The sequence below is a fragment of the Dendrobates tinctorius genome, unplaced genomic scaffold, assembly GCF_039654945.1.
Source record: "Dendrobates tinctorius isolate UK_male_01 unplaced genomic scaffold, ASM3965494v1 ptg000196l, whole genome shotgun sequence".
Lineage (NCBI taxonomy): Eukaryota > Metazoa > Chordata > Amphibia > Anura > Dendrobatidae > Dendrobates > Dendrobates tinctorius.
In genome coordinates this window covers 2646590-2763662 of record NW_027361863.1, presented here as the reverse complement: position 1 = coordinate 2763662, position 117073 = coordinate 2646590, and the positions used below count along the sequence as shown (strand labels likewise).

General features: G+C 47.7%; 4 protein-coding genes across 11 annotated transcripts; 2 read left to right on the top strand and 2 right to left on the bottom strand.

Annotated features, from left to right (window-relative positions):
* The first annotated feature begins 11921 nt into the window (after positions 1–11921).
* On the top strand, positions 11922–55438 carry ENTPD7 (ectonucleoside triphosphate diphosphohydrolase 7). Of its 2 annotated transcripts, none has more exons than XM_073552806.1 (13): positions 11922–12065; positions 13343–13458; positions 14302–14484; positions 31793–31998; positions 34400–34550; positions 35030–35133; positions 35242–35301; positions 35621–35769; positions 37209–37375; positions 37853–38177; positions 38260–38345; positions 39600–39761; positions 43446–55438. In XM_073552806.1, the coding sequence occupies exons 2-13, from the start codon at positions 13451–13453 to the stop codon at positions 43675–43677; spliced, it is 1833 nt and encodes a 610-aa protein (XP_073408907.1). In that variant the 5' UTR covers positions 11922–12065; positions 13343–13450; the 3' UTR covers positions 43678–55438. The 2 variants fall into 2 exon arrangements, with proteins under 2 accessions (XP_073408907.1, XP_073408906.1); XM_073552805.1 differs by having other exon boundaries at positions 13339–13458.
* An 81-nt stretch (positions 55439–55519) lies between these two features.
* On the bottom strand, positions 55520–59471 carry LOC141056126 (V-type proton ATPase subunit e 2). The gene is made up of 4 exons (XM_073552804.1): positions 59258–59471; positions 58466–58513; positions 57157–57275; positions 55520–55937 (listed from the first exon to the last, which is right to left on the bottom strand). Exons 1-3 carry the CDS (start codon positions 59359–59361, stop codon positions 57182–57184), a joined length of 246 nt encoding a protein of 81 aa, XP_073408905.1. The 5' UTR covers positions 59362–59471; the 3' UTR covers positions 55520–55937; positions 57157–57181.
* Positions 59472–66271: 6800 nt separating this feature from the next.
* COX15 (cytochrome c oxidase assembly homolog COX15) lies at positions 66272–97420 on the bottom strand. Its single transcript, XM_073552796.1, has 10 exons — positions 97266–97420; positions 93228–93373; positions 91581–91771; positions 91048–91170; positions 87539–87725; positions 87276–87443; positions 86483–86564; positions 79216–79370; positions 78275–78388; positions 66272–66636 (listed from the first exon to the last, which is right to left on the bottom strand). Exons 2-10 carry the CDS (start codon positions 93306–93308, stop codon positions 66505–66507), a joined length of 1233 nt encoding a protein of 410 aa, XP_073408897.1. The 5' UTR covers positions 93309–93373; positions 97266–97420; the 3' UTR covers positions 66272–66504.
* Positions 97152–114360, top strand: CUTC (cutC copper transporter). Of its 7 annotated transcripts, none has more exons than XM_073552802.1 (9): positions 97152–97174; positions 98699–98775; positions 98864–98923; positions 100792–101001; positions 107421–107456; positions 107993–108126; positions 110809–110836; positions 111592–111697; positions 113621–114360. In XM_073552802.1, the coding sequence occupies exons 2-9, from the start codon at positions 98703–98705 to the stop codon at positions 113730–113732; spliced, it is 759 nt and encodes a 252-aa protein (XP_073408903.1). In that variant the 5' UTR covers positions 97152–97174; positions 98699–98702; the 3' UTR covers positions 113733–114360. The 7 variants fall into 7 exon arrangements, with proteins under 7 accessions (XP_073408903.1, XP_073408902.1, XP_073408900.1 ...); XM_073552801.1 differs by lacking the exon at positions 97152–97174 and adding an exon at positions 97314–97371; XM_073552799.1 differs by lacking the exon at positions 97152–97174 and adding an exon at positions 97434–97687.
* The last annotated feature ends 2713 nt before the right edge of the window (positions 114361–117073 follow it).

The window sequence follows — 117073 nt, the reverse complement described above, 5'->3', positions numbered from 1 at the left end:
CCCCCCTGTGCTCTGTCTCTTTCACCCCTGTGTCTGACCATGTACAGAACATACCACAGCTCCTGGGCAGAGGAGGAAGCAAAAGACAGTACTGTCATTACAGCAGGAGATCGCAGAGGATACATTTTGCGAGGTAAAATATTGTTTAAAAACAGTCAGTGAAATATTTTACCTCACAAAATGAATCCTCTGCAATCTCCTGCTGTAATGTCAGTATTGTCTTTTGCTTCCTCCCCTGCCCAGGAGATGTGGTATGCTCCGTACACGGTCAGACACAGACAATATTTAAAATTAACTTTCGTTCTTGGGAAAACCCCTTTAATGTGACCGGCTTCCTCTGCCTGTAGACACGTCGCGCATCTGCCACCAGGATCAGCCGAATGATTCACTGCACCTGCACGGAATTCGCGCAGGTGCAGTAAATTGGACCGCTGCCATCTTTGTGCAGACAGATAGCGGCGGTCACATTAAAACTGCGTATGCGCTCCTCCTGTGCAAAGATGGCAGCGGTCAGTGAATCATTCGGCTGATCCCGGCGGCGGCGTATTCGCGACAGTGTTCCGCTGGTGGTACAGCGAAAGAGGCTGCATATGGCGTATACAGTGTGTGTGGTGCGACGGTGTTCCGCTGGTGGTACCGCGCAAGAGGCTGGTACCACCAGCAGTTTCCATATTGAGACACCCATCACTTCGGTGTCCCAATATGGCAGTCGGTGAGCTTCTGCTGCTTAGAATTCTGGGCTCCGGACACATCTGGACGGAACAGGATGTGAAGACATTACAAGGTAAGGTAAGTATATGTTTGAAGTTAAAACATGGTTAAAGAAGAAGAAACCTTGTTGCGGGGCGCGTTTCTGGCGTACTGTGACACCCTTAGTCATAGGATATCACATTGAGGGAATCACAAGATGTATAAAGATGCATTATACCAATCACTATTGTGCGTATTAGTAATTATAATAACCATCAGGTGTGTTCTCTTCAAAAGAAACTGTGGTTTCCAATGCAGTTAATGCTGTATGTGTGAGTGTGCATACAGGTTATAGCAAATAGCAGCATTTCCAATATGTTGAAAAGGAAAAAAAAACTTTTCTCTAAGTCCTTCAAGCTGCAATCAACAGCAGGTACGGCACCCGCCAGAAGCTATTTTCACTGCAATGGAGCCTTGCACATTTGCAACAACCTCCCTCTCTGTTACCTTCTATGTCCCCCATCCTAGGCCTTTTCCTGGTATTATGCCCCCCATCCTTGGCCCTTCCTGGTATAATGCCCCCCATCTTTGGTCCCTTCCTTGTATAAATCCCCCCATCCTGGTATAATGTCCCCCATCATTGGCCCTTTCCTGATATAATGCCCCCCATCCTGGACCCCTTCCTGGTATAATGTCCCCCATCATTGGCCCCTTCCTGGTATAATCTTCCTCATCATTGGCCCTTTCCTGGTATAATGTTCCCCATACTAGGCCACTTCCTGGTATAATGCTCCTCATACTGGGCTCCTTCCAGGTATAATGCCCCCATCATTGGCCCCTTCTTGGTATAATGTTCCCCATACTGGACCCCTCCTGGTATAATAACCTCTATCATTGGCTCCTTCCTGGTATAATTTTCCCCATACTGGGCCCCTTCCCGGTATAACGTCCCCCATCATTGGCCCCTTCCTGGTATAATGTCCCCCATCATTGGCCCCTTCCTGGTATAATGTCCCCCATCCTGGACCACAATATATGTAAGCTGTCCAAAGAAACACATCCAGGTGAAATTGGCATCGTCAGGCCCCCTCCAGCTCGGACCCAGTCATTATGCCCCTGCTGATACCACTAGGCGACACCGGTCCGGGAGGTAAGGATTAAGTTTTAGCTTTTTTATTTTACTATGGACGCTGTAGCATTAGGCAGGGGTTGCTCCAGTAGTGCACAAGTCCAGGTGAATGCTAATGTCTCTATTGACAACAGCATCTCAAGGATTAAAGCATAGTTTTGCAGCAGTTTCTCTTGGGTACTAGCTGTACAGAATGGGGTCAGGTCCTGAGCCTAATCCACATGGTATTGGCGCACTTCTGCCCCTCATGCCATCGACAAAGGGCGAATTTCCTTCCAATTAAAGAAACATACCCTCCAACATTTACAAGTGTCAAAAGTTCCCAATCTTTGACCCAAATAATTTTTTGCGCCTTTTTTGTTTAGATTCTAGGAAAGGAAAACAGAATTAATGCAGCTGATGAATAATGAAAGCCTCGTAATATGTTCTATTTACTCCATTGTCGGTAGGTGAATTATGGATGAGTCCTGGCTTTGGGTACATGTCTGGATGGAACGCTCTGCATTAGTATGCAAAATTCCCATTGTCTACTCCAATCCCACGGTCTCTGCATACATCAGGTGCCTCTTTAAGATGCTAACTAGGACTGAGAGTAATAAGTTTCTACCCTGCAGGTACAATTTGCAAAACAACTAGTTGATAGTAAGTGGCAACAGTGGTTCCTTAGCATATTGTGGGAGCTGCAACCAGATCATCAAAAGCTCTTTGATCAGGACGGTCAGGCTGTGAGGGGGAGAGCAGATGCCGAAACCCATAAAGTGCACATAAAGACGCATGAATAAGTGTGGAAAATATGTGCGCAGACTATGGATGCAGAAATGCTGCAGGTAATCTGAATCAACTATGCAACAAGTGAACCTACACTAAGAGCCTGTTCACATTGCCTGATCATGGCTGGTACAGAGCACCTGTCCCTTGCCCAAAACTTAAATACCTTGTACAAAATTCCCACTCCCCCCTGATTCTGCTGCTTTTATCAGTTTTGCCCTGCATCGCTGGATTGTAGAGATATTCACATTTTCTGATTTCGGACTGCAAAATGTGATCTCCTGGGCCTTTTTTAGACCAGTATTTCCCAAACTCCAGTCCTCACGGACCCCACGGGTCATGTTTTCAGGATTTCCATAGAGTTGCACAGGTGAGAGAATTCCTGATGCCTTGATGATACTTCCACCATCTGTGCAGTAATAAGGAAATCCTGAAAACATGACCCGTGGGGTCCGTGAGGACTGGAGTTTGGGAAACACTGCTTTAGACTCTCATCAGGGAGCATAAACTGCACCCTTCACTCTTAGGCTAAGTGCACACATACCGGAACTCTCGCGGAAATTACCGCGAGAATTCCGGAATTCCAGTCCGCGGGAAAATCGCATTTTAAATTCCCGCGATTTTCCCGCGGAAAAACTAGCATTTTGCAAGCGTATTTAGCTTGCAAAATGCTAGCGTTTTCCAAGCGATCTGGAGCATCGCTTGGAGAACTGATTGACAGGTTGGTCACACTCGTCAAACATAGTGTTTGACGAGTGTGACCAACTTTTTACTACTGAGGCCGCCTATGCAGCATCAATAGTAAAAGCTAGAATGTAAAAAAAAATAAAAAATAGTGTTATTCTTACCCTCCGACGTCCCGCGCATCCGTTCCCAGTAATCCTTTGCGAAAATGCCCGCGATGACGTCAGTTCTCGCGGGATCGCGACGTCTCGCGGTAATTCGCGATGACGTCGCGCGAATGACCGCGAGACTTCGCGATCCCGCGAGAACGGACGTCATCGCGAGCATTTTCGCAAAGGCTTACTGGGAACGAGAGCGTGGAGAGAGGCGGGAAGACTGCGCGGGACGCCGGAGGGTGAGAATAACAATATTTTTAAATTCTATTTTTTACAGGGATATGGTACCCAAAGCCCGGAGGACAGTCTCCTCTCCTCCGGACCATGGGTACCATCCGCAATTGTTCTGCTTACTTTCCGCATGGTGTGCACAGCCACATGCGGGAAATAAGCGGAACAATGCATTCCTATGGGTGCGGGATCGCCGCGATTCCGCAAATTAATGAGCATGCTGCGGTTTTTACCGCGAAGCGATTCCGCCGCGGTAAAAAACCGCAGCATTAGCACAGCATTGCGGAATCCCATAGGAATGCATGGGATGCTTATTTTTCGCGTTTTCGCGGCAAAATCGCGCGGTTAAAACCGCCGCGGAAACGCGAAAAAAAGCCACGTGTGAACTCAGCCTTAGATGCTGCAAATCGGCAGCTGATTTCGCAGTCTAAAATGCTGCCAAGCTGTGATTAGCAGGATCTGGAAGGGATGAAAGCACGCACCCCCAGAGAAGACTCTGAATAAAGGCCCAGTTGGTCTGCAAGCAGAGATTTCACATACTGCGCTCAAAAAGCAACAAATGTGAATATCTCTATAATAGAGCGACACAGAGCAAAATGAAAACAAGTGGCACAATCAGGGGAGCTCAGGGATTTTTATGGGTCGCCCTCACCGGCTTCACCCAGGGCTGTGGGGTACTCGGTACCGGGCCGGTGTCAGGGGGATGATGTGTCACAGCAGCGGCGGTGACCCGGTCTGTGGCCCTGGGCGCCCAATATCAATGGCGGAGATGTTTGTAGTGTAGTTTATATGAAAAGTTTGTGACACCACCCGTGGTGTTTGGCAAGTAAGATGGTAAGCCAACGCTGCTTGCAGATCCACTGGGACTGATGGTGTGATGCAGCAAAGGTGGTATAGCTCCCCACAGGTAGAGCTGTAGTCCCAGGGCAGTGTATAGGTGCGATGGAAGAGTAGGGGCACCGGATGGTGTAGATGTTGATACCCAAATGTAGCGGCGCTGATGCAGGAATGAACGGAGGACACCAGAGCTTGCAGTTTCAAAGCTTTACTCACAGTTCGTAGTGCACACAGGTGCCTGCTTCGGTACCGTGTCCTCCGGGGCAGAGGCCCAGCCAACCTCCAGGCAAGATAGGACTCTCCCCGCCAGCACCCCGCCAACATGTGCCTTCCTGAACGACTCCTCTATTGCGCCTTTTTGTATGAAGAGCTCCAGTACCGTGGTTCTCTGAAGTTCCTCCTGTCAGATGTTCCTAACAACTCTCACTTGTATGACAGACAGCTGTAGCCTGCTTCGGGGACTCCCTTCTCCTGAATCCCAGCTCTCTATCAGTTTGCTGTTGTGTCCCAAGTCTTTTATGGGAGTAATGCATTTACAGCCAACTACTCCATCGGTGTCTGCTGCAGAACCATAAGTGTCCATACAACCTTGGGGACCGGGCCCCGGCCTTGCGCTGAGAACCTATAGGCAGTGTTCCTATCCAACCCACTCCTCCTCTCTGTTCTCTCTCCACTTCGTTCCGTGCTTGTCTTTCTCTCTCTTCTACGTCTCTCCTTCTCTTTCCTTTCTCGTGACAGCTGGCTCAGGTCACTGAGGCAGCTGCAGCACTCCTTCCTCCATCCCTTCTTCCAGGGACCTCTGGGACTCTCCCCAGACCGAGCTTCTGTCAGACTCACCCCTAAGGGACTGACCTCAGACTCTCCTGTAATTCTATCTTTCCCCTTCTTTTTATACTAACTCCACCCACCTCCCAGCACATCTCGTGTTACGAAGCAGGGATCCACGAAAGGTGCTCTGCTACACCCTGAGCCTAAAGCTGCAATGTGGCCCTGCTGAACTATCCTGTGTGTGGGATGCAGGTGTTGGAGTGTGGTCAGGAGTTCCCACCTTTCCTGGATGGTGGGGCACCACACCTCAGGAGGAGGTGCAGTACCTCTGTGGCGACTGAAGCCTCAGGGGCGCCACATTTACAAGGTATTTAACTCTGTTTTTTTGAGCAAGTGACAGGCCTTCTTTAAATTACTGCCAATCAGCTACATGCAAGCTGATCGGTGGTGATTTAATACTCTGTTTTTATAAGACAACTGCACTTCTGTTGGCACAGGATGATTGCTAAGATGTTCCTTGAGTGCACATAGAACATAATATTCTCAGCAGCACATGTCCATGTGTAAGCTTTCTTACAAATCTTGGTACCCTATGAGCAAATGTTTTCCTTGTTGGGTGATGATGATTATCATGAAATCAGTTTTCCGAAGATTGATCCCTCGGGCTGGGACTACACGATGACTTTGGCCTTGACACATGTCGTGCAACCAAAGATCGCTGTGTGCCGCTGCAGCATAATTCAGGTGAATGGGGCCCTTTGGGTACTGCCAAGGGCGGACATATCATTGGTGCAACTTTTGTAGCCACGCAGGGGCTCAGGAGGTAATGGGGCCACTGCCATCTCCAAAGCAGGAAGAATTGTGCATTATGAAGAGCTATTGGACTGCAAAGGGCACCTATAATGTTCTTGCATAGGGGATCTCTTCTATTTGTGTCCGCCAGTGGATGCTGCGACAGCCAAGTCACAAAAAGTCCAACTGGTTCTGAAGTTTCTAATGTATGTGCGATATATTATTATGAGTCGCACTGCAGCAGCTGCACAGAGCGATATTGGCGAAGTGACTTATATCGCAGTCACCATGCAGCCAGTCGGCCGTATAACACGGTCGAAGATCACATCGCAGTGCAAGGACTGTCCGGCGGCTCTTCTGACCCGAGCGTGACAGCTGCACAGAAATATACAGGCCATCACGCTCGGGTCAGGACAGCCACCGGTCAGTCCGTGCGCTGCGACGTTCGTTTTCCGTGTTATATGACCGTCTGACTGTGCCCTAAGTCTAACATCGAGATGCTGAAGACCTATTCCAGTTCCTCTTCCGTTTGATATTTTTCTACAATCGTATCCAGCCTCAGCAATCCTCCGAGAGCTAAACAGTTCGGTGTCCATGCTGATACATTGTGGTGAACTCTCAGGGGAGAGATTTGCGTTGCTGATGTATTTTCTTACAGAGGATTAGTATTTGCAGATGATACTAAGCACTATAAACTAATCAACACAGAGGAGGATAATACAATATTACCAAGGGATTTGGAGAAGCTGGAGGCTGCGGCGGAAAAACGGCAAATTACCGTAGGGTTAATATGGATAAATGTAAGTTATGTACCTGGGAAGAAACAAGAGAAAAACTTCCCATAAATAAGACTTCGGGTTCGTGTACACAGAATTTCTAACGCCAGCGGTGATTTTTATGAAGTGTTTTTGCGGTGGGAAAAAAAGAACTAATGAACAGTAATTTATTGTTTTATATTAAAACTTTTTGGAGTTTCTTTAGCGCTTTCTTTAGGCAGGTTCCAAGCTGAATCCACTTGTAAGAGACGTCGTGTGCACACACCCTTAGGTTACACTCACACACGGACCCATGAGGTTTAATAGAACCTTTCACAATTCAGTTTTCTTCAACAGACCCGTGTGTGATGCCTGTGTCGTATTCTCATACGTTTTTGCAGATCTGACTCGACCACTCTGATCTATGGGAATCGATCAAAACATAAGATATTCTGTTTTACATCAGTGTTAAATCCGTTTTTAATTCCTTTTTATTTGATCCATATGGTATAAGGGGGAAAAAAGGTCAGACTGTTCACTTCTTTCACTTTTTAAAAATGGATGACACATGAGCCAAGAAGTGGTCCAGTTTTGATAGATGTAAAAACTGAAACGGACATGTGAATGTAGCCTAAGTGAATGTGAATGTAGCTGCGTTTTTTCACTTTCTCATTGCTTTCTATGGGTGAAAAAATGCTGAAAGACGTGACATGCTGCAGTTTGCAAAGACAAAGCAGTTTTCCAGTTCACTTAGGAAAAAGAAAGCTTGCATGAGATTGCTGAAATCTCATAGCGTTTTCTGGTACAGTAAAATGCAGTTTAAAATTTACATAAAAAAGGGGCAAAATAAACACGCTGCAAAAACGCAAATTGTGAACATAGCCTTGTCCATGTTCACACAGTCAGTATTTATTAATAATAATAATAATAATTTTATTTCTATAGCGCCGACATATTCCGCAGCACTTTACATTTTGGAGGGGACTTCTACAGACAATAGACATTACAGCATAACAATAATCACATAGATCATAACAGATACCAAGAGGAATGAGGGCCCTGCTCGCAAGCTTACACTCTACAAGGAAAAAGGGGAAACACGAAAGGTGGATGGTAACAATTGCTTTCATTGTTCAGACCACCCATAGTGTGAGAATCGGGTGTTCCTGTTACTGCATGAACCAGTTAACAGTCTAAATATATTTTGAATGAGCCACACAGGAATATTTAGGTTAATGCGTTGAGGCGATAGGCCAGTCTGAACAAATGTGTTTTTAGGGGACGCTTAAAACTGTGGGGATTAATCGCATTAACCTGGGTACTGCATTCCAAAGAATTGGCGCAGCACGTGTATAGTCTTGGAGACGGGAGTGGGAGGTTCTGATTATTGAGGATGTTAACCTCAGGTCATTAGCAGAACAGAGGGCGCGGGTAGGGTGGTATACTGAAACAAGGGAGGAGATGTAGGGTGGTGCTGAGCCATGGAGGGCTGTGTGGGTGAGGGTAATAAGTTTATACTGAATTCTGGAGTGGATGGGTAGCCAGTGTAATGACTGGCACAAGGTAGAGGCATCGGTGTAACGATTGGTGAGGAATATGATCCTAGCTGCAGCATTCAGGACAGATTGGAGGGGGGAGAGTTTGGTAAGAGGGAGACCGATTAGAAGAGTTACAATAGTCGAGACGAGAATGAATAAGAGAAACAGTAAGAGTTTTTGCAGAGTCGAAAGTAAGAAAGGGCCAAATTGTAGGAATGTTTTTGAGGTGCAGATAACAAGAGCGAGCCAGTGATCGGATGTGGGGGGCGAATGAAAGCTTGGAATCAAGTATGACCCCAAGACAGCGGGCATGTTGCTGGGGAGTAATAGTGGAACCACACACGCAAATGGCAATGTCGGGCATAGGTACGTTCGTAGAGGGAGGAAACACAAGAAGTTCAGTTTTTGACGGGTTCAGTTTCAGATAGAGAGAGGACATGATGTTAGAGACAGCGGTAAGACAATCACTGGTGTTTTCCAAAAGGCAGGCGTGATATCAGGAGAAGAAGTGTATAATTGGGTGTCATCATCATAGAGATGGTACTGGAACCCAAATCTACTGACTGCTTGACCAATAGGGGCAGTGTACAAGGAGAAGAGGAGGGGGCCTAGAACCGATCCTTGAGGAACCCCAACAGAAAGGGGAAGATGAGAGGAGGAGGAGCCAGCAAAAGATAATAATCAGAACCTCCCACTCCCGTCTCCAAGACTATACACGTGCTGCGCCAATTCTTTGGATTGCACTTCCCAGGTCAATACGATTAGTTCCCAATCCCTACAATTTTAAGCGTGCCCTGAAAACGCATTTATTCAGACTGACGTACCGCCTCAACACATTAACCTAACTCACAGTCAAAAGTTTTACCATAACCAGGTTCCCCGCATCATGTTCCCACATGCTTTATGCATCCATTAGCCCTCTGTGTCCGTACTGTTACACACATAACATTATGGCTGGTCCAAACATGCAGGGCAATTGTTACCACCCACCTTTCGTGTCTCCCCGTTTTTCCTCATAGACTGTAAGCTTGCGAGCAGGGCCCTCATTCCTCTTGGTATCTGTTATGACCTATGTGATTATTGTTATGCTGTAATGTCTATCGTCTGTACAAATCCCCTCTGAAATGTAAAGTGCTGCGGAATATGTTGTCACTATAGAAATAAAATTTATTATTATTATTATTATTATTAAGATACAGTAAATGAGTGGTCAGAGAGAACGGCGTCTTTGAGGCTGATGGAGCGGAGCATAGTGAGGAGGAGCTGATGATCCACAGTGTCGAATGCTGCAGAGAGATCCAAGAGAATTAACATGGAGTAATGACCGTTAGATTTAGCTGTTAGTAGATCATTAGAGACTTTACTGAGGGCAGTTTCAGTAGAGTGTAGAGAGCGGAAACCGGATTGGAGAGGGTTGAGAAGAGTTATCTGAGAGATAGCGGATAAGTCGGGCGTGAACCAGGTGTTCCAGGAGTTTAGAGATGAAGGGAAGATTAGAGACAGGTCTATAGTTAGCGGCACAGTTTTGGTCGAGGGATGGTTTTATAAGTAATGGCTGTATGATGGCATGCTTAAATGAGGAAGGAAAGATACCGGAAGAGAGAGGTTGGTTGAATATTTTTGTTAGGTGAGTGGTGACAGCAGGGGAAAGAGACTGGAAGAGATGTGACGGAATGGGGTCACTGGTGCAAGTGGTTGGGCGAGAAGATGCAAGGAGCCTGCTTACTTCTTCTGTGACTGGTTCAAAATCAGAGAGTGAGCTAGATGCAGTGGGGGATGGAGGACAGTGCATGGTATGACGGGATTGGGAGATAATTTCCTGCCGGCCATGGTCAATTTTTTTCTTTGAATTAATTGGCCAGATCGTCAGCGTGGAGATCTGTGGTTGGGGCCTGTACTCTTGGGTTGAGTAGGGAATGAAAAGTGTCAAAGAGACGTTTCGGGTTATTGGATAGTGAGGTGATGAGGGTGTTGAAATAGGTTTGTTTTGAGGTGAAGGGCAGTGTTGTATGTTTTAACCATAAACCTATAATGGATGTATTTGGTTAGCATTTTGAAAAATACAGAAGTGGTGACGGGTTTCTATTCTACTTTTCCTCTTATTGTTCCACTCCTGGTTTTGACTTACAAATACTGATGTAGTATACTGATTGTGTGAACGTGGTCTTAGGCCAGGATCACACATGCGAGAAACACGGCCGAGTCTCGCATGTTAATACCTGGCACTGCCGCCGGCACTCGGGAGCGGAGCGTGCGGCTCCATGTATTGCTATGCGGCTGCACGCTCCGATCCGAGTACCGGCGGCAGTGGCGGGTATTAACATGTGAGACTCGGCCGTGTTTCTTGCATGTGTGATCCCGGCCATAGAGGTATTGGAGAACAGTAAACTTATTTTAGAAATCCAGTCCCAGGCAGCTGCTGCCAAGGCAAACACCATCATGGAAGGCTTGGAAAGACGCATAGATGGGAATAAGACTGTGTGCAGCATTGGGCCGCAGCTTAGGCCTGTTTCACACATCAGTTTTTCTCGTCAGTCTAAATCCGCCAAAATAGCGGAAAACGGATCCGCAGGCGGACTGACAGGAACAGGTGTCACCGGAATGGCGGACGTACGGATCCACCCATGGTAAAAATTTAAAGGAACCCCGGCGCGATATAGGAGAGAGAGTGTGAGAGAGAGAATTTTCATCCCGCAGCGAGACTTGATTCAGGGTTAAAAGAGGAAAATGTGGATCCGGACAGCAAAAAAAACATTGCATGGTCCGTTCGGTGATCTGAGCGGACGCCAAAATTGTGGCGAATCTGCACAAATACGGACGCAACAGACGATCATCAGTCAAAATCCGCCGATGATTAAAGTCAATGGGGAAAAAAACGGATCCGCCAATAAAAATGGCGAGTCCGTTTTTTTTGGCAAATCGGCGGATCTTGACTGATTGTGAAAAACTGAAGTGTGAAACAGGCCTTATGGGAAGGACTTGGGTAAAGTGGGATGGGTGCAGATGAGGTTAAGGCCACTCACACTGCCCACGTTTGGTGGTCCCATCACGGCTTAAGTCCAAACCCCCTGCAAAACGGATTTTTGGCCTATGTGCCAACAGGGCCACGTACTATATTGGTACAGGCGCCATCATCAGGCGCCACCATTGTTGGGTGTACGCCTATGGGAGACGACACCCAGACACCGTACAGACCACGATGTCCGGACAGGCCTGATCCAAAGCCTCCATTTTCCTTTTCACTAGGCCTGATCCCCCATCCTGGGTTAGTGTCCATAGACTTCATGGAAAGTTTTAAAGATACAATTTAACAACTACTCAAAAGTGAACTTTAATTGGTTGACGTTTTGACTTCAGATGGAGAGCGGTGGGGAGGAAGCCTCCAGCCCGCAGCTGCTATCAGTGTGTCCCCCGTGCTCTCTGTGACACCACACACCGCTCCCGCTCTGACCCGGATTCCCGGAAGCCGCCGCCACAGTCCAGGACTCCGGGTCACGTGACATCTATGTTCAGACACGATGTTGCCAAGTCAATAAAGTTTTTTCGAACAAAAAAAAAAACAAGTCTGAAGACGACGTGGTAGCGGAGGCTCGGAGTGCCGGCTCCTGACTTCCGGGTGCGGAGGCTCTGCGGGCACCGGGCAGTATGGGGCCTCTGTAGGGGGGTGAGAGGCTAGTGACACTGACCGGGAGACTGATGCGCTGAGCTACAGCGATCGGTAGGTTATATAGCAGTAGAACTACTAGTCCCAGCATCTACTGCCGATCTACTGTGTATAAATATAGAACATTATGATTTTACATCCACTCCTTTAGAGCAGGTGTCCTCCACCCACCTGGGAGCACTGAGGGGCAGGTGTCCTCCACCCACCTGGGAGCACTGAGGGGCAGGTGTCCTCCACCCACCTGGGAGCACTGAGGGGCAGGTGGTCTCCACCCACCTGGGAGCACTGAGGGGCAGGTGTCCTCCACCCACCTGGGAGCACTGAGGGGCAGGTGTCCTCCACCCACCTGGGAGCACTGAGGGGCAGGTGTCCTCCACCCACCTGGGAGCACTGAGGGGCAGGTGTCCTCCACCTCTGGTCGGAGCTGTGGGGCGCTGAAGCTTTCAGTTAGTAATACCCCTTTTAGCTTAAAGAGATTTGTCACATGGAGACCTTTTTCTAATTGGTTCCTCCAGCTCCTTAAATGTCCAGGGGTGCAAGTGCTCTCCAGCCACATAGGAGCCTTGGGGGGCAGGCGGACGCTTCGCCCCCTGGTGGGAGCCCCCAAGGTGAGACCCCCGAGGGACAGGCAGCCCCTCCGCCCCCAGGGTGAGAGGCCCGAGGGACAGGCAGCCCCTCCGCCCCCAGGGTGAGAGGCCCGAGGGACAGGCAGCCCCTCCGCCCCCAGGGTGAGAGGCCCGAGGGACAGGCAGCCCCTCCGCCCCCCAGGGTGAGAGGCCCGAGGGACAGGCAGCCCCTCCGCCCCCCAGGGTGAGAGGCCCGAGGGACAGGCAGCCCCTCCGCCCCCCAGGGTGAGAGGCCCGAGGGACAGGCAGCCCCTTCGCCCCCCAGGGTGAGAGGCCCGAGGGACAGGCAGCCCCTCCGCCCCCAGGGTGAGAGCCCCGAGGGACAGGCAGTCCCTCTACCCCCAATTGGCGGCTCCTCCACCCACATAGGTACCCTGAGGGCCAGGCGGTCCTGCTAGTCTAATATCTGCACCTACCGGGCGGCTCCTCAGCCTCCAGGTGGTAGTCACCCCCCCCTGGGGGCATCCCTGAGGAACAGGCGGCCCGGCCCGTCCGCTCCCAGGGTGGCAGCCCCAAGGGCCAGGCCGTCCTGCTGGTCTAATGCCTGCACCCACGGGGCGGCCTCTCATGGTTATCTCCGACCAGCATCGGCTGACTGTTATCTGTGTGGTTAATGTTCAACGCTTCTGTCAGTCACTTGTAGCTTATAACTGGGCAATATGACGGCCATGTACCAGGTGTGACTCTCGTGTACTTCCCAGGCAGGAGGAGGCGGAGGGCGATGATGGTGTATGTGACTCCATATCCCTGCGGCACACGGTGTATGAGGTGACATGTGGACAACAGACGTGAGGAGCAGCTGACGGGGATCATATGGCCAGGTAATTACTATAAATGCAAAAATGATGGTGTGTGGGGGCTGCAAAGGGTACAGGGGGCAAAATCACTGCACCCAATCCATGAGAAGACCAGACCAGTGTTCTCCATCCTGCAACTTTTCATCTGTTTCAGAACTACATCTCCCAGCATTCCCCTGCTGTCAGGAGACACTGAGAGCTGTAGTTTTGTACTAGTTAGTGACCACGGCTGCAGCTCTGGATTTCCAAAATCTATAACTCCTCTGCTGTTGTAAAAACTCCGTATGTCAGCTTCACGCTGTCAGGGCATGCTGCGAGTTGTAGTTTTGGAACAGCTGATTTGGCAACATGAATGTGAAAAAGGGTCCATCAGTGGACTTCCTGGGTCATTGACTACTTGGGCTTTTACAATCTTTCTTAATGATTTTGATTCTTGTGTTGTCAGCCAGTTAAAATATAAAAATAATGTTAAAGCAATTGTATTTGGAGCTAGAACTGATTTTTGTAATTAGTTTTCTTTAAAAATGTTGACTTTTTTGGGGGATCTTTGTTTCCCTCCATAATCAACTTTGATGTGGTCATAAATCGGCGAAGAGGCGCCCAGAAAAGATCCTCAATTTCTTCCATAAACTTGTCAGAACGAGCTCACTGAAGGGTTTTCAGTTAACTCATTTTGTAGTCGGCAATACAACAGTACAACAGTGAGGCTATAGAAAGCAAATAGTGCAACTTTTTTCATTAAAACAAACTGCAAAAGTGATTTTTAGCACCAATTACATGCATTCAAGTAAAAAGAAAAATTGCCCCCAAATGTTATCCATGAAGCTGGTGTGTATAACTAATGATCTCTTTGTTTGTTTGTTTCAGGATCAGTTTCTCCTGCTTGTTTCCCGTGTCCTGGCACTGCAGCCTGCCCTCGGTCACACAGTTCTCCCGGCAGCGAGTGGCCATTCTAGTGATTTTTATTATAACCTTTCTGGTTATTCTGGTGACTGTTGTAGACCCCACAATATGGGGCAGCAGGGTGGTCCGTGATCATCAGTTTAGGAGGTTAGTAATATCTTTCGTAATTTCTTATGCCATTCAATTAAGCGCAAATAGTTTTTTCCGTTTGGCATGGACTGATGGTTTTGCGTCATTCACCATGTCATGGCTTACAATAGGGGCATTTTTTTCTTAAAGGGATTCTGTCTGGGCTAAATTATGTAATGGAGTAATCGCACCTCTGTTATGAATGAGTCACCGGAGGAGGAAAAAACAAAAATACAAGCTAAGTCCAGAAAACCGGAGAGGTTGGTAGCTAGCGGATTGCAGACCCCTGTTCCTATTCACAACAACTAACAGTAGCCGTGGGGTGTTCCTACGGTGGTCCTAGACACCTCGTTCATAACCGGAGAACTAAATAAGCCTAAAGAAAGAAAAGGGGAAATCTAAACTGCCCCAGAGCAGACCCCAAAGCAGTAGACAGCCCCCAACATGTATTGACGGTGAAAACAGATGAAAACACAGACAGAAACACAGGCTGAGCAAACGATGGGGCCCTCACTAACTAGATAGGACAGGAAAGAAAAGCAACTGTCTGCAATCACGCAAAAACCTTGGCAAAAATAATGTCCAACACGTCTGATAGAAAAGGCCCTGAAGTCACTAGACTTCAAAATCACTATATCAGCACTCCAGTATATTCTGAAAACAGAGCAAAGAGATCAACTGATCAGAGGAAAAATGGAGTTCAGCCAGTCCCAACCAGGGCTGGCTGAACACAAACACTAAGTAAACCAGACAAAATCTCATGGAACAATAGGAGAGCAAAAACTTAGCTTTAGTAGACAGGACTAAACTGGAGGCCAGAGCTCAGAGCAGAGAGGATCACCAGCAACCCAGCAGGGCGTCGGCGGCCTTATATCCACTCAGAGATTCCGGATGTCCAATCACACTCCACCTGTTCAGATGACAGGTTTTTCCCATCCAAATCAATTTCACTACCTCCTTTCACCAGCAGAGGGAGTTCATCGGGCATCAAAGGTGAAGGAGAAAATGAGCTCATAACAGTACCTCCCCCTTGAGGAGGGGTCACCGAACCCTCATCCACGCCACCAGGGCGATCAGGATGGGCCCGATGAAAAGCACGAACCAATCTTTCGGCATGAATATCGGATGCAGAGACCCAAGAATTATCCTCCTGGCCATAACCCTTCCACTTAACCAAATACTGGAGTCTCCGTCTAGCCAGACGAGAATCCAGTCTCTTCTCAACCTCATATTCCACATTCCCTTCAACCAATACAGGGTCAGGAGGTGCCACCACAGGAACTACTGGCTCAACAAACCTCTTTAACAGAGACTTATGAAACACGTTATAGATCTTGAATGTAACAGGAAGAGCCAATCGAAAAGCGACCAGATTAAGAATCTCCAAAATCTTGTAAGGTCCAATAAATCTAGGTTTAAACTTTGGAGAAGCCACCTTCATAGAGATATTCTTTGATGACAACCAAACCATATCACCCACCTTAAACCGGGGACCAATGGTCTTATGCCGGTTGGAAAACCGCTGGGCCTTTTCCTGGGAGAGAGACAACTTATCCACCACTTGGTCCCAGATCTGGTGCATTCTCTCCACCACAGTGTCAACACCTGGGCAGGCAGAAGACTCCACCTGCCCTGAAGAGAATCGAGGATGAAACCCAAAGTTACAAAAAAAAGGTGACATCAAAGTGGCAGAACTAGCTCTATTATTTAAAGCAAATTCGGCCAAGGGCAAAAATGAAACCCAATCATCCTGATCGGCGGAAATAAAACATCTCAAATACGACTCCAAGGTCTGGTTTGTTCTCTCCGTCTGCCCATTGGTCTGACGGTGAAACGCAGAGGAGAAGGACAACTGAATTCCCAGCTTGGAACAAAAAGTCCTCCAAAATCTAGAAACAAACTGAACTCCTCTGTCAGACACAATATTCTCAGGAATCCCATGCAAACGAACCACCTGTTGCAAAAACAAGGGCACCAACCCTGAGGAAGATGGCAACTTAGGGAGTGGTACAAGATGGACCATCTTAGAGAATCTATCACAAATCACCCAAATAACAGTCATTCTCTGAGAGACAGGCATATCAGAAATAAAATCCATTGAAATATGGGTCCATGGCCTCCTGGGCACCGGCAAAGGCATCAACAACCCACTAGAGCGAGAACAAGGTTTAGACCGGGAGCAAGTCCCACAGGACTGCACAAAATTCCTGACATCACGAGGTAAGGCGGGCCACCAAAAAGACCGACTCACCAAATCTCTAGTACCAAAAATACCTTGATGACCAGCCAATGCGGAGCAATGAACTTCAGACATTACTCTCTTCCTCCACTGGTCAGGAACATACAATTTTCCAATGGGACAACGCTCAGGTTTGTCCTCCTGAAACTCTTCCAGAGCACATCTCAAATCGTGCGACATGGCAGAAAGAACTACCCCCTCACCTAAGATGGTAGCAGGCTTGGTCACAATAGGAGAATCAGCAAAGAAACTCCTAGAGAGGGGGTCTGCCTTGACATTCTTAGTGCCCGGAAGAAAAGAGACCACAAAATCAAAACGTGTGAAAAACAAGGCCCACCTAGCCTGTCTAGGATTCAAGCGTTTGGCCGACTCAAGGTAAATCAAATTCTTGTGGTCAGTAAGGACCACGACTTGATGTTTAGCTCCCTCCAACCAATGTCTCCACTCCTCAAATGCCCATTTCATGGCTAACAGTTCCCGATTCCCCACATCATAGTTGCGTTCGGATGGGGAGAACTTTCGGGAAAAGAAAGCACAGGGATTCATTTTAGATGTTACCGGATCTTTTTTGGGACAAAACAGCTCCTGCACCAATCTCAGAAGCGTCCACCTCTACCTGAAACGGGAGTGAGACATCAGGTTGCCGCAAAACCGGAGCAGAAGTGAACCTCCGCTTCAGCTCTTGAAAGGAAGAAACAGCCTCTGGAGACCAATTCAGCACATCAGCACCTGTTATGAATGAGTCACCGTAGGAGGCAAAAACAGAAATACTAGCTAAGTCCAGAAAACCAGAGAAGTTGGCAGCTATCGGATTGCAGACCCAAAAGCAATAGGCAGCCCCCAACATATAATGACGGTGAAGCAAGATGAAAAAACACTCACACAGATAGAAAGATAGGCTGATCAAATGATGGGGCCCAAGCTAACTAGATAGGACAGGATAGAAAAGCTGCTGTCTGTAATCCGCCAAAATCCTATCAAAAACAAGAGCCAACAGCTGATAGGGAAAAAAGCCCTGAAGATGCTGGGCTTCAAAAAGACTATATCAGTACTCAGGTATTTTCTGAAGACAGAGCAAAAAGGAATTCAGCTCACCTCAGCAGGGAATAGCAGAAATCAAGGAAAACAATGCAAAACAAAACCAAAACACAAATGCAAAAAGTAGAACAGAAAACTTAGCTTTTGAGGAGCAGGAATCAGACTGGACTCCTAGAATCCCTCAGAGAGATCACCAGCAAGGCAGAAGGGCGTCGGCTGCCTTATATCCAGTCAGTAATTCCCGTCACCCAGTCATCATCATCCTGCCCAGGTGCTTGGTAATCAGCCTCACTACCTTCCTTCACCAGAAGAGGGAGTTCATCAGACCTCAATGGTGAAGGGGAAAATGAACTCACAACAAGCACCCTTCTTAGTCAAATCAGTGAATGGTTTGGCAATACCAGAAAAATTAGCTATAAATTTATGATAAAAATTAGCAAAACCCAAAAACTTCTGGAGGGCCTCCAAAGAAGTGGGCTGAACCCAATCATAAATGGCCTGTACCTTGGCCGGGTCCATTTCAATAGTTGACGGAGACAAAATCCCAAAAATGAAATCCTCTGTACAGCAAAAAGGCATTTCGATCCCTTAACATACAGGGAATTCTCCCTCAAAATCCGGAACACAGTCCGAACATGTTCCACATGAGAGTCCCAATCCCTGGAAAAGATCAAAATATCATCCAGATAGATGATCAAAAATTTATCCACAAAGTCCCGGAAAATATCATTCATGAAGCACTGGAAGACAGAAGGGGCATTAGTGAGCCCAAAAGGCATCACCAGGTACTCAAAATGTCCCTTCGGAGTATTAAACGCCGTCTTCCATTCATCCCCATGCTTAATGCGGATAAGATTATACGCCCCCCCTGAGGTCAAGCTTGGTAAACCAGCAAGCACCTTTAACTCTGGAGAATACATCAGAAATCAGGGGTAACGGATACTGATATTTAACAGTAATTTTGTTGAGGGAACGATAGGCAATACAAGGCCTTAATGAACCATCTTTCTTGGCCACGAAAAAAAACCCAGCACCCAAGGGTGAAGAGGATGGTCTAATATGACCCTTCTCCAACGACTCCTTAATATAAGATCGCATAGCCTCGTGCTCGGGTACAGATAAATTGAAAAGGAGTAGCATCAATACCCCTCAAAGGGATAGGCGTCTGCAGAGGTGTCATGGGAAACCCACAACGTTTAGCAAAAATCCAAGTCAATCAGGTTCAGAGCCGCTCCCGAATCCACAAAAGCCTTAGCGGAAAATGTGGATAGGGAGCAGATCAGAGTAATTGCCAGAAGAAACTTAGGTTGAACACCACCCACAGCAAATGTGTGTGCAAAACGTTTCTCTCGTTTAGGGCAGACAGAAATCATATGAGAGGCATCTCCACAGAAAAAACACAGCTTATTACGCCTTCTGAACTCCTGACGTTGCGCCCTAGACAAAACTATCACATTGCATAGGTTCAGACATTTGTTCAACAGGTGGCAACATTTCTCGTGTACTTTTGCGTTCACGTAAACGCCGATCAACCTGAATGGCTAATGACATAGAATCGTCAAGACCAGAGGGAACAGGAAATCCCACCATAGTGTCTTTTACGGTTTCTGACAAACCCTTCCGAAAGAGAGCTGCCAATGCCATCATTCCAGGTAGTAAGGACCGCCCACTTTCGGAATTTTTGACAGTATAACTCTGCAGAATCCTGACCCTGGCTCAATGCCAACAGGGCTTTCTCAGCTTGATCAATAGCATTAGGTTCATCATACAACAACCCCAAGCCTTGAAAAAATGCGTCCACATTAGTTAGAATTGGATCATCAGGTGTCAAAGAAAACGCCCAATCCTGGGGATCGCCGCGCAGCAAAGATGACAATTTTAACCTGCTGCGTAGAGCTCCCCGATGAGTTAGGCTTCAAGGTAAGAAAAAATTTACAATTATTCTTAAAATTCAAAAATTTAGACTGATCCCCAAAAAACACATCAGGAGTAGGAATCTTTGGTTCAGCAGCATGTGAATGAACAAGATAGGCGGAAATTCCCCGCACTTCAGCAGCCAGCTGCTCCACACGATCAGACAATTGCTTAATCTCCATTAAGAAAATTCCTCCTACGGCCCCAGAGAAAAAGAGGAAAAAATATACACAAAAAAAAATTCTGACACTTTTTTTTTTTTTACAATTCTTTCCTGCTATTGAGTACCCTAGAATCTGCGGTATGGCTGGTGATTCTGTTATGAATGAGTCACCGGAGGAGGAAAAAACAAAAATACAAGCTAAGTCCAGAAAACCGGAGAGGTTGGTAGCTAGCGGATTGCAGACCCCTGATCCTATTCACAACAACTAACAGTAGCCGTGGGGTGTTCCTACGGTTATCCTAGACACCTCGTTCACAGCCAGAGAACTAAATAAACCTAAAGAAAGAAAAAGGGAAATCTAAACTGCCCCAGAGCAGACCCCAAAGCAATAGACAGCCCCGAACATGTATTGACGGTGAAAACAGATGAAAACACAGAAAGACAGGCTGAACAAACGATGGGGCCCTCACTAACTAGGTAGGACAGGAAAGAAAAGCAACTGTCTGCAATCACACAAAAACCCTGCCAAAAATAATGTCCAACACGTCTGATAGAAAAGGCCCTGAAGTCACTAGACTTCAAAATCACTATATCAGCACTCAGGTATATTCTGAAAACAGAGCAAAGAGATCAACTGATCAGAGACAAAAATGGAGTTCAGCCAGTCCCAACCAGGGCTGGCTGAACACAAACACTAAGTAAACCAGACAAAATCTCATGGAACAATAGCAGAGCAAAAACTTAGCTTTAGTAGACAGGACTAAACTGGAGGCCAGAGCTCAGAGCAGAGAGGATCACCAGCAACCCAGCAGTGCGTCGGCGGCCTTATATCCACTCAGAGATTCCGGATGTCCAATCACACTCCACCTGTTCAGATGACAGGTTTTTCCCATCCAAATCAATTTCACTACCTCCTTTCACCAGCAGAGGGAGTTCATCGGACATCAAAGGTGAAGGAGAAAATGAGCTCATAACACACCTCCATGTAGGGCAGTCTGAGCGTACATGTACACTCCCTGACAGAAGTTATGTCGCTTATCCATGTTATGTAAATAAAAGCTTATAACCTGACGTTAAATTCATCCATTGGTTGTATAAATTATTCTTTTGAAAGATGAAACCCTCCGAAATGTGGTTTAGGTTAAGAAAATAAATTGGCATCAATGTAGAAATATTGATCATTTAATGGACACAGAAGGGTCAGATTTTGGAAAGACAAAAGTTTTGTCGCCTGGTCATATAATGCACCCAATCCTAGCTTACATCCTCACCTGTGATCTGTAACTGATCGGTTAATTAGTGGGTGTGTATAAAAAGAAACCCAGCACTCCAGACCTTCACTTGAGCTGCAACTTGAGCTCTGACAACATGCCAAAAATCCACCCTGTGACCAAAGCCTGGATTATCAAGAGGCTGAAGACCAGATCCACTGCAGAGGTGGCTGGCACCTTTATTGTGTCTCAGCGTCAAGTACAAAGAATTAAGAAAAGATTTGAAGAGACTGAAGATGTCTTTGACAAGCCCAGGTCCGGCAGACCCCACAAGACAACTGCTCAGGAGGAACGTTTGTTGGTTAGAAAATCCAAAGCAAGCCACTCTTCCACTGCAGCAGAGCTCCAACAGGCCTGGTCACCTCAAGTCCCTGTGTCAACTAGAACCGTTTGTAGGATTCTGTCTTGAAATGGCCTCCATGGTTGAATCAGTGCCCAGAAGCCAGCACTAAACAAAAGGCAAATAAAAAACCGTGTGGCATTTGCAAAGTCCCACAGCCTGCTAAACAGATGGACGCTGGAAAAGTGGCAGAAGGTGGATTTCTCCGATGAATCTTCTGGAGAATTACACCACAGCCGCCACAAATACTGCAGGAGACCTACTGGAGCCGGTATGGATCCACAATACACCCAGGAAAGTTAAATTTGGTGGTGGAAAGATCATGGTCTGGGGTTACATTCAGTATGGGGGTGTGTGAAACATTTGCAAGGTGGAAGGCAACATCAATAGCCTAAGATATCAAGAAGTATTAGCTACCTCTTATATTTCAAATCATAAAAGGGGTCACATTCTGCAGCAGGATGGTGCTCCATCTCATACATCCATCTCTACAACAAAATTCCTCCAGGCAAAAAAGATCAAGGTGCCCAAGGACTGGCCAGCCCAGTCACCAGACATGAACATCATTGAGCATGTTTGGGGTAGGATGAAAGAGGAAGCTTGGAAGACAAAGCCAAAGAATCTAGATGACTCTGGGAGGCATGGAAGACTGCATTCTGTGCTATTCCTGATGACTTCATTAATAAATTGTATGAGTCATTGTTGAACCGCATGGATGCAGTCCTTCAAGCTCATGGAAGTCACACAAAATATTAAATATGACTAATATCACCACAACTTCATTCACCAATGTTATGCAACTTATATTTGTATTTTAAGTTAATTATTTGTTTGAATATCTCATTACTTTCTGTGGCCGACAAAACTTTTGTCTTGCCAAAATCTGACCATTCTGTGTCCATTAAATGATCAATATTTCTGCATTGATGCCAATTTATTTTCTTAACCTAAACCACATTTCGGAGGGTTTCAGCTTTCAAAAGAATAATTTATACAACCAATGGATGAATTTAACATCAGGTTATGAGCTTTTATTTACATAACATTGATAAAGCAACATAACTTCTGTCAGGGAGTGTAGTTCTAAAATCTGTGGCTTTTTTAACCCCTTCACGACCAATGACGCCACATAGGCGTCATGAAACCTGGTTCAAATCTGACCAGTGACGCCTATGTGGCGTCATGACTTTAAAGCCCCCCTGCGGGTCGGGTGACCTAGGTCACTGAAAGGTCACCCGACCCGCAGATACAGGGTGCTTTGTAATTCACCACGGGGGGCCTGGCTTCGCCCCCACGTGGCTACGATCACTCTGATTGGCTGTTAAAAGTGAAACAGCCAATCAGAGCGATAGTAATATTTCATCAATGAAAATTGATGAAATATTACAATCCAGCCATGTCCGACGCTGCTGTAGCATCGGACATGGCTGGAGACACCGATTCGCCCCCCCGCAACTGAATGACAGTGGCAATCTGCCGCCGCTGTCATCATCTGCCCCCCCTCCCATTCCCTCTGCTCCCCGCCAGCCTCCGATCCCCCCCCTCACCCCCCCGGTACCTCCTGAGTCCCCCCATCCCTCCTGGTGTTCCTCGGGTCCGGATGATGGGCGCCGCCATCTTGGAAAATGGCGGGCGCATTCGCAGTGCGCCCGCCCGAATCTGCCGGCTGCAGATTCCATTCTTTCATTTTGATCACTCTCACAGTGATCACAATGAAAGAAAAAGTAAATAAACCCCCCCAATTATCACCCCCATAGGTAGGCAGAACTAATAAAATAAAGAAAATATTTTTATTTTTATTTTTCCATTAGGGTTAGGGTTGAAAAGAGGGTTAGGGTTAGGGTTGAAAAGAGGGTGAGGATTAGGGTTGAAAAGAGGGCTAGGGTTGGAAAGAGGGTTAGGGTTAGGGTTGGAATTAGGGTTAGGGTTGGAATTAGGGTTAGGGTTGGAATTAGGTTTAGGCTTGTGGTTAGGGTTATGGTTAGGGTTGGGATTAGGGTTAGGGGTATGTTGGGGTTAAGGTTATGGTTAGGGTTGAAATTAGGGTTAGGGATGTGTTGGGGTTAGGGCTGTGGTTAGGGGTGTGTTGGGGTTAGGGTTGGAGTTAGAATTGAGGGGTTTCCACTCTTTAGGCACATCAGGGGGTTTCCAAACGCGACATGCTGCAACCATTGATTCCAGCCAATTTTGCGTTCAAAAAGTTAAACGGTGCTTCCTCCCTTCCAAGCCCCGACGTGTGCCCAAACAGTGGTTTACCCCAACAAATGGGGTATCAGCGTACTCAGGAAAAATTGCACAACAACTTTGGGGGTCTAATTTCTCCTGGTACCCTTGGGAAAATAAAAAATTGGGGGCTAAAAAAATATTTTTGTGGAAAAAATTTTTTTTAAAATTTTCACGTCTCTGCGTTATAAACTTCTGTGAAGCACTTGGGGGTCCAAAGTGCTCACCAGGCATCTAGATAAGTTACTTGGGAGGTCTAGTTTCCAAAATGGGGTCACTTGTGGGGGGTTTCTATTGTTTCTATAGGCACATCAGGGGCTCTGCAAACGTAATGACCGCAGACCATTCCATCAAAGTCTGCATTTCAAAACGCCACTACTTCCATTCCGAGCCCTTACGTCTGCCCAAACAATAGTTCCCCCCCATATATGGGGCACCAGCGTACTCAGGACAAACTGTACAACAACTTTTGGGGTCCAATTTATCCTGCTACCCTTGTGAAAAAAAAATTGCTGGCTAAAAATAATTTTTTTTGAGGAAAAAAAAATATTTTTTATTTTCACGTCTCTGCGTTATAAACTTCTGTGAAGCACTTGGGGGTTCAAGGTGCTCACCACACATCTATATAAGTTCTTTAGGGGGTCTAGTCTCCAAAATGGGGTCACTTGTGGAGGGGTTCCACAGTTTAGGTACATCAGGGGTTCTGCAAATGTAACATGATGCCCGCAGACCATTCCATCAAAGTCAGCATTTCATAATGTCACTACTTCCCTTCCGAGCCCCGACGTGTACCCAAACAGTGGTCATCCCCCACATATGAGGTATCGGCGTACTCAGGACAAACTGGACAACAACTTTTGGGGTCCAATTTATCCTGCTACCCTTGTGAAAAAAAAAATTGCTGGCTAAAAATCATTTTTTTTTTTTTTTTTGAGGGAAAAAAAAATATTTTTTATTTTCACTGCTCTGCGTTATAAACTTCTGTGAAGCGCTTGGGGGTTCAAGGTGCTCACCACACATCTAGATAAGTTCCTTAGGGGGTCTAGTTTCCAAAATGGGGTCATTTGTGGGGAGCTCCAATGTTTAGGCACACAGGGGCTCTCCAAATGCGACATGGTGTCCACTAACGATTGGAAGTAATTTGCATTTCAAAAAGTCAAATGGCGCTCCTTCCCTTCTGAGCCCTGCCGTGTGCCCAAACAGTGGTTCCCCCCCACATATGGGGTACCAGCGTACTCAGGACAAACTGGAAAACAAGATTTGTGGTCCAATTTCTCCTGTTAGCCTTGTGAAAATTAAAAATAGTGTGCTAAAAATCATTTTTGAGGGAAAAAAAAATATTTTTTATTTTCACTGCTCTGTGTTATAAACTTTTGTGAAGCACTTGGGGGTTCAAAGTGCTCACCACACATCTAGATAAGTTCCTTAGGGGGTCTAGTTTCCAAAATGGGGTCACTTGTGGGGGAGCTCCAATGTTTAGGCACACAGGGGCTCTCCAAATACGACATGGTGTCTGATAACGATTGGAGCTAATTTTCCATTCAAAAAGTCAAATGGTGCTCCTTGCCTTCCGGGCCCTGCCGTGCGCCGAAACAGTGGTTTATGACCACATATGAGGTATCGGTGCACTCAGGAGAAATTGCTCAACAAATTTTAGGATCCATTTTATCCTGTTGCCCATGTGAAAATGAAAAAATTGATGCTAAAAGAAAATTAAAATGTCCATTTTTTCTTTCCACATTGCTTTAGTTCCTGTGAAACACCTGAAGGGTTAATAATCTTCTTGAATGTAGTTTTGAGTAGCTTGAGGGGTTCAGTTTTTAGAATGGTGTCACTTTTGGGTATTTTCTGCCATATAGACCCCTCAAAGTGACTTCAAATGTGAGGTGGTCCCTAAAAAAAAATGGTTTTGTAAATTTTATTGTAAAAATGAGAAATCGCTGGTCAACTTTTAACCCTTATAACTTCCTAACAAAAAAATATTTTGTTTCCAAAATTGTGCTGATTCAGTGCAAAGTGTGAGATCTGGATTGTCTGTGAGAGGCGTCTGACCGATATCCAAGAGTATCATTTCTCCTTGCGGAGAATGACATGCTAAGCATGTCGAGATGAGGAGACTTCCAATAGGTGGCACTAGAGTTCTAGTCCTCTTCCTCTCTGAAGAGACAATTTGCATAATTAGCATATTTCCCAGAGGAGCATTACGGCTTTAAGTCTCCTCATCTCGACATGCTTAGCATGTCATTCTCCGCAAGGAGAAATGACACTCACATTATAGCATGTTGCAGTCACCTCGTTCCCTGTGCAGCCACCAGTGTCTCCAGGGAGAGGATACAGGAACTTTTCTTCTTGTTATCACCTCCTGTTACCAATGCCTTCTCACGTTTCATAAGTAATTGTTGAGCCCATGAGCAGCTTATACCTGTAATCACCCACAGAACTTAATCAGATGTTTCAGAAATATTTCCTGACTATATGGCGACATGTGCACGTAAATAAGTCACATCTGTTAATACTGACTTTTATTTTTAGTGGATTTTGAGGCAAAACAAGTTTCCTTTTTATGGACAAATAATTATCCAAACCATTTGGATCCATCCTAGAAAAAATTATAAATATGACCTGAGAAAAGTCACTTCTCCTGAAATGTCTTTTAGTAAATATTTGTACCTTCCATGAAAGACCTCTGCATTGTGCTGTTCCTCCATTATTCCTCTTAGAAATGTGTGGCTCTATAGCCATCGACCTATATGAAGGCTTCTGTCCCTACTCTGATTGGGCAGAAATGCTCCAAATGATGGCGCCAAGCTGGCAGCTCAGTAATTTGCAGGAGGGATAACCGGCTCGGCACATTTCCAATAAAATATGTACCAGGATTGTGATATTGTGAAGAATACAAATACCTGAGAGATGGCGGGTAATCAGACTGGTGCTTTAGATGGCATTTTCTTTCCTTTTTTTTTATCCCTGTGTTCTAGTAGCCACAGCAGTTTAATTTTTCAGCTAACTTATACATGCTATGTTCACATGTTGCGTTTTTGCTGCTTTTTTTTCCCCCCCGCAGGAAACACCTGCTCTCTGGGCAGTAAAGCTGCTTACGAACAGCAGGTTCTGCTGTGTTTTTATTGTCTCTTCTGCATGTTGATAGTTTAGAGCCCCCCCCCCCAAAAAAAAACAAACAAAAAAAAAAAAAACCGTGATGTAACTTCAAAACCTGCTTTTTTTTTCCTGCATTTTTGCACTTTCTATGGGTGGAAAAAAACTCTGCAAATGCATAGAAAGAAGTGACATGCTGCAGTTTAAAAAAAACAGCAGTTTTCCCAATTCAGTCAGGGAAAAAAAAACCAAGGTGTGTGCAGGAGATTTCTGAAATCCCATAGGTTTTGCTGGTACTGTAAAAAGCAGCTGAAAATTTGCATTAAAAAGATGAAGCAAAAATGCAGAGTGTGCACATAGCTTTAGGGCTCGCTGATTGCAGGATGACCTGTACTTTTAATAATACTATCTTGGAATGTAACAAACGGCAATGATGAAAATGACATGTAAGCGTTATTTTCTGGCGCAGTATTATGAGTGTTCCAAATTCACACAGCTTTTGTTTCGCTACTTTTGTACAATAAAATCCCCCCCCCCCCCCAAAAAAAAAAACAAACAAACAATTTTTGTTTGTGTCGCAATTTGCTGAGCCGTGTCAAGGTTTGTTTCTTTGTGGCATGAGTTGACGTTTTCATTGGTTCCGGTTTTGAGGTACATTTATTTATTTTCATTTTTTATAAATCGCTCTTCATTCAATTAAAAAAAAGTTTTAGTCTTACTAAAGGATCTTGAGCATAACGCTGACAGGGGTGGGAAGGTTGATGTCGGAGGGGGAAGCCCTGCCCTTTGTCTAACCCCTGAAATGTTGTCATTTCTAATGTCCGCAGCATCTCGGGGGTTAAACTACGGGGAGTAGTGTCTTCACCAATGTCAGCTGGGCTCCTGGAGGCCCGATCAGCATGACATAGATATCCGCCATGGAGCGCTTATTAACTTGCGCTCATAGGGGATATACTGTATATAAAGGCATAATATGTGGTGTTAAGGGGTCTAAAGCTGTGTTGGGGTCAGTTCACATTGTGCGGTGTTGTCCTATCACATAATGATGCGCAGCCCTGATACTGATCGGTGCAGCGGGCTGGAGCCGTCCCGCCAGGTGCTGCCGTTCCCACCGCCTCCCCGCAGCTGTCTCCAGGGTCATGGCGGTGACGTCCCATATTCCTTGCTGCAGTGATTCCCAGCTCGGCAGCTGCTGTTTGGAGGCTTGAAAAACTTTGCAGACGATTAAAGTCTTTAGGTGATTACTTGTCTCACCCGAGGACTCATTAGACGTTTTTTTTCCCCTCTCTGTCTAACATAATTTGGTGAAACCCATAATCCGGGTCACATCCTGGTGCAGACATCAGAGGGTGGGCACACAATGGAGACTCGTGCACATTACTGCTGTGCACCTGTCGCTGAGGATGGCCAGATTCACAGCAGAGGCGCTGGCACTTGTAGTGTCTGCAGGTCGCCTCATCAGGACCAGTGAAAGCACATGGATGTCGTAGGGAGGGAACCAATTCTGCATTCCCCAGTGTCGGCATTTCCAATGTTGACCCTTATTTTTCAAGACTTCTGCCCTTCTCCCCTGCAGCTGGATACTTTATGGGCCAAAGTTTTATGTGGGACTATTATACCCTATGAAGCACTATATGAGTTGCATTATACAGTATGAAACGTGGGGTCATTATACAGTATGGAGCATCACGTGGGGTCGTTATACAGTATGGAGCATCATGTGGGGCTATTATACAGTATGGAGCACTATGTGGGGCCATTATGCAGTATTAAGCATCGTGTGGGGCCATTATACTGCATGGAGCATCGTGTGGGGCCATTATACTGCATGGAGCGTCGTGTGGGGCCATTATACTGCATGGAGCGTCGTGTGGGGCCATTATACTGCATGGAGCATCGTGTGGGGCCATTATACTGCATGGAGTATCGTGTGGGTCCATTATACTGCATGGAGCATCGTGTGCGTCCATTATACTGCATGGAGCATCGTGTGGGGCCATTATACTGCATGGAGCATCGTGTGGGGCCATTATACTGCATGGAGCATCGTGTGGGGCCATTATACTGCATGGAGCATCGTGTGGGGCCATTATACTGCATGGAGCATCGTGTGGGGCCATTATACTGCATGGAGCATCGTGTGGGGCCATTATACTGCATGGAGCATCGTGTGGGGCCATTATGCAGTATTAAGCATCGTGTGGGGCCATTATACTGCATGGAGCATCGTGTGGGGCCATTATACTGCATGGAGCGTCGTGTGGGGCCATTATACTGCATGGAGCGTCGTGTGGGGCCATTATACTTCATGGAGCATCGTGTGGGGCCATTATACTGCATGGAGCGTCGTGTGGGGCCATTATACTGCATGGAGCGTCGTGTGGGGCCATTATACTGCATGGAGCGTCGTGTGGGGCCATTATACAGTATGGAGCGTCGTGTGGGGCCATTTTATAGTGTGGAGCATCGTGTGGGGCCCATTACACTTTATGGAGGACTATGTGGAGCTATTGTACTTTATGGAGGATTTTATGTGCCCATTATACTGCACAGAGGGCTGGGTTGTGATTACAGTTGGAGAATCATACTGTGATGAGGTCACCATTCTTTGTTGGGGGAACTGAGGGAGGGGGTAAGGTAGGGTCATCATTCTGTGCGTGTAGAGGAGTTCACTGTGGGGGTATCATACTGTGTTTGGGAGCACTTTTGATCATACTTTATCTGTTTTATTCATTTATTGGGCCATATACTTTTTACTGCTCTTACGTAATATATTATATTTTTCCACTGTAATTCCAAAAGTTAATAGTTTCATTTGATAAGGGAAAACTTGCTCAATTGTAAACTTTTTTGTTTTTAACAAATATCAAGGATGGCCTGCAACTTTCTGCAAGCTTTTAACTATGTCCCTCTGTGTATTTGTTTGATATCCCTGCCTGAGGCCATGTGCACACGGTGCGGATTCTGCTGCGGATCCGCAGCGTTTCAGGCTCTGCGGGTCCGCAGCAGATTTAGGTGCGCTGTACAGTACCTTTGTTTTCAATGGTAAATTGGAAAACGCTGTGCACATGCTGCGGAATTTTCCGTGCGGATTTGCTGCGGGTTCAAATCCGCAGCATGTCAATTCTTTGTGCGGAATCTGCAGCGGTTTTACACCTTCTCCATTGTAGAGGTGTGAAATCGCAGGGCTAAACCTCAGGCTAATCCACAGGTAAACCGCAGGTATTTTGACCTGAGAATTTATCTGCGGATTTTTCCAAATCCGCGTGGAAAAATCCACAGGACCAAAATCTACGTGTGCACATAGCCTTAAAGGGTTTGTTCTCATCATGGTAAAGGGTTACAATTGCAAAGCAGTTGTAAAAACAAACAACTTTGCAATTTTACTTTTGATTAAAACTCCTCTCCATTCACAAGAATGGACCTTCAATACAATTGGTGGCTAGTATCTTAGGCTTGAAGTGCAGCGCTTACAAGCTCTTTGATATTGACTCTATACGACTCTAATATACGAGTTGTCTTTCTAATCTAAAACCCCAGTATTCAGGGCACTTTGCGAAAAACAAGTGGGTTTTGGATTGCAGTTTGGGCACTCGGTGTCTGGAAAGTTCGCCATCACTGGACTAGGGTGTGCACAAAAAGCAGTTGTAACGTTTTGGAGGGATGACGGCAGTAGGACCGTGCTTTTCAGCTGGTTTTCTATAGGACACGCTGTAATTGAGTCGCTATAATTGTGATCTGTGATATTCTAACACATTCTCCACCTCTGTCATCACCTGATTATATTCTTTTCATAGTCAAAATTTCCACAAAAAGAAAGTAACAAAATAAAACAGTCGTGAAATGAACGGAATTAAGCGTCAGCCGCCCCGTAGTGGAAATGGCGATAATTGTAGAAAAATGGATTAAAGGCTACAGTATTACAAACCACCGTTATCCAGGCGGCAGAGGGAGTCCCGGATATCTGCAGTTTTTGCCGAGTTCATTTCCAGACGTGTTAATACCCTCGTTATCCGGCAATGGGGTCCTAATGATGCGCGCTTACAACAAAGGGATTAGAGACCACCACAAAGGAGCCGAGACATGATGTAACCACAGACTGTGTAACATCAGAGCGAGAAGTAACGAGCCAGATGTGTCCCGGGTCTAATGCTATCAGCAGAGCCATCACTTCCCCGCGCTGCGGTTTGGTTTTCCGCTTGCAGGAACAAGTTCTGTTACAGAATAACCTGATTGCGGTTTTACTTACCAGCTACAAGACGGATCGGCCCATGTCAGTATGGTCACCCCAGAATGCCGATACGGTGGGCTGTAATGCCCGTCCTGGCTGCTAGCAGCGCTCCCCAGGCAGCGGGCGCTATTCCTGGGAGGGAATCTGATCCTAACGACGTTACGTCTTCTCCTAATGAGCATTGTAGTCTTGTTATCTCCCCACCGTCACTCGGTTAACTGGTGGGTCCATTTTAATTTCTGCTTACCAAGCAAAAGCCAGCGTCCCTGCTCGCTGCCGGATGATTTGATATAATAGATGAGCCGGGAGCAGCAGACAGACACGCTGTAGATGTAAGCGGAATATAATCTCCCCCGCTAGGACCCTCAGCGGAGCGTTTGAGGCTTCGTCAATACCTTTTCATGTGCATTAGACCCATTAGCCGATCTATACAACTCGGTGGAATCGGATTAGTTACATCTAGGAATGATCATATCCATCCGCAGTACGAGGAGCGAAGCGTCGTCCTCCGGGTCACAGAACAATAGAACGACAAATGTCCAAAAATAATCCATCCCGGAAATATTCAATGAGGATTTTACCAAAAACTTTCATGTGTGCAGTGTAAGTGGACAGTCCACAACTAGATGACTGGCAGGTTTCCCCCATTTTCTAGTGCTGGTCCATATATACACAGCCCCCTAAATAGCGGATGAAAGGGGCTGAGTGTTTGCTCCAGGGATATGTGATCTGCCATAGTTGCCCGCACCACAATGCCTGTGTGTCCAGTGCTTCTCCTGCCTCCTCCATGTCACCCGCTCTTTTCTTGCAGATATCTGGACCAGATCGAGGACTTGGAGGCCACCGACACAGAAGACACAAAGTTAAACTATGGGATCATCATTGATTGCGGCAGCAGCGGCTCGCGGGTGTTCGTCTACTTCTGGCCGCCACACAACGGAAACCCGCACGACCTCCTGGACATTAAGCAGATGAGGGATCGCGGCAGCAAACCTGTGGTGAAGAAAATCAAGCCAGGTACCGGGGGCAACCGGCCGGCAGTCTGCAGTTCACCAATCCCAAAAATGTCACATGTCTAGGAGGGGATTGTGCAACTGAAGGGTGTCTCACAATGGTTGCTGCAGAACCTCTTTTTGATATACTATCTATTATTGATATAAAATACTGCCATCCTTTTCATAAAGAGGTTCTGCATCAGCTGACGAGCGTAGTATGAGGCTCTACAGCAGTTGATGGGTGTAGGATGAGTTTCTGCAACAGCTGACAAGCGTAGGATGAGGTTTGTTGGAGCTGACAGGCGTAAGATACGGTTTTGCAGCTGCTGACTGGCGCAGGATGACGTTCTGCAGCAGCTGACTGGTGCAGGATAAGGTTCTGCATTAGCTTAAGGGGCGCAGGATGAGATTCTGCAGCAGCTTAAGGAGCGCAGGATGAGATTCTGCAGCAGCTTAAGGAGCGCAGGATGGGGTTCTGCAGCAGCTGACGGGCGCAGGATGGGGTTCTGCAGCAGCTGACGGGCGCAGGATGGGGTTCTGCAGCAGCTGACGGGCGCAGGATGGGGTTCAGCTGACGGGCGCAGGATGGGGTTCTGCAGCAGCTGAAAGATGTGTGATGAGGTTCTGCAGCAGCTGAAAGATGTGCAGGAGGTTCTGTGTCAGGTGGACACTGTTTATTGCTCACAGAAGCTGCTCAAGAACTTCTTAGTAAGATAGTGCACTGCTTGTCAGTCAGCGCAGATGGACAAACTTTTTGCTGCAGTGATCTGACAGCTTCTGCAGCTGGAGACGATTGGCACCTATGGTGCTCCGCTCATCTCTGTACATCACTGTGCTGTGTATACACTATCCTGATTCCTGATGATGCCGATCAGTGACTCCAGCCTCACTATAGAAGCTGATTTTTGTTGTATAATTGGTTATGTGCTGCCCCCTAGTGAGTATATTGGGATGTTGCTGTCTAAGAAGATTTGTTTTGTCACATCAGGGTTAGTTCATGCATCTCTGGCTGTAGCACCAGTTTTTACTACCATCCATTGAGTATATCTACAGTTGTGTGAAAAGTATTTGCCCCCTTCCTGATTTCCTATTCTTTTGCATGTTTATAACACTTAAATGTTTCCAGTCACCAAACAAATGTAAATATTACACAACGATAACACAAGTAACCACAAAATGCAGTTTATAAATGAAGGTCCAAACCTACAGGGCCCTGTGTGAAAAAGTGATTGCCCTCTAAACGTAATAACAGTAACATGTTGAGCCGCCCTTAGCAACAACAGTTGCAGTCAAGTGTTTGTGATAACTGGCAAAGAGTCTTTTACAACCCTGTGGAGGGATTTTGGCCACTCATCATTGCAGAATTGTTGTAATTCAGCCACATTAGAGGGTTTCCGAGCATGAACCGCCTTTTTAAGGTCATGACACCGCATCTCAATCGGATTAAGGTCAGGACTTTGACTAGGTCACTCCAAAGTCTTCATTTTGTTTTTTTGTAAGCCTTTCAGAGGTGGACTTGCTGGTGTGTTTTGGATCATTGTTCTGCTGCAGAACCCAAGTGCGCTTCACCTTGAGGTCATGAACAGATGGCCGGACATTTTCCTTCAGGATTTTTTGGTAGACAGCAAAATTCATGGCTTCATTTACCCCAATAAGTCTTCCAGGTAACGAAGCTACAAAACAGCCCCAGACCATCACACTACCACCACCATATTTTACTGTTGGTGTGGTGTTCCTTTTCTGAAATGCTGTATTATTTCCACGCCAGATGTAGTGAGACATACACCCTCTAAAAAGTTCAACTTTTGTCTCGTCAGTCCACAGCGTATTCTCCCAAAAGTCTTGGTGCTCATCAAGATGTTTTGTGGTAAAATTGAGAAAAGATTTTATGTTCTTATTGCACAGCAGTGGTTTTTGTATTGGAACTCTGCCATGCAGGACATTTTTGCCCTGACTCTTATGGTGAAGTCATGAACACTGACCTTAGCTGAGACAAGAGAGGCCTGAAGTTCTTTGGACTTTGGATGTTGTTGTGGGGTCTTTTGTGACCTCTTGGATGAATTGTCGCTGTGCTCTTGAGGTAATTTTGGTTGGCCAGCCACTCCTGGGAAAGTTCACCACTGTTCCAATGTTTTCGCTATTTGTGGATAATGGTGGGGGGGAGGGCAATCACTATTTCACACAGGGCCCTTTAGGTTTGGATTTCTTTTTCCCTTAATAATAAAGACCTTCATTTATAAACGATATTTTGTGATTACTTGTGTTATCTTTGTCTAATATTTACATTTGTTTGGTGATCTGAAACATTTAAGTGTGACAAACATGCAACAGAATAGGAAATCGGGAAGGGGGCAAACACTTTTTCACACAACTGTATACACACACACTTTCTTGTGGTGACAACTTTCTGTCCGTTCTTCTAGGGATTTCTTCAGTGGCAGCTACACCAGAAAAGGCAAGCGACTACATGAACCCTCTTTTAGCCTATGCATCATCGTACATCCCGAAAACGAAACACAAGGAGACTCCTCTGTACATCCTGTGCACTGCGGGCATGAGGGTCCTGCCGGAGAGGTGAGGAGCCGCTTTTCTGCATTGTAGCCACGTAATTAATCCTATATATTAAAAAGGTCTTGCTAGAACTTGTATATTTATGGGTCATCAATAGCCGATCAGAGGATGTGTGGCACCTGGCACCCCAATGTTCAGATATTGACAGGTCCCATTTTGGATGGATGTGAACAGCACAGCTCCTTACACCGTGTAGTGGTCGTTCTCGATTACTGCAGATCAGCTCACATTAAGTAGCAGATGAGCTGCAGTATCGGAAAACGGCCTCTACAAAGTGTTGGAGTCATGACGCAACAGCTGTGTCCAATGTTTGCATCTGGCCGGTGTGGGACCTGCTAACATCTGATCAGCGGTGGACCGGGTGTTGGTCCTCCACCTATCTATTCTAAGGGTTGGCTTTAAATATTTATGTCCATGATATCCCCCCTTTCTTCTACTATTTTTAATCACTTATTTCTACCCATGCGTGGTCCTCCGGTCAGTCAGCAGACCGCCATTCTCCAAGATCTGGTGAGGGACGTCCCCCAGGAGTTTGACTTCCTCTTCTCAGAAGCTCACGCAGAGGTCATCTCAGGAAAACAAGAAGGTATGATGGAGATGATTAACCAACCTTCGGTCTCCAGTGTATGTTACCGGTTAGGCTGGTGACAGTGTGCCCCCCTAATATGTGCCTTGTTATGTCACCCCACTGCAGGCGTTTACGCTTGGATCAGTATCAATTCTGTGCTGGGGCGATTCGACCACGTTGTAGAAGGTAAGTGGAGATCTGCCAATAATGGGGCAGATTTATTAATATGCAAACTAAAGTCTAAATTCACTAAACGGCAATCCGTGAATGTCCAAGTGGCCGGACCCCCACCCCGTCATCTGGATAGGTGATTCTTAATCTTGGGCATAGCGCTTTAATTGTTTTGCGTTATCGGCCATTACAAGGTGATGAGAGGCTGGACAACTGGCAGTAAGGTCAGAGGAGAAATATCTACCTCCATGTGCGTGGCTTTGTCCTACACATGTCCAGTGCCCTGCGGACGGAGGACTTCGGGTGTGATGGTTCTGATGCTCCTTTTTTGTAGAGGAAGATGCGGTGGTTGCAGTGACAATAGGTGCACAAGAAGACGCCATTATCCGCAAGAGGACGGTGGGCATTATAGACATGGGTGGCGGTTCCTTGCAGATCGCTTATGAGGTTCCTAAAACGATGACGTTTCCCTCTACAGAACATGTAAGTGCAGGTCTCGCATCAGATCCAGAGGTCCAGCAGAATAGTGAATGCAGCTCTGGAGTATAATACGGGATGTAACTCAGGATCAGTACAGGGTCAGTAATGTGTATGCACAGTGACTGCAACAGCAGAATAGTGAGTGCAGCTCAGGAGTATAATACAGGATGTAACTCAGGATCAGTAATGTAATGTATGTACACAGTGACTGCACCAGGAGAATAGTGAGTGCAGCTCTGGAGTATACCGTATTTTTCGCTTTATAAGACGCTCCGGATTATAAGACGCACCCCAAATTTTGAGGAGAAAAATAGGAAAAAATGTTTTTTTAATAAAATGGTGGTGCTTCTTATAATCCAGGCGTCTTATTGCTTACCGGTCTGTCCCCGGGGTGCTGTCGCCCACTCTGTCCCCGGGGTGCTGTCGCCCATTCTGTCCTCGGGGTGCTGTCGCCCACTCTGTCCCCGGGGTGCTGTCGCCCACTCTGTCCCCGGGGTGCTGCCGCCACCGTGCTGGGTCCCTCGGGTGCTGCTGCCGCACTGGGTCCCTCGGGTGCTGCCGCCGCCGCGCTGGGTCCCTCGGGTGCTGCCGCCGCGCTGGGTCCCCCGGTGCCTGCCGCCGCCGTCGGGCTCTGTCCCATGCTGCGTGGGGGGCTCTGCCGTTCCATCCATGCCTGTGCGGTGGCTTGCTTCCTGGAAAATGGCCGCCGAGCAAGCGCAGATGGAGATCTCGGCATTGAAATCTCGGGAGATGAGATTTCAGCGCTGAAATCTCATCTCCCGAGATTTCAATGCCGAGATCTCCATCTGCGCTTGCTCGGCGGCCATTTTCCAGGAAGCAAGCCACCGCACAGGCATGGATGGAACGGTAGAGCCCCCCACGCAGCACAGGACAGAGCCCGACGGCGGCGGCGGCAGGCACCGGGGGACCCAGCGCGGCGGCAGCACCCGAGGGACCCAGCGCGGCGGCAGCACCCGGAGGACCCAGCACGGTGGTGGCAAGTATCGGACACCCGCAGCGGCAGCACAAAAAAACGTATGTTTGCATTGTAAGACGCACCCCTATTTTCCCCCCAAATTTGGGGGAAAAAAAGTGCGTCTTACAAAGCGAAAAATACGGTAATACAGGATGTAACTCAGGATCAGTAATGTAATGTATGTACACAGTGACTGCACCAGGAGAATAGTGAGTGCAGCTCTGGAGTATAATACAGGATGTAACTCAGGATCAGTAATGTAATGTATGTACACAGTGACTGCACCAGGAGAATAGTGAGTGCAGCTCTGAGTATAATACAGGATGTAACTCAGGATCAGTAATGTAATGTATGTACATAGTGACTGCACCTGCAGAATAGTGAGTGCAGCTCTGGAGTATAATACAGGAAGTTGAAGAACTTTTTGTGCAGACTTTCTGTTGTAATTCTTTGTTGTACATTTCAGGAGGAAGTTGCAAAAATGATGCTGGCAGAGTTCAACCTGGGTTGTGATCTGCAGCACAGCGAACACGTGTACAGGGTGTATGTCACTACATTCTTGGGCTTCGGAGGGAACTTTGCCCGTCAACGTTACGAAGACTCAGTGTTCAATGAGACTGTGACCAAAAATAGGTATTTTATACCCAGACATAGGAGTTATTACAAAGATGGATTAATAAAGTATAACATTTATTTGTGTAATTTCCTTCCGTATTGGTCTGATCACTAGGCCATCTTCTCCTATAATTACTGCCCAGATGTGGCACTGAACGCTGCCTCGTTAGGTGAATGGACGGACCGGCATCTGCAGATGGCCGGGGACACCTTCAAGACCTTACTGCAGATTGAATGGACATGCCCTACATTTCTTTAGTGTGAAGGGATCATTGGGGAATAGACAAGTGCACTGGGCCCAAAGTTTTTGCCTTTTATCAAGACCATTTGTTGGTTGACCTGATGGAAGAAGCTGGCCGTATCTCCTGTAGGTGCATGGATCCCGATAGCTTTGTGCAAACACGACCTCACCAGTGCCACTCGACGACTCATGTAGAACGGAATGGCGTCTGACAATCTCTTTAATACACTATGACATATCTTTTTTTGCTGCAGAGCACTGGGAGAGCAGAAGGGCATTAATCCCAGCTCGCCATACTTGGACCCATGTTTACCAGTTGGACATAAGGACAAGATTCAGCGGGAGGAGCAGGATTTCCATATGTTGGGCAAAGGGAACTGGGATGGCTGCCGGCAGCTACTGGAACCACTCTTATCCAAATCTAATGACTCTCAGGCCTATCTGAATGGCGTGTACCAACCGGCCATCGACTTCTCAAACAGCGAATTCTACGGTTTCTCAGAGTTTTACTATTGCACAGAGGACGTGCTGCGCATGGGAGGCGCCTACGACAATGAGAAGTTTTCCAAAGCCGCCAAGGTACGTGGTAGTGACCCTGTGACTGGTCCTTCAGAGCAGTGGTGGTAGTTCATACATGTTCCTCTTCTGTTCTTGTTAACAGGATTACTGCAGCATGCCCTGGACTACACTGAGCGAACGCTTCAACAACGGGCTGTACTCTGGTCACGCCGACCTCCACCGACTAAAGTAAGTTTCTCTGGATGTGGCTTTCCTGACCGGTCTGTCTTTTAGATAAATACTTGCATTACCAATAAAATATCAATACTCGGTTCTCCTGAATGCGCTTGCATTTCCAGGAGGTTTAACAGAGGAACAGCTGCAAGCACACTTAGGAAAAAAAATGCAATCATATACTCAAACACACATGTCCAAAGACATAGGACAGGTTTAAAGGGAATCTGTCACCCAATTTTTCGACTATCAGCAGCCGGCACCGCCATCAGAGGCTTATCTACAGCATTCTGTAATGCTGTAGATAAGCCCCCGATGTAATCTGAAAGATAAGAAAAAAGAGTTATATTATACTCACCTCGGGGAGTGGTCTGGTCTTGGTCCGATCGGTGTTGCGGCCCGGCGCCTCCCATCTTCTAACGGTGATGTCCTCTTCTTTGCTGCCTGAATGCTGTAGATAAGCCCCTGATGTCGGTGCCAGCTGCTGATACTCGAAAAATGGGGTGACAGATTCCCTTTAAAAGGGACTTAGAAGCTGCCAGAAATAATTCTTGCCTCCCTTGCTGATATATGATCAGCTACATTCCCACAATGAGTTTTTGGTGATTTTTTTTTTTTTTTTTTAAATGCTGTGGATTTTCGAATAAATGCAAGTAACTTATTTTAATGGGCGCAGAAAATGTGCAACATCAAAAACTCATTGTGAATGTAGCTTTAGAGATCCAAAGGGTGCGTTGTAAAACTGGTTTTGATAATGATAGTAGATACTGTATATACTTTTATATATAAGAAATGAAAATTAAATATCCCCATCATGGTACAAAAAAAAAAACAGGAAAATTACGTTAAGAAACAAAACTAAAAATTTGTCATGATAAATAACCTTTAATATTTCTTTTTTTTAGTTTGGGGTTTTCCCTTTTAAAATTCGTTTTCAGTAGTAAAACAGCCACAATGACTTGTACAATGAATTATTAGCATCATTTATAATGATTGCTTTGTATAGTGGTAAAAAAAACCCAAAACTCTTTATTTTGTCAAATATCGATATAAAATAGAATTCTGATGTTCCTGTATGGAATAATTGCGTCTTCATAAAGTGCAGCTCCTCCCTCCGACAGCAAAAGTCTCTTGTTTCCGCATCGAACAGGAAATGCGGAAAAAAAAAAGTTCTGACTGTTGAGAAGAAAAAAATAAAAGCAATGGTTGTTCTATGCCGTGTATCACGGTGGATCTGTACATGAACTATCGTACGATTTTGGTTTCCAGGTATCAGTGCTTTAAGTCTGCGTGGATGCATAAAGTGCTCCACGATGGTTTCCACTTTCCTTCCAACTACCCAAACCTGAAGACGGCCCAGCTGGTGTACGACAAGGAGGTGCAGTGGACGCTCGGAGCGATGCTGTACAAGACCCGCTTCCTGCCACTCAGGTGCGTGGCCTTGTAGACGGAATAATCTATACATATAGTCTTGGCTCCGACATTAGATGGCAGGCTCCCTGGGGCATGGTCAGAAGATCCGCAGCAGCAGCTGTCGCCTGGAGTCTACGTTCACACGTTGGGTGCAGGTTTCTAAACTGAAATCCGCAGGGTTTCTGCAGCTAAGGCTAGTTTCACACTAGCGCATATTCCACGCAGCGCTCGGCCCCGCCCCCTGCCGGCTCCCTGCCCGCCCCATCCGGTCATTGCCTCCTACTATCGCACACGGCCGCATGCAATCTGCGCACCCTATCTTTAGCATAGTGTGCGCTAGTAGGATTTTAGCGTCCGCTACGCACTTTTGAAGGTGCGCCGAAATACAACATGCTGCGTTTGGCGCACACCGGCGCACCTTCAAAAGGGTGCGCAGATCGCATGTGGCCGTGTGCGATAGGAGGCGATGACCGGATGGGGCGGGCAGGGAGTCGGCAGGGGGCGGGGCTTAGTGGCGCCGAGCGCTGCGTGGAATATGCGCTAGTGTGAAACTAGCCTTAGATCCATGAATATTTCACACCCGCAATAGTCCGAAGCCTGAGATGCAAGGAATTGTTTTTCCATCTTTCCAGGGAAGATTTGCTAAGAAAATAGTGACTGTACAGTGACGAGTCGCTGTCACAAACCGCTCCTTATATCTCAGCTTCCTGGTCTGCAGGCAGCCTAAGGGTAAGTGCACACGTTGCGGATTTGGCAAAATCCGCAGGTCAAAAGACCTGCGTTTTATCTGCGGATCAGCCTGCGGTTTTCCCCTGCGGTTTGATACCTGTACAATGGAGCAAGTGTAAAACCGCTGCGGATTCCGCACAAAGAATTGACATGCTGCGGCTTTGAAACTGCAGCAAATCCTTGCAGAACAATCCGCACTGTCTGCACAGCGGTTTTCATTTTCCATAGAAAATAATGGTACTGTACAACGCAGCAGAAACTACTGCGGATCCACAGGGCCAAATCCGCTGCGGATCCGCAGCATGTGCACACACCCTAAGGCATCGTTCAGACGGCTAAAACGTGGGCACACCTTAGCATCTGTACCTCAGCCCGATAGCGGGTCTGCTGCCCCAAATTAACTGCATAGATATCCAGGATTCTGAGGTTGGATCATAAATCCTGCAGGCAGAAGGGACGGGCATTATTCCTGTCTTCATACATTGATCTTGTCAAGGGATTGTAAATGCAAGCAATTTTTAATCCATCCTTGAGATACTAACACTTTTTTTTTTTTTTTTTTTTTATTTTGCTTACAACTCCTTGTCTTGGAGACCGACCACTGCTGCTAGACAGAACAGGTGCAGCGTTTACAAACTCTTTTCTATTGAGCTTTTAACCCCTTAGTGACAGCCATTTTGCAGCTTAATGACCGGGCCAATTTTTACAATTCTGACCACTGAGGTAATAATAACTCTGGAACGCTTTAACGGATCCCGGTGATTCTGACACTGTTTTTTTGTGACATATTGTACTTCATGTTAGTGGTAAAATTTCTTCTATATGACTTGTGTTTAGTTATGAAAAAAAATGGAAATATGGCACAAATCTTGAAAATGTTGCAATTTTCAAACTTTAAATCACAGATATGTCACGCAAATTTCTTAATAAATAACATTTCCCACATGTCTTCTTTACATCAGTACAATTTTGGAAACAAAATTTTTTTTTTGTTAGGAAGTTATAAGGGTTAAAAGAGATTTCTCATTTTTACAACAAAATTTGCAAAACCTTTTTTTTTTTTTTTTTTTTTTTTTTTAGGGACCACATCATATTTAAAGTAATTTTGAGGGGGGGTATACATGACAAAATACCCAAAAGTGACACCATTCTAAAAATTAGACCCCTCAAGGTGCTCAAAACCACATTCAAGAAGTTTATTAACCCTTTACGTGCTTCACAGGAACTGAAGCAATGTGGAAGGAAATAACTTTTTTTAAAAACATTTTTTATTTCAGAACCAATTTTTTTTATTTTCACAAATGTTAAAAGCGAAAATGAACCACAAAATGTGTTGTGCAATTTCTCCTGAATACGCCAATACCCCATATGTGGGACTAAACCACTTTTTGGGCGCACGGCAGAGCTCGAAAGGGAAGGAGCGCCGTTTGACTTTTTTTCAACGCAGAATAGGCTGGAATTGAGATCGAACACCATGTCGCATTTGGAGAGCCCCTGTGCGCCTAAACGGTGGAAAAACCCAACAAGTGACCCCATTTTGGAAACTAGACCCCTTAAGGAACTTATCTAGATGTGTGGTGAGCACCTTGAACCTTCAAGTGCTTCACATAAGTTTATAAACGCAGAGCCGTGAAAATAACATTTTTTTTTTTCTTCAATGATTTTTTAGTCTGCTATTTTTTATTTTACCAAGGGTAACAGGAGAAATTGGACCACAAAAGTTGTTGTACAATTTGTCCTGAGTTCACCGATACCCCATATGTGGGGGGAACCACTGTTTGGGTGCATGGGAGAGCTCGGAAGGGAAGGAGCGCCATTTTGGAATGCAGACTTTGATGGAATGGTCTGTGGGCGTCATGTTGCGTTTGCAGAACCCCTGATGTGCGTAAACAGTAGAAACCCCCACCAAAAGAGACCCCATTTTGGAAACTAGACCCCCCCCAAGGAGCTTATCTAGATATGTAGTGAGCACTGTGAACCCCCAAGTGCTTCACAGAAGCTTATAACGCTGAGCCGTGACAATAAAAAATCCTTTTTTTTTCCACAAGTGATTTTTTTAGCCCCCAATTTTTTTTTATTTTCCCAAGGGTAACAGGAGAAATTAGACCCCCAAAGTTGGTAAATATTGGAAACCCCTCCATTCTTGCTCTAACCCTAACACACCCCTAATCCCAACCCTATAACCCTAATGGAAAATTGAAAATAAATATATTTTCTGTATTTCATCATATTTGCCTACTATCTTTTTTTATTTTGATCACTGTGATAGTTTATCACAGTGATCAAAATGAATGAATGGAATGCGCCCGCCATTTTCTTCCAGGACCAAGATGGCGGTGCCCACCGGAGGAGGCAGGAGGGCCCGAGGACCACCGGGGGGGGGGGATCGACTACCCTATTTCTCTCTCCTCTGATGTGCGATCACATCAGAGGAGAGGGAAATTAAATGCAAAATCGCGGCTTTTTTTTTGCGATCGCCGTTATAGGGTTAATAATGGCAATCGCAAAAGCGGGGTTGGTAAAACCTGACCCAAATCATGTTCTCTGGGGTCTCGGCTACCCCCGGCAGCCGAGATCCTGGAGAAAATTCGACGCTGGGGGCGCTATGTACTTTTTCCACAGCGCTATGTTTAAGTACCATTAACTACCGCTGTTAAAAGGCGTATTGGCGTTAAGGGGTTAAGCATTGTTTTGAAGATGCTAGGATTGCTTTAGCATGCTATTGTCTCCTAAACATGGTTGGCCTCAGCGCAGTGCTTACAAGCTGGAGAGAAGCAGTGGTCGGTCTCCTAGGTGACGAACTGTAAATAAAAGAAAGAATGTTATTGTCTAAAGAACAAATACAAATTTTAATAAGCAGCAAATTGCAAATGTGTATTTACAAGACCCATCTAATGTGGGAATATAACCCTTTATTAAGATGTGTTGGTCACAGATATTGTCCACCTTGATCACAAGTGTTTCTTCTTGCAGGGACATCCGGCAGGACAGCTCTCGTCCGGCTCACGTTAGCTGGTACAGGATCTCGTTTGTCTACAACCACTACCTGTTCTTCGCCTGCATCCTGGTGGTGCTGCTGGCCATTATTCTGTATATATTCCGCCTGCGACGCATCCACAGGAGGCTGGTGAGGGCCTCCGCCCTGGACTTGTTATTACTGGAGGAGGGGGTTCAGGTGGTAGCAGAGCCGGCGCTTCCTCGATAGTGCCAGTCCAGAACATTGGGGTTTAACGCTACCTATGCATTGTAAGGCCCAATTCAGATGTTCATGTCTCATCGTTCGTGTAGAGACGAGTATTAGCTCTCCTAACCTGAATGTGAGCCTGTCGAGTGTGAGGCAGGAGATTAGCGACCAGCCTGCGCATCACGGCCCAAACATGGACGCCTGAATTCGGCTTTACGTGATTTCTCTTTTGCTGACAGCCTTGTCTCCTTTGTGTCATGTTCACCAGTATCACATTTAGGATACAAGTCCGCCATTACAGTGGCTTGCAAAATTATTCTCCCCCTTGGCTTTTTATCTATTTTGATATATTACAACCTGCGTTTGAATAATTTTGTAATCTGATTTGTGTGTGATGCATCAGCACTAAATAGTCTAGTTGGTGAAAGGAGAAAAATATAGGTATAAATTCCATTTATGGGATCAAATAACTAAAAATTGGCATGTGCATATGTATTCACCTCTTTTGCTATAAAGCCCATAAACATTTCTAGTGGAAGCAATTCTCTTCCTAAGTCAGATGCTTAGTGTCAGGGGTCCACCTGTGTGCAATTTAAGTGTCACATGTCAGCCACTATATAGATTTTACCTTCTCTGAAAGGCCACAGAGGCTGCAACACCATTAACAAGATGCCCCACCAAACATCAAGACCAAGGAGATCTCCAAACACCATGAAGACCGAGGAGATCTCCAAACACCATGAAGACCAAGGAGATCTCCAAACACCATGAAGACCGAGGACACCTCCACACGCCATGAAGACCAAGGAGACCTCCACACACAATCAAGACCAAGGAGACCTCTCCACACACCATCAAGACCAAGGAGACCTCCAAACAAGTCAGGGACAGAGTTGTTGGGAGGTACAAGTCAGGGTTGGGTTATAAAAATATATCCCAATCTCTGCTGATCTCCCGAGCACTATCAAATCCATGAAGGCCACTTCTATGAAGTATACAGCTTATTGTGGTATAGACAGATACTCCAGTCTCTGCTTGGGAGCTCTGCTGCAGCTCCTTCAGGGTTACCTTTGGTCTCTGATTAATACCCTCCTTGCCGGGCTGAGAGTTTTGGTGGGCAGGCTGCTGTTGGCAGGTTTGTTGTGGTACCATGTTCTTTTCATTTGATGATCATGGATTTGTATGGAGGAAGGTGCTGTGGTCAGATGAGACCAAAATTTAACTTTTTGGTCATCAAGGTAATTGCTATGTCTGTCACCAACACTGCTCATCACTCCAAGAAAACCATCCCGACCGTCAAACATGGTGGTGGCAGCATCATGCTTTGGAGATAGTTTCGGCATCAGTGACAGGGAAAATGGTCCGAGTCGAGGGGAAGATGGATGGTGCGAAATACAGGGATATTCTTGAGCAAAACCTCTTTCAGTCTGTCAGTGATTTCAGACTTGGACGGAGGTTCTCCTTCCAACAAGACAATGACCCAAAGCATACTGCTAAAGCAACACTCGAGTGGCTTAAGGGGAAACTTGTAAATGTTTTGGAGTGGTCTAGTCAAAGCCCATACCTTAATCCATTTGAGAATCTGTGGTCAGACTTGAAGATTGTTGTTCAGTTCACCAGTCCTAACCTGAAGGAGCTGGAGCAGTTTTGCCTTGAGGAATGGGAAAGAATCTCAGTGGCAAGATGGGGGAAGCTCATAGAGAGGTATCCAAAGAGACTTGCAGCTGTAAAAGGAGGCTCTACAACGTACTGACTTTAGGGGGTGAATAGTTATGCACACTGAAGTTTTCAGTTATTTTGTCCTATCTTGTTTTCTTCACAATAAAAAGAAAACTAAATGATGCAAACCCTCAAAAAAAAAAAAAAATTCCAGGGTGTGCGGTAGCAAAACAAAAAATGCCAAGGGGTGCGAGTGTGAATACTTTTGCAAGCCACACTACATAAAATCACTCCTTCTTGCAATAACTGGGATACCCCTACCTCACCACTGGGCAGAATGTGGAGCACATATATCGTACCTGATCAAGCATTCGAACTGCCGGCCCTCAATGAAATTGAGGAATAATCCTTTTCTGGGAGCGTTCCCACAGCTCAGCCTTTCAGGACTGAGGCTGTATCACCGTCCGGCTTTTCGCTTTGCTATTCGGTTTCTGAAACGTCATAGTTCATCCGCTTCTGCCCTTCGTGGCGCTATTACTACCATATCATCCCTAAGCAGCTGAGAACAGGAAGAATAGGTAGTGCTCTGTTCCTCGGACTTCTCAGCTGCAGAGGAAACATTGTGGGAAGCACCCGTGTCCCCTACACAGTGAGAAAGCGGCCATTTTGTTGTAGCCCGTTACTCAGATAAATTGCTCCAGGCACAGATGAGCTACGTACTGAGTCTGCCCCTGCAGCTTGCCGGAAATCAGATCCCCCTAATGGCTCCATGTCCAGTGTGTAGGAGACCCCTGTACCCTTTATTTCTGCCGTGCGGTAGGCGTTCACATTTTGGGCTCATTTTTCAGAGCCAAAGTCGAATCCTTTAACATTCCATTATCTGACGTATTTATAAGCTAAAGAGACGCAACGGTGGGGGCTGCACAATCAATACATGGGGCGATACGGCCAGGAGTCAGCGGGGTGAGCCTGTCCTCTATACATGCCTGGTGCACAGGGTGAGACGCTTTATTCTCCATCTGATACAATTGTGACATAAACCAGCTGATATAATGGAGATAGAAAAGAAGTTGCCATAAGGGGCGTCTGAACTTTCCAAAAAGTTTTGCAAAAACAGCAGAAATTGATATAAAATGGGCTATTACTTTTTGAGGAGTTTTATGGAGCAGTTTCTCTGCTCCTAAGAAAAAAAACCCTCAAAATTTTGCTAAAAAAATCCTAGTTGAAAGTCTCTGCCTGTTTATTTCTATTGTAAAACCAGTTTTCATTCAGTGTTTTTGAACTTTTTTTCCTCCGGGTGGGGTGGGGTGCGTGTCACTACTTAGGTGGTTTTTGATGGAAAATGCACCAAACTAGGCAGTGTCCAATCAAGAAGCTGCCAAAAAAATAAAAAAGCTCAGGCAAAAAATGTCCCTCTAATGCTTGAAAAGGTATTTAGAAAATGAAAAACTCCTCCAAAGAAGGAGCCCTTCAACTGAAAAACAACTCCGTGTGCACCTCACATAGCCCAACTCCAGCACTACTGATCCTGATGTCATGTGACCACTGCAGCCAATCCCTTTATGAGCTGTGCCACTTGTAGATACAGAGGCCAGTGATTGCCTGCAGCGGTCACGTGATGGATGAATATTATGTCATTGCTGCTGGACCGGTGGTGAAGGAGGATGAAATAGGCAAGTAATGGTTCTTCGATATCAATTCCTGCTACTTGAAGATCCCAGATCACCACCTTTACACTCCTCAGTCCAGGTGGTCAGACTGAAGGGCTCCCTGTTTTCTTGGTTTATGTGTGGTCTGATAAAGTGTTAAACGCCATGCTCGGGGGGGCTAACAGAGTGTCTTCAGCATGCTCGTATAATATGTTGAGTCCCCGCGGCTGCATGTCTCATGGCTGTTCAACACCCGCAACACATGGAGGGATTGCCCAGCAAACAGCCGCCGCGGGGGTCGCGAACATATTTTTTGAGGACAAAACAGGATTTTTTGGGTTGCTTACCGTAAAATCTGTTTCTCGGAGCCTTCATTGGGGGACACAGAGACCATGGGTGTATGCTGCTGCCACTAGGAGGCTGACACTATGCACAAAAAAGGTTAGCTCCTCCTCCGCCGTATACACCCCACCGACCGGCAGGAAATTCCTCAGTTAGTGAGAAAGCAGTAGGAGAAGTAACGGAATAGATTGAAAACAGAACGAACAACTCAACTGTAACCAATCGACAAACATAAGAACAGGCGTTGTAGAACATGGGAGGGTGCTGTGTCCCCCAATGAAGGCTCCGAGAAACAGATTTTACGGTAAGCAACCCAAAAAATCCTGTTTTCTCGTTCGCCTTATTGGGGGACACAGAGACCATGGGACGTCCCAAAGCAGTCCCTGGGGTGAGAAATAAACTTCCATCAGGCCAGTGGACTCACCACCGCGGCCTGCAGAATCCTTCTACCTAGGCTGGCGTCCGCCGAAGCGTAGGTGTGGACCCTGTAGAATTTCACAAAAGTGTGAACCGAAGACCCGTTGCAGCTTTGCAAAGCTGCAGCGCGGAAGCTCTGTGGCGCACCGCCCAGGAGGCACCCACCGCCCGGGTAGAGTGCGCTCTGATCCCTGAAGGAGCTGCACGATGCTTGACCCGGTATGCCTCCAAAATTGCCGATCTGATCCAGCGAGCAATAGTGGCCTTTGAGGCTGGGTGACCTTTCCTTGCACCGTCTGGAATGATAAACAGAGAGTCTGACTTCCGCAAGGAAGATGTCCTGGCTAGATAGACTCTCAATGCCCTGACCAGGTCCAGCTTGTTCAAGGATTGCTCCAGAGGATGAGCTGGGCCCGGGCAGAAGGATGGCAGAACAATGTCCTCATTGAGGTGAAACGAAGGTACCACCTTCGGAAGTAAAGAGGGCGGAGGCCGCAGAACTACCTTGTCCTGATGAAGTACCCAAAAGGGAGAGCGGCAAGAAAGGGCCGCTAATTCTGACACACGTCGGATGGAAGTAATGGCCACCAGAAAGGCCACCTTCCAAGAAAGGAGGGCAAGGGAAACATCCCTGAGAGGTTCAAAAGGAGGACCTTGCAGAACCCCAAGAACGAAATTAAGATCCCAAGGATCCACGGGCGCTCGGTACGGAGGAACCGTGTGAGCCACACCCTGAAGAAAGGTTTTGACCTGGGGCCGGGAGGCCAGCGTCTTCTGAAATAAAATGGACCGTGCCGAAACTTGACCCTTCAAGGAACTGAGAGCAAGCCCCGCATCCAGCCCTGTCTGTAGAAACGCCAGAACAGAAGGAAGCGAAAAAACCATGGCCGCGATGTCATTGGCCTCACACCAGGAGAAATAGGCTTTCCAAGTACGGTAATAGATCTTGGAAGAGGAAGGCTTTCTGGCGCGGATCATGGTATGAATCACTCGGTCAGAGAATCCTGCCCGTTTCAAAACCTCGGTCTCAACAGCCACGCCGTTAAATTGAGCAACCGAGAATTGGGGTGGCAAATCGGGCCTTGCGACAGCAGATCTGCCCTGTCGGGAAGCTTCCAGGGGGCGTCCGCGAGAAGGTTGACAATGTCCGCGAACCAAGACCTTCTGGGCCAATTCGGGGCGATGAGGACGACTGGAATCCCTTCTACCTTGATTTTCTTCAACAGCTTGGGAAGAAGAGGCAGGGGAGGGAACAGGTAGGGGAGCTCGAACTGTGACCAAGGAACGGCCAGAGCGTCGGCGCCCACTGCCAGGGGGTCCCGAGACCTGGACACGAATTGTGGTACCTTCCTTTTGAGGCGAGACGCCATGAGGTCTACGTCCGGGGTTCCCCACCGACGGCAGAGCAGATGAAACACCTCCGGATGTAGGGACCATTCCCCTGCCGCGAGACCCTCGCGGCTTAGAAAATCGGCGGCCCAGTTGTCCGCGCCGGGAATGTGAACCGCGGAAATTGTTGGAACAAAGGTCTCTGCCCATTGAAGAATTCTGGACACTTCCGCCAGAGCTGAGACACTCCGTGTCCCCCCTTGTCGGATGATATACGCCACCGCTGTGGCATTGTCTGTTTGAATCCTGACAGGCAGGCCCTTGAGGCGCCGTTCCCAGTGGACGAGAGCCAGAAGGATCGCTCGTATCTCTAGGACATTGATCTGCAGAGCTGATTCCTGAGTCGACCATTGACCCTGAACAGAGATTGAGGAACACTGCACCCCAGCCGATGAGGCTGGCGTCCTTTGTGCCAATCTGGGAAGAAAGGACCGCCCTGAGAGAATGAGGGGAGACGTCAACCACCAGTTGAGAGACCGCTTGATCCGGCATGAAAGACGAACCGGACGATCCAGAGACAGAGCCGACCTGTTCCACCTGGACAAAATGGCCTGCTGGAGGGGCCTGGCGTGAAACTGGGCAAAGGGAACTGCCTCTATTGCTGCCACCATCTTCCCCAGAATCCTCATGGCTGTCCTGAGAGATGAAAACCGTGCGATCTGTAGTGATCGGACGCCCTGCTGCAGGGAAAGAATCTTGTCTTGTGGGAGAAATACCCTTGACCGACGAGTGTCGAAAAGAAGGCCCAGAAACACAAGGCGTTGAGTAGGGATCAGACAGGACTTTTTCCGGTTGACGATCCACCCAAAACTGGACAGGGTGTCTAGAACGATCGCCACACTTAGGCGGGCCTGATGAAAGGAGGGAGCCTTGATCAGAATATCGTCGAGATACGGAAAAAGAACAAGACCTCTGATCCTCAACAAGGCCATCAACGCCGCCATAATCTTCGTGAAGACCCTGGGAGCGGTGGCGAGCCCAAAAGAGAGCGCGACGAACTGATAATGTTCGTGGTGAATCGCAAACCACAGGAACTTCGGATGTCCGGGAAATATGGGCACGTGTAGATAGGCATCTTGGATGGCTATGGAACACATGAATTCCTGCTCCTTCATGGAGGCAATCACCGAGCGAACCGACTCCATCCGGAAGTGGCGGAGGCGAACTCTCTTGTTGAGTAACTTGAGATCCAAGATGGGTCGAACCGCCCCGTCCTTTTTCGGCACCACAAACAGGTTTGAATAAAACCCTGTGAATCGTTCCGATTCAGGAACAAGCACAATCACCCCAGAGCTGAGGAGAGAGGCGATGGCCGAACCGAACCCCGGGATCAAGGCAGGATCCCGTGGCGGACGGGATGGAAGAAGCGATCCCGTGGAAGAGAAACGAACTCTATTTTGTATCCTGTCGATACAACACAACCTCTCTGACCCAAGCGTCCTCTACTGAGGCGAACCAGACGTCGCTGAAGAAAAGAAGTCGACCTCCCAATTGGAAGGGACCCACGGAAGACCGATGATAGTCATGCGGACGTAGACCGTCCAGATCTAGATCTGGGTGGTCTTCCCTGGGAAGAGTGGGACCGCCAGGACGGAGTGGGCCTGAAGGATTCCTTCTTTCTTTCCTGACGTGCTTGTGGCCTTTGCTGGTTGGAAGGGTTTTCCGCCGCATTGAAACGGCGGAAAGACCGAAAGGGACGGAACTGACGCCATGGAGGAGGTCTGCGAGGCTTGGATTGGGGGAGAAGAGAACTCGTACCTCCGGTAGCGTCCTTAATAATCTGGTCCAATTGGGACCCAAAGAGACGCACTCCTTGAAAAGGCAGATTAGTCAGACCTTTTAGAGGACAAGTCCGCCTGCCAGGCCTTGAGCCAAATTGTACGTCGGATTGGCACGATGTTGCTTGACGCCTGAACCGCGCAAGATGCGGCATCCAAGGAAGCAGAAAGCAGATAATCCCCCGCATGGGAAATCTGATTGGCGAGATCGGCCAAATGCTCCGATTGTGCCTTATCCAGAATGCCCTGCCGAAGGTCCTCTGCCCAAGCGGATATAGCCTTTGCTGCCCAAGATGAAGCAAAGACTGGACATACCGCCGCAGATGCCGCCTCGAAGGCAGACTTTGCTAGGGATTCTATGATTCTGTCATTAGAATCTTTTAGAGACGCTACACCCGACAGCGGAAGAACAGTATTATTAGAGAGTCTGGATACGGGAGGGTCCACTGAAGGAGAAGCGGCCCAGTTGTCCGTGAGCTCTTTAGCGAACGGATACAGCACGCCGAGACGCTTTTCTCTTTGAAAGCGTCTAGTCGGATCTTCCCTTTCCTTGGTAAAAATCTTCCCAAACTCGGAATGAAAGGTAAACACCCTGGAAGGTGTTTCCACCCGTCTGAACGAAACCTCCTGATCTGAGGATTTCGCAGGGGCGTCAGTGATGTCGAAGGCATGGTGAATCGCGGCAATGAGGTTCTGCACCGTAACCTTCATGTTCGCATCCTGAACCGAATCCAGCTCTAAGACCCCTTCAGATTCCGAAAGCGCTTCACCTGACTCGGGAGAGGAGGCCCGAGAGGGAGACTGCTGGGGAGTATGGGGTGAGGTAGGGCGAGGAGAGGACTCCGCCTGGAGATCCTGCCTGGGTCTCTTGCGACTGACACTGGCTGGCTCAGATGGGACGTGCTAGGTCCCGCAGAAGCTCCCAAGGGCAACTTATCCAGAACGGCTACTAGGGACTGAGACACCTTGGTGAGGTCTGCCACCGGCTGTGATAGGGAGGAGGCCCAACCCGGCAAGGGGGCTCACTCACCCCTGGGGCTATGGATGGCTCCTGAGCGGCGTCGGTCTGGATTGGATTGCTACAGTCTAGGCAGAGGGGAGAGGACTGACCCCTGAGGTAGTGCCGGAAGGTTGGGGGACAGAGGGCGGAGAAGGGTCAGTCTGCCGTGCAGAGCTACTCACGGTCCGGTGTCCCCAAAAGCGATGCTGCTCGACCTGTCCGGGGATGCAGATCAGGGAGAAGTCTGGCTGGCCGTCCCAAAGAGGCAAAAAGCTGCTTGCAGAAACTGCTCAGGGGCTGGGGAGCGTCTCCAGCTGCGTCCGGCTGGCAGGCTGTGAAGATGGCGCCTGCCTGTAGAAAAGCGCGGGTCCCGGGGAAGGGCGGAGCTCCTCGCAGGGTTAATAATTGCTGCCCTCTAGCCATAATATGCTGGGCAGGAGAGGGAAAGGCGGGGGGAGGGCCTGGGGAGAGCGGGAGAGAAGCCCGCTTAGAAGAAAGGGGCGGGGGGCGTGGCCGCGACGCTGCGGTAGGCCCGAACACAAGCCGGGGCCTAAATTAGTTGCGGCGGCCGCCTGTCAGCAGGGGGTCGGCGCGGAAGACGCGACGCAACACCGGGCCGCGTCCCTGCCCAGAACTGCCCGACTCCAGCGCTACCCCTGCCGAGATGGAAAAAAGGGGGGGGAGCGCAGAACGAGGCCCGTGAAGACCCGGGGCCTGCATGGATGCGGTGACCGTGGGGGGATGCGGGGCGTGCAGGGACCCAAACGTGGTCCCCCTGGCGACCGCTCCAAGAGAAAACGCCGAGGGAAGACTGACACACTCACCCAGGCAGGGGGCCTTACAATAAAGGTACCTGAAAATCCCACGCTGTCTGTCTCTATGAAATCCGCGCCTCATCCAACCTTCAGGCTCTGGTAGGCGAGAGGGTGGGAGGCGGGGGGCAAGGACCGTCCGTGCAGCTGGCACGCACCTGTGCGAGGCTCCTGGTCCTGCTCCGGAGACCTATGAGGATACGGGGTGGCAGTACACGCCGTACTCATAGTCTCTTTGTGGGAGTACGGATGTGACTGTTCACTCCGTATCCCTCCGGAACCTGCAAAGAAACGACGCACACTGAGGTAGATATGGGTCTAATAAAAGACCCGTGTCCACCTCCTACTGACACTAAGCTAAACTGAGGAATTTCCTGCCGGTCGGTGGGGTGTATACGGCGGAGGAGGAGCTAACCTTTTTTGTGCATAGTGGCAGCCTCCTAGTGGCAGCAGCATACACCCATGGTCTCTGTGTCCCCCAATAAGGCGAACGAGAAACTAAGACTATTAGCCTCCGAGCATGCTCGAATAGCGCCTTAGCTGAGCACATTCGCTCATCACTACGGCTCCACACCTTCTTTCTTTGGTTGTTCATGGTTCACCGTCCAACATTTCACCTCCACTGGATACGAGGACAACTCCCTTTCCTGCAGGTAGGACCCCCGATTGTTCAGTAACCACCAACCATAGCAGTCAGCAGGCATGTCTGACATTTAGACTTACCAGCCGGTCCAACAAGCAGTCGCTTTCATCTAATGTAGATGAATTTTACAACCAAGAGCAGATCCGGACTATATACAGTATTAGGCTGGGGTCAGACTTGCGAGAAACTTGCACGAGTCTCGCAGCACCTCAATACCCGGCACTTGGGACCGGAGCGTTCAGCTGCATAGAAATGCAAGCAGCCGCGCACTCCGGTCCAGAGTGCCGGGTAATGAGGTGCGAGTTTCTGGCAAGTCTGACCCCGGCCTTAAAGGAGCTGTACCATAAGCAACTTATCACCCATACATGGAATAGATGATAAATGTATGATCGATAGGGGTCCTGGGACTTTAACTTCCACTTAGCCTGAGAACAAGGGTCCCAAAATCTCCTGTGTGAATGGAGCGTTAGTGATCATATGCGACCACCAATCCAATGTACAGTGAGTGAAGCAGTGGTCGCACATGCTCAGTTCTGCTCTAGGCGCACAGGGGACTTTGATAATCTATGGGGGTCCATATGGTCAGCCACAGCAATCTGGAGTGTCACAGGTTTTGGATAACCACTTTCCAGCTGGCTCTGTCCCCAATAATACTCAGCCATTGTGATCTGTCCTACTGAAAGGTAACACTCCCCAGTAATCAGGTCATTGGTGATACACGTTACGGCAGTGCTCAGACGTTTCCCTTAACGATGCTTATAGGGGTATTATTATTTTAGGAAATAAAGTTAGATCTCTTCCTGCTGTCATTCTTGGACAGTAACAAACCTCGAGCCTATCTCGACAGGACGCAACTTCCGAATATACTTTTTCATTCACCGACAACAAGCTGAGATCAGAAACTGAGGAATTAATCACGTTGTGCACAGTGAATAAGCTTTAGTTATAGGAAACAGGAGGACCCCTTTAGTTTAAACAATGGGGGTCTCCATCATGTGAACCTTCCTTTACGCACTGCCATTCACAGACGGGTATTAGGAGTCAACGAAGGAACGACCATCGGTGGAATCGTCTACGAGACGATGACTGCGGCCGTCATTGTTTGTCCCAATGTAACACTCCGTATCCGGCATTTCATTTCCATGTTGTGAAATCTGTTTTATTTTTGCTATAATAGAAGGGGTTGCCGATGATTAGAAAAACTATGGCTGTATTTTTTTTTTTTGAACAGCACTACTCTTATTCACGGGTTGTGAGTAGTATTGCAGGTCGTCACCATTCACTTAAAAGGATAAGGAATGTTTTTTTCTTAAGTTTATATTTTCGCAGTAGGGTTTCATTAAAAACTTTGGACCGTTAAGCTTCCGCAGCCTCTCTGTATCACTGTACAGAATCACTTGCCACTAAACTCATCTGTAACTCTTATCTACTTCTAAACCATCTTCTAAGCTTAGTTTCGCTGGTTTAGGAGAGGAGAGAGAAGGGTTACAGACTGATGTCAGATGAGCTCACCAATAATGGATTCTGCAGTCTTATGTACTGTGATACATAGAAGCTGTAGAAGACAAACTGTCAAATCTGTAATGAAACCTTGTCTCATGAATGAGCTCTAGCCCTGACATCTGACTCATCTGAGCTTTTCTCTGTGATGCATAGAGGCTGCGGAAGCCAAACTGTCCATAGAAACAACCTCTCGATAAGGCCTGTTTCACACATCGATTTTTTGGCATCCGCATGGATCCGCCAAGGTGTGAAAAAACAGATCCGTTTCCGTTTTACCGCAAACGGATCAGTTTTTTTTACGGATCCGCGGTAGCCGCTAATGGAAGTCTATGGGACAAACAAACGGATCCGCCAAAAAAATGGCGGATCCGGTTTTTCACGGAAAACGACGGATTTTGACAGATTTTAAAAAACAGAAGTGTGATCCAGGCCTTAGTGATGCAGTTTTTAGAAACAAGCAGTCATATTCTTCTCATCTTGGACAACCCCTAACTTGAAGGGAACATGCACCCTCTTTTTATTTAATGTGAAATCTGTCTTGTGTTTTTACTGATCCAAGCATCTGAATAAAGTCACCCGTGGATTTACAAGTCTCTTGTGTTGTGGATTTTGTACCATACCACTCCTCCCATGAGGCCGAGCAGCAAAACATCTCAAGCATTATACCAATATAGGGATTTATTGTTATTTATTGCACAATCCACAAATACATTAAATTAATTACATGGGGAGGAGGATCTGAGCCTCCTCTACAGAACACTAAATCCGGGTCACAGACAAGTGGCGCGGGGTGGGGAGTGAACTTATCAAAACTGACGGAGAGAACTTGGCCTAACGATCCTCGACAACAGCTCGGCTTTTATCTCGACCGTTCCCCTTAGAAAGAATAAATAATGTATCATTACCACTGTACTACAATCACACGATCCAGTCCTTGTCCCCAAACCAATGGGAAAGTCACGTAGAACGCGGGACGGATTTGGTTTCCATTTTTTGGTCAACAGATGTACAGGGGCCTGGAAATATTTCTCGAATAGTCCAATAAATAGGGAGATGCAAGAGGGAGACAGGATGACGACGACTGGAAACCTACAATGAGAAAAATAGGTTAGGCACAAAAATCACCAGATACTAGTATGCAAATTGCCTCTTCAGAAAGAAAGAGGACTTTTACTCTACAGCGCCACCTATTGGTAGTAGCGATCCTACAAGTCACAATCAACCCTTTAACGAGTCTTGTAGTATGACTTAGGATACAAGCCAAATCAGAATCTCAATTTGCAGACACAGATACTAGTAGAGATGAGAACAACTGTGAATTTGCAACAAATTCTAAAAAATTCAAAATCTTTGGAGCTCATGTCATAATGATGATTCTTTTGGACTAAAAAAGGGTTAAAGAGGTTGTCCTCTACCCTAACTGATGGCCTGTCCTTATCACTGTTGGATCGGTGGTGCGACACACGGCACTCCCGCTCATCGGCTGGTCCCGGCCAGAACTGCTTAGTTACGCAGTCTGCATAGTGTCCGCGGCCGCGCACTGCACCATCTATTAAAATCAGTAGGGGTGGGTGTGCAGTACCTGCCCGCCGCCACTATTCCACAGCGATCTGGGGGTGTCGGGCGTTGCACTCCCACCAGACTGATGACTTATCTAAGGATAAACCATCAATGTTAAAGTAGTGGACAACCTCTTTAATAAAAAAAAAAAACTTTTTACTTGCCTGTTCTTAGGTTTCCGAAAATTAGTTTTTTTTTTAACCCCTTCCCTCCAGTTAATTGTGTTGCTTCGCTTAGAAGAGAATCTGCAAGTGATCGGCCAAAAATCGAATTTCAGGAGATAATCTTATCTCTAGTAACTAAGCAACTGAATGACCATTGTCCCCAGCAATGAAAAAAGATGTAAAACATTTTTTTTTGCTGGGAGTTGAAGGGTTGTACAGGGTTAACAGGACAGCTAGCGCCACCCCTGTCCATGCCTGGTATTGTAACACAGCCTCATGGTGAAGTGCTCTGCTGGGTGCTCTGTACAAATCCTGTTTTGTTTTTTTTTGGGGGGGGGGGCTTTAAATTAAGTTTCGAACGTGGGATCAAACTTGACGTGAACCCGACCCACGGAGCAACACGTGCCGTCATACGTTCTGCATCCAATGATACATGCCATCATTTTCGGAACATACAGAACCGCACTATGGCCGCGTGTAGGACTCTGTACACCATTGGGACAATCTCTAATTTTGGCTCAAGAAAAAAAAAAAAGCATTAAAATCCACAAAGGCATGAAAAACATAAAAGCCTGATATGTTACCATACAAGCCTGAGCTCCAGCCTCTTCATTCCCACAGGAAGCGCACATACCAAATTGTGTCATTTTTCAACTGTGGTCCAAATAGTGGATTGACTTGGGATAAGATGGTCACCAGCCAACTACAGAGGAAAGGGACAGTCAGGCACTCTCAAGGGTCTCAGAAATATCCAATGCTATACATTATACACCGCCGTGCACCTCTGTCACCTACCCTCCCCATGAATACAGCGCAATATCACCAGCCATTGGGACCTGCATTGACCCCAAGAACTTACTCGGCCTCCGTCAGTACCATAGGTAATGAATTAAAGGGAATCTGTCACCCATTTTTAGTGATGATATGTAAAGATATCACTCAATTGTGCGTCCCACAAGGATTCTATTAGGACTTTTGATTCCCCCTGACCCCGCACCTTTGATGCATAAATACCTTTTTTATCTTGGTTGAGATGTATGTAAATCGCCGCGGTCTGGTCCGATGGGCGGGGCTTATTCGCCTTCTCCCCCCCTCCTTGGCTCGCTGAACGTAATCTTCATCTGTGAATATCACAGATCTGGTAGTTTTTCCACGCTTGCGCAGTATGCTTTGCCCAACTGTGAGCAAACCATATAATCAGTACTGCGCATGTGCCGGTATTTTTCAGCATGCAGCCGGAGTCCAGGAAGAGTGTCCTGCATGTGAAGACTTCTGGGGCATAGATCGCGCTGAAAAATACCGGCGCATGCGCAGTACCGATTATATGCTTTTCCCACAGTTGGGCAAAGCATACTGCGCAAGCGCCGGAGGGCTCTTCAATACACACGCGCAGAAAAACCGGCATCTGTGATATTCACAGATGAAGATTACGTTCAGCAAGCCGAGGAGAGGGGGGGGGGAGAAGGCGAATAAGACCCGCCCATCGGACCGGACCGCAGCGATTTACATGCATCTCAACCAAGATAAAAAAGGTATTTATGCATAAAAGGTGCAGGGTCAGGGGGAATCAAAAGTCCTAATAGAATCCCTATGTGACACACAATTGAATGATATCTTTACATGATATCACTAAAAATGGATGGCAGATTACCTTTAAGCACCGGTGCACATAGTAAAGAGCATTTCACAGCCTCACTGCCGGCATCAATCATGGTACCCAGCAACCACCTATCCATGTACAGGAGGCGGGTCAATGGCCATCAATAGCGTCCTTACTCCTAACAGGGCCGCATTATTGGTCAAGAGGAAGCCACATGTCACAAATAATGACGCTAATCAATGTGTAAACCTCACGTCACAGGAACGCTCGGAGAAAGAAACGAAGATACTTACAACAGATAGCAGCAGACGGCTGTAGTGACCAGCATGGTAATGATCACCCTGAGGGGAAGAAGTTCAATATGAGAGATCTGGAGACACCATACAGCGACATGATTCGAAGAGAGAGGCGGCATTACCAGGGTGAGACGGGTAGATCAGGAGAGCAGACTGTCAGCCGGTACATGTCTCACACTAGTAATGCCCCCTTTCATGTATTATATTGTCTTGTTAAGATCTATGGGCCGGACATAGATCTGCAGCCGCTCATTTACATATTAAGAAAAACATGGAATTCTCTGGAACGAGACATCGGATCGCAGAGATCAATGTAACATTTTATTCCGCTTCCTATGATCGGTGTTCCCATATAGGCGGCTCAGGACGGTGGATCCGACAGACAGATGCCCTTTAAGTCACATCGGGATTAGTGACGGTTGTGAGTATTTGCATTATGTTGGAACTACACAAGATAAAGCACAATAATGACACTATTGATTTCATTGTGTTGATTACTCTTCAAATATTTACATTCAAGCTATAATTCTCTGCTGCCTCATAGTATCCGGAGAAAGACGCAGCAGAGGCGATGCGGTCACCGTGCGCTCAGTCAGCTCTGCTACATCTGGGTGTTCGGTGCAATCATGGGGTCTGCAGACCTGGTATGGAGGTCACTGCTGCCCATCACAGACAGCACTACGACCGCCATGATTAATGCAGGGATGATGCCACTGGTGTGGGACTGCAGGTCTCAGCATACAGCAGTCTATGGCGGCAGTGATCAGGTGTAACCAGGGCCCCTCTTACCCTCTGTTGGGCCCTTTCGGGACGAACCACGGGGCGGCGATGCCGACGATGCCCCAGAAGGTGGTGAAGATGATCATGGGCACGGTGAAGGAGTGCGCGGTCATCGCGGATCAGTGGCGGCTGCTGCAGTCACCGTCGGGAATGGAACGCGACACTGTATCACCGCCGACACCTGCACTTCCGCTCTGCTCGCCTGCCATTGGCTGCCGCTCCTCTCCCGGACGGATCCTATTGGCTGAGCCGAGGGTCAGCACAGAGAGAGCAGTGATTCCTCCTCATCCAGGAGCATCATGTCCTCCAGCGAGGTATCTGCAGCCTGGGGAACCACAACTCCCAGCATCCTCCAGAGAGGTATCTGCAGCCTGGGGAACCACAACTCCCAGCATCCTCCAGAGAGGTATCTGCAGCCTGGGGAACCACAACTCCCAGCATCCTCCAGAGAGGTATCTGCAGCCTGGGGAACCACAACTCCCAGCATCCTCCAGAGAGGTATCTGCAGCCTGGGGAACCACAACTCCCAGCATCCTCCAGAGAGGTATCTGCAGCCTGGGGAACCACAACTCCCAGCATCCTCCAGAGAGGTATCTGCAGCCTGGGGAACCACAACTCCCAGCATCCTCCAGAGAGGTATCTGCAGCCTGGGGAACCACAACTCCCAGCATCCTCCAGAGAGGTATCTGCAGCCTGGGGAACCACAACTCCCAGCATCCTCCAGATGCGGCCCTCCAAAGAAGTGCAGGCAGCAAATCAATCTCCACTGTGTCTCCAGAGTCTGTCACATGTGCTCAGTGTGAACCTGCTTTCATCTGTGAAGAGCACAGGGCGCCAGTGGCGAATTTGCCAATCCTGGTGTTCTGTGGCAAATGCCAAGCGTCCTGCACGGTGTTGGGCTGTGAGCACAACCCCCATCTGTGGACATCGGGCCCTCAGACCATCCTCACGGAGTCGGTTTCTAATTGTTTGTGCAGACACATGCACATTTGTGGCCTGCTGGAGGTCATTTTGCTGGGCTCTGGCAGTGCTCCTCCTGTTCCTCCTTGCACAAAGGCTGAGGTAGCGGTCCTGCTGCTGGGTTGTTGCCCTCCTACAGCCCCCTCCACGTCTCCTGGTGTACTGGCCTGTCTCCTGGTAGCGCCTCCAGCCTCTGGACACTACGCTGACAGACACAGCAAACCTTCTTGCCACACATTGATGTGCCATCCTGGATGAGCTGCTCTACCTGAGCCACTTGTGTGTATTGTAGAGTCCTTCTCATGCTACCACGAGTGTGAAAGCACAACCAACATTCAAGTGACCAAAACATCAGCCAGAAAGCATTGGTACTGAGATGTGGTCTGTGGTCCCCACCTGCAGAACCACTCCTTTATTGAGGGTGTCTTGATAATTGCCAATAATTTCCATGAGAACTTTATTCTCATTTGCACAAGGAAAGACTAGAAGCAATGGGATGAAGCTGAATGGGAGGAGACACAGATTAGATATTAGAAAAAACTTTTTGACAGAGTGATCAATGAGTGGAACAGACTGCCACGAGAAGTGGTGAGTTCTCCTTCAATGGAAGTCTTCAAACAGAGGCTGGACAGACATCTAACTGGGATGATTTAGCGAATCCTGCTTTGAGCAGGGGGTTGGACCAGATGGCCCAGGAGGTCCCTTCCAACTCTATGATTCTATCTGTTGTCTATTCCATTTGCACAACAGCATGTGAAATTGATTGTCAGTCAGTGTTGCTTCCTAAGTGGACAGTTTGATTTCACAGAAGCTGGAATCACTTGGAGTTATAGTCTGTTGTTTAAGTGTTCCCTTTATTTTTTTGAGCAGTGTATGAGGTGCATGGAGAATTTGAAAAGACATTTGTCTGACAGTGACTGCAAAGCCAGAGATCCCCAACCCTAAGACTCAAACAGAAGGGTAGAAACATCAAAGTATAAAAAGTGATTTATTTTTTTTTTGCAAAAAATACTGCGACCTTTTGCTTGAAATGAACATGTTAGTGATGCAATGTGCATCACTAACAAGACATTGGGGGCAGTTTAATAGCAAAAAAAAAAAAAAAGGATGTAACAGTTTCCCTTTAACCCCTTCACCCCCAAGGGTGGTTTGCACGTTCATGACCGGGCCAATTTTTACAATTCTGACCACTGTCCCTTTATGAGGTCATAACTCTGGAACGCTTCCATGGATCCCAGTGATTCTGACATTGTTTTCTCGTGACATATTGTACTTCATGTTACTGGTAAAATTTCATTCAAATAACTTGCGTTTATTTGTGAAAAAAACGGAAATTTGGCAAAAATTTTGAAAATTTCGCAATTTTCCAACTTTGAATTTTTATGCCCTTAAATCACAGAGATACGGCACACAAAAAACTTGATAACTAACATTTCCCACATGTTTACTTTACATCAGCACAATTTTGGAACCAAAATTTTTTTTTGTTAGGAAGTTATAAGGGTTAAAAGTTGACCAGCGATTTCTAATTTTTACAACACCATTTTATTTTTAGGACCACATCACATTTGAAACCACTTTGAGGGGTCTATATGATAGAAAATACCCAAAAGTGACACCATTCTAAAAACTGCACCCCTTAAGGTGCTCAAAACCACATTCAAGAAGTTTATTAACCCTTTAGGTGCGTCACAGGAATTTTTTTTAATATTTAAAAAAAAATGAACATCTAACTTTTTTTCACAAAAAAAGTACTTCAGGTTCAATTTTTTTTATTTTACCAAGGGTAACAGGAGAAATTGGACTGCAAAAGTTATTGTGCAATTTGTCCTGAGTACGCTGATACCTGATTTGTGGGGGGAATCACTGTTTCGGCGCATGGCAGAGCTCAGAATGGAAGGAGCGCCGTTTGACTTTTTCAATGCAAAATTGGCTGGAATTCAGATCGGACGCCATGTCACGTTTGGAGAGTCCCTGATGTACCTAAACAGTGGAAACCCCCTACAAGTGACCCCATTTTGGAAACTAGACCCCCCAAGGAACTTATCTAGATATGTGGTGAGAACTTTGAACCCACAAGGGCTTTACAGAAGTTTATAACGTACAGCGGTACAATTAAAAAAATCATATTTTTTCCACAAAAATGATCTTTTCACCCCAATTTTTATTTTCCCAAGGGTAACAGGACCCTAAAAGTTATTGTGCAATTTGTCCTGAGTATGCCGATACCCCACATGTGGGGGTAAACCACTATTTGGGCGCATGGCAGAGCTCGGAAGGCAAGCAGCGCCATTTGACGTTTTTGGCTGGAATTGAGATCGGACATCATGTCGCGATTGGAAAACCCCTGATGTACCAAAACAGTGGAAACCCCCCACAAATGACACCATTTTGGAAACTAGACCCCCTAAGGAACTTATCTAGATGTGTGGTGAGAACTTTGAACCCCCAAGGGCTTCACAGAAGTTTATAACATAAAGCCGTACAATTAAAAAATCATATTTTTTCCACAAAAATGATCTTTTCACCCTCAATTCTTATTTTTCCAAGGGTAACAGCACCCTAAAAGTTATTGTGCAATTTGTTCTGAGTACGCTGATACCCCACATGTGGGGGTAAACCACTATTTGGGCGCATGGCAGAGCTCGGAAGGGAAGCAGCGCCATTTGACGTTTTTGGCTGGAATTGAGATCGGACACCATGTCGCGATTGGAAAACCCCTGATGTACCTAAACAGTGGAAACCCCTCACAAATGACACCATTTTGGAAACTAGACCCCCTAAGGAACTTATCTAGATGTGTGGTGAGAACTTTGAACCCCCCAGTGCTTCACAGAAGTTTATAACGCCCGGGCGTGAAAATAAAACATTCGTATTTTTTCCAGAAACATGATCTTTTAGTCACCATTTTTTTTTATTTTCCCAAGGGTAACAGGAGAAATTAGACCCCAAAAGTTGTTGTCCAATTTGTCCTGAGTATGCTGATACCCCATATGTGGGAGAAAACTACTGTATGGACACACGTCGGGGCTCGGAAGGGAAGTAGTGACGTTTTGGAATGCAGACATTGATGGAATGGTCTGCGGGTGTCATGTTGCCTTTGGAGAGCCCCTAATGTACCTAAACAGTGGAAACCCCCCACAAATGACCCCATTTTGAAAACTAGACCCCCTAAGGAACTTATCTAGATGTGAGGTGAGCACTTTGAACCCCCAAGGGCTTCACAGAAGTTTATAATGCCAGGGCATGAAAATAAAAATATCGTATTTTTTCCACAAACATGATCAATTAGTCCCCAATTTTTTCATTTTCCCAAGGGTAACAGGAGAAATTGGACCCCAAAAGTTGTTGTCCAGTTTGTCATGAGTACGCTGACACCCCATATGTGGGAGAAAACTACTGTATGGACACACGTCGGGGCTCGGAAGTGAAGCAGTGCCATTTTGGAATGCAGACTTTGATGGAATGGTCTGCGGGTGTCATGTGCGTTTGGAGAGCCCCTGATGTACCTAAACTATTGAAACTGCCCACAAGTGACCCCATTTTGGACACTAGACCCCCCCACGGAACTTATCTAGATGTGTGGTGAGCACTTTGAACCCCCAAGTGCTTCACAGAAGTTTATAACGCTCGGACATGAAAATAAAAAAATCATTTTTTTCCACAAAAATGATGTTTTTGCCCCCAATTTTTTATTTTCCCAAGGGTAACAGGAGAAATTGGTCCCCAAAAATTGTTTTGCAATTTGTCCTGAGTAGGCTGATACCCTACATGTGGGGGTAAAACACTGTTTGGGCGTATGGCAGAGCTTGGAAGGGAAGGAGCACCATATGACTTTTTCAACTCAGAATTGGCTGGAATTGAGATCAGACGCAATGTTGCATTTGGAGAGCCCCTGATGTTCCCAAACAGTGGAAACCCCCCAATTCTAACTCCAACCCGAACCCCAACACACCCCTAACCCTAATCTCAGCCCTAACCCTAGCCATAACCCTAGCCCTAACCCTAATGGAAAAATGGAAATAAATTCCTTTTTTTTAATTTTATTATTTTTCCCTAACTAAGGGGGTGATAACGGGGGGTTTGATTTACTATTTATGGCGGTTTTTATGTTTGGCAGCTGTCGCACGCTGAAAGACGCTTTTTATTGTAAAAATAGTTTTTGCATCACCACATATTGAGAGCTATAATTTTTCCGTATTTTGACCCACCGAGTCATGTGAGGTCTTATTTTTTGCGGGACGAGTTGACATTTTTATTGGTACCATTTTCGGGCACGTGACATTTTTTGATCGCTTTTTATTCCGATTTTTGGGACGCAGAATGAACAAAAACCAGCGCTTCATGAATTTCTTTTGGGGGGGGTGCTTTTACACCGTTCCGCGTGCGGTAAAATTGATAAAGCGGTTTTATTCTTCGGGTCAGTACGGTTACAGCGATACCTCATTTAGGTCGTTTTTTTATGTTTTGTCGGTTTTATGCAATGAAAACTATTTTATATAAAAAATAATTATTTTTTGCTTCGTTTTTTATTTTTATTTTTTAAGGGGTTCGCTAAAGGGGTTAACTAATGGGACAGTTTTATAGGGTGGGTCGTTACGGATGCGGCGATACCTAATATGTGTACTTTTATTGTTTTGGGTTTTTTTTATTTTCAAAAAATGAATTTATTGGGGAATATTTTTTTTTTTTCTTACTAATTTATTTGGCGATTTTTTTAAATTATTTTTACACTTTTTTTTAGTTTTTTTTTTACTTTATTACATAGTCCCAGGTGGGACATCACTGTCCTGTGACAGATCGCTGATCTGTCACATCACAGATCACTGTGACAGATCAGCAATCTGTCACAGGCATTGAAGAAGACTTCCTCTTGCCTGCGCTTTGCAGGCACTGAGGAAGCCAGCTTCCTGCAGGCCCCCGTCGCCATCTTGGATTCGGGGGCCTGGAGGAAAGGAGTCCCCCGCAGCAGCGCTGCACATTGCGCTGCCGTGGGGGGCTCAGGGAAGCACGGAGGGAGCCCCCTCCCTGCCGATGCTTCCCTTTAACTCCCGGTACACCGCGATCGTGTTTGATCGCGGTGTGCAAGGGGTTAACGTGTCGGGGGCGGTCCGTGACCGCCCCTGACACATTGTGCCGGGTGTCAGCTGTGAAAATCAGCTGACACCCGGCCGCGATCAGCGGCGCTCACCACGTGGGCGCCGCTGATCGCGGTAGACGTACTATCCCGTCCATGGGCATAGGGGCCCGGGTCCCATGGACGGGATAGTACGTCTCATGTCAGAAAGGGGTTAAAAAGCAAGAGCTATTGCAAAATTACTTCGATGCATTGAGACAGTAAAAAAAATAAATTGTTGTGAATGTCTTTACTCACCAGATTAGTCACCAGATTCCACAATACAAACTGCATGCTTACTAACTAGATATTAGGTCTGATGAGGCTAGAGTACTTACTTTATGTATATAAGAATCACTCTAATACTTTATGGAAGTTTAGCTTACTCTCTGCCTATCTAGCTTGACTGACAGCTCCTCAGTGTCCCTCCTCCCTGCTGAGACCTGACACTGCTCAGTACAAGCTGCAGCTGTCAGTCAGGCTGGGTGAGTAGAGAATTGTCCTATGTAGTAGAGGAGCTCAGCTAAGCAGTTAAGGGTATATCCGACTAGATGTTTGTTCAATGTTTTCATTAATATCCACCAAAAATGTGACAGCAGCTGTGGAGTATAATATAGCGTTTAGATCAAAATCTGTACAATGTAGGTAGTTAAAAGGGTTGGACCTGGTGAGGGTGAGTAAAGAATGGCTTTTTTTTTTTTTAATAAGAAACTTCACCTGGGGACCAAGATTTTCTGAAGGGGACAACCCTTTTAAAGTTACGATAGTTGAGAGGTAACACTATTATGCATCTGTATCATCAATAGCATATGTTATTCTATTACTTTTTTATTTGGACTCTGCAAAATTAAGATTTGGCAAAGAACATGAAAATGCATATATGTAAAGAAAAATGCTATAAAAATAAAACATTACATTTTAGAAAGAAAACAAGGCAAAACTGTAAATCATTTATGGGCCAGATAAGAAATCGTCTTTATTTAGAAAAGAATAAAAGAGAAAAAAAAAAAAAAAACCTTTTCCACCATGGATAAATAGTCATATTGAAAAATGTTTTCATAATTCCAAATAAAAAAAAAAAAAAAAAAATTATATATATATATATATATATATATATATATATATATATATATATATATATATATATATATATATATAATATATTTCCACTTCTCGGCTACTACTTTGGAAGACGCCGGAGTTCGTTCATGAGCCAGATAGCCATACTGAGGAGAGCGAGCGAGCCGGACTGGTGGGTAGCAGCTAGAGATGTAGGGACGTACAAGAGCAGCGTGCTGATGCCCAATGTGACCTGAGAAGAAAGAAGAAACATTATAAGGTCGGACTGGATTGTCCTAAACTATTAACCCCTATGTATATGTAACTCATGCGTCAGGTGCAGGTGTATGAAGCAGGCTCAGGAGCAGAGAATGCACCACAACCCGCAGATGATGGCTGTGCTATACAGCCGACATCTGCCTCTAACAACAGTGAGCGGCGCTAATTACCATCTCTCCCGTTTATCCTCTTAAATGTGGTTTTCACTCAATTCAAGTGGTATTAAAAAGGAGCGTGATCCGGCCCAAACGTCTTTTGGGCTCTCATTGCCCCTCACCATTTAACGGTTCTCTTTTTTCCCAATTTTTCAGTATAATAAATGGTGTGATTTCTAACAAGCTGCAGCGTTAAGGGGTTAAGTGCATTTACTAATGAAATTTTTAGCCTAAAAACAGGATGAGTAAATGTCTAGTCCAGGAGTCCTCAAACTGCGGCCCGCCGAGGACTTTTATCCGGTTCCTGGCCAGGCCGACATTGAACTGCACTGCAGTTCAACGCCGGCGGGCCCTGTAATCGCAGGTGGGACGAGGTGCCGAGGAAAGGCATTGCGCAGCCCTCCGTATGCAGCACAGTGCACACAGACGACGTGACTGTCATCACGCCGCCTGTGCCGGAAGAAGACGGAGATGAGCGGGCGCCTCTTTAGAGCAGCGGGGGACATAGGCGAGTACTCTTTTTTTTTTTTTTAACGCCGGGTCCTATTGGGGACATTTACTTACTGGACCTGCGCTGCCTATTGGGGACCTGTGCTACCTTTTGGGGACATTGTCCTGCCTATTGGGGACCTGTGCTGCTTATTGGGGACATTTACCTGCATTTTAGGGACCAATGCTGCCTATTGGGGATTCTGGCAGCACACCAGTCTGAGCATGAGGTAAAAGTGGAGTTCCACCAATATGGTCACTGATCAGGCTGCATTGATGGGCACTAATCAGACTGCATATATGGGCACTGATCAGACTGCATATATGGGCACTGATCAGACTGCATATATGGGCACTAATCAGACTGCATTCATGGGCACTAATCAGGCTGCATATATGGGCACTAATCAGGCTGCATATATGGGCACTGATCAGACTGCATATATGGGCACTGATCAGGCTGCATATATGGGCACTAATAAGACTGCATTGATGGGCACTGATCAGGCTGCATTGATGGGCACTGATCAGACTGCATTGATGGGCACTGATCAGGCTGCATTGATGGGCACTGATCAGGCTGCATATATGGGCACTAATCATACTGCATTCATGGGCACTGATCAGGCTGCATATATGGGCACTAATCAGGCTGCATATATGGGCACTAATCAGGCTGCATATATGGGCACTAATCATACTGCATTGATGGGCACTGATCAGGCTGCATTGATGGGCACTGATCAGGCTGCATATATGGGCACTAATCATACTGCATTGATGGGCACTGATCAGACTACATTGATGGGCACTGATCAGACTGCATATATGGGCACTAATCATACTGCATTCATGGGCACTGATCAGGCTGCATATATGGGCACTAATCAGGCTGCATATATGGGCACTAATCATACTGCATTGATGGGCACTGATCAGGCTGCATTGATGGGCACTGATCAGGCTGCATTGATGGGCACTGATCAGGCTGCATTGATGGGCACTGATCAGGCTGCATTGATGGGCACTGATCAGGCTGCATTGATGGGCACTGATCAGGCTGCATATATGGGCACTGATCAGGCTGCATATATGGGCACTAATCAGACTGCATTGATGGGCACTGATCAGGCTGCATTGATGGGCACTGATCAGACTGCATTGATGGGCACTGATCAGATGCATTGATGGGCACTGATCAGACTGCATTGATGGGCACTGATCAGACTGCATTGATGGGCACTGATCAGACTGCATATATGGGCACTAATCATACTGCATTCATGGGCACTGATCAGACTGCATTGATGGGCACTGATCAGATGCATTGATGGGCACTGATCAGACTGCATTGATGGGCACTGATCAGACTGCATATATGGGCACTAATCATACTGCATTCATGGGCACTGATCAGGCTGCATATATGGGCACTAATCAGGCTGCATATATGGGCACTAATCATACTGCATTGATGGGCACTGATCAGGCTGCATTGATGGGCACTGATCAGGCTGCATATATGGGCACTAATCATACTGCATTGATGGGCACTGATCAGACTGCATTGATGGGCACTGATCAGATGCATTGATGGGCACTGATCAGACTGCATTGATGGGCACTGATCAGACTGCATTGATGGGCACTAATCATACTGCATTCATGGGCACTGATCAGGCTGCATATATGGGCACTAATCAGGCTGCATATATGGGCACTAATACTGCATTGATGGGCACTGATCAGGCTGCATTGATGGGCACTGATCAGGCTGCATTGATGGGCACTGATCAGGCTGCATTGATGGGCACTGATCAGGCTGCATTGATGGGCACTGATCAGGCTGCATTGATAGGCACTGATCAGGCTGCATTGATGGGCACTGATCAGGCTGCATTGATGGGCACTGATCAGGCTGCATATATGGGCACTGATCAGGCTGCATATATGGGCACTGATCAGGCTGCATATATGGGCACTGATCAGGCTGCATATATGGGCACTGATCAGGCTGCATATATGGGCACTGATCAGGCTGCATATATGGGCACTGATCAGGCTGCATTGAAGGGCACTGATCAGGCTGCATTGATGGGCACTGATCAGGCTGCATTGATGGGCACTGATCAGGCTGCATTGATGGGCACTAATCAGACTCCATTGATGGGCACTAATCAGACTGCATTGATAGGCACTGATCAGACTGCATATATGGGCACTAATCATACTGCATTCATGGGCACTGATCAGGCTGCATATATGGGCACTAATCAGGCTGCATATATGGGCACTGATCAGGCTACATATATGGGCACTGATCAGGCTGCATATATGGGCACTAATCAGACTGCATATATGGGCACTAATCAGACTGCATATATGGGCACTAATCAGACTGCATATATGGGCACTAGGGTGACCGCAAAAAAATCGATGTCGGAATTTTGTCCGTCTGGACCCCACAAAACGATTCCCCTTTCCAGATATTGAGATAGCCAAAATTTAAGCACGATCAAACGACGATAACCCGTGCCGCTCGTCGCTCAAAGTTTGAAAAAATCCAAATTGAGGTTTTTTAAGATTTAGGTATTTTGCATAGTCTGTTAGACTATAAAGAATGTGACAACAACATTGCAGAAATAGCCCTGACCAAATTTTCGAACCATTTGTGGTATTTGAATGCAGAGTTGGTGGGATTATCGTTTTTTGATCCCACCATTACAGACAATGAAAAGTTGTTAATGGCTAATAAATTGCTCAGTAGCACAGATGAACCATCAGAGCACGCTAGGGTTGTAAAGCCAAAAGTTAGGAAAGAAAAATTAAAAGAGGTAGGAAGTATCCGACTTTAACGACCTTCTGACAAAAGATGAAGAACAAAAGCAATATGTCCTGCAAGTTGTAAGCAAATGCCGAGCATTATATTCTGACGTTTCAAAAATTACTTTAACAAAAGCTCTAGAATAGATTAGATAACTATGTAAAATTATCAACTCATGTAGGTTAGCGTGCTCTGATGGTTCATATGTGCTACTGAGCAATTTATTAGCCATTAACAACATTTTATTGTCTGTAATGGTGGGATCAAAAAACGATAATCCCACCAACTCTGCATTCAAATACCAAAAATGGTTTGAAAATTTGGTCAGGGCTATTTCTGCAATGTTGTTGTCACATTCTTTATAGTCTAACAGACTATGCAAAATACCTAAATCTTAAAAAACCTCAATTTGGATTTTTTCAAACTTTGAGCGACGAGCGGCACGGGTTAACGTCGTTTGATCGAGCTCAAATTTTGGCTCTCTCAATATCTGGAAAGGGGAATCGTTTTGTGGGGTCCAGACGGACAAGATTCCAACATTTTTTCCCCCCCATATGAGATCCGGTCACCCTAATGGGCACTGATCAGACTGCATATATGGGCACTGATCAGGCTGCATTGATGGGCACTGATCAGGCTGCATTGATGGGCACTGATCAGGCTGCATTGATGGGAACTGATCAGGCTGCATTGATGGGCACTGGTCAGGCTGCATTGATGGGCACTGGTCAGGCTGCATTGATGGGCACTGGTCAGGCTGCATTGATGGGCACTGATCAGACTGCATTGATGGGCACTGATCAGGCTGCATTGATGGGCACTGGTCAGGCTGCATTGATGGGCACTGATCAGGCTGCATTGATGGGCACTGATCAGGCTGCATTGATGGGCACTGATCAGGCTGCATTGATGGGCACTGATCAGGCTGCATTGATGGGCACTGATCAGGCTGCATTGATGGGCACTGATCAGGCTGCATTGATGGGCACTGATCAGGCTGCATTGATGGGCACTGGTCAGGCTGCATTGATGGGCACTGATCAGGCTGCATTGATGGGCACTGATCAGGCTGCATTGATGGGCACTGATCAGGCTGCATTGATGGGCACTGATCAGGCTGCATTGATGGGCACTGGTCAGGCTGCATTGATGGGCACTGGTCAGACTGCATATATGGGCACTAATCAGACTGCATATATGGGCACTAATCAGACTGCATATATGGGCACTAATCAGACTGCATATATGGGCACTAATCAGACTGCATATATGGGCACTAATCAGACTGCATTGATGGGCACTAATCAGACTGCATTGACGGGCACTAATCAGACTGCATTGACGGGCACTAATCAGACTGCATTGATGGGCACTAATCAGACTGCATTGATGGGCACTAATCAGACTACATTGATGGGCACTAATCAGACTGCATTGATGGGCACTAATCAGACTGCATTGATGGGCACTGATGAGACTGCATTGATGGGCACTGATCAGTCTGCATTGATGGGCACTGATCAGGCTGCATTGATGGGCACTGATCAGGCTGCATTGATGGGCACTGATCAGACTGCATTGATGGGCACTGATCAGACTGCATTGATGGGCACTGATCAGGCTGCATTGATGGGCACTGATCAGGCTGCATTGATGGGCACTGGTCAGGCTGCATTGATGGGCACTGGTCAGGCTGCATTGTTGGGCACTGGTCAGACTGCATTGTTGAGCAATGCAGTCTGTATGTCTGAGGGGGAATTTTATTGCTGGTATATTGTTTTTGTAGCACTGTATATATGTTGGTATTTTACTAATAGCAATTTTGAATCCCTAGGAAACAATGATATTAAGAAAGAGAAAAAATTGACTCGAAGTGTAGGATATTCGAAGAACCCAAAAAACAGGATTTTTGGGTGCTTACCGTAAAGTCTGTTTCTCGGAGCCTTCATTGGGGGACACAGGAACCATGGTTGTATGCTGCTGCCACTAGGAGGCTGACACTATACACTGAAAAAGGTTAGCTCCTCCTCCGCAGTATACACCCCACCGACCGGCACTAATTTCGTCAGTTAGTGAGAAAGCAGTAGGTGAAGTAACAAAACAGAATGAAAACAGAACTGACAACTGTAATCAACAAACAACATAAGAACAGGAGTTGCAGAACATGGGAGGGTGCTGTGTCCCCCAATGAAGGCTCCGAGAAACATTTTACGGTAAGCAACCAAAAATCCTGTTTTCTCTATCGCCTTATTGGGGGACACAGGAACCATGGGACGTCCCAAAGCAGTCCCTGGGGAGGGAGAAGCAAACTACCATTAGGTCTGAGAACCCACCACCGCCGCCTGCAAGATCCTTCTGCCTAGGCTGGCGTCCGCCGAAGCGTAGGTGTGGACCCTGTAAAATTTGACAAACGTGTGGATCGAAGACCATGTCGCAGCTTTGCAAAGCTGCAGTGCGGAAGCTCTGTGGCGCATCGCCCAGGAGGCACCCACTGCCCGGGTAGAGTGAGCTCTAATTCCAGGAGGGGGCACTCGATGCTTGACCCGGTAGGCTTCCAAAATTGCCGATCTGATCCAGCGAGCAATAGAAGCCTTGAAGGCAGGCTGACCTTTCCGCGCTCCATCTGGAATGATGAAAAGTGAGCCTGTCTTCCACAAGGGAGCCGTCCTAGCCAGGTAGACCTTCATCGCCCTGACCAGGTCTAGCTTGTTCAAGGAGCGCTCAAGAGGGTGGATTGGACCCGGACAAAAGAACAATGTCCTCATTTAGGTAGAAAGTGGACACCACCTTAGGAAGGAAGGCAGAGGCCGCAGGACCACCTTATCCTGGTGGAGCACCAAGAAAGGGGAGCACCAAGAAAGGGGGGGCGACAAGAAAGAGCCGCCAATTCCGACACACGCCGGATGTAGGTGATAGCCACCAGAAAGGCTACTTTCCAGGATAGAAAGGATAGGGAAACTTCCCTGAGAGGTTAAAAGGGGGAACCTTGTAGAGCCTCCAGAACCAGATTGAGATCCCATGGGTCTACGGGAGCGTGTTACGGAGGTGCCGCATGAGCCACCCCCTGAAGAAAAGTCTTGACCTGCGGTCGGGAGGACAACATCTTCTGGAACAGCATGGAGAGTGCCAAGACTTGACCCTTTGGAATGTCATTGGCCTCGCACCAAGTGAAATAGGCCTTCCACGTACGATAATAAATCCTGGAAGACGATGGCTTCCAAGCCCGGATCACGGTGTGAATAACCCGATCCGAAAAACCTGACCGTCTTAGAACCTCGGTTTCAACAGCCACGCCGTTAAATTGAGCTGCAGAGAATTGGGGTGGCAGATCGGACCCTGAGATAGCAGATCTGCTCTGTCTGGTAGCTTCCAGGGGGCGTCCGTGAGAAGGTTGACGATGTCCGCGGACCAAGACCTTCTGGGCCAATCTGGAGCGATCAGGATGACTGGTACCCCTTCCGCCTTGATTTTCTTCAACAGCTTGGGAAGAAGAGGAAGGGGAGGAAACAGATAGGGGAGCTTGAACTGAGACCAGGGAATGGTCAGAGCATCGGCGCCCACTGCGAGAGGATCTCGGGCCCGGGATACGAATTGTGGGACCTTCCTGTTCAGGCGAGACGCCAGCAGACCTACGTCCGGCGTCCCCCAACGACGGCAGAGCTGATGGAAGACGTCCGGATGTAAGGACCGCTCTCCCGCCGCGAGACCCTCGCGGCTGAGAAAATCGGCGGCCCAGTTGTCCACCCCGGGAATGTGCACCGCGGATATCGCTGGGACTGATACCTCTGCCCAGTGGAGAATCTTGGACACTTCCGCTAGTGCCGAGGAACTCCGTGTCACCCCCCTTGGTGGTTGACGTATGCCACTGCTGTGGCACTGTCTGTCTGAATCCGGATCGGCAGACCCCTGAGAAGTCTTTCCCGGTGAATGAGAGACAGATAAATCGCCCGTATCTCGAGGACGTTGATCGGCAGGGTTGGCTCTTGAGCCGACCACCGATCCTGAACAGTCTGATTGTGAAACACTGCACCCCAGCCGAGAAGGCTGGCGTCCGTTGTCACGATCTGCCAGTGAATCGGCAGGAATGACCGGCCTAGGGAAATGAGGTGACATCAGCCACCAATTGAGGGACTGTTTGACCCGGGACGAGAGGCGAATTGGACGATCCAGGGAAAAGACAGACCTGTTCCACTGAGACAGGATGGCCTGTTGAAGCGGTCTCGAGTGGAATTGAGCAAAGGGAATTGCTTCGACCGTCGCCACCATCTTTCCCAAGACTTTCATAGCTGACCAAAAGGATGGAAGCTGGGGGCTCTGCAGCGATCGTACATCTCGTTGAAGAGAGATCATCTTCTCTTCGGGGAGAAAGACCCTTGATCGACGGGTGTCGAACAATAAGCCTAGGAACACAAGACGTTGTGTCGGAACCAGGCAGGACTTCCTTTTGTTTATGAGCCAGCCGAATCTGGACAGGGTGTCGAGGACGATGGTAAGACTTTGGTGAGCCTGAGGAAAAGACGGAGCTTTGATTTAGAATGTCATCGAGATACGGAAAGAGGACAAGACCTCTTATCCTCAACAGGGCCATCAACGCCGCCATGATCTTTGTGAACACTCTGGGCACGGTGGCGAGACCGAACGGCAGGGCGACAAACTGGTAGTGGTCCTGATGAATAGCGAAACGCAGGAATCTCTGATGCCCGGGAAAGATGGGAACATGCAGATAGGCATCTTGAATGTCTATTGAGCACATGAATTCCTGCGCCTCCATGGAAACGATTACTGAACGAAGGGACTCCATTCTGAAATGTCGCAGGTGGACCCTTTTGTTCAGTAATTTGAGATCCAGAATGGGCCGAACCGCGCCGCCTTTTTTCGGCACTACAAACAGGTTTGAGTAAAAACCTGTGAATCGTTCTGTTTCGGGAACGGGCCCAATCACCCCGGAACTGAGAAGAGAGGCGATGGATGCAAAGAAACCCGGAACTAAGGCGGGGTCTTTTGGAGGTCGGGCCTCGAAGAAGCGATCCCGGGGCCAAGAAACGAACTCTATTTTGTATCCTGAGGATACAACATCCCTGACCCAAGCGTCTTCCACCGAGGCAAGCCAGACGTCTCTGAAGAAAAGGAGTCGGCCGCCCAGTTGGGAAGGCGCCTCGGAACTTTGATAGTCATGCCGATGTGGACCGTCCAGTTCTGGACCTGGAGGATCTGCCCTGGGAGGAGTGAGATCGCCAGGAGGGAGTGGGCCTAAAGGAGACCTTCTTCCTATCCTGGCGGGCTTGCGGCCTTTGTTGGGTTGGTTGGAAGAAGGTTCTGCCGTCACGAAGCGGCGGAAAGACCGAAAGGGCCGAAACTGACGCCTTGGAGGGGGTCTACGAGGCTTGGACTGAGAGAGAAGAGAGCTTGTGCCCCCAGTGGCGTCTTTAATAATCTGGTCCAGCTGGGATCCGAAGAGACACGCTCCCTGAAAAGGCAGACTGGTAAGGGACTTTTTTTATGACAAATCCGCCTGCCAAGCCTTAAGCCAAATTGTACGACGGATTGCAACTACGTTGCTGGATGCTTGGGCTGCGCAAGACGCGGCATCTAAGGAGGCAGAGACCAAATATTCCCCTGCATGGGAGATTTCGTTGGCTAGCTCGGCCAGTCGCTCCGGTTGGGCTCCATCAAGAATACCTTGGCGGAGATCCTCCGCCCAAGTAGCTATGGCCTTTGCTACCCAAGTGGAAGCAAAGACCGCTTCGAATGCTGACTTTGCTAAGGATTCTATGATCCTGTCGTTAGAATCCTTTAGAGATGCCACACCTGAAATTGGAAGGACCGTGTTGTTAGATAGTCTGGACACAGGGGCGTCTACAGAGGGTGAAGCTGACCAGTTGTTGGTGAGCTCTTGAGAAAATGGATATAGCACGCCGAGACGTTTCCATCTTTGAAAACGCCTGGTCGGGTTTTCTCTTTCCCTGATAATGAGCTTATCAAACTCAGAGTGAGGAAGACTCTGGAAGGTGCTTCTGCCAGTCTGAACGAAACCTCCTGATCTGCGGGTTTCGCAGGGGAATCTGTGATCTCGAAAGTGTGGTTGATCGCTGCAATGAGGTTTTGTACCGTAACCTTCATGTCCGCGATATGGTCCGAATCCAGCTCTAAAACCTCTTCGGATGGCGCATCCGAGAACGCTTCGCCTGACTCGGGTGAGGAGGCACGGGAAGGAGACTGCTGGGAAGGACTATGTGGTGAGATGGGGCGAGGGGAGGATTCTGGCCGGAGATCCTGCCTAGGCCTTTTGCGGCTCATGCTGGTTGGCTCAGATGGAGCTTCTTGTGACCTGCTGGATCCTGCAGAAGTGTCCAGGGGCAACTTATCAAGAACGGCCACTAGGGACTGAGACACCCTGGTGAGATCCGCCACTGATTGAGATAGAGAAGAAGCCCAGCCAGGAATGGGGGATTCACTCTCACGTGGAGCAATAGCTGGCTCCTGGGCGGCATCGGGCTGAACCTGAGGGAAGTTTGCGTTTACACAAAGAACATGCAAAGTACTTGACTAACGTGCAAGTGGAGGAAGGAGGGGGACGAGCACGATCAGGCTTAGAATTAGACATACTGAAGGAAAGACACTGACGCAGTTCCGGAAGGTTGGGGGACAGGAGGCAGAGGAGTGTGTCAGTCTGCAGTTGCAGAGCCTACTCACGGTTTGGTGTCCCGTTGATACTTCCAGCAAGCGATGCTGCACAGCTCGTCTGGACCTGCAGTGCCACGGGTAGAGGAGACGGAGTCCGGCTGACAGGCTGAGAAAATGGACGCAGCCCGAGAGGAGCAGGATAGGAAGCGCGCGCTTTCCTGGAGAGACCAAGGAGGAGGATGGGCGGAGCTACCCGCAGAAAGGAGGCCGGAGATGGTGCCGCCCGCTGACCATAGTCAGGCTAGGAGTGGGTGGGCCGAGCGCTGCCTTAGGAGCGCATACCACCGAGGAGAGAGAGCGGTGGGCGGGTCTAAAACGGGCGGGAGAGAAGCCGGCTGAAGGCGTGGCCGCCACGCAGAACAAGGCCCAAAATGAAGCCGGGGCCTGTAGTAAATGTGGCGGCCGCCGGGAAGCACGGCGCGGAGACATCGCTGCGCTACTGTGGCGACCGCTCCCGGCTGGATCCCTGCCTGAAGCCCGGCTGCAGAGATGGAAGAAGGTAAGTGCAGCCAGGGTGGGGGGGATGGGGGTTGGCAGGGTGAGGAAAGAGGCTGCGGAAAGGATCCCTGTCGCTGGCTGCAGATGAAATAAGCTAAGTGCAGCCGGGGGGGGGGGGGGGTAGGCTGTCACGGTGCAGTCGTGATTCCTCGGGAGATATGTGACTCAGGGCCCATACTTACCCTCCACTTGATCCGTCTCTGCAAAAACCTGGGAAGGGAAGGTACCTTCATTATCCAGTTCATAATGGGATGTCCGTGCCTCTTCCAACCGACAGGCTCTGGTGGGCGAGTGGGTGGGAGACGGGGACGAGGACCAGTCTGGATCGCCTGACACATACCGGTGTTAGGGGCTCTTGGTCTTGCTGAGGAGAGCTATGAGGATACGGGGTGGCCGTACACGCCGTACTCATAGTATCTTTGTGGGACTACAGATGTGACCATTCACTCTGTATCCCTCATGAACCTGAAAGGAAACGCCGCACACTGAGGTAGATATGGGTCTAATGAAAGACCCGTGTCCACCTCCTACTGACACTAAGCTAAACTGACGAAATTGGTGCCGGTCGGTGGGGTGTATACTGCGGAGGAGGAGCTAACCTTTTTCTGTGCATAGTGGCAGCAGCATACACCCATGGTTCCTGTGTCCCCCAATAAGGCGATAGAGAAAAATCGGTAAGTTTGATGACTTAACTTTACGTCTTCATTTTTAATATTGTATTTGTTCCTAATTTGTTGTATTACTTCTAAATAAGATATGTGCAGTGTGCCTAGGAATTTGTTCATAATTTTTTTAAAACTATATTCCGGCCCTCCAATGGTCCGAGGGACCGTGATCTGGCCCCGTTTAAAAGTTTGAGGACCCCTGGTCTAGTCTATACATGACAGCGAGCGAGTCTGTGCCTTTCCTAAAATGCCCTACACCGGTCTACAGTAGGAATAATCGGCAATGTAGTCCGGTACCTGCAAATAGGCCACAGCAATGAGAGAGTTCACAGCGAGTCTTGCTCTTCGAGGCAGAGGAATCTTTCGGGAATAGTAATACAAGCCAGTGATGGCTGCTACCGAGCTGATCCCCTAAAAGATATAAAAAATAGCAAGAAGACAAACTAGCATGAAAGTGAAATAAATGAATTAAATATTTGTGTTTAAACAATAGAGATGAGCGAATCAATTTACAGGACCCAGGTCTTCGGTCGCTGCTGGACGAGAGGCCTGCAAACCGTCTCCTACGACTACCCTATTAATTAACCGGCCAGGCGATACAAAGTTTATGGGTCACACGGTAGTGATGACGTCGGCCAGAAAATCTAAAGAGGAGCCACAGATACCAGCAGGTAAGAGGCAGTTAGCAGGGCTCCAGTCTAGCGGCCATACATCTGCTCGAATTGCCAAGTTTAACTCTTTAGATGCTGCAGTCAAATACAGCACCTAATAGAGAGTGAGAGAGAGAGAAAGCTCCCCCTAAGCAGATTGGTGCTGCTGTATTGGGGCCTAACAATGGCCCCCAAATCATTCATCTACACCAGAGTTCCCCAACTCCAGTCCTCAAGGCCCACCAACAGATCATGTTTTCAAGATTTCCTTTGTATTGCACAGGTGATGCAATTATCACCTGAGCAATACTAAGGAAATCCTGAAAACATGATCTGTTGGTGGGCCGTGAGGACTGGAGTTGGGGAACCCTGATCTACACGACTATATATCCCTGGTATTATACCAGTCAGGCATAGTGTGGGATACCATTATACAGTAAATAGTCTGGGAAAAAAAAGATAAGCAATTTATTGATTTAAATCCCAGCTCACTCCGGGCTTATGAGACCAGTGGGCGGTCTGCATCAATGATTGACAGCTTTCCTTATTGTGAGTGTGCATGTGGATAGATTGAAGTGCATGACTTACAAGGATGCGGTGATCGAACTGTACGGTTGTTGGATTCTCAAAAATGTTTCTCAGGGTTGGAGAGAAAGCAAGAAGATCATCCGGGATCCAACGCTCCCCCATCTTAGGAAAGGAATTGTAAACGAGTCCGGCATCCAGTCCGGCCACAAAGGCTCCTGTTGTCAGAGATAGAATATATCCATGTATTGTATATTACCCACGATGATATGTACGGACACTATATACTGTAGATGTACAGTATAGACCTCACTCAGATTCACATAAAAAGTCAATTAAGCTTCAAATGTGTGCTTTGGAACAGTATCTGTCATATCTGTGACCGACAATGCCTATAAAATGTGGCATCAGGGACTGGGGCGGCTCAATTGAGTGCTCATTCATTTTTTTTAGGCTTAGAGCACTTTGTTGACAAGGAAAAAATAGGGATTTTTGTGTACTCACCGTAAAATCCTTTTCTCCGAGCCATTCATTGGGGGACACAGAGACAGTGGGTGTTATGCTGCTTGCCACTAGGAGAACACTAAGTAAACCAGAAAAAAGTTAACTCCTCCCCTGCAGTATACACCCTCTCGCTGGATGAGATATCTCCAGTTCAGTGAAAAAAGCAGTAGGAGCTTAAACAGTCAACAATAACCATAACTATGTCAAAACCTAAGAATGCTACAAAATGAGCCAGTAGGCTAAACAGGGTGGGTGCTGTGTCCCCCAATGAATTGCTCGGAGAAAAGGATTTTACGGTGAGTACACAAAAATCCCTATTTCTCCTACGCCTCATTGGGGGACACAGAGACAGTGGGACGTCCTAAAGCAGTCCCTGGGTGGGGAGCATACATCTGCTAATACCCCATGTACCACTGAGTCAACACTGAGGTACTGCCGATTAGAGGATGCGTCTGCCGAGAGCTGCATCTGCAGAGGCCTGAGAATGAATTTGGTAATGTTTTGTAAAAGTATGCAGACTGGACTAAGTCGCAGCCTTGCAGACCTGTACTGCCGAGGCCTGGTGCCGAAAGGCCCAAGAGGTGCCCACTGACCGGGTAGAGTGCGCCTTAATCCCCGCTGGGACAGGTGCATTCCTGACACGGTAGGATTCCTGAATCGCTGAGCGAATCCACCTGGCTAGCGTTGCCTTTGAAGCGGCTAGACCCTTCCTATGCCCCTCTGGAAGTATGAACAGGGCATCTGACCTGCGGAAGGGAGCCGTCTGCGAAATGTACCTTCTCAGCGCCCTAACCACATCCAGGGTGTGGAGGGCCCTCTCAATGGGATGGACTGGCGCCGGACAAATGGAAGGCAAAACAATTTCCTCGGTGAGATGGAAAGAGAAGACGAGCTTGTGCAGGAAGGAAGGGGGACGTCCTGAGAACTACCTTGTCCTGATGAAAATTCAGGAACGGAGATCGGCAGGACAGGGCTGCCAATTCCGAAACTCGTCTGATTGACGTAATTGCCACTAGAAAGATCACCTTCCAAGAGAGGACGGTCAATGACACGTCCTGCAGCGGTTCGAAAGGGACCTCCTGTAAGGCCCCGAGAACCAGGTTAAAGTCCCATAATTCCAATGGCCTTCAATAAGGAGGCGCCACATGGGAAACTCCTTGAAATAACGTCTTGACCTGAGGTTTAGTGGCAATTTTGCGTTGGAAAAGCACTGACAAGGCTGAAATTTGGCCCTTGAGCGAGGTAAGCGTGAGACCTGAGTTTAATCCGGATTGAAGGAACTCCAATATGGCCAGAATGGAGAACACCAGAGGGGATCAACCATGATCCTTGCACCATGAAAAGATTTTCCAGGTGTGGTGATAGATGCGCATGGACACAGGCTTCCTAGCATTAATCATGGTGGAAATCACGTCGTGAGAGAACCCAGCCTGTGCTAAACTCCAGGATTCAACGGCCACGCCGTCAAAGACAGGGCCCCATGAGTTCTGGTGGTAAATCGTGCCATGAGAAAGCAGATCCGTGCGATCTGGAAGTCGCCAGGGGACGTCGGAGACTAGTTGTATTAGTTGTGCATACCAAGCTTGGCGTGGCCAATCTGGCACGACTAGGATCACTGGTACACCCTCCGCTCTGATCTTCTTGATGACCCTCGGAAGCAAGGGAAGAGGGGGAAACCGGTGCCATGGCAAAACTAGGGCGTCCGCTCCGACGGGCAATGAACTGAGACACCTTGTTGTTTAGTCTTGAGGCCATGAGGTCCACATCCGGAGTCCCCCAACGATGACAAATCTGCTGAAAGACTTCTGGATGAAGAGACCACTCTCCCGAGGCAATGCCTTGGCGGCTGAGGAAATCTGCCGCCCAATTTTCTACGCCTGGGATGTGGATTGCTGAGATGGATGAATGGTTGGTCTCGGTCCAATGGAGGATGTGATTCACTTTGTGCATGGCCATCCTGCTCCGGGTACCTCCCTGGCAGTTGATATACGCTACAGCCGTGGCATTGTAGTATTGGATCCTGATGGGGTGACCTGCGAGGAGATGGTGGAAACTCCGTAGAGCAAATCTGATCGCTCGTATGTCCAAAATGTTGATGGGGAGACGTGACTCTCGGGTCGACCAATGACCCTGTGCCGTGTGGTGACGAAAGACCGCACCCCAGCTGAGAAGACTTGCGTCGGTGGTTACAACCAACCATCTTACTGGGAGAAAAGACCTCCCTTGATTCAGGGAGGACCTCAGAGTCCACCACCTGAGGGCTTGCCTGATCCGCAGGGACAGAAGGATCCGACGGTCCAGGGAGAAAGGGTTCTTGTCCCAAGCTAACAGCAACGCATGTTGTAAGGGACGGAGATGGAACTGCGCAAATGGACCTGCTTCCATCGCATCTATCATCTTTTTCGAGAACTTTCATGCTGAAACGAATGGAGTGAGAAGCTGGACGGGAAAGAGTCCGCACTGCCTGTTGTAAGGCTTGCGTCTTTTCTGGAGGGAGAATGACCAACCCGCGGGAAGTGTCCAAGATCATTCCTAAAAAGGAAATCTGCTGAGACGGTTTTGGGGAAGACTTTGCGAAGTTTATCTTCCACCGCAGGCGCGAAAGTGTATTTACTGGTTATCTCCACGGATTCCTCGCAGGCTGGAAGGGACGGACCCTTGATGAGCAGGTCGTCCAGATACGATAACACCACTACTCCTCGAGAGTGGAGAATGGCCATGACAGCCGCCATGACCTTGGTATAGACCCTGGGGGCAGTGGCGAGTCCGAAGAGCAAGACAACGAACTGGAAGTGTTCCTCGTGAATTGCAAAACGCAGGAACTGCTGGTGAGACGGGCAGATCGGAATGTGAAAGTAAGCGTCCTTGATGTCGATGGATGCTAGGAACTCTCCTTTTTCCATGGAAGCGACAACTGATCGGAGAGATTCCATTCGAAATCGCCGAACTGTGACAAACTGATTTAACAGTTTGAGATCCAGAATGGGTCGCATTGTCCCGTCCTTCTTTGTAACCACATAAAGGTTTGAATAAAATCCTCTGAGCCTTTCGTGATGAGGGACCGGAATGATGACTCCGTCCTTTAAGAGAGCCTGAACAGCCCGAAGGAAGGCTCTTGTCTTTCCCTTGGGGGGAGAGGAAAGGAAAAAGCGAGTTGGAGGTGGAGAGGAAAACTCTTATCTTGTATCCGGAGGACACCAGCTCCCTGACCCACCTGTCGTGGACGACCGCGAGCCAGGTGTGGCTGAAGGAAAGTAGGTGACCGCCTACTCTGTCGGCGTCCGCCGGATACCGCAACAAGTCATTGGGTAGATCTATAAGATCTGGCTCCCCTGGATCCAGAAGCCCTAGGCCTGGGTTTCAAAGAGCGATTAGGTCTGTATGAGACCTGGGAGCCTCTGTCTCCGCGTGGAGACGGACCTGATCCGGAAGAGAAGGTAGAGGAAGACCAACCGGAGTTGTTGCGAAAAGATCGAAAGCGCGTCGGCTGTTGGTTGCGAAACGGCCGAACAGCCTTTTGTTGAGGAAGGAATTTACTTTTTCCTCCGGTAGCATCAGAAATGAGCTGATCCAGTTTCTCTCCAAAAAGATGACCCGTTTGAAAGGGGAGAGAAGTCAACGATCTTTTAGATGTGGCATCCGCCAGTCACGGAGCCATAGGGCTCTTCTAATGGAGATCGCATTAGCAGCAGTTTGGGCAGCGCAATTGGCGGCATCAAAAGAGGCATCCACTACAAAGTCTGCTGCGTGAATTATCTGCCTGGTGACCGTGGTTGCCTCCGGAGGAAGATTGGTGCCCTGGAAGGAAGTAATCAGGACTTCTGCCCAAGCAGCCATTGCCTTAGTGACCCAAATAGCCACGAAAGATGGAAAAAGCGCTGCTCCTGAAGCTTCAAAAACTGAACGAGCAAGGTAGTCAATCTGACGATCGGAGGGGTTTCTGATTGAGGAACCCTCAGAAACGGATAGAAGCGTTTTTGAAGCAAGACGCGATACAGGCGAGTCCACCGGGGGGGACTGTAACCAATCCTTCATTAGGTCTGGATCAAAAGGGTATTTAGCCTGAGCAGACTTTTGCCCTGTGAACCGCTTATGCGGACGATCTCTAAGTTTCTGGACAATTTCCTTAAAGTCCGGACGGCTGGTAAACAACCTGCGCACACGCTTTGTTTTCTTAAGTGAAACAGGATGTGCTGGAGCGGGAACATTATCCTCATCCAACTTCAGAATCCTGTTGACTGATTCTATAAGAGATTCAAGCGACTTCTGATCAGTTGGGGGATTCTGAGGGGCAGACGTGTCAGATTCGAATTGAGAGTCGTGCTCGTTGAGAACTCCAGGAGAGGGAGAGCGAGAGACAGTCGCAGATGCAGAAGCGCGAACGGAACTAGGGGACGCGTCATGGGTCCGCTTTCTAGAGTTCTAGAGACCTGACCATCCCTTGACCGAGTACGGCACCTGCTAGTGGACGGTACCCGGGGGGGGGGGGGGGGTTATGCCTTCTGGCTTAAAGAGTCCTGGGTCAGAGACTCCACCGACCGTGACAGGGACGCAGCCCACTCGGGGTACTAAACGCAGGAGGCCCGTCAGCAGCGGCGGCGAGGGGCAATCGAGCGCAGGCCGTGCACAACGGATTAGTCTGTGCACTGGGTAGGGCAGACTTGCAAGTGGTACACACGGGTAAAAACGCAGTGTGCTTTTTTGCCGCCCGTTTAGCATCCTTAGATTGAGACATAGCGCTCCTGAAAGGGGTTAACGGCAGAGTCAGCTGCAGGGAACGTGCCGGGAACGGGTTAAGCTTTAATCTGAAGGCAGAAGCAGCTTACCCGGTCCTATGCTGTGCCCCCTGGGAGGAATAGCGGTGGCCCTGCGGTGTCACCCGGTATCCAGCAGAATGCTCGCCTCAGCTTTCAGAGCAGGCTGAGGTAAAAGGACATGGCTCCCGAGATTATAATTGCGTGTCTCGTCAGGGATGAGAGGTGCCAGGGCGAGGGGGCGGCGATAATAGCGCGGTAGCGCCAGGGGGGGGCCATGGGGGCCGATGCACTGCTGCTAACGCTACAGCGCTTCTCCCGGGGGCCAGGACCCAACCCCATACCTCAACTCCAGTGCTCAGCGCTGTCCGGCCATCCATGCAGGCTCTCATCTCCTGGGCTGATGTAGCAGAGCTGGAAGAGTTCTTAAAGGGGCCATGCTCAATCGATCCTCCCTATGCTAGGGGGATGGAGAGCTATGGGGCTGATTCAGGGCCTACGTAAGCGCTGTCCAGTCTTCTCCACTGCGCCTGCCCTCATATCCGTAAGCGCTGTCCATGGAATACCGAACTCCTTTTGTAAGGATCATCGCCAAAATTGCTAGAGGAATCAGCCCCAAACGTCGCAGGAAAGTGTACGGGGAGGTATACTCTGCGTGCTTGCCTGTTGTTGGTTCGGGGGAGAGCGGGCCGTAGAAAGGAACAGTCGCCCCCTTCACTCCGTTAATTAAAAAATAAAAATTTACAGAAAAATTCAAAAATAAAAACGGTGAGGTCTGAAACCAGACCCAAGTGCCTCCTACAGACACTAAGCATGAACTGGAGAAATCTCAGCCAGCGAGAGGGTGTATACTGCAGGGGAGGAGCTAACTTTTTTTGGTTTACTTCGTGTCCTCCTAGTGGCCAGCAGCATAACACCCACTGTCCCTGTGTCCCCCAATGAAGCGTAGGAGAAAAATAAATTGCTTCATTAATTTTCAGACCCCTATGATATGCAGTTTACAGGTGTCAAATTTTTCTCTTTTGGGAATGTCTCTCCCAGTAATATAGGCTGGATGTGAGCTCTTGTCTGTATACAAGGTGCTGCTGTCTGCATTATCTCATATTAGCACAGCTTCTAGCCCAAACTTAATTCCTATTTATTTTCCAAAATGACTAGAGTCTGGTTTCTCTGTTTTCCATAGAACCTTAGATACTTCTCCCCTCTCCACTACTGATCTGTGTACAATCACCTCCTTCACCTCCTTGCAGCTAAATCTAACTCAGAGAAAGGAAGGGATACAGAAGTCAGGGGCAGGAGATGGCTCTGACGGGTTTGCGACATTTCTGCAGAGCCCTCAGCTAGATAAAGAACTTACAGACGCTCTGCAGCAGCAAAATGGTAGACAATCTTTAATGAAAGCTATATAGAAATTAGCTTAATTTTGCATTTAGGAAGCAAATTAAAAAATTATGTGGTGTACACAACCTTTCAGATTGCATAATCTATGAACATTATAGTCACATGAACGTATAACATCTGATGTCACAGAAGACAAAACGTTTTACTACTTCTGAATGGGAAGACCAGTCATCCAGATTTACAGGTCTCAATGGTCCAAAAGGGGATGTTCTCCAGCACCAAAGGAAAGTAGTTCAAACTTAGCTTTTAATCATATAGAATAAAAAATTGGCAGAATATTCACATATAAAAAAACCCATAATACTTATGGGTTTCGGGTAGAAAAATCCTTATTCATATTGGAGAATATCCCCCTTTTGGACCATTGAGAGCTATTTGACCTGGCAGCAAGACCAGTTACATACGCCGTGCACCGCAGACCGTCTTCTCTGGAAGTTTCCTGAGATACTTATCTCTAACACGTCAGTGGTCATCAAAACTGACACTTTTTCTAGATTTACAGGTGTCTGTGACTAGGGAGAGACCTGTCAAACAAGCCGAGCCAGGCAGGGAGAAGCTCCGATACATGACACGAAGAAGGCTGTCCCCGATTTAGGCTGGCGGCAAGAATCACCAGCCAAGTTCCCTTTCTTAAATTACTAAACTGGGCACACACTTTATATGAGCAGTACCTGAGAGCGCGGTAAGGAAGACCAGACCCGCCGTCCAGTGTGTGAACTTCCTCAGCTTCAGCAGCTGACTTGTTTCAATTAACTGTTTAGGAAAAAAAGAAAAGAAGATCATCATTATAGCAAAATAACAGGATAATCTTTACCTCTTAATTTTGAATCAAGCAAAAATAAAAAACACCGCTTCCACCTGAACTTGATAAATCATGGAATGACCTATAGAAGTGCGGTAAAAAATGAAAAAAAGACTCCGCTCACCCACTTGGAGATCCGATGCACAGAAACCAGCACTGCCACAGGGAAAATGCAAATCAGGAAAAGAGAAATTCAGCATCCAGAAAATCACTTTATTAGATCCATGTAAATAGAGAATGTCGAAAAATGGCAGTACCCCATTGGGGGATAACGGATTTGAAAACACGATTCAGACCAGCAGGTCTTTAATCATTTCACATGACATTGAGATTTTACATGGACCTAATAAAGTGAATGATTTTATGGATTTTCTGGATGCCGGATTTCTCTTTACCTGATGACCTATAGAAGTGGTACCCAAATGTTGTAGGATTTCACCTCCCAGCTCTTCCTGCAGCGCCCCCGGCCTGAGGCAGGTAGAAGATCAGTAAACTAACCAATAGCTGTTTCCTATCATTTTAGGTCTAGAAAATAATCCCATAATCGTGCAGGGGGGGGAAATTTCAATTTGGGTGTGAGCTTCGGTACCGGACACAGATAGTGTAGAGAAAGAATACAAGTTATTAAAACTCTTTCAGACAGAATTTGATCACACAAATACCTTATGTCTGGGCAGAAGTAGAGATAATCCCGTCCAAAGACTCGCACAATAGAGAACTAGCGCAGAACCTAAATGTGCGGCCAGGCGGTACTGACTGACACGGGGCACATCGTAGGAATCCGGCTTCTCTTCTAATCCACTCTTCACCATGTACCAGCCCAGCAGCCCCTGGAAAGAGACAGATACATACATCAGGACAGTAAAAAGCTCTCCCCCGGGAAGGCAGCCATTCATTTATGCCTTCTCCTTCATTCAGTCTTTACCTGGAAGCAAACAAATCCGCACAGACCCAGCACCGTTCGTTTCATCCCCCTGGTAAACCATCCCTTCCTCCAAAAGTAAATTGCGGGCAGGATGTAAGCCAGGCCAACTGCCCGGCCCCACATACGATGGGAGTACTCCATGTACCAGATGAACTTGAACTCATTCAGGGTCATGTTGTGATTTAGACTGAAGGAAAAAAAGTGATAAAAATGATTATATACAGTGGGGAAAAAAAGTATTTAGTCAGTCAGCAATAGTGCAAGTTCCACCACTTAAAAAGATGAGAGGCGTCTGTAATTTACATCATAGGTAGACCTCAACTATGGGAGACAAACTGAGAAAAAAAAAATCCAGAAAATCACATTGTCTGTTTTTTTTTCATTTTATTTGCATATTATGGTGGAAAATAAGTATTTGGTCAGAAACAAGCAATCAAGATTTCTGGCTCTCACAGACCTGTAACTTCTTCTTTAAGAGTCTCCTCTTTCCTCCACTCATTACCTGTAGTAATGGCACCTGTTTAAACTTGTTATCAGTATAAAAAGACACCTGTGCACACCCTCAAACAGTCTGACTCCAAACTCCACTATGGTGAAGACCAAAGAGCTGTCAAAGGACACCAGAAACAAAATTGTAGCCCTGCACCAGGCTGGGAAGACTGAATCTGCAATAGCCAACCAGCTTGGAGTAAAGAAATCAACTGTGGGAGCAATAATTAGAAAATGGAAGACATACAAGACCACTGATAATCTCCCTCGATCTGGTGCTCCACGCAAAATCCCACCCCGTGGGGTCAGAATGATCACAAGAACGGTGAGCAAAAATCCCAGAACCATGCGGGGGGACCTAGTGAATGAACTGCAGAGAGCTGGGACCAATGTAACAAGGCCTACCATAAGTAACACACTACGCCACCATGGACTCAGATCCTGCAGTGCCAGACGTGTCCCACTGCTTAAGCCTGTACATGTCCGGGCCCGTCTGAAGTTTGCTAGAGAGCATTTGGATGATCCAGAGGAGTTTTGGGAGAATGTCCTATGGTCTGATGAAACCAAACTGGAACTGTTTGGTAGAAACACAACTTGTCGTGTTTGGAGGAAAAAGAATACTGAGTTGCATCCATCAAACACCATACCTACTGTAAAGCATGGTGGTGGAAACATCATGCTTTGGGGCTGTTTCTCTGCAAAGGGGCGAGGACGACTGATCCGGGTACATGAAAAAATGAATGGGGCCATGTATCGTGAGATTTTGAGTGCAAACCTCCTTCCATCAGCAAGGGCATTGAAGATGAAACGTGGCTGGGTCTTTCAACATGACAATGATCCAAAGCACACCGCCAGGGCAACGAAGGAGTGGCTTCGTAAGAAGCATTTCAAGGTCCTGGAGTGGCCTAGCCAGTCTCCAGATCTCAACCCTATAGAAAACCTTTGGAGGGAGTTGAAAGTCCGTGTTGCCAAGCGAAAAGCCTAAAACATCACTGCTCTAGAGGAGATCTGCATGGAGGAATGGGCCAACATACCAACAACAGTGTGTGGCTACCTTGTGAAGACTTACAGAAAACGTTTGACCCCTGTCATTGCCAACAAAGGATATATCACAAAGTATTGAGATGAAATTTTGTTTCTGACCAAATACTTATTTTCCACCATAATATGCAAATAAGGCTAGTTTCACATTAGCGTTTCTTTGCGCAGCGCATCGGGCGCATAAAAAACGCAAAGAAAAACGCAAAACAAACGCGCATTTTTTTAACGTCATGCGCACGCTGATGTGTAAAAAAAACGCAGCGTTGTTTGCGTTTTACATGCGTTGGCGTTTTTTATGCGCATGCGTTTTTAAGTGTGATGTTTTTTCCATTGTCTAGAGAACATTCTAGACTTGTTTAACTCAAAAACGCATGCGCAAAAAAACGCAAGCGTGCGCAAGACCATGCGCACGCATGCGTTCCCATAGGCTCCAATGTGGTGTTTTTGCGCATTCCGTGCGCAAGCGTGCGCATGCGTTTTTTTGACGAGACAGGGCGGAACAAAAAATGCAACATGTTGCGTCTGGCGCGCCTGGCGCAAAAGACAAAAAAAACGCATGCGCACGAAAACGCAAGTATGCGCAAGACCATGCGCACGTCATGTTAAGTATAGGTGCGCAGTGCGCATGCGCACGGGTGCGCACGATGCGCTGCGCACAAAAGCGCTAATGTGAAACCAGCCTAAAATGAAAAAAAAAACAGACAATGTGATTTTCTGGATTTTTTTTTCTCAGTTTGTCTCCCATAGTTGAGGTCTACCTATGATGTAAATTACAGACGCCTCTCATCTTTTTAAGTGGTGGAACTTGCACTATTGCTGACTGACTAAATACTTTTTTTCCCCACTGTATATATATATGTAGATACAAGAAGTGCGTCTGCTGAGTGATTAGACTGAGCCAGCCATAAACCAAGATACTCCTATGATACAATTTTTAACACAATGCAGGGGTCCCATTCACTGGAATAAGAGCTCTGCACAATATCAGCAAAGCATCATATCACTGACTCTGCAACTGTATCGCCGTGTAATAGCGTGCAATTTCCTGACATGTCTGTCTTAGTAAAAAATTGTATTCCCATAAAATTACATACATAAACAAATACTAACATATACTTATATTTTGCTATTTTGTCTCTCATATGTCTTTCTTCCTGGAATCCCTTTAAAATCTGTCAGCAGAAGATGTCAAACCAAGCACAGTCGCCCGGTGCACCCTAAATGCATTTGAGCAGTTCAGGGCACCTTCCCACCTACTTGTTTTGCATCTATCTCCGCCGCCATTTTTCTTGATAGACAGCTGAGGAGTCAGAGAAGAGCGGAGATTCAGTAGATGGAAAATAAGTAGGTGGGAAGATGCACTGAACTGCTCGGCCACATCTCGGGTGCACTGAGCGCCTGTGCTTGGTATGAATAGTCATTTTTTTGCTGACAGACTCCCTTTAAAGGGGTGGTAGAAAGTTTGGAGGTTATCACTTATCCAATGGATAAGAAGTAACTTCTCAATCGCTGGAGGTTCGACCATTGGAACACCACCGATTCTGAGGGTTCTGGAGAGCCATGTTCGAATGCTTCTCCAATCCACTCGTTCTTAATGAGATTGCCGGTGACCAGCCACATGCAGTGCTCATCTATTTCTGGTGGTCCCAAGGAGAATGAATGGACCACAGATACACATGATCGGCCTCCATTCTATTGTCCGGACTGGAGAGGGAACCAGTGGTCGGACCCCCAGTAATCGGAATTGATCACTTATAGTTTTGGTGCAGAGCATTTAATCTCATTCTCCATAACGGACACTTATCTCTTCTTCTCACAGGGACCCTCTTGCTTCACTGCAGATAGATGTGTCCGTACATGAGCAGTCACTTGGTTATAGTCTCAAGAGAAATGGAAACAGTAGCTCGCTGGGAGACCATGTAACTGTTTCCCAACCAATCGTTTTGGATATGTTTCTATGTTGTAAAGTCAAGGCTCACATTTTGAACTCTGGGAATTGCTGGTATTTCTGAAATTCGACCTCCCATTCTTCCCGCGTTCTCGGTGGTTTCATTTCTTTGACTAGGTGCCAATCGACCATTGAAAGTCCAGACTCTGTCAACCTTGAGAACAAAAAGTGGGAAAACAGTTTATTCTTAGTTGGGTTTAAGAACACGAATATCATTTTCTTCGAAAGCCGAATGATAACCAGGACAGATAGCACTACAATGTCCACACAAGTTGTCATCCAGCTTTCCTGAACTCAATATATCTGGAGCCCTAGAGGCTTTAAGGTGATCAACTGACACTGCGCCAGATGAGCAGAATCACAATTTACAACATATAGTATTTAATTAAATATTTTGTATTTATTCTCAAAGATATTTCAGTGGATAGCTCCTGTGACAACCCTGCACGCTCAGCTTAAGCTGGAGAAATCTCCCCGGTGTGTGCACACTGACTCCTGTATTCTGGGACCTTATAATGGGGACCTGTCACATTTCTGACCTTCTACATACAAAGTAGCACTTACCTAGTTACTCCCCCGAGGATCACAGCTCCGGCTACCATACCGCTGCAAGCAAGAAGCCAACGGCCCATGACACGTTCGGCAGCAGAGTTCGGTCCAGATCCCACTGCAGCTCTGGACTGAGCGCCCACTTCTGACACCGCGCTGCTGTCCCATCTTCTCTGCACCGTGTGCTTCCACTGAATGCTGGGGCTCTAATAAAACACAGGACGGCCATTTGTAGGCAGTAAGCATTGACACAAGGCAGAGAGGGCCTCTTACAGTCGGCGTCTCGCGTACTACTTGATGGCATGACCCATGTGCAGAGTAAAGCGTAGAAGAAAAGAGAACTTTCCACTGTGTATTTACTTGCGGAGAATTCAGCAGAGCGTATGAAATTTTAAGAAATCTCACGCACATGCTTTAAAAACATCCACAGCGTAAATTCACAGGAGCGGAGAGTTTGACATCCGCAATATGTCAATTTATTCCATGCAAGTTTTACCATGCAAAGAGTGAAATGTACGGCCTCCCAGCACTTTTTTCAGTAAATATGTGCAGTGAGAATGTAGCCTAAAAGGAGTCTGTGCATAATTGGGGCAGAGCCTGAAGAATAATTTCCTCTGGTGGGCCCCCGCTGTACCCCAGCTGACACATTATATTTGATATTGGACATAAAGGTGAAGTGCAGAATGTTAAAAGGTTACAAAGATAAATCTTTGCTTACAATTAGTTCTGTGATTGCAGCAGGTCTGTCTTCACTCACCACTCGGCCACTATGGCTACTGGGAGAGTGCGGAGGGGCTGCTAGGACTGCTGGGAAAGAGAAAGACTTATGTGGGGGGGAAGAGGAGAGATGCTGATATAAAGGGCAGGAGAGTAGAAAAAGGACTGATATGACTATTGGGAATGCATGGTGAAATGAACCCCAACATGTGAGCTCATCTCCTCTAGAGGTTCCTTACTGATTTGGCTCACAGCAAAGGACCTTATATCTGACATATACAGCTCTGGCAAAAATTAAGAGACCACTAAAATGTTCAGTTTGTCTGATTTTTCTCTTTATAGGTATATTTGTGAGTAAAATGTAAATGGCTCTTTTATTCTATAAACTACTGACAACATGTCTCTGAATTTCCAAGCACTACATTTTGTATTTATTTTCAGAAAATGAGAAATGGTCAAAATAAAAAATGCAGACCTCAAATAATGCTAAGAAAACAAGTTCATAATCATTTAGAAACAACAATACTAATGTTTTAACCCAGGAAGAGTTCAGAAATCAATATTTTGTGGAATAACCATGATTTTTAATCACAGCTTTCATGCGTCTTGGCTGCTTTCCACCAGTCTTTCACACTGCTTCTGGCGCAAAAATTTAAGCAGTTCTTTGTTTGATGGCTTGTGACTATCCATCATTCTCTTGATGACATTCCAGAGGTTTTCAATGGGGTTCAGGTCTGGAGATTGGGCTGCCAATGACAGGGATTTGATGTGGTGGTCTCTTAATTTTGCCAGAGCTGTATATACATATATTCAAACACACACATAGCAAGAACTCATTTTTACACTAATCAATTGACAATATTTTGGCATCATGCTTCCTGCAGACCAAATATATCAAATGGCAGGATGAAATACATAGAAGTAATAATGCATGTGAGCATTTACCTTTCCTCCTTTTGAGTGAATGAAGCGCACAGCTTGCACTCTACAGTGGGACAGACTGGAGCGAAGACTCAATAAAAGCATTCTTGGTTTCTTCTGATTACGCCAGATCAGACAATACAACTTCACAAACTGTCCTGAAAATTCACCTATTAAGAGAAAAAAAAGAATCAGGTTTGCAGTCCATCAGTCTCAATTGCAATATGTGTGGGATGTTTAAAACCCCACAGGGAGAAATACTCAGCAAACCGTCTAGGAGTGGAACTAATAATTATAAATATTTAGCAACGACAGGTTGACGTGATCATTGAGCAGTGTGGAAAGGGGCTGCTGTGACTATGGGGGGAGCAGAGGGGCTGCTGTGACTATGGGGGGAGCAGAGGGGCTGCTGTGACTATGGGGGGAGCAGAGGGGCTGCTGTGACTATGGGGGGAGCAGAGGGGCTGCTGTGAATATGGGGAGAGCAGAGGGGCTGCTGCTGGGACTATGGGGGGGGAGCAGAGGGGCTGCTGGGACTATGGGGGGGGAGCAGAGGGGCTGCTGGGACTATGGGGGGGGAGCAGAGGGGCTGCTGGGACTATGGGGGGGGAGCAGAGGGGCTGCTGGGACTATGGGGGGGGAGCAGAGGGGCTGCTGGGACTATGGGGGGGGAGCAGAGGGGCTGCTGGGACTATGGGGGGGGAGCAGAGGGGCTGCTGGGACTATGGGGGGGGAGCAGAGGGGCTGCTGGGACTATGGGGGGGGAGCAGAGGGGCTGCTGGGACTATGGGGGGGAGCAGAGGGGCTGCTGGGACTATGGGGGGGGAGCAGAGGGGCTGCTGGGACTATGGGGGGGGAGCAGAGGGGCTGCTGGGACTATGGGGGGGGAGCAGAGGGGCTGCTGGGACTATGGGGGGGGAGCAGAGGGGCTGCTGGGACTATGGGGGGGGAGCAGAGGGGCTGCTGGGACTATGGGGGGGTAGCAGAGGGGCTGCTGGGACTATGGGGGGGAGCAGAGGGGCTGCTGGGACTATGGGGGGGGGAGCAGAGGGGCTGCTGGGACTATGGGGGGGAGCAGAGGGGCTGCTGGGACTATGGGGGGGGAGCAGAGGGGCTGCTGGGACTATGGGGGGGGAGCAGAGGGGCTGCTGGGACTATGGGGGGGGGGAGCAGAGGGGCTGCTGGGACTATGGGGGGGGAGCAGAGGGGCTGCTGGGACTATGGGGGGGGAGCAGAGGGGCTGCTGGGACTATGGGGGGGAGCAGAGGGGCTGCTGGGAATATGGGGGGGGAGCAGAGGGGCTGCTGGGACTATGGGGGGGGAGCAGAGGGGCTGCTGGGACTATGGGGGGGAGCAGAGGGGCTGCTGGGACTATGGGGGGGGAGCAGAGGGGCTGCTGGGACTATGGGGGGGGAGCAGAGGGGCTGCTGGGACTATGGGGGGGGAGCAGAGGGGCTGCTGGGACTATGGGGGGGGGAGCAGAGGGGCTGCTGGGACTATGGGGGGGAGCAGAGGGGCTGCTGGGACTATGAAAGAGCAGAGGGGCCGCTGGGACTATGGGGGGGGAGCAGAGGGGCTGCTGGGACTATGGGGGGGAGCAGAGGGGCTGCTGGGACTATGGGGGGGAGCAGAGGGGCTGCTGGGACTATGGGGGGGGGGGGAGCAGAGGGGCTGCTGGGACTATGGGGGGGGAGCAGAGGGGCTGCTGGGACTATGGGGGGGGAGCAGAGGGGCTGCTGGGACTATGGGGGGGGAGCAGAGGGGCTGCTGGGACTATGGGGGGGGGAGCAGAGGGGCTGCTGGGACTATGGGGGGGGGAGCAGAGGGGCTGCTGGGACTATGGGGGGGGAGCAGAGGGGCTGCTGGGACTATGGGGGGGGAGCAGAGGGGCTGCTGGGACTATGGGGGGGAGCAGAGGGGCTGCTGGGACTATGGGGGGGGGCAGAGGGGCTGCTGGGACTATGGGGGGGGGCAGAGGGGCTGCTGGGACTATGGGGGGGAGCAGAGGGGCTCCTGGGACTATGGGGGGGGGGAGCAGAGGGGCTGCTGGGACTATGGGGGGGGGGAGCAGAGGGGCTGCTGGGACTATGGGGGGGGAGCAGAGGGGCTGCTGGGACTATGGGGGGGAGCAGAGGGGCTGCTGGGACTATGGGGGGGAGCAGAGGGGCTGCTGGGACTATGAAAGAGCAGAGGGGCCGCTGGGACTATGGAGGGGAGCAGAGGGCCCGCTGGAACTATGGGGGGGAGCAGAGGGCCTGCTGGAACTATGGGGGGGGAGCAGAGGGCCTGCTGGGACTATGGGGGGGGAGCAGAGGGCCTGCTGGGACTATGGGGGGGGGAGCAGAGGGCCTGCTGGGACTATGGGGGGGGGGGCAGAAGGCCTGCTGGGACTATGGGGGGGGGAGCAGAAGGCCTGCTGGGACTATGGGGGGGGAGCAGAGGGCCTGCTGGGACTATGGGGGGGGAGCAGAGGGCCTGCTGTGGCTATGGGGGGGGAGCAGAGGGTCTGCTGTGGCTATGGGGGGGAGCAGAGGGTCTGCTGTGGCTATGGGGGGGGAGCAGAGGGTCTGCTGTGGCTATGGGGGGGGAGCAGAGGGTCTGCTGTGGCTATGGGGGGGAGCAGAGGGTCTGCTGTGGCTATGGGGGGGGAGCAGAGGGTCTGCTGTGGCTATGGGGGGGGAGCAGAGGGTCTGCTGTGGCTATGGGGGGGGGAGCAGAGGGTCTGCTGTGGCTATGGGGGGGGGAGCAGAGGGTCTGCTGTGGCTATGGGGGGGGGAGCAGAGGGTCTGCTGTGGCTATGGGGGGGGGAGCAGAGGGTCTGCTGTGGCTATGGGGGGGGCAGAGGGTCTGCTGTGGCTATGGGGGGGGGAGCAGAGGGTCTGCTGTGGCTATGGGGGGGGAGCAGAGGGTCTGCTGTGGCTATGGGGGGGGAGCAGAGGGTCTGCTGTGGCTATGGGGGGGGAGCAGAGGGTCTGCTGTGGCTATGGGGGGGGAGCAGAGGGTCTGCTGTGGCTATGGGGGGGAGCAGAGGGTCTGCTGTGGCTATGGGGGGGGCAGAGGGTCTGCTGTGGCTATGGGGGGGGCAGAGGGTCTGCTGTGGCTATGGGGGGGGGAGCAGAGGGTCTGCTGTGGCTATGGGGGGAGCAGAGGGTCTGCTGTGGCTATGGGGGGAGCAGAGGGGCTGCTGTGGCTATGGGGGGGAGCAGAGGGGCTGCTGTGGCTATGGGGGGGAGCAGAGGGGCTGCTGTGGCTATGGGGGGGAGCAGAGGGGCTGCTGTGGCTGTGGGGGGGAGCAGAGGGGCTGCTGTGGCTGTGGGGGGGAGCAGAGGGGCTGCTGTGGCTATGGGGGGGAGCAGAGGGGCTGCTGTGGCTATGGGGGGGGCAGAGGGTCTGCTGTGGCTATGGGGGGGAGCAGAGGGTCTGCTGTGGCTATGGGGGGGGGGAGCAGAGGGTCTGCTGTGGCTATGGGGGGGGAGCAGAGGGTCTGCTGTGGCTATGGGGGGGAGCAGAGGGTCTGCTGTGGCTATGGGGGGGGGCAGAGGGTCTGCTGTGGCTATGGGGGGGGAGCAGAGGGTCTGCTGTGGCTATGGGGGGAGCAGAGGGGCTGCTGTGGCTATGGGGGGAAGCAGAGGGGCTGCTGTGGCTATGGGGGGGAGCAGAGGGGCTGCTGTGGCTATGGGGGGGAGCAGAGGGGCTGCTGTGGCTATGGGGGGGAGCAGAGAAGGATGGTCCAAACACTTTGCACAGTCACATGTGTGAAAGTGAATTATCAAGTTGTTTTCAGGGTAACACATGGTAATCAAGCAACCAATCAGATTCCAGCTCTTATTTTTACATCTCCGTTTGGAAAATGAAAGCGTTATTCTGATTGGTAGCTGTGGGTGACGGCACATTTCCGTTGTGTGCGCGGCCGGGGAAGCACAGACGGTCCTATACTGAGGAGACCGCAGGCTGCCCGTTATCCCAGACAGGTAGCAGCGCCGGGAGACAGACACTATCACATGCAGGACCGCGCTCTGCTCTCCACAACCCCCAACCTCACAGACGACAGCCGACACTTACATTCCCCTCTGCAGATATGGCTGCTAACCGGTGAGGACCAAAGTGTCACTCATGGGCGCCGCCATGTTGGAAGCAACGTCATCACGTAACGCGTCACGTCACGAGGGTACGTAATGGAACGTCAGGCGCGCTTCAGCGTAGCCACTTAGTAAACAGAGGTGGTGAGCGTCCGCGCACAGCGGTAGCGCCCCCCGCCATGACTCCGGAATAGTCACAGATCCGAGTCCTCAATGGCTCCGCAAGGAATGGAAAGCTGCGAAACGCGCTATAGAGAATGCTGACCAATCACTGAGCGCCACTGTCAGACGACGACCCAATGACGAAGGGATTTCTGCAGACAGCCAATCGGAACCGACACTGGCATTTAGATAGCCAATCCGAGCGAGAGAGGCGTTAAACCGGAAGGAAGAGAGAATGGAGGGGTAACCAATCAGCGGCTAGTGGGTGTTGTGGTCGGGGACGTAGTGGGGGATGGTGACACAGGGAGGTAAACATGTAGTGCGTGTGACCCGGGCTGAGGATGCGGGGTGTGGGTGACTGCCCCCTGTATGTCCCTGCCATGTGTCACCTGATGCTGCTCTGCACAGTTAGATGGCAAAGAATAGGTGTAAGCACGTGAGCTGTAGCCAGGATGTGACAGCAGGATGTCAGCTGCTGGGGGATAGGCTGAGCCTGGTGTGGGGGACTGATCTGATCCCACTGGTGACGGTTGCGGTGTGGGGTCTGATCTTGGTTGTGGTGTTCATGGCAGCACAGGGTCTGATGCTGGCCGTGGCAACGTGGTGTTTCATCGTGACGTGGCTGCTCGGGGGCTGATCCTGGCCGTGGCAACGTGGTGTTTCATCGTGACGTGGCTGCGCGGGGGCTGATCCTGGCCGTGGCTGCGCGGGAGCTGATCCTGGCAGTGGTGTGTGGCTTGAGGGCTGATCCCCGCTGTGCGGCTCGGGGGGGGGGGGGCTGATCCCGGCCGTAGCTGCCGTGCGGCTCGGGGGGGGGCTGATCCCGGCCGTGGCTGCCGTGCGGCTCGAGGGGGGGGGGGGGGGGGGGCTGACCCCGGCCGTGGCTGCCGTGCGGCTCGGGGGGGCTGATCCCACCGTCACAATGTCGCAGTTTTTTCCCCTTCCATGCTGTAGGTTTCTATTAAAAGCCAATAAACATAATATCCTCCGGGCACTGTCATGCCTCGTGCAGCTGTGGCAGCAGGACCTGCAGTAATTGCATTACCCAGGATGCATCGGTGGATTTTGCATTCCTTCCCGCTTACTCTGAGGGTCGGTGCTGTCTTTATATTTTCCTTCCCCGGTTCCCGTCACTATGGTCTCCGGTTTCTCTTTTCACAGCTAAGCTGCTATTATTTTTTTAACTCTTTGTGTTACTTGTGCTTCTTTGACGCCCAGAGTCATATATGCAGTTTGTCTCCTGTTATTACGCAGGGAGATGGCGGATCAGGGTTTCCTTATGGAAGTTTGTGTCGATTCCGTCGAGTCTGCAGTGAACGCTGAGAGGGGAGGTAAGAGAGTGCATACATTTTATTCATTTTTTTTTTTTAATTAGAGGGGGATTTTCTTTGCACACAGAAGCTTTTTTTTTCTCATCAGGTGCCGGACGTATAGAACTCTGTGCCAGTTTACTGGAAGGAGGAATCACCCCGACCATAGGTGTGTTGTACCCAATTTTGAAAGTATTGGTGTGAGACAAACAATAAATGTTTTAAGCCCTGAGGTGCAGAATGGGAGAGATTTACTAATCCAGGGCGCTGTTCAGACAGTGCAGAGCTCGGCTGTCTTCACTCTTTTATTTCTCAGGAGTTAAAAAATCATAACAGCAGAAACTGCTTCAATAAACTGCCCCCATACTTTTGGGAGGTTTTGGAGAAGTTTTTCTTTTCCTGGAGCAGTTTTTTTTTTCTTTGCAGTCTTTTGATTGGACTGTGCCTAGCTTGTACTGGTTTCCTTCTGGTACTCTTTCTAAGAAGTGACATTGCACTTTAATTTTTCCATCAGATGTTTGTCAAAACCTCTTCAGGGAAAAAAGCCCCCAAAAACTTATATGAACAGCAACATGGATTTCACCTTAAAAAAAAAAAAATTTTGGAAGAGTTTTCCAAGAGGAGTTTGGCGAGTTGGTACTAAAAAAAAAAATAATTCAGTGTGAATATAGCCTTAGACTAGATCGTCTTAAGATCTTCCAAATTTCACCCTGAGATACAGAATGATCCATTCATTGCATCTTTAGATGCTTTGGGCTTGACTTTTACACAACCTCTCGGTTGATTTCCTACTGCTTCTTTTGCGCCAACATTTTTGTTCGGTTTGGTTCTGGTTTTTACACTGAAACCCCCCTTTCCCGCTAAACCATGATTTTGTAAAATGAACAGTGTTAAAACTCGTAGCTTGATGCAACTTTTTTTTGTAGGATCACATCTAGTGAGGAGCAAAAGTGCTTGTTACTCGACTTTGCATCGGGTGCTCAGATACACACCGAGTATCACGGGCGCTCGCATGAGATGATCGTCCCCCACTCCATATGTTTCTCTGGTGATAGACACCCCAAAAAAAAACCATGCGGGAATTGTCTGCCATACATGAACAATCCCCGCATGCTTTTTGGCTGTTTTAACAGCCGTGAAACGTATGGGGTGGGAACTTGGGCATGGCGCTCCAGCACCCGCGATACACAATGCAAACTTGAATAAAGAGCACTTTCGCTCATCCACAGATTGTATTACTAAAGGGTCAGCAACGATATATGACAAGGTATTCCAGCATTGTAAAGTGATGATCGGATGTGCCATAACATTTATTTTTTATTTTTTTTTTTTGGTGGTCTGATCTGTCCTTATGGTCCAAACTGCATTGGTGGTGGTCCGACCTGTCCTTATTCTATGTTTGGTGGTCTGACCTGCATTGGTGGTGGTCCGACCTGTCCTTATTTTATGTTTGGTGGTCTGACCTGCATTGGTGGTGGTCCGACCTGCCCTTATTTTATTTTTGGTGGTCTGACCTGCATTGGTGGTGGACCGACCTGCCCTTATTTTATGTTTGGTGGTTCTATCTGCCATTACTTCATGATTAGCGGTGGTCTGTCTTGCCCTTATTTTTTGATTGGTGTTGGTCCGACCTCTGAGACTCTACGATGGGTTTTCCCATCTGCTGTGCAGGTGAAACTAAGCCAGTGCTATGCCCCCTTCAGGATTAGTGGAGATGGGGGGTTCCCAGAAGTTAGACCTCCACTGATAATGATTTCTAATGTTCTATGTACAATTGAAGGGGTTTTCTAAGGTCTGGTAATTACTGCTAAAGCAAAGAAATGAAACTTGCTTACCCTCAGTTGTAGCTTTAATTGCCACTGCTGTACTGATTATCGAGGCTGGAGATAAAAGATGTTATTGGGTAAATGAGGACCATAACCTGCTCACCAGCCTTATCTTGTCACCATCGATATTTGGGGAAATATAGGTCAGGGGAAGGGATGAAGCGGCATGGCAGAGAATATTCGCCCCGTCATCATCTCGTACATTTTGCAGGTCTCTTGCAGGTGGTGAAGCAGTACGTGCAGATCCCTGTGTATGTGATGATTCGGCCACGAGGAGGAGACTTCCTCTACTCTGACCGAGAGATGGAAGTCATGAAAGCTGATATCCGTCTAGCAAAACTCCATGGTGCTGACGGCTTGGTTTTCGGAGCCCTGACAGAAGACGGCAGAATCGATGCAGAACTGTGCATGGATTTACTTGGTGAGACAAATATAGCGGCCGGGGTTAGGTTTGTTTTTCTCTTCGCCACGACAGCACCCACTGAGAGAGGGGATCCGCCCCTAGGAACAGGAAACCTACAGAGAGATAAATGGTGTGGTCCCCAGAGCCGGAAGCAGCATCGGGGGAGATTGATATTCAGCTCCCCCCTCAGCTGGTAATGCACGTGGAGCAGGTAATAATGTGCCTTGCTCACGGTGGTGGTGCAGGAGCCGACACCTAGCTCCCTCAGGGATGTGGCATTACGAGCCAAGCAGGGCTCATATGACAGCACGGCATCGGGGCTACCATTGTAGTGCCCCCCCGCCCCCCCCCCCCCCCCTTGGTTGCGAGGCCAGGACCGCAGATGACTGCCGAGCTCGCAGGGACGCCGAAGCGCGAGGAGAGAAGAATTTCATACCTGACTCCGGTGGTGTCAGCAGTATGAGCAAATCCGGCGGTGCGGGGGCAGCGATGGCCGAGAGGCGCCCGGTGAACATAACGCCGGCGCTCCCATGCAGCGGCGAGGCGACCCGGAAGTGGATGCCTCTGAACTTCCGGTTGAGAAGCAAACATCGCGGTATCGCCCACAGGTAGAGGCTGCGCAGGCAGGGAGAAGAGGGAAAAAAAAAAAGGAGAGAAGGGGCGAAACAGGAAGCTGCATAAAAGCACCAGCCAGAGGAGCACCGGTGCGCGGCAATGTCGTCCGCAAACGACCCTATTTCGCTCCAACGAGAATTGCCAGGCGAGTCCCTGCATGGCAGTACAAGAAGAGATAGCAACGCTAGAAGAAGTGACAGCACCAGGAGGACGTGCAGCACCAGAAGAAGTAGCAGTGGACGCTCCAAGCAGAACGAGTCCACGGAAAAAAAGCGGAAGGAGAAGAAGCCAAGCCACTCCACGCCTCAGCAGGAGCCTCCAACCCCACAGCCGGTAGGATGCTGACAAAATTCACGGGTGAGTGTTTTTTTTTTAGTCACGCTTATGTAGCTGATGGCGCAATCTTTTTCTATGTATAAAGATTATTATTATTATTATTATTACCCCGTAGGCAAAAAGGACGGATAAGTCCAAACACAGTGTGCCCTATGTTCCCAACCTCTTCTGGATAACTATCCAAAGAGGTTATGTCAGACCTGTATTGTACAGACCCTACAGGAGTAATCTTCAGGAAGAACTGAAGATATGCATTTGATAATAAGGCAGGAACTACAAGCCTTGGGGGGCTCTGATAGTTTCGGAGGTCAATCCTCCAGCAGAGGGATCACCTTCAGAGGCTGGGGAGCTCGATTCAGAGATTTCCCAGGAGTACTTATCCTCAGAAGAAGAGGAACAGTCTTGCTTCCCCACTGACAGTATTAATAATCTTGTGAAGTCAGTGTGTAATACGATGGGGCTACCGGACACTAAGGACCCCAAAACCCCTCAGGAAATAATGTTTGCTGGAATCTCCCAGAGGAGGGTTCGAGCTTTTCCAGTGATCCCAGCGATAAAGGAGCTGGTGGGGAAGGAGTGGCAAAAGCAGGGGCAAAAATGCTATCTCCCGTTAACTTCCAAGCGGAGATACCCATTTGATGATGAGGAATTGGCCTCTTGGACAAAAGTCCCCAAGGTGGATGCGGCCGTAGCCTCCACTTCTCACCGATCTTCCTTACCCTATCCTGACACCCTAGACCGCAAGGCAGATGCCCTCCTCAAGAGATCTTGGGAGGTGTGCACAGGGGCCTTCAAGCCGGCAATATCGGCAACATGTACGGGGAGATCAATGTTTATTTGGTTAGACGAGCTGGAGGAGAAAATAAAAACGGGAACATCTAGAGATAAGCTTCGTGCCTGGATTCCGCTTATAATAGGTGCAGCAACCTTTTTATCAGACGCCTCAGCTGACTCCCTCCGATTAGCTGCCAGATCAGCAGGTTTGACCAATGCAGCCTGGCGGGCCCTGTGGTTGAAGGGATGGAGAGGTGATACACAGACAAAAGCCAAGCTCTGTGCTATGCCCTGTCAGGGTAAGTACCTGTTTGGTACAGTACTAGATGAGATCCTGACCAAAGTGGAGAAAAGGAAAAAAGGATTCCCTAACCCGTATGTTCCCTTCCACAGGAGGGCCTTCAGGAAGACCCCATTCGGCAAAAAAAAAGGAGTACAGACCCCAATACCGCTGGGGCAACAAGGATACCAGACAAAAGGGTAACCTATTTGGGAAATGCCCCTTCAAATCAGGGGACAAGTTCCGGTAATACCAATCCACCGGTAGGTGGCAGGTTATTATATTTTAGCCACCAATGGCAAGTAATAACGGCTAATCCCTGGGCTATTAACATCGTTACAGAGGGCCTCAGATTAGAATTCGTCCTATAGCCTCTGGACTCCTTCCTATTGACCTCTCCGAAATACCCGGTCCAGCAGGAAGCATTGGAATTAGAAATTACAGGCCTCTTAGCCAAGCATGTTCTTGTGGACGTTCCAACAGAGGAAAGAGGGAAAGGATTCTACTCTCCCTTGTTCTTTGTCCCTAAGCCTGATGGATCATTTAGAACCATAATCAATTTGAAGAAGCTTAATACCTTTTTAAGGCAACGATCCTTTAAGATGGAATCTATACGATCTGCGATAAAACTCTTGTTTCCTAGGTGCTTCATGGCAGTCTTGGACCTCAAAGATGCCTACTAACATCTTCCAATATTCAAGGGGCATCAAAGATTCCTCCGAGTGGCAGTCATGCTAGAAGGTCGAATACGACATCTCCAGTTTACGGCAATGCCATTCGGGCTGTCCATGGCACCCCGAGTATTTACCAAATTAATGCTGGAGGTGATGTCACACTTAAGATTAAAGGATACCCTAATAGTTCCGTACCTGGACGATCTACTAATAGTGGGGAATTCCGGTTCTCAATGCAGATGGAGATTAGCTGATATTATCTCATCCTTGCATGCGCTTGGCTGGCTAGTCAACTGGGAGAAATCCAGGCTACAACCGGTCACCTGCCAGACGTTCTTGGGCCTTCATCTAGACTCAGTAAGTCTAAAATGCCTCCTACCAGAAACAAAGAAACTGGCCATAATTAATAAAGTACGGAGGGCAGGCAGTAAACCAACAATGTCACTAAGGGAAGGCATGTCCTTGTTGGGATCCTTAACATCATGTATTCCAGCAGTTCAGTGGGCCCAATTCCATACTAGGAAGTTGCAGTGGGCTGTTTTGCAGGAGGGGGATAGATTACAGGGGCAGTTGGAAGGAAAAATGTTCCTATCAGAGGTGACCTGCTCCCTCAGTTGGTGGCTAGACCCGGTTAATCTCTCGGGAGGGGTTCCATGGCAGATTATTCCCTCAAAGATAGTCACTACGGACGCTAGTCCCTTGGGGTGGGGAGCCCACCTAGATAAAGATATGATTCAGGGACGGTGGTCCAAAGCTGAAGCAGAGGATTCATCCAATATGAATGAACTAAGAGCCATATATTATGCCATATCTGAATTTCTCCCACGGCTTCAAGGAACCCATGCAAGAATTCAATCAGACAACACTGCAGTGGCGTATCTAAACCGGCAAGGAGGCACGTGATCAGGGCCGCTCATGTCTATCGCAGAGAAAATTCTAAATATGGCCGAAGTACACCTCCACTCCTTGTTGGCACTCCATATCAGGGGGGTAGACAATTCCAGAGCGGACTTTCTCAGTCGCCACACCCTGCATCAGGGGGAATGGGTGCTCCGCCAACGCATCTTTGAGATAGCAGCCAGGTGGGGCAGACCAGAAATAGACCTGTTCGCCACAAGAGCCAACAGGCGAGTAGGAAAGTTCGCTTCGCTATACATGCTTAATCGATGCCCTCCAATCACCCTGGCAGTTCCGTCAGGCCTACGCCTTCCCTCCAATGATACTACTGCCGACGGTCATCAGAAAAATAATGGAAGAAGGGGCAAGGGTCATCTTAATAGCCCCCTTCTGGCCCAAGAGGCCATGGTTTTCATGGCTGAGAGCCATGTCAATCACAGACCCATGGATTCTCCCGCTACATCGGGACCTCCTGTCACAAGGACCATGTTACCACCCTCAGGTCAAGGGGCTGAGTCTCACGGCTTGGAATTTGAAAGGGAGTTATTAAGGCTAAGAGGATTCTCGGAAGGTCTAATAGACACCCTCCTACAGAGTAGGAAGGAATCCACAACAAGGATCTGCACTAGAGTATGGCAGAAATTCTTAGCCTTCCATTCAGCAAATCGTTCTAGTGAAATACCTATCCCGGCTATCTTAGAATTCCTACAAAAGGGACGGAAGTTGAATCTTTCTGTCAATACTCTAAAGGTCCAAGTGTCGGCCCTGGGGGCCTAATATAACTACAATGTGGCAGGTAACAGATGGGTGGCTAGATTTATTTCAGCTTGTCAGCGAACGAACCCAGTCCACATTCCCCGACTACCATCATGGGACCTTAGTCTAGTCTTAGATGCCTTCACACAGGCCCCTTTTGAGCCCATACACTCGGTATCAATAAAATACGTTACATTGAAAACTGCACTACTAGTAGCTCTAGTGTCAGCGAGGAGAGTGAGTGATCTCCAAGCCCTGTCGAAAGATCCACCCTTCCTGTCAATAGGCCAGGACAGGCTAGTATTAAAGATGGACCCGTCCTATCTCCCTAAGAGAGCCACTAAATTCCACAGATCCCAAGAAATCTACCTGCCCTCCTATGATAACCCCGTTACACCAGAGGAGGATAGATACCACGCCTTAGATGTAAAGAGAGCAGTCCTAGCCTACTTAGAAAGCACCAGTCCCTGGAAGCAGAGCGGGGCTCTTTTTGTCTCCTTCCAGGGTAACAAGAAAGGGTGCGGAGTTACAAGAGGCACGCTGTCCCGATGGATCAGGGACGCGATCTCGGTGGCATATTCAGCAAAAGGAGAAGACCCTCCACAGGGTATAAAGGCACATTCTACATGAGCCATATCCTCCTCCTGGGCCGAAAGGGCGAATATCCCGATTGAGCTAATATGTAAGGCTGCAACCTGGTCTTCTCCTTCTACCTTTTTATAGTCACTATAGACTAGATTTAGCCTCTTCTGAGGATTTAGCATTTGGTAGATCTGTCCTTGACACGGTGGGTCCTCCCAGGTGATTGTCTCTGGAAATCTCTCAGTGGGTGCTGTCGTGGCGAAGAGAAAAAAACAGATTACTTACCGGTAATACTCTTTTATAGAGCCATGACAGCACCCACTCACTTCCCTCCCGTAATATATAGCATTCACAAGGCTCTCTGGTGGTGGAGAATTTTTAATAGTATATAAATATGTACATAGATGTAGTAAGCATATAGTGACTATAGATTAGAATCGCTTACCAAGGAAAAGATTGACTAAAACATGTATGGCGGTTCCTCTTGTTCTCTGTATCCCGACTGAGGGAGCGAGGGGGGACCGCCCCATTTATCTCTCTGTAGGTTTCCTGTTCCTAGGGGCGGATCCCCTCTCTCAGTGGGTGCTGTCACGGCTCTATAAAAGAGTATTACCGGTAAGTAATCCGGTTTTTTGCTGAGGAGGTGGATCTCATCTGGTGTCTTCTGATATTTTTCACCCTGAACTTGTAAATGAATAATTAAAAAAAGTCATTTTTTCTTCTTGATGTCTGGTCTCCTCCGGAATTGAACCTACAACCTACATCATTGCAGGCAGCAGCAGTTTGTAACTCTTTTGTGTCTTTTTCGGAGCTCCTTTCAGCTAATTTATGACCACGGACCAGATCAAAGTTGAATATGCAGAAAAGCATTTCACTTTGATGTGGTCCTAAATCGGCTAAGAAGAGTTCAGAAAAAGACAGATAAGGGTTAAAAACTCTCCCATCAGAAAAATTATGACTAACAGAGACTCCGATAAATCAGTCTGCAGCCAGCAACAGAAAGTGTGAAACAGCGTCTATAGAAGGCAAAAGGTGCAACATTTCAATAAAATAGAATTGTAAAACGGACTCTTGGCCCCAATCACATGCAGTTAAGTAAACAAAACAAAATAATTGCCCACCCCTCAAAGTGGACAAACCCGTTAACAATATTAATGGGTTTTTTTTTATTACTCCTTCACTGCAGAGATTCCATTCACACGGAATAAAACACTCGCACAAAATTGAGTCTTTATCCGATTCAAATTTTGGGATATTTTCTCAGTTCTGATAACCACTCCTAGAATAAGACTACATTTACAGCATGAAGGAGAGCAAAAAATAAGGGAGACTCATGCAGACCAGTGCATGGACTCATGGGTATATAGTATGTGACCTGCTATACCGTCACCCGGATCACAATGTTCATCCAAACTGATGGGACACTCTGAACATCCCCTCACCCACTAATGAATCTTTTTGGAACATCAGGTGTCCTTTACAACGGAGCTTCTGTGAATAACTCTGTTCCTTTCATCTTCCAGCTATTTCTCGCCCTCTTCCTGTCACTTTCCATCGAGGTAAGAATGACAACTTGTGGTCTGTGTAAGGCTATGTGCACACAACGTCTTTTCCAGGCTGACAAACCCGCCGAGTTTTTCAAGTGGATGACGACTCTGGAAACACCAGTGTGTCTTGTTGTGTGGTTTCCCCCCCCCCCCCCCCCCCACCATGTTTTTATTTTTATTTTTTTTTACTTTTTGTAGTTCCTTGACCACCTCTTTTTTGACTTTTTGTTTGCCAGCATTTTTTTTGCTTTTTTAGCATTTTTGGGACATTTTCTTTTTTTTATTGGTGTTTTTCTTGCACTCCATTCAATCTGCTGTGGTTTTTCATGCAAAACGCTCACTAAGACGTCCAGATGACTTTTGAATCTTCCCATTGACTTGTACTGAGCGTCTTCAGAGCTGAATCCACCTGGACAAGTCGTGGTGTGCACATGGCCTAAGCTGCGTGTGGAAACTGAGGTTATGATGGCTGATGGTAGCAATGATGCTGTGCTGCACGGATCTGCCATCTCCGCTCCTTTACTGTCCCATGTGCTGTTGTATTGCAGCGTTTGACATGGTCTATGACCCCTTACTGGCTATGGAGACTCTGATTTCGCTTGGGTTTGAGCGGGTGCTGACCAGCGGGTGCGACAGCTCCGCACTGGAGGGTCTGCCTTTAATAAAGAGGCTCGTGGAACAGGTAATTACTCTCACAGCAGTCCTAATAATGAGCATAGCCATGATCTCTCCATCACCTGCCCATCCCACTCAGGGGTATTATAGTGAGCAGATAATGGGGTACCAGCTGCAGCTGATTTTTTTTAACTTTTTTTTTTTTTAATCATCATATCCATTGTTTTCTGCCACTTCTGACTCCTCTCCATGTTTTTCCTTCAACTTCTATCCTAGAGATTATTATTATTATTATTATTATTGTTATAGCGCCATTTATTTAATGGCGCTTTACATGTGAGGAGGGGTATACATAATAAAAACAAGTACAATAATGTTAAACAATACAAGTCATAACTGGTACAGGAGGAGAGAGGACCCTGCCCGCGAGGGCTCACAATCTACAAGGGATAGGTGATAATACAGTAGGTGAGGGTAGAGCTGGTCGTGCAGCGGTTTGGTCGATCGGTGGTTACTGCAGGTTATAGGCTTGACGGAAGAGGTGGGTCTTCAGGCTCTTTTTGAAGGTTTCGATGGTAGGTGAGAGTCTGATATGTTGTGGTAGAGAGTTCCAGAGTAGGGGTGATGCGCGAGAGAAATCTTGTATGCGATTGTGGGAAGAGGAGATAAGAGGGGAGTAGAGAAGGAGATCTTGTGAGGATCGGAGGTTGCGTGCAGGAAAGTACCGGGAGACGAGGTCACAGATGTATGGAGGAGACAGGTTGTGGATGGCTTTGTATGTCATGGTTAGGGTTTTGTACTGGAGTCTCTGGGCAATGGGGAGCCAGTGAAGGGATTGACAGAGGGGAGAAGCTGGGGAATAGCGGGGGGACAGGTGGATTAGTCGGGAAGCAGAGTTTAGAGTAGATTGGAGGGGTGCGAGAGTGTTCGAGGGGAGGCCACAGAGCAGGAGGTTGCAGTAGTCAAGGCGAGAGATAATGAGGGCATGGACTAGGGTTTTTGCAGATTTTTGGTTGAGGAATGAACGGATTCGTGAAATATTTTTGAGTTGAAGTCGGCAGGAAGCGGAAAGGGCTTGGATATGTAGTTTGAAGGAGAGATCAGCGTCAAGGATTACCCCGAGGCAGCGAGCTTGTGGGACTGGGGAGAGTGGGCAACCATTTACTTTAATGGATAGGTTCGTTGGGGGGGTCACGTGAGATGGGGGAAAGATGATGAATTCTGTTTTTTCCATGTTAAGTTTCAGAAATCTAGCAGAGAAGGATGAAATAGCAGACAGACATTGAGGGATTCTGGTTAGCAGGGAGGTGATATCTGGTCCAGAGATCTAGATCTGTGTGTCATCAGCATAGAGATGATACTGAAAGCCATGAGATTCTATGAGCTGTCCGAGGCCGAAGGTGTAAATGGAGATGAGCAGGGGCCCTAGGACTGAACCTTGTGGGACTCCGACAGATAGGGGGTGAGGTGAGGAGGTGGTGTGTGAGTGGGAGGCGCTGAATGTCCGGTCTGTTAGGTATGATGAGATCCAGGATAGGGCCAAGTCTGTGATGCCGAGGGATGAGAGGGTCTGTAATAATAGGGAATGGTCCACTGTGTCAAAGGCAGCCGACAGGTCCAGGAGGAGGAGGACAGAGTAGTGTCGCTTGCTCTTGGCAGTTAAGAGGTCATTGGTGACCTTAGTAAGGGCAGTTTCAGTCGAGTGGTGTGACCGGAAGCCAGAGATGAGGTTAAAAGCAAATAATTCTGACTGAATTGTGCCTATTATGTATTAATGTAATGCAGGTTATGATATGAACCCCTTAAGAATAGTTATTTGCGGCCTCGAGTTCCCCCTTTATTTTTCTTCTATAAATCGCTTCTTTAATTGGGTTTTATTACGGTTAATTGCACAGTCAGGAGTAATTGTAGTGCAAAACCATGGTTGTCAATCAGAGCCGCACTCCTGATCGCTCAGATAAACCTGTTGTGTCCCCCCCCCCCCCCCCATACTAGGAGATGATGTATGTGTCGGCCCTTCAGCAGGAAAGAGTTAAAGACTTTCTCTGGCGCCGGTCACTTCCACATGGGGAGGTGGGTGCTTCTGATGACCTTTTGTAGACATGTCTCTGCCAGGACGCACGCACCGTTGGCACTGGTGATTTTTCACGGACGGGACCGGTGTGCCGTCAGCAGGCACCAGAATAGTACGGGTGCATGAGACCTGCTGACTGCCCACCTGTCCACATAACCTCATCAGTGCTGCCGAATAGTCCCGTCACTTCGTACAAAAAGGAGACTCCAGAGCCCCATTCCTGAGATCAGTGGAGATATCCGACCCTGTCCACAGGCTGCAGTTTGTTTTATATATTTTAGGGGGAAAGTGCTTCACTCACCCTCCTTGGGTCCAGATCATCTGCTCTGCTGCTGCTCCCTGTATCTGTTGTCTGCAGCTAATATTTGAGCTCACTGATTGGCTGCAGGTTCTGTGTTGAACCTGGATAGGGTGAGTAAAGCACAATTTTTATTTTTTTTGAAATCTGCCTTTAATAGGGAAAAGTTGTTGAGGTGGGGGTGTTTTCATCCCCTTTTTAAAATAATTTTGAAGACTTTCAGACAGGACTAAGGACCTAGACACAGCGGGGGGGATTTATGTAGCCGTGCGTGAACGTTAATTCATCGGAAACACCGAGCACTTATCCTGTACATAACATATTCTGCCGTCTGCCTTATACATCCTCAGTCACGTGATAATGTTTTTCTCTTCCAGGCCAAAGGCAGGATCATTGTGATGCCCGGTAGGTAAACCACAAGCCGCCTAAATATGCCCTAGGAAAAGATCTGCCGCTACTATGTCTGAGCTGTCGGCACTCTACACATGGAAGCTTTAGTTTGTGGTGGTCTTCACACTCTCCCCTTAGAGAGAAAGTTATTAGATGCAGAGGTCCCCAGATTAGGATCCTCCCCTCTTGGCCAGAGTAGAGAGCGAATACATATTGCGCCTCTTTCTCTGGAGGACTTGTCCTCTCCTGTACTCTATGTTGTACACATAAGCCTTTTCATTTAAAATGTGCAATTCCTAACTTACCCTGTGGAGGCGCTGCAGGGAAACGCTACACTTGCTGACAGATTGCTGACGATCAATTGGAAGGAAGCTTCGCTTAGTCCTTGACAATAAGAACTGAAGTGCCAAGTGACCCCTGGGTCTTCCAAAATCTAAATACTTGCGTGAAAGTAGAAGAGATTGCGCCACATTGAGGTGGTATATTACAGGCACCTTTTATAATCTTTGAGATTCCATTATATTACAATTGGACAAATCATCCATCATGGTCTAAGCGCTGTGTCACATAAAACATACAAGCGTAATGAAAATAGTCGCAGTACGAGCGAGGCTAGCGCTAAAATTGCATCGCGGTCTTTTAAATGGGGTGGTCAACGGCCAGTATGTGCAGTGTACCACGTCGCAAAAAATTTGATTAGGGGGTTGGAAATATTTCACTTTATTTACATATCATTTTTTTTTTTTTTTTTTTTTTTTTTGATCCTTTAGGTGGTGGCATCACAGAGAGGAACCTCCACAGAATTCTAGAAGGTGCCGGAGTTGAAGAATTCCACTGTTCTGCGCGCTCTACCAAGGAGTCGTTAATGAAATACAGGTAAAGCACATGACACAAAGAAAAGCAATATCCATGTTCTGTTTTGTTTATTAGTACCAAATAATATTGCGTAGTGACCCACAGGTTTCTTTTAAAAAAATTTTTTTTACATTTGTTTGTATGACTGATAATAATTCTCCTTTTTGCACTATTTTTTTTAGAACTTTATTTTTCCATCAACACAGCCATATAAGGGCTTGTTGTTTTTTCTTTTTTCCCAAGAAGATTGATTTTTAAATGACACCATAAATTTTATTACTGTATTTAATGCAAAAGAAAAAAAAAAAATTCCCAAGTTGGATGAAATGATGGAGGGGGAAAAAAAAAAACAATTTTGTTTTGTTTGTACAGCATTTGTTTGGTTACTATGACCTGTCACCATGACTCTCCAGGCTATTGCAGCTGTGTCGATATATTTTTTTGTGTTTGTTTTACTGTGCTGTTTTTGTTTTGTTTTTGTTTTTTGGTTTTTTTTTATCTCTTTAAATATAATAAATAAATTCAGAACTTTGTTAATAAAAAAAAAAAAATTGGTTTGTGTAGCCATTTTCTTAAATCTAATTTTTGTTACATCCAATCTGCTGACTGCTTTTTGTAGGCATGTTTGAGGGGAAGTTCAGCAAATGAAAAAGGCTTTTTTTTTTTTTTTTTCATCTTATTGGGTAAATATTTACGGTAGATATTTTATTAGTACGTGCAATTACACACATGCAGATACCAGATATGTAATTATTATTATTATTATTATTATTATTATTTTTTCCTATTTGCATGTGAGGAAAAAGAGGGTGATTTCAATTTTCATATTTTTCATCAGCGCGATCGCTGATTTTGTGACGCCACAGTGAGATTGCTGTGTGTGACGGGGATCAGCGACCGGCCCCCCTGCCGGTTATCGCTGATCGTCCTCGATCGCCCTGGGCCATTTTTTTGATCGCTGGTCTCCCGCTGGCCAGCACGCATCGCTGCATGTGGCAGCGAGAGACCAGCGATCAGCGACGCTGGTTTCTAATGTAAACATCGGGTATCCAGGAGCCGCGCGGCTCTTAGATACCCGATGTTTACCTTGGAAACCAGCGTGTGCCGGTTTCCAAGGTAAACAGCGGGTATCCAAGATCCGCGGTTCCTGGATACCCAATGTTTACATTAGAAACCAGCTTGCTCGCTGGTCCTGATCGCTGGAGGGGCTGTCTATGTGACCGCTCACCAGCGATCAGCCTAACGATGTCCCAGTGATCCCATCCATGTCGGATCGTTGGTGGGATCGCTGGGACATCGTTTTGTGTAACGGGGCCTTTACATATTTAGTTAATGCCATTAGGGGATTTGAACCTGAAATCATTTGATCACCCGTACGATACACTGCAGTGCGCGATTAGTGTATGATGCTCGGCCACTGGCCGTGCTTCATAGGAGTCCTGACATGGGGGGCCTATCATAGGTTACTGACTGCCATGGCACCTGATCGGCGCCCCTCGACCGCTTTCAGATCTGTTACGATCAGAGTTATCTCTGATTGCAGTAGTTATCTTTGATGTCGGCGGTGGAACAGCATTGTCACCTGCAGTGTATGGAGGCAGTGGAGCTCTGGAGCATGCGTTACACAGTGGTGGTGCACTTCCACTATACAGGTACAGCGGCCATAGCCAAGGGAACAACCTATTTTTCATGGTCGTGTATCTTACATCCTGATGGAAACTGAACTTGTTATCGATTACGTCCTTCAGATGCCGGATGTACCTGTGCCACCGCCACATTGCTTTTTTGCATCTTGCAGATGCTGGACATGGCCGTGCCGCCCGACACGTTATTTTTGCAGATGTCACATCTCATTTATGTAGAGTTTGGGGTTGAGTGTTCGCTTTTGCCGCACTTGTCGTTTTCACCCGATTCATACTGAAATTTGTGCTCTTTTTGTATCAGAAACAACTCCGTGACAATGGGAGCCGCACTTTCTACCTCGGAGTATTCCATCAAGGTTGCCGATGTGACCAAAGTCAGGACATTGAATGCAATGGCAAAGAATTTCCTCTGAAACCACCTCCCATGGAGCCGCAGAGAATGAATGTCGTGTTGCATCAACACAGAGCAGATTGGTTTGGTACCTGGCGCTGACTGATGGTTGGGGAAATGGAGGCCGAGCCCTGGTGTGGATGCGACTGCATGATGGATTCTGGGTTCTGTGTTCTGCTTGTCCACTCTGGGTGAAGAAACAATTGAGGGGAAATCGACGGTGATGTACGGACCTGCTCCTCTACGCTGAGGAGAAAAGCAGCACGTTGTCCTGGGTGCTTCACCTTTTGTGGGCTTTTTTTTTTGGAGTGGCCATAATTACAATATTTATCTTTTAGAAAATGATCTTTAATGAAAATACTTAGTCCTCAATGACAATGGGGCGAATCCACCTCTGGGTCCGCTGGCACATCTTCAGCCATTCCTAGCTATGAACTTCCCTCTGTCAATGAGCATCCCAGCAGTGAAAAATAGCGGTGCTGCTGCTTGGTTTAAGGGGGAAATCTGTGGCCGTCTGAATACGGACTACTTGGATACAGTTCATAGTTGGATATCGTGGTATAAATTGGTTAATTAATTCCTTGTGAGCCATCCCCCCCCCCCCAAAAAAAAAAAAATAAATAAATAAATAAAGGGGAAATGTCCAGTTAGTACGAGTCCTCTGACTTTATATTATGTGTTACAATATTTGTTTGTTGAGAATCTGGGAAATGGAAATTTTATTAATTTCTGAAGGTGAACAGACCGCAAGCCTAAAAAATGGTGGCGTATTGGGATCAGTAGGGAACGTGTCCGTGTGACTTTTTTTTTTTTTTTTTTTTTAATTTATTTAAAAGATACATTTTGATTCTCATTGATTTGTGATTGGACAGTACAAGTATGCGTGTCTATCTATGTATACTGGAAGACTACCGTCCTAGAAATCTGCACTGGAATTTAAAGGGGTTATCCACCGCCTGTCACTTCCATATCGGGGAGTGAATGGCGCTGTCAGTGTTGCGTCCTTGGCACTTCTCAGATCTCGTGCATGCGTTATATCCTACTTAATAGGATAGATGTGCAATATCTGGCGGGCAGCAGCAATCTCATCTCGTGTCCGGATGCTGAAGTTTCCTAAAATTGTATCTTTGATGGCCTCTTTTTGAAAGAAATGGGACAGAAGGAGCAGCAATGGCAGGCACAGGCTCGTACTGATGAGCCGGTGTGCCTGTGTTAAAAAGATATGTGCTGCAACCTTTAATATCATGGTTGGGAGGAGTCCTGGAGGTCCGATCTAACGTGACATCCCTGTGTTGGATGCTGATGCATGTAGACCAGCGGCAATGAGTACAAGTTTTGTCCTGGTCCCATTAAACTGAACCTGTCTTGTCCCCAAAAACTATTATCTTGCAGATATGGGGGTTAATAGCGTTCCAATGTTGTCCAGGCACAGTACTGAAAATGGGGCTACAGGGAGAAAATTAACTTTTTTCCTCTCGGGAGTCGCCGGCTTTTAGTCATAGTCGTGCATGGAGCGAGTACTGTCATCCCTCACTATACTGTGAGCAATGGCTTTAAGCACGTCCCGGCACATTAACTGACTGTCAATCAAAGTGCCGGGGCGTGGTTATAGCTACGTTTGCTGTATACCGAGTGATGACTGCAGCCATTCCAGGCACGCCTCTATGACTTAACGCTTGCGGCTCCTGGGAAGAATAAAGTTAATTTTCCCCCAGTAGCCGCACTTTTAGTAGGGCAGCATTGCACCCCTATTTAACTGCAGATTAACCCTATACCTTCAGGTCAATATCATTTGGGGACAGGATAGGTTCCCTTTTAAGATTAATCTGTTTCGTAGTGAAGGCCCCCTTATTAAGGAAATAAGGAATAATGAGGTATTTAAAGTCCCAAAAATAGGAACAAGGAAAACTACAAAAAACAGACATGTTCCCATCAAACACGCTACATGAGGACTAACTAGTGATTTCTAGAATATGGTGATACAAAAACAAATGATATGTTTTATTATTTTTGTACAATACTCAAAATACAGTATAAGCCAAGATTTTCAGCCCCTTTTTTTGGGCTGAAAGTCCCCCTCTCGGCTTATTCTCGAGTCATATATGCCAGGGGGTCGGCGGGGGTGTCAGGTCATACTTACCCCCTCCTGCCGCGTCTCTGCAGCCCCCCCGCTTCTCCACGGTCTTCCTTCCTTCAGCGGTCACATGGTACCGCTCATTAAACGCATGAATAATCGCATATTTGAGTTTAATGAGCGGTACCACTTGACTGCTGAAGGGAGAACGGGGCTTCAGAGACCGCGCCAGGAAGGGGTAAGTATAGGCTATATTCACCTGTCCCCGGTCCATTGCTGCTGTCTGATGTGTCATCTGTCAGTGACGTTCAGGCAGCAGAGGGCACGGCGTGCACTAACCACGTCACCGCGCCCTCTGCTGTCTGAATGTCACTGACAGCTGATGTGGGCGATAGCGGTGTGCAGCGATGGACCCAGGACGGGTGAATATCTCGGGTGTCGGGTCCTGAGCCAGCGGTGACACCGGCACCTGGCCCCCACAGACAGAGAGGTGAGGATGTCATTTTTTTTATTTGCAGCGGCAACAGCATATGGGGGGCATAATCTATGGAGCAGCATATGGGGGCATAACCTTTATTGAGCAGCATATGGGGCATATTATGCTATGGAGCATCTTATGGGGCCATTATTAACCTTTGTGCAGCATTATATGGGGTGTATTTTGAATGGAGCATCTTATGGGGCCCATCATGAACTGTATGGAGCATTATATGAGGCTCCTCATTCAATATGACTATTCAAAAACATTTATCCTACTATTTTTATTTTTGAAATTTACCAGTAGCTGCTGCATTTTCCACCTTAAGCTTATACGCGAGTCAATAAGTTTTCCCAGTTTTTTGTGGCAAAATTAGGGGGGGTCGGCTTATACTCAAGTATATACGGTAAGTAAAACTGCATAACTTTGTTCTTTTGATCAACACAATCCTGGCGATACCAAATGAATTGCTGTTTTTGGTTTTTTTTGTTTTGTTTTTTTTTTTCTCCAATTTTGATAAAAGTGAAGAGTATGTTCCTCTCCTGCCCCAAAAATGGTGCCACTGACAAATAACTCATCCCACAAAAAAACAAGCCCTATACAGCAACTTCGATGATTTTTTTTTTTTTTTTTTTTGTGTCAATCAATTATGGCTCCTGGAAAACAATAGTTGGAGAAAAAAAAAAAAAAAAAAAGGTGTGGACATTAAGACAAAATAGACTGTTCCTTTAAGGTTATGTGCACACAGTGCAGATCCTCCCGTGGATTTTTCCGCTCTGATTTTACTAAATCTGCAGGTCAAATGACCTGC

Bases quoted from the DNA above. Each gene is read 5' to 3' on its own strand.
- ENTPD7 (XM_073552806.1), top strand. The intron at 35,302-35,620 runs GTAAGTGGAGAT...CCTTTTTTGTAG, and splicing joins ATTCGACCACGTTGTAGAAG to AGGAAGATGCGGTGGTTGCA. The intron at 35,770-37,208 runs GTAAGTGCAGGT...TGTACATTTCAG, and splicing joins CGTTTCCCTCTACAGAACAT to GAGGAAGTTGCAAAAATGAT.
- COX15 (XM_073552796.1), bottom strand. From the start codon at position 93,308: ATGCTTTTATTGAGTCTTCGCTCCAGTCTGTCCCACTGTAGAGTGCAA. The intron at 87,444-87,538 runs GTAAAGACTGAA...GTCTCTTTCCAG, and splicing joins GCGGATTTGTTTGCTTCCAG to GGGCTGCTGGGCTGGTACAT. The intron at 86,565-87,275 runs GTATTTGTGTGA...TTTCCTAAACAG, and splicing joins TACTTCTGCCCAGACATAAG to TTAATTGAAACAAGTCAGCT.
- CUTC (XM_073552797.1), top strand. The intron at 98,776-98,863 runs GTAAGAGAGTGC...TTTTCTCATCAG, and splicing joins AGTGAACGCTGAGAGGGGAG to GTGCCGGACGTATAGAACTC. The intron at 101,002-107,420 runs GTGAGACAAATA...TTCATCTTCCAG, and splicing joins ACTGTGCATGGATTTACTTG to CTATTTCTCGCCCTCTTCCT.
- LOC141056126 (XM_073552804.1), bottom strand. From the start codon at position 59,361: ATGACCGCGCACTCCTTCACCGTGCCCATGATCATCTTCACCACCTTC. The intron at 58,514-59,257 runs GTAAGAGGGGCC...TCTTCCCCTCAG, and splicing joins CCGAAAGGGCCCAACAGAGG to GGTGATCATTACCATGCTGG. The intron at 57,276-58,465 runs GTAAGTATCTTC...TTTCCTCTGTAG, and splicing joins GCCGTCTGCTGCTATCTGTT to TTGGCTGGTGACCATCTTAT.